At 38.0% G+C, this 144179-nt stretch overlaps 5 protein-coding genes, 5 long non-coding RNA genes and 1 other non-coding gene across 13 annotated transcripts; 6 read left to right on the plus strand and 5 right to left on the minus strand.

Annotated features, from left to right (window-relative positions):
* Positions 1-14680: 14680 nt before the first annotated feature.
* On the plus strand, positions 14681-15244 carry LOC147497809 (uncharacterized). The gene has a single exon (XM_086563017.1). The coding sequence runs from the start codon at positions 14681-14683 to the stop codon at positions 15242-15244; it is 564 nt and encodes a 187-aa protein (XP_086419143.1).
* A 1735-nt stretch (positions 15245-16979) lies between these two features.
* LOC147497810 (uncharacterized) lies at positions 16980-17609 on the plus strand. The gene has a single exon (XM_086563018.1). It carries the CDS (start codon positions 16980-16982, stop codon positions 17607-17609), a length of 630 nt encoding a protein of 209 aa, XP_086419144.1.
* A 15115-nt stretch (positions 17610-32724) lies between these two features.
* LOC147497811 (uncharacterized) lies at positions 32725-39398 on the minus strand. Its single transcript, XR_015195257.1, has 4 exons — positions 39258-39398; positions 39077-39146; positions 35050-35573; positions 32725-32994 (listed from the first exon to the last, which is right to left on the minus strand). It is a non-coding gene; the product is annotated as an uncharacterized LOC147497811 (long non-coding RNA).
* A 2466-nt stretch (positions 39399-41864) lies between these two features.
* LOC147497812 (uncharacterized) lies at positions 41865-46506 on the minus strand. The gene is made up of 3 exons (XR_015195258.1): positions 44713-46506; positions 44143-44332; positions 41865-42398 (listed from the first exon to the last, which is right to left on the minus strand). It is a non-coding gene; the product is annotated as an uncharacterized LOC147497812 (long non-coding RNA).
* A 14194-nt stretch (positions 46507-60700) lies between these two features.
* On the plus strand, positions 60701-78220 carry LOC147497813 (uncharacterized). 3 transcript variants are annotated; one of them, XR_015195259.1, is made up of 5 exons: positions 60765-60925; positions 61048-61224; positions 66432-67814; positions 68411-69464; positions 74626-78220. XR_015195259.1 is itself a non-coding variant. In XM_086560138.1 (4 exons), exons 1-4 carry the CDS (start codon positions 60890-60892, stop codon positions 74653-74655), a joined length of 1626 nt encoding a protein of 541 aa, XP_086416264.1. In that variant the 5' UTR covers positions 60701-60889; the 3' UTR covers positions 74656-78220. The 3 variants fall into 3 exon arrangements, 2 of the variants coding, with proteins under 2 accessions (XP_086416264.1, XP_086416265.1); XM_086560138.1 differs by lacking the exon at positions 68411-69464 and having other exon boundaries at positions 60701-60925; XM_086560139.1 differs by lacking the exons at positions 60765-60925; positions 68411-69464 and adding an exon at positions 62680-62848 and having other exon boundaries at positions 61086-61224.
* LOC147497814 (glycosyltransferase family 92 protein RCOM_0530710-like) lies at positions 76147-78116 on the minus strand. The gene has a single exon (XM_086560137.1). It carries the CDS (start codon positions 78114-78116, stop codon positions 76341-76343), a length of 1776 nt encoding a protein of 591 aa, XP_086416263.1. The 3' UTR covers positions 76147-76340.
* A 1572-nt stretch (positions 78221-79792) lies between the features above and the next one.
* LOC147497815 (uncharacterized) lies at positions 79793-85798 on the minus strand. The gene is made up of 3 exons (XR_015195260.1): positions 85485-85798; positions 81535-82307; positions 79793-80643 (listed from the first exon to the last, which is right to left on the minus strand). It is a non-coding gene; the product is annotated as an uncharacterized LOC147497815 (long non-coding RNA).
* On the plus strand, positions 80641-82831 carry LOC147497816 (uncharacterized). The gene is made up of 2 exons (XR_015195261.1): positions 80641-81192; positions 81269-82831. It is a non-coding gene; the product is annotated as an uncharacterized LOC147497816 (long non-coding RNA).
* A 4197-nt stretch (positions 85799-89995) lies between the features above and the next one.
* LOC147497817 (small nucleolar RNA R71) lies at positions 89996-90099 on the minus strand. Its single transcript, XR_015197257.1, has one exon. It is a non-coding gene; the product is annotated as a small nucleolar RNA R71 (small nucleolar RNA).
* A 28684-nt stretch (positions 90100-118783) lies between these two features.
* On the plus strand, positions 118784-136965 carry LOC147497818 (uncharacterized). Its single transcript, XR_015194150.1, has 3 exons — positions 118784-118877; positions 119519-119573; positions 136833-136965. It is a non-coding gene; the product is annotated as an uncharacterized LOC147497818 (long non-coding RNA).
* Positions 136966-139135: 2170 nt separating this feature from the next.
* Positions 139136-140470, plus strand: LOC147497819 (109 kDa U5 small nuclear ribonucleoprotein component GFL-like). Its single transcript, XM_086558996.1, has 4 exons — positions 139136-139322; positions 139457-139571; positions 139791-139997; positions 140094-140470. Exons 2-4 carry the CDS (start codon positions 139524-139526, stop codon positions 140190-140192), a joined length of 354 nt encoding a protein of 117 aa, XP_086415122.1. The 5' UTR covers positions 139136-139322; positions 139457-139523; the 3' UTR covers positions 140193-140470.
* Positions 140471-144179: the final 3709 nt, after the last annotated feature.

The raw sequence follows: 144179 nt of genomic DNA on the forward strand, positions 1-144179 counted from the left end.
TAACGAAACACAATAACACTCCAAACAATCCTGATATGCTAGTATGAACCTCTAACAGGAGATGCGAGGTGTGGAAGAAAAGAGTACCTGAATGCCTCCTTGCTTCGCTTATAAATAACGTCTTGTTTATGCGTACTCAGTATGTATAACAAGTTAAAACACTGAAAACTATGAAGAAATGAAAATTTGAAACAAACCTGTGGAAATCGAGGCGGTTTTGGAGAGTATGGTGTAGCTCGAGAATAGAGCCTAAGTAGAAGGCGGAGTAACGCTTCGAGGTTTGAGCTGGAGTTCTAGGCTCTTGGGCGCAGGGCACGCGCCAATTTAGCCTTGGTAGGGCGCGGGTAGCGCTCAGGGAAAACCTTGAGGTCCAGGCCCTTCAACTCGGGGGGCGCTCGTGTTTTGCCTTGGCAAGGCGCGGGTCGCGCTCAGCCAAAGAGTGGAGTTCCAGGAGCTTGGGCGCGGATCGTGCTCTAATTATGCTTACCCAAAGCGCGGGTCGTGCTCCGTGTAATTTTTCGAGAAAAATTTTCAGTGCTGAAACGGACAACCACAATGAGAATCAAATAAAGGTAGGTGGGTTTTGGGACTTTGGAAAATTAACAATTCTAAAGAAAACAATGCTAAAGGCAACTAAGATGGCAGCGGCGCCATTTGATAATCGAAAAATGAATAGTTTTACTAATGAATAAAGCGATGAAACTTTAAATGAAAGTAAAACTAAAAACTAAACTTATACTAGACTTATCAAAGATTTCTACTCTCAATACTATTGAAGTAGAGTTGGGATAGAAGATTCGTTCCACTCCTAGTTCTTTAGCATTAAAGTTTCCTACGACTATCAATCCTACCAAAGTCAATGAGAGAATTACGAATTATACTACGAAATGCTATGGAATACTAAGGTTTGAATCTAGAATAAGAATTAGGGGGGAATTGAATCCACCTTGAATCCAACTTAAGAAATTAGCATAGATTGTTGTAATCCAATTCTTACGTTCTTACGGTAAGAATTGGTCGTTCTAATCCCTAATTATACATGGCATCTCTACCAATTCATAACTAGCATGTGAGGACGTCCACCCATTCTCATGGCGAATCAACGACCTTCTAGAGTGGAATAGACTCTTACAACGATTCTATACTACACAATCAAGTTTTCATCAAGGCTTCATCAAACCCCTCTAATGGAGGTTTAGCCTTGATTCATCAAACTATCATTTCCATATGAAATTGAATAAGACATAACATAAAGATTCTAACTTTATTAATATAAAGATTCTAATCAATAATTCAAAACTAAATTAAACAACTAAGAAATGAATAACAACTAATAACTAAATTTAGATCTAAGTAATTCAATAAGTCAAAACCCAAATTATCAAGACTAACTATTTTATTTAATCTAATGAATAATAACAATCATTCAATAATCTAAATTAAAACAAGGAATGAAAACTAATTAATAAACTAATTAAAATTCTCAAAACTAGATCTAGAACTAAGGTTTAATGGCTACTCTAATGGCTACCTTCTAACCTAATCTAATTCCTCCTTAAGAGCTAAGTCTTGTGTGTGGAAATGGAGGAGACCAGACCCACATTTTCGTGTATGCACTGAGGGTCCATGTTTTGGGCCGGAAAATCGAACCCAAAGCCCAATTTCTTCAGTCCACAAGACCTTTTTCAGCTAGCTTTGACTTTAACAGGTTTTTCGTCTACTTTTGCTTCTCTGATTGGGTCAAGGTTTAGACTATTGGAAAGCTCTTTCCAAGCCGGTCATTTTGACATAAGGTACGCCTAATTCTGAGGCCTGAGTCCAAAGATACGATCTTTGGAAGTTCTGCTGACTTTTATGTGTTGTTTCTGCCCGTCTTGGCCTTTAATCCCATAACTTCTTAGCAACCAACCCTTTGCTCCTTTATATCGCCAAAGTGGCACATTTTTGCACATAATTGACTTCAATGCCTGAAGTACATAAAAGCACGTAATTAGCATTAACTCTTATTTATTACTCGCATAATTGGTCTAAAAGTATTATTGTTAAGTGGTTAAAACTACAGTATTGGGCTCTTATCAAGATCTCAATAAGTAAATTGTATGTGAGCTACATAGCTCAATATAATAGACCCATAGAATAATTGTTTAAAAAAAATTGCTTATGTGAATCATCAACTGAAAGGGTTATGAAGCAGGGGTAGAATCAAACTTTGGTTCACCATCAATGCTTGTTGCTGCACCATTGTCAAGAACTCTTGTTTTACTTTCAAGAACAGACTGTGTGGTTGGATTAGCTGGAATGGTTGAAGGCTGAACAGAACACTCACCTAAAGCTGGAACTGGCAGAAAAGAAAGTTGAACTGGAGGCATGTCATCATCAGTGTCTTCTTCAGAAGATGAGGAGGCATCAGGCATAAGTTCAATTTGAATAGCAGAGATACTGGTGTCCATATCAGAAAACAAGACAAAAGGGTTGGTTACCCGCCCTTGATCATCCAACTTAGAAACGTACCCAGTAGCCTCAATAGCCTCCTAGAACTTAACTTGTTTGGCCGCATTGAAGGACTCTTCATAAACATCTAGTACTCTCAGAGCAAAATGAATGGCATTTTCAGTTGATCTCTTCTTCACCTCCTGCACTACCTTGGAATAGAACTCAGAGGTCTCAGCCAGGAGGCCATCAACTTTCTTATCAAAATGAAGACGTTTCTCTTTTAGAGCTCTCTCATAGCCTGACATGACCTCATTTGCATGGGAAATGGCTTGACCAAGGGTTCTCATCTCGGTGTTCCTACGGTGAAGTTCCCCTTGGACCTAGTCGTGCTTTGCTTGTAGGGTGGTGAATGGGAGCGCAGTTCCAAGAACTTCACCTTCCAAGTAGCAGCATCAGCAGCTCCTTTCTGGGCTTTTTCCAGAGAGCCCCGAAGGTTGGAGATCATATCTCTCATGTTTTTTAAACCCGATTATCAGATTTCCTCTCTCGGCCAAGAGTCGTTCAACTGGATTTGCGGCTCCTCGACTCTTTTCTCGCTGACCTCTTTTCGCCCGGATCATTTCGCCAAGTAGCCATGTCATCAGTGGTTGTACCGGCTGAGGCCGCGAAGATAGGCTCTCTCATGGCTAAAAAGTCATTCACTAGCTGGAAAGGGATACTGAGTACGTAAGTGACACAATGAGAGAAACAAAACATTGAACAGAGAAGGAAAGTTTTACCTTAGCAAGATGAACAGTAGATCGATGAAAGGACAGGTCTAGGCTCCCTAGCCATGCTGGCCTCAGCTTTGTCAACAGGAATTTGCACAGCTTCCAGAACTCTAAACGCGATGTCAACATCATTAACAAAATGCTTGTTGGTAATAGGTAGTTTATCAGTTCGTCCCCAACGCCTCATCTCCACAAACATCTCCCTTCGGGAATCACGGAGATCTTGGCAAAGAAGGGATGTCGTCACTTCTCCCTCCTATCACTGAATCGAGGAAGAGGGAGAGCGACAGTTACAGTAGTTATTTCAGCAATTCCCTTCCCCTTGCGATTGTCAGGGAGGGAAGGGTCAACAGTCAGAGGGACATTGTCACCAGTTTGTTCAGAACCTGTGGGAGGATCTGGAACTGATAGGGGTACAACTACTTTCTCAAAACTAGAATGAGGAATAGTCACAGGAACCTTAAAAAGTGTTTCTTCACTAACAGAAAGAGGGAAAAACTTCATTTTCTTACCAAATGGGGCAACATCAGAAGTAGAAGCGGGATCAGTTCTCTTCAGTTTATGACGGTGGGACGCACGCACGTCCCTTTAAAATTACTAGCCGCCAGTAGTTTATGAGGCAGTTCAGAGCCTTTCCCGCCAGTGATCACACAATCATCACTAACAGCAGGCTCCTAAACTGGGCCCGATGTCGCAGCATCGCTAGAGGTGGCCACAGAACTCTTTTCCTTACGATTTCCTCTCCTTCTAGTAATCAAGGAGGATTCGTCCTAAACTGGAGGAGGAAGAAGTCTCGCATCCTGGTCCACAGGAGGGGGAAGTACGGTACGCCTAGAATTCACATTACTTATCCCAAAAAGGGAAAAGCCAGGGGCAATTTGCAGTAATTCTTTAGTATACATATTAAAATACTCAAAAAGACGAGTGGGATCAAGAACTATCACCCAAGGCATCCTTTGTTCCTTGGGGATCTTCTTGATGAAGTCCACCGTAGCAGCATCAGTTGCAGTTAGCTGATTCCAGGGGGAAGAGTCATCTAAGGAATAATAGCAAAAAAAATTCAGGCGAAAGACTCTTATATCAAATTATAAAGTTTCTTAGTAAGAAGATATACTGGTTGGAGCATGGGTGTGTTTTCTGGGAACAGGAATTCCCATTGGCTCACCATCAACATCAGAAGGACGAACGTCCTACGAATCACCCAACACACGAAGGTGGTGATCAGCCCCGCCTTCGTCACTCTGCTTCCCCTCAAAAAAGACGATTGGAGAGTTCTTGTCTCTGGTCATGAGATAATAGTATGATTGGTCTCGAATATACCGGACCTCATAAATGTAGTTAAACACCCAACGGTTCAGAGCGAATCCATGTCTCTTGGCAAGAAGGGCATAATACATGACAGTTCTATAAAACAGGGGTGCTGCCTGACCAAGAGCAAGATTGAAGTGAATCAGACACTCTCTCAGCAATGGGTGAATAAGGAGAGTGAGTCCGACCCTAAGCTGACCAATGGTGATGAGCGTCACTTCCTTATAGGCCAACTCATCAGATAACCTCCCCCACTCCAAGACGATATTCTCAGGGATGTGAAATTTCTCTCAGATCAATTCCAGGGAGGAAAGATCTCCAAAGTTTACAAGTGACCAGTTGGGATTCATGATAAGAAAAGAGAGAAAGTTTCAAGTTTTGGTCAAATCCTAATAGGAGATCAAAAGGTTCAGTATGCAGAAAAAGGTAGCATAAAAGATAATTAAAGTTCTCTCACCAGATCTTTTTATATACAGATAAGATGGACGGTTATGATTAGCCCAAGTATTGCATCTTTCCAGGATGGAACTGGCATCATTACCTTATTCGGGAAACAGCGTGTTTGTTCTAGTCGTCTTTTAAGAGCCTTAATTAGTTGGATACGTCAGCAGTTCTAGCAACAGTTTTGAAAAAAAGATTCTCGCGCCAAAAGTAGTGTCGCTTCAAGCACCCACGTGCTAGATGGCACGAGAAGGGGCATCTGTAGGGGGGATTTCCCGTCATTGAATAGATGACATGTGTATGGGAAATAACCTAAGACTATAGATGTCCAGAATGAGACGAGGACCATCAGATCAGTTCCGTGAATAAGTGATCTCGTGCTTAGTACGAGTGTTTAGTGGACATGTGCTAGGCACGTGACTGACCGCCTCTAAGTATGACAGTTCTCCAAGTCATTAGGAACTGATATAGACAGTTCTTGAACAGAAGGAAACTAAAGATGGCGATCTCTGATGATAAGGAAGGAATCGTGATGACATATCTTAGGAGTTACCTTTTAGATATAATCTTTCCATACACGATAGGACATTATGATCAACAGGGAAACTTACCTCTCATAAGATATGGTCTAGATTCAGACTTCCATAAAAAGATTAATCTTAATAGGAAGGCAGGGTCCAAAGATTGAAGGGAACTCACAAGCGATAAGGACAGCCATAACCCTAGGACTCTCGTAGCTCAACCTATATAAACCATAGGGATTTGCTCTTAGGCGGAACTACGAAAAATAGGGTTTGATTATCCTAAATAATAAAGGAGATACGTAGGCAGCCGTCAAACAGTTCAACCCTGAACTCACCAACATCACATCCCTTCTCTATTCAGTAAAGGCTTCTGGATCACAAGGAACAGAGGAAGATCAAGGGATACTTGGAATTTCCCCTACAATGAGGTTATACGGTTGAAAGGTGCCGGGATAATAAGACATATTGAGTTCACATAATGGCTTTCCAATGTGGTCATGGTTCCAAAGAAGAACGAACAGTCAGATGTGTGTCGACTTTACAGACGTAAACAAGGAGTACATGTCGTAAAGATTGTTATCCTATGCCTCGGGTGGACGAGTTAGTAAACAGAAAGACAGGTTTCAAAATATTCTCTTTCATGGACGCGTCCATGGGATACAACTAGGTCACGATGTTTGGCCCAGATCAGGAGAAGCAGCCTTCATAGTGGAATGTGGTACCTACTGTTACACAAGGATACCCTTTGGTTTGAAAAATGTTAGGGTTACATTTCAAAGGTTGGGAGAAAAGATGTTCGAAGGCAAGATTCGGAAAGGGATTGAAATATATATCGACGACATGGTGGAGAAAAGTATGTTGGAAGAGGAACATTTAGAAAGGTCTCCAAGAGACTTTTGGCATACTACGGAGGCATAAGCTGAAACTCAATCCAAAGAAGTGCACGTTTGGGGTAACTTCAGGGAAAATTTTGGGTTACATAGTCACTTACCGTGGACTAGAGGCAAATCCTGAGCAGATTCGATCACTAGTAGAAATGTCGTCCCCTCAAAATGTGAAGGAAGTACAGAGGTTGGCTAGAAGGGTCGCGACACTTAACAGATTCATATCCAAGTCGTCGGACAAATGTCGACCACTGTATTGTTTGCTAAGGAATACACCCGATTTCTAATGGACCGCGGAGTGTGAAAGTACCTTTCAGGAGTTGAAGAGTTACCTAAGAAAGGCACCCTTACTGTCGTGACCGGAATAAGGGGAGAAGTTGTATCTGAGGGTCACAGAGTACGCGGTAAGCTCAGTCCTCGTGCGAGTTGTCAATAAAGTTGAAAAGCCAGTTTACTTTCATAGTAAAACCTTGATGAATGCGGAGACCCGATACAGTAGGATTGAGAAGTACGCTTTGGCTTTGATATTTTTGGCACTAAAGCTGAAGCCTTACTTTGAGTCACATTCGGTGGTGGTAGTAACAAATCTGCCACTCAAGCAAGCTTTGAAGGCAGAGAAGTCAGGAAGAATGTTAAAATGGGCGGTGATGCTCAGTTCTTATGAAATTCAGTACCATATCAGGACGGTAGAACAGGCGCAATCCATGGTGGAGTTTTTGGCAGAATTTCCGGCCGAGGACCCCACTTAGGGAGAAGAGATGATCATGGAACAGGAAGGGGAGGTTTGCCACGACCCCTTGGACCCTTGGGATGTGAGGAACGGGTGGAGAGTTTTCGCAAATGGTTCCACTACAGATACAGGGAACGGAATTGGTGTCGTCTTGGTGACTCCTGAAAACACTCGTCTAGAGTTGTCGATGAAATTGGGATTTGTGGCGTCTAATAATGAATCTGAATATGAAGCAGTGATAGCAAGATTGAATTTGGCTAAAGATCTGGGGGTGAACAAATTGTATGTGTACTCCGATTCTAACTTGGTAATTTGTCAAGTGAATGGAGGGTTAGCGGCTCGTTGGCCAAGGATGGCGAGATGCTTGGAGGTCATGCAAAGGAAGGCAAGCATGTTTAATAAGATCAAGTTTGCTCACTTAGGCTGTGGAGAGAATAGACACGCCGACGCGTTGGCTTATGTGGCTGAAGTACTTCCTGGGACAGAGGGTCGCTCTATTGAAGTGAGGATATTGAGCAAGCCAAGTACATCAGAGGAGGAGGTTGTGTGGCTCACCACGGAGAGGGATATGGGGTGGATAGAACCCATAAAGACTTTCTTGATGATAGTAGAGATAGAAAACAAGCAAGAGAGATAAAAGATGGAGCAGGTGGTTCAAAGGTACACCTTGCTAGATGGGGACCTGTATAGGAGATATTTCAGCGAACCGCTGTTAAATTGCATAGGGCCGCAGCAGGCTCAAGAGATGTTGGCTGAGGTACACGAAAGTGACTGCGGAAGTCACTCGGCCGGGCAAACAACAACCCACCGGTTGATATTATAGGGGTATTTTTGGCCACATATGAAGAGAGATGCCACAGAGTATGCAAAGATATGTGAGAATTGCCAGAGATTTGCACCACTCATACATTCACCAGCTGAGCCGTTGCATAATGTGTTAAGCCCTTGGCCATTCGCCATGTGGGCACTGGATATTGTGGGGCCTCTGCCCATGGCGAGAGGCAAAAGGAGATTTATCCTAGCTGCTACTGATTATTTTACTAAATGGGTATAGGGCGTGGCATTACAATAAGTTAAGGATGAACAGGTGAAGAAATTCTTGTGGGAGAATATCATATGCAGGTTCGGGCAGCCACATACGGTCATCGCGGACAATGGGACCCAATTTACAAGGGGAAAGGTGCGAGAGTTCCTTCAGGCGTTCAGGGTGAAGCAGGGGTTCTCTGCCCCCTACAATCCTGAAGGAAATTGGTAGACAGAGTCATCAAATAAAATTATAATGGATAATCTAAAGAGAAAATTGGAGGATATATAGGAAAGGAGCGTGGGTTGACGAACTGAATCATGTGCTATGGGTTTATCGCAGTCCACTAATGAATCTCCATTCGCGATGGCATATGGAGTAGAGGCGGTCATACCAATGAAGATGATAGCGTCAACAACCAGAACCAGAGCTGTGGAATGAAGGGGGAGTGAATGAGATGATATTAGCCGCGGATTTGAATCTCATTGAGGAAAGGAGAGAAATAGCGTGAATTCGGTTGGAGGAGTACCATTGGAAGCTACAGAGACAATATGATAAGAGAGTGAAACAGCGTACTTTCAAAGTTGGTGATTTCATGCTGCGAGGAATTACCCCAGCCACCAAGAAGGAGAATGAAGGAAAACTAGGGCCCAACTGGGAGGGACCATATGTCGTGATGGAAAAGGATACTTCTGGAATAAATCGGTTGCGGACTTCAGCTAGGGAACAAATAGAGAAACCATGGAACATTAGAATGTTGAAAAAGTTCCATGAGTAAAGCTTTGTTTAGTTTTTCAAGTAAAAGAGTGGGGACTAGCTTTTAGATATTGTTAAGTGAAACGAGGAATGATATTTTGTGTTAAATATTATATCAGTGAAATAAAGAATGCACTTCTTCCAATTGTGTCATGAGTATTGAGATATCAACAAAAATAACTTGGGGGCAAAAGAGTTGCCCCGCCAGGCTTCATGATAACCCGTAAAAACTCAACTAGATTACTCTAACTTTATTTTTACAGTATCAATTATTTATTTCCTACTCTCACATATATATTCATGCAATATATAGAGTACGGAATCGTTCCACTCTTAAACTAGCAAGACATAAGTGAATTTAATTAATCAAACACAAGGAAACAATGATGAGAACAATGAGAGTAGTGTTGTGATTTATTTAAACTAAAACTAATTATAAATTTAACTAATTTAACTAAGCAATTAAAAGGTGAATTTAATGAATTAGAAGAACATAGAGGGGGGGGGGAATTCCACCATGTAATTCGATTGGCTATTAGTTAGTCATCGAATCGAATATTGATCCTTAGTGAATACCAAGTCCTCTCGAATCAAGGTTTCACTAGCATGAGAGTTTAGCTCCACCACAAATCTCTTTGATGGTGGCTCTAAACTCTAGTTCATCATTATGAGGTTTATCTCTAAACACTCATAATAATGAACTTGAAATTCTATTTTAAATAACAACTATTCTAACAAGCAATTATCCTCACATGACTTCTTTAACCTCATCTAATGGAGTTTTTAGCCTAGTTTCATTGGATTCATTGACAATAAACAATAATAGGAAGACATAATTAAATTAAACTAAACTTGATTAAATGAATAGAACAAATAGTCTAAGAATCAACATGAATTAAAACTGAAATTAAAACTAATATAGAACTAAGATTATGAATAACTAATTATAAATTTAAGACAAACTAAATCTATGAATCAAATATTAAATTAGAAACTAAAACTTGAAATACAAACTAATTATTGATTCTAAAAACTAAATCTTGTTCTAAACACTAATTTGATACTAATTAACTAGATCTAAAACTAACTATTGGATCTAGACTAAGTAAAGCTAATTCAAAACTAAGTAACTTAAGAGCTAATTCAAAACTATTGTTCTAAGCTTTTGTCTCTTGATATGGAGGAGACAAGATCCACAAATTCGTGCATGGGCTGAGGAGCCATGTTTTGGGCCGAAAAATTGAGCCCAAAACCTCATTACTTTAGTCCACAAAGGGGTTTTCAGCTGGAAATAACTTCAACAGCCTTTTCATCGACTTCTACTCCTCTGATTGGGTCAAGGCTTAGACCATTGGAAAGCTCTTCCGAGATGGTCATTTTGACATAAGGTAGGCCCAATTCCAAGGTCTAAGTCCAAAGATACGGCCTTTAGAAGTTCTGCTGACTTTTGTGCTCTGTTTCTGCCCGCGTTGACTTTGACTTTTCAGATTTGACTGGGCTTTAAAAAGGCTTTTTCTCCTTGAATCTTGGCCTTTTATCATAGAACTTCTTAGCAACCAATCCTTGCTCCTTTATCTCGTAAAAGGGGCGCATTTCTACACATATTCGACTCCAATGCCTGAAATACATAAGAACACGATAACAGTACTAACTCTTACTTATTAATCACATAATTGGTCAAAAGCTATATTGTTAAAGGGGTTAAAACTACAGTTTTTGGCTCTTATCACTTCACAGCTGACAAAAGACAGCGAGGATAATGAGCCATTTGCTGACTTGATGTCCGAATCAACTTGGGGCAAATTGAGCTGCCCAACAGGGTTCACAGCTGCCCAAAGACTACGGGGGGAATGAGCCCTTCGCAGACTTGGTGTCCGAATCAACTTGGGGCAAATTGAGCTGCCCCACCAAGTTTCACAGCTGACCAAAGATAGCGGGGGGGCGGCTTGGGATGAGCCCTTCGCGGACTTGATGTCCAAATCAACTTGGGGGCAAAATGAGTTGCCCCACCAAGCGTCACAGCTGACCAAAGACAGCAGGGGGGGATGAGCCCTTCGCGGACTTGATGTCCGAATCAACTTGGGGGCAAAATGAGTTGCCCCACCAGGTTTCACAGCTGACCAAAGACAGTGGAGGGACGAACCTTTCACGAACTTGGTGTCTGAATCAACTTGGGGTAAATTGAGCTACCCTAACAGGCTTCACAGCTGACCAAAGACAGCGGCTATCCATGATATCATCAGCATAGAACCGGTAAAGATTCCCTTGAACAAACACACACATGTCACATATTAAGTAACACAAATTCACTTAATATTGGTGAAATTCAAATATCACAACAGAAAAAGCTAGTATTTTACTCCTAAATTGCAAGTGAAGTTAAATGAGTACCTTTTATGATACATGGTTCCTAAACGATCCCTTATAATATGGAGTTCAAAGCTATTCAAATCCAAACAGATAGTATTTAGTATTGAAACTGCTAAGTGTTTTAGACATCAAACAAATCCAAGTATATATGAATTACAAACACACTTCCACTAAAACCACCAGTGACAGCTCCTCCTTCCTCTTCAGAAACACTGTAGTGGCCCATTATATAACACTGGACTTAGGCAAAGACAAAGGGGGGAAGCAGTGTAACAAAGAAGGTTGGGGAGTATGGGATCATGTCCGCGAAACCCTAGAGAGTAGGCGTGGCACTGGTACGGCTATAAGATGGGCCGAGGGATGGAGGGAAGAGGGACGGTCTGGATTGGAGCGTCTTAATAGATGAGCGAAGACCGAGTCACCGGGACAAGGAAGGGAAGCAACTTAATACGCTACCCTGGGGAGCAGGAGAACCGAGTCGCGGAACCCTAGGGGGCGGACGTGGCTGAGGTACGGCAAACAAGAGAGCCGTCAGCTGAGGGGACAGATGGGCGGTCCAGAAAGGAAGGGGAGGGGTATAAAAGGAAGAGGATGAAGACAGAAAGAGAGGCCACATTAAAGAGAAAAGGGAGAAGAAAACAGGGAGAGAGAAGAAAAAGAAAGGGAAAGGAAGAGAACTGTAGTAGGCATGAAATTTTAGGTTCATACATTTGGCGCCGTCTATGGGGACAACGAACAAAAGAAAAGTAGAAATGGCACCTAAGAAACGGGTAAGCATACCGAAGAGAGTGGCGGTGTAGGAACCGACACCAGAGGCGATGATTGATGAAGAAAGAGACATGAGAGAGGAGCCGAAAACATAAGAGACGTGACTCATGAGAGAAGAGATCGGGAGGTTAAGAGAGGAGAAGAGCGGAGGTTGAGAAGAGAGGGAAAAGAAGAGGAAGCATGGCGCAGAGGCAAGTGATAGCTCTGAAGAGGAGGAGGATGGGCCAAACCTCATTGAAAACCTAGTGACCAGCTTGACAATCGAACAGGTGCAAGAGATGATAGACAAGGATAAGGAAGCGAACCAACAGAAAGCGAAAAGTCGTGGAGGAGCAACTAGTCAGGTGGTGGCTGGGCTAAACCGCTGATAAATGTAAAATGAATAGTTTACCTACGAAATGAACGATGAATTCAATCCGTAAGTAAACTAAAACTAATTCTTTTATCTCTCAATTATCAAAGCTTCTACTCTCGATACGAATTGCACTAAGTGGAGTAGGAAGTTCGTTCCACTCCTAGTGCTCTAGCATGGATGTTCTCTAATCTAATTAGTCAGTCTTAAGTCAATGAGAGCTTTACGAAATGTTATGCTAACAAGACGCGTTAATTTAAATAACAAGATATAATAAATAACAAGATAAAATATAAACTAAAGTTAATCTACTTAAAGCTACGAAAAACGATTGTTTGAATCTCAATAAAGAAATCGAGGGAATTGAATCCACCTCGAATCCAACTTAACAACCTAGCGTAGAATGTTGTATCTCAATTCTCACGTTCTTACTGGGAGAATTTCGAAGTTCTAATCCCTAGTGTTCATGGCATTCCTACCGGATACTAACTAGCATGTGAGGTCGTCCACCCATTCTCATGGCTAAACACGACCTTCTAGAGTGGAATAGATTCTACAACCAATTTCTATACTAACCATCGAGTTTTCATCAAGGCTTCATCAACCCCTCTAATGGAGGTTTTAGCCTTGAGTCATTACGCAATCATTTCCATTTAGATTAAAACTAAACATAATATAAAGCATTGAAATTTACTTAATTAAACAATAATGAAATCTAATTTAATGACTAAAATGAAATAAACACAAGAATTGAAATTAGATCTAGAAATGGAAATGACAAAAATCGAAATTAACTAATAGCTATTTATTTATTAATACTAATGAAGAATAATGATTCTAATCCTTTAATCTAAACAAGAATTGGATTTGAAATTAAACTTAATTAAAACAATCAAATCTAGATCTAGAAGCTATTCTAATGGCTACTTTCTATTCTAAGCTATGTACCCTAATTCTCTACTAAAAAATCTACCATTAACAATGAGCTAAGCTTTTGTTTTTATACATCCAGATCCAAAAATCGTGCATGGGCTTGGAGCCATGTTTTGGGCAGAGAATCGGCCCAAAACCCAATTCTTTCAAATTCAAAAAGGCCTCTTGACTAGATTCGGCTTCAACAGACTTTTCGTCCACTTCTTCTCCTCTTATTGGGTCAAGGCTTGGACCATTGCAAAGCTCTTTTCGAGCCGGTCGTTTTGACATAAGGTAGGCCCAATTCGAGGTCCGAGTCCAAAGATATGGCATTGGAAGTTCTCGACGACTTTGCTCCTTTATCTCGCTAAAGTGGCACATTTCTCGCACATAATGGACTTTGAAGCCTGAAATGCATAAAAACACGTAATCAGTATTAACTCTTACTTATTATTCACATAATTGGTCTAACAATATGATTATTAAGGGGTTAAAACTACAGTTTTGGGCTCTTATCAACCGCAACCCTTTAGCGAACATCATCTGGGCGTCAGAGGTCCCAAAGTGCTTTAATCAGCCTAGATTCGAGAGGTACGACAGTAAAAGGGACCCCGCATATCACATCCATAATTTCTGGCAACAGATGCCGCTATGGCAAGAGTCGCGGTATGATAGGCTGAGATGCATGATGTTCCCGGCCAGTTTAAAAGGAAGGGCGACGGACTGGTATTATCGGTTACCAGCAGGGAGCATAAGGAATTTTTAAGAGTTGGAACAAGCATTTGTAGATCATTTCATACACCAGAAGAAGCGTGTGGTGGACATCGCGGCATTATTCAATGTGAGACAGAGGTCGGCGGAGTCAGTGAGGGAATATCTATATCGGTTCAAGGCTGAGACGTTGAAGGTCGAGAATCTGGATGAGAGAACCGCGGTGATCGCGTTTGAGTGAGGGCTGCGGCCAGGAACGGGAGTGCACCAGTCGGTCGCGAAGAACGAGATTGCAACCTTGCATGAGCTATATCCGTGAGTAGAAAAATACATCAGGTATGAGGACACTTTACAAAAGGAGTCTAAGAGGTTAGGGAAAGCTATTTTATCGTTAGAGAAAGACAGGGAACACCGAAGGGAAGGGACGTCTGAAAGGGAAAGTGGCGGGTACCACGGCCACCCCAGAGCATAAAAAGTCTGGGAAGGGGTTCGAAGGGAGAATAGAGAAAGGAAGCCATACCGGGAGATAGAGGTGACACCGCTGAATAGACCGTTGAGAGAAATATTGTCGTTGATTAAAAACATGTAGGGGTACAAAGGGCCGCGGAACACACCAATAGAGCTACCGGATAAACCTTTGTGCGCATACCACCAGATGCGAAACCATGAGATTGATGACTGCTACGTGCTAAAGTGAATGGTTCAGAGATTGGTGGAAAGGGGTAAGATGAGAGAGTTTGTGAGGGGTGCACAGAATGAGGAGCGTTTGCCGCGACAGGATCATATATTAGGAACTATTCATGTGATTTTCAGTGGGGAGGTGCTAAGTCATAATGCCCATAGAGATAAGGTGAGGAGGACCGCGAGCATCCAGCAGATCCATGACGGGACTGATATGCCACGACCAAGGGTAAGGTTAGCAGAGGACAAAGACAGGATTGTCTTCAGCAAAGCGGATTTGCGGGCAGTAGACTCTCCCCATGAGGATGCGTTGGTCATCACGGTGGCGATGGGAAATTACCTAGTGAAAAGAGTGTTAATCGATTGTGGCAGCGCGGTGAATTTGTTGTTCAAAAGAGCTTTAGAAGAAATGGGAATGGATCCTAAGCAGTTGAGGCCTCCGCAAACTAATTTATACGGATTCAATGGAAGTATGACAGAGCCTATGGGAGAACTCTTGTTGCCGGTAACCACGGGTCTGGTGACAGTATTCGCACGGTTCATGGTGGTAGATTCTGCGTCCAAGACAACGCAATCTTAAGGAAGCGATGGATCCATGAGATGAAGGTCGTCCCATCCACGTACTATCAAGTGATACGATTCTCTACTCCGACAGGCAAACATGAAGTCCGCAGAGATCAGGTGACGACCAAGAACAGTCATAGGGGTACAGTGAAACGATTGGTCCACATAACAGAAAAAGAAAGTTCCCACCCTAGAAAGAGGCAAGCATAGCAATTACAATGTGCCCCCGCAGAGAGAAAGTTGGAACCAGCGGAGGGTCCGAAGACGCTAGATGAAATTGAAGTGGTGAGTATTGGGGACAGGGAGGAAGAAAGGTTCACATCGGTAGGATCCAGTCTGCCGGAGGATTGGAAGAGTACATTGATACAATTCTTGTCAGAAAATAGAGATGTGTTTGCATGGACCATTGAGGATGTAACGGGATTAGACCTAGAATTTGCATGTTATAAGTTACACATGAAGGAAGATGCCAAGCCAGTGAGGCAGAGGATGCGGAGCGTTAGACCAAAGTAGCGGAGGGCATTCGCAAAGAGGTGGCGCGGTTGAAGGGAGCTGGAATAATACGGGAAACGGAATTCACCGAGTGGCTATCCAATGTGGTCGCAGTACCGAAAAAAAACGACAAAGTTCGTATGTGCGTCGATTTCACGGATGTGATTACAGAGTATCCGAACGACAGTTATCCCATGTCGTGAGTAGATGAGTTGGTGGATAGGATGGCAGGGTACAAAATATTCTCTTTCATGGACGCGTCTATGGGGTATAATCAGGTCGCGATGTATCGGCCGGATTAGGAGAAAACAGCATTTGTGGTAGAAAGCAGCACGTACTGCTATACAAGGATGCCATTTGGGCAGAAGAATGCTGGAGCCACTTTCCAAAGATTGGGAGAGAAAATGTTTGAAAGCAAGATTCTGAAAGGGATTAAGATATACATAGATGACATGGTGGAAAAAAGCATGTCCGAGGAGGAGCATTTAGAAGGCTTACGGGAGACATTCGGGATACTGTGGAAGTACAATTTGAAGTTGAATCCAGAGAAATGCACCTTTGGAGTGACCACGGGAAAGTTCTTAGGCTATATCGTGACTCATCAGGGAATATAGGCCAATCCTGAGCAAATAAGAGCCTTGATAGAGATGCCTTCACCGCAGAATGTTAAGGAGGTACAGCGGCTAGTTGGAATGGTGGCGGCGTTGAACAGGTTCATTTCCAAATCATCTGATAAATGCAGGCCACTGTATCGATTGTTGAGAAGTACCCCGGATTTCTCTTTGACAGCGGAATGCGAGGAGGCATTTCAAGAGTTGAAGGGGTATTTGGGAAAGGCTCCTTTATTGTCTCGGCCAGAAGAGGGGGAAAAGTTGTACTTGTATTTGGGGACCACTGAGTATGCAGTAAGTTCAGTACTGGTCCGTCTAGTAGAAAGAGTGGAGAAATCGGTGTATTTCCAAAGCAAAACATTACTGGACGTAGAGACGCGGTATAGTAGAATTGAGAGGTATGCGCTGGCATTAATCTTCTCGGCTCTCAAGCTGAAACCCTACTTCGAGTCGCACTCCGTGGTGGTGGTGACAAACCTACCTCTCAAACAGGCATTAAGGACAGAAAAGTCAGGGAGAATGTTGAAATGGGCAGTGATGCTTAGCGCGTATGAGATACAATATCAGGTAAGGACCGCGGATAAGGCGCTGGCAGTGGCGGAGTTTCTGGCTGAGTTCCCCGCCGAGGATCCCACTTGGGGAGAATAGATGGTTATGGAACCGGAGAGGGAAAGGGAGCCCGACTTACTGGACCCTTGGGATAAGAGGAATGGATGGAGGGTATTCGCAGATGGGTCTGCCACTGATGCATGCAGCGGCATAGGGGTTGTGTTGGTTACACCTGATAACAACATAATAGAACAGACCATGAAGTTAGGTTTCGCGGCATCCAGTAACAAAGTGGAGTATGAGGCAGTGATAGCGGGACTGAGAATGGCCGAGGATCTGGGGGTAAAGGAATTGACCGTGTATTCAGACTCAAATCTCGTGGTGTGTCAAGCTAATGGATGGTTTGCTGCTCGATGCCCGCAAATGGCTAAGTATTTGAAGGTGGTGCGCGAGAGATCTAGCAAGTTTGTGAAGCTCCAATTTGTACATCTGGGTCGCAGTGAGAATAGACACGCGGACACAATGGCATACGTTGCGGCAGCCATACCCGGGTCAGAGGAAAGGATGATACGGGTAGGGAGATTGGACAAGCCGAGCACGGAAGATGTGGTAGAGGTATGTCAGGTCACTGAAGAAGAAGGGGGATGGATGGGTCCCATTAGATATTTCTTGGAGGGAAAGGAGGTGGCGGACAAGAAAGAAAAGAGAAGATTGGAACAGACATCCTAGATATATGTGCTGGTGGAAGGTGAGTTATACCGAAAGAACTTCAGTGGGCCATTGTTAAAATGTCTAGGGCTGCGGTTAGCATCTGAGGTGCTTGCAGAGTTGCATGAAGGGGATTGTGGGAGCCATTCCGCAGGAAGGACTACTGCGCACTGACTCTTGACACAAGGCTACTTTTGGCCCCATATGAAGAAGGACGCAGTGGACTTCGCTAAGAAATGTGACAAGTGTCAAAGATTCTCACAGCTGATATTCGCACCCGCAGAACCCCTGCATAATGTCTCGAGTTCGTGGCCTTTTGCAATGTGGGCTATGGATATTGTGGGACCATTGCCCATGGCCAGTGGCAAAAGGAGATATATGCTGGCAGCCACGGACTATTTTACTAAATGGATAGAAGTCATACCTTTGCAGCAAGTCAAGGAAACGCAAGTGATTAAGTTTCTATGGGAGAACATCATATGTCAGTTTGGGTTGTCGCATGTCATCATTGCAGACAATGGGACACTGCTCACGGGAGCTAAGGTGGCAGCGTTTCTATAGGCGTACAAGGTGAAACAAGGATTCTCGGCCCCCTACAACCCCGAGGGCAACGGACAGGCAGAATCTTCTAACAAAACGATAATGAACAATCTAAAAAGGAAAGTGGAAGATAAGAAGGGTGCGTAGGCCGACAAGTTGAACCATGTGCTCTGGGCTTACCGAACCACACCGCGGACAAGCACCAAGGAGACCCCCTTCACCTTAGCATACGGTGTCGAATCATTTTCAGATTGTTCGAATTGGCGCATATTGGCTGTGGAGGAGGGGTCGAATTGGTTGTGGAAGAGGGGTCGAATTGGCGCATATTGGCAGGGAACTTGAACTTGGCAGAAGAGAAAAGAGACTCAGCTCGCATTCGACTGGAGGAGTATCACAGGAGACTATAGAGACAATACAACAAGAGGGTCAGACCACGGCGTTTCAAGATAGGAGAATTGGTGCTATGCCGGGTAACTCCGAGTACAAAAGAAGAGAAGGATGGGAAGTTGGGTCCTAATTGGGAAAAGTCGTACACCGTGGTGGAAGTGGGAGAGGTTCTGGTACCTATAAGTTGCAGACCATGAAGGGTAAACTGATAAAAAAACCTTAAAATATAAGAATGTTGAAAAAAATTTACAACTGAATGTAATGAAGTCCCATGCAATGTAAGGAAGGTCCAGAACAGAGGACTAGAGATGTATGTAAATGTATAAAACCCCAGCACTTTTGTGAATGGAAATGTGTTTGCTATATGTAGTGTTTAAAGAAGAATATAAACCGTGGATCAGCGAGGCGAGTGACACGTGGGGCAATAAGAGTGGCCCCGGTAGACTTTAACGCCTATTGGAGAGAGACATTGGAGGGGATGAGCCCTTTGCTGATGTTAGAGATGGAGTGAGACTGGAGAGACATCGGAGGGGATGAGCCCTTCGTGGATCAGAGATGGAAGAAACACATAAGGCAAGGAGAGTGGCCCCAACAGGCTTGAGAGCCTGATCGAGCCCACGAAGTGGGGTGAGCCCTCCGTGGATACGAGATGCAAGAGATACATGGGGCAAGGAGAGGGAGAGGCAGCGGAGGGGATGAGCCTTTCGCTGACACTAGAGATTTAGTGAGCCTGGAGCAAGCGGAGTTACTCCAGCAAGCTTGAGAACCTGATCAAGCCCGCTGAGTGGGATGAGCCCTCCGCTGATCAGAGGTGTAAGAGACAGGTGGGGCAAAGAAAGTGGCCGCAACAGGCTTGAGAGCCTGATCGAGCCCGCGGAGTGGTGTGAGGCCTCCACGGATCAGAGAAGCAATAGATACATGGGGCAAGGAAAGTGGCCCCACCTAACTTTAGCGCTTCTCAGAGGGAGATACAGTGGAGGGGATGAGCCCTTCGCTGACGCTAGAGAAGAAAAGTGCCTGGAACAAGAGGAGTTGTTCCGGCGGGCTTGAGAGCCAGATCGAGCCAAATAAAGAAACAGGGGGCAAGGTAGTTGAGGAAAAGAAGTAGAGATTTGCATAAGGAGAGAGGTGTCATTCAAGCAGATAGTTAGAATCAAAAGATAAAGAGGCAACAACATAGCATAAAAAATAAAATATCATATTAAAGGAAATAATGGAGGTAGGAGAAGTATGGCAAACAACAGGTCCAAGAAAGTAAAATATCCGATTACAAAACAAAGATCACTAAATCATTTCAGAAGCAGAATCATTGGCAGGCAACACGTCAGCAACTTGTTGGGTAGCGGCAGCGGTGATACCTTCTGTAGTTTCCTTGGGTAGGGCCGCGGTTGTCTCAAGGGTAGAGGGCTCCACGGTTGGCAGATGTTTAGTAAGGGCCTCTTGAGCCGACGAGGCTTCCTTGGTGGCTTTGGGGGAATTGATCACAAGAGTAGGCCTTTCAAGGAGAAGGCGGCCTTCTCGGGTGAGCCTCTCTAGCTCTTCTTGGAGTTTCTTGGCCACCCTCTTGTCAGCCAAGAGTTTGAAGCGGTCGCGAAGCGTATCAGAGAGAGGGGTGGCGAAGAGGATGAGCCCATCACTGATGCAAGACGGGACACACTGCACGTTGCAGTAGAGCCGGCGGAGGGACCTAATTGGATGAGGAAAGCGTAGGGGAGGAAAATTGCAGGAAAGCGTTCATGAGAAGGCAAGGGACTAACTAGGGACATGAGGTATGCTTTGCAAATCTAACAAACAGAAAGAGATCGAAAGGGAAAAGACAACAGGCATATAAAACGTAATCACACAGCAAAATATATAAACAGGGGGCGAATCAAGTCGCAAGTTAATAACAAGGTTTTGATACAAAGAAAGGACTAGGGCATTCCCTAGGTGGATGAATCAACGATCATTTCTTTAGCAGCGTCTTTAACGGCGGCAGCGGAGGACTCTTGAATGACTGCAATGGGAAAGGGGTCTTCGCCCATCACAAGGTTCTCTAGAATGCCAAAAGGGTTCCCGGCTTCAGTGGGTTCGCTGGCGACCTCAGTGGGTTCAGTCACCGGGACGGCGGGTCTATCGGGGAGAAGGCGGCCTTCCTGGGTGAGCTGGTCGAGTTCCTCCTGGACCTTCCAGGCCACCCTCTTTTTAGCCAGGGACTTGAAATGGTCACGAAGAGCCGTCATGTCCAATTGGTGCTGCTCCATCATCTTGGTGGTGTCATCCTTGTGGGCCTGAGCGTCCACGGTCTTCTGATGTTGTTGGGTGAGGGCGTTCAAGTTGAGCTGGTGGTGTTAGAGAAGTTCTTCTCTTTGACAGTGTAGGCGCTCGTTAACGGAGTCCATGTACAGTTGATGGGAGGATTATGCCGACTTAAGTTCATCCTGGGCCTGGACTTTGGCCAAATTGGCAACTGCCATATCTGACTGAAGTCCGGCATAGGCCGCTCGCAAGCCAATGGGGCGTTAAGCTCCTGTTCCAGGGTGGTCACCTTATTCTTGGTGTGGAGAAGGCCGCGGATCATGAAGGAGATGTCCAGGCTCACCTAGGTCAAAAAGGGAGAGGGATAAAAAAAAAAGAGAGAGAGAGAGAGAGAGAGAGAGAAAGTTATACCCTTTCCCAGTTGGTGTACAGCGAAGTGCGATGTTGGTCAAATGAACCCCCGTCCGCATAGGCAATGTCCTTAGGCAGATGAGCATTGTAAAACAAGGAGGGGGCCACGGCGGCATTGTCCAAAGCGGAGTCCACCGTATTCACTTTCCGGCTGTGCATATTGAATATGGGACAGAAGTCCTCAACAATTGCAAGAGTGGATGTCAGGGCGGTAGGCTGAGCGGGTTCCTTGCCAAGCCGGCGAGTGTAGGGAGAGGAGGCAGCTGGATGAGAGGGTGAAGAAGTAGGGGCTGGACCTTCAGGCACGGAGGCCTGGTGAGTTGTAGAGACAGGCTCATCAGAGGTGGACGTCCGCGGCCTCTTGGCTGGCGGCTGATCAGCAGGTGCATGCATGTCGGCGGCGGGGACTTCCATCACATCATCATCGGAGTCACTATCGAACAATTTCTACTTGTGAACATCCATGTCTTCTGGGGGTGAGGGGGGAGAGGTGAATTGATCGTCCCAGTGGGAGATAGAGCGGTAGGAAAGGACGTCGTTGGGAGTGGAGGAAAGGTGGAGATCTTGAGGGTCACGGGAGGCGGAAGAGTCTGAGGAAGTTCGAGGAGGGGGGCGGTGAGAACTATGGGTGCGAGACCTCTTCTTTGAAGGAGGAGACACGCGGGGCTTTCGCTCCTTGGGAGGGGGAAGACGAAAAAAATGACCTGTTAAGCCGCGGAAGGTGTTGAGAGCGGGGATGGGCACTAAAGGAGTAGCGGTGGTGGGATGAATGCCTAAGAAGTCAGCCTGGGCAAAACCAAGGTCACGGAGTGGGCAAAGATAGGACAGGAGATGTTATCATAAATCCTGGATTTGGAATCTGGCCGCCAACCTATAAATAAGAGCAATTGTGAGTTAATAGATTAAATGGAAAACACTTCAAGGAACGGGAAAAAAACTATGATACTCACCGCGAAGTCGGAAGGCGAGATGGTTAAGAGTCAGGGTGGAGGGGATGTCGGCGGACAGAAAGTTTCCTGATACATAGAGTGGATAGTGGTACCAAACTTTATCTAAAGTGGTAAGCCAAAGGAGAAAAGATTGTTTCTTCAGACGAACACAGAAGGACTGGTATCCTATATTGACATCCTTTGTGCTGGTTTTGAGATAGTATTGAAAGTAGATGTCGTGGCTGGTGATCTTGGGTTCTCGAGTCCTATTGTAAGAATTCATGGCATACATTATCCGCTAGAAATTTCTTATGCCTTGGCAAGGGGGAATGTTAAAGTGGTTGCAAACTTCGACATCCAGAAGAGTAAGGAGAAGCCGTAGACCGGCAACCATTTGGCCTACAGTGATGACAAGAGAGCCCGGTCGGTGAGAAATCAAATGGGGATAGTGGGTGACAGAGGACACGTGTTCTAATATAACGTCGGCTGGAACGCCGTAGGCAGCTCTAATGGTGTTTAAATTAGGTCTACGAGCTCTAGGGGGTGACAATAAAGTAGTGAGGCGGCCGGAGGTGGAGGGTACTGCAGTGGAAGCAAGAGGAGGGGGAGAGTATACCCTCGCTGAACGGGAAGAGGACAAGTCGCCAGATTCGTTGTCCGACATCGGAAGGGAGATGAACAGATTCTAGAAATCGAACTATTTCAAAATGAAAAAGAGAAAGACAGTTCAACTAAAAGAGAGAGGGCCAAGAAAACGTACCGATCAATGGGAAGACGGAGTTGGTGAGGTTGTGAAATGATAAGAGCCCAAAACTGTAGTTTTAACCCCCTAATAATAATACTTTTAGACCAATTATGCAAGTAATAAATAAGAGTTAATGCTGATTACGTGCTTTTATGTATTTCAGCCATTGGAGTCGATTATGTGTAGAAATGTGTCACTTTTGAGAGATAAAGGAGCAAGGGTTGGTTGCTAAGAAGTTCTGTGATTAAAGGCCAAGATTCAAGAAAAAAAACCTTTAAAAAGCCCGGTCAAAGCTGAAAAGTCAAAGTCGACGCGGGCAGAAACAGCGCATAAAAGTCAGCAGAACTTCCGAAGGCTATATCTTTGGACTCAGACCTCGGAATTGAGCCTACCTTATGTCAAAACGATCGGCTCGGAAAGAGATTTCCAACGGTCCAAGTCTTGACCCAATCAGAGGAGCAAAATTGGACTAAAAGTCTGCTGAAGTCAAATCCGGCTGGAAAGGGGTCTGTGGACTGAATAAATTGGGCTTTGGGATCGATTTTCCAGCCCAAAATATGGCTCCTAAGCCCATTCACGAAAATGTGGATCTGGTCTCCTCCATTTCAACGCACAAGACTTAACTCTTAAGCATTCTAGTTTGTAGGTAGTCATTAGCATATAATTCTAGATCTAGTGTTTAGATTGAATTAATTAGTTTTATTTACCTTGTTTTAATTTAGTTATTGAATCAATTGTTATTTCTTCATTAGATCAATAAAGTTAGTTAGTTCTTCATAATCTAGTTTCATTTTCCATTAATTATTTAGTTTCAATTCATAGATTTAGTTATTTGTCATTACTAGTTTCAATTAATTCTTGCATGATTAGATTTCCATTTGAATTCAAATAAGTAAATTTAGAATCTTTATATCATGTCTTGCTTAAATTCATATAGAAATGATAGTTTTATGAATCAAGGCTAAACCTCCATTAGAGGGGTTTGAGGAAGCCTTGATAAAAACTTGATTGTGTAGTGTAAAAGTAGTTGTAAGAGTCTATTCCACTCTAGAAGGTAGTTGATTCGCCATGAGAATGGGTTGAACTTCCTCACATGCTAGTGATTATTTGGTAGAGATTGTCATGATTGATTAGGGATTAAAACGACCAATTTTTATCGTAATAACGTAAGAATTAGATTACAACAATCTATACTAGTTTATTAAGTTGGATTCAAGGTGGAATCAAACTCCCCTAATTCTTTATCTAGATTCAAACCTTAGTATTATTTGTTAAATTATCGTATCTTGTTAGCATAACTTGCATCGTAGTATAAATTTCCTCTATACTCTCATTAACTTTGGATAGACCGATAATCTTAGTAAACGTAAATTCTAAAGAACTAGGAGTGGAACGGATCTTCTACTCCAACTCTATTGCGATAGCATTCGAAAGTAGAAAACTTTGATAATCACACGTAAAGTCCAGTTTTAGTTTTACTTGCGTTGAGTTTTCGTAACTTATTCGTAGGTAAAACTACATTTTTACATTTATCAAATGGCACCGTTGCCGGGGAAAGATGTACGTCTGATGCAGAACGCATATCGGTGCTTCATCGTGGCATGCGTTCTCTTAATACAATTTGTGAAGACCTTCGGACTCGCCAGACTGTCATACATCGTAACTATATATGAGACTCGGGCCCAGCGCAAGGATGAGCGTTGGGAACAGATGAAGGCAGATATGGATGCACAGCGCAAGTTCCGAGAAGATATGCTTGAACACTTCCCACCCCAGGGGGGTTCTTCTTCTAAAGAGGCATCTGTCAGGCACGAGCGTCATCGGCGAAGGACAGATGGCTCGGGCCCATCTTCATCTCATGCTCCATCTTCAACCAGTAGCGCGTGGTTTAGAGAGTTTATTGATTGATGTGTTTTTATTGTTTTTATTAGTTCGGATGTTAAGTTTGAATTCAATAGTTAGATTTGAATTCGGTAGTTAATTGTATTTCAATTTCAATTTTAATATAATTTGGTTCTTTTCAAATTATGTGTTGATTTTAGTGTTAATCCCACCTTCCCGAATTGTTTGGGGGTGGTATTATTTCTTTTAGCATGGTTTTTATATGATCCAAAATTTATTATGTAAGTTTGTGATGATTGTTGGGAATATTGCCGATATTGGCATGGCTATGAGTAGATATTGTGATAGGATGAAATCTCAATGAGTTAGGCATTTACTATCCTAAATTCCACCTAAAAGATATTAGGTTTGTTTTGGAATAGAGAATATGGGTTGTTTCCGTTTTCGGTTTTGGAAATATTTTGTTTCCGGCAATTGCTTTAAAACTTTTTGGAAACTTGCCGATTCGTTTTGGAAACTCAAAACCTATACAAACTTCCTTCATTTTACACTCACAATCCACACTACATCTCACTTTCATCTCTCACCTTTCAGTCCCAAGTTTCTCTCTTATCTTCTTCACTTCAAAGACTTCACCAAGACGGAGGCGCGCGCGCCAGTTAGAGCCACACCGCGGCTTGCCCACCTGAAACTCGAAATTCACCTGAGTGCGACCCATGCCCATCCCAGGCAAAAAGTGAGCGCTCCCTACGCCTAAGTGTCTGTTACTCAATTTAAACCAGAGCGCACCCCGCTCCCGTTCCAAGCTAAAAGTGAGCGTGTCCTGCGCCTAAGTGCCTGTCACTCAATTTAGACCAGAGCGTCCCAAGCTAAAAGTAAGCGCGCCCTGCGCCTAAGTGCCTGGAACTCGATCATAGCCTGAGCGCACCCTGCGCCCTACCCAGGCATAGTTTGAGCGCCCCCTGCACTCTGACATCCGTAGGCACAAAAAATTCCAATTTTTTGTGGGTTGTTCCAGGATCGTTTGCAGCTGTTCTAGAGAGTAGTTTTGTGATGACATCACCTATAGTCATACGGGAGCAGTCTTTCAAAGACTTGTTGGGAAGTGAGACTTATGGAGGTTGGTTCCACGACAGGATCTTGCAGTTAGGATGGAGGCATCTACTGGTAAGTGATGACAACTTCGATTCACCTCGACCATCGCATTTTTTTTACAATAATATTACTTTCTATTGTAACCAAGACGGAGAAAAAAAAATTTCCCTTAAAATTAATGACTCGACAATGGAATTCAGTAAGTCTTTGGTAGCGTTAGTTTCGAGATTGCCCTTGCCTGATCATATGCACACGTAGAGATATATGACCGATAATGTATACATCTATAACTATACATATTTCCATGAGTATTATGGGGGAGGGGTGTTTCCTATAATGGACCAAGGGCGTTATAACATAGCCCTTGGTAGCCTATCCCTGAATGTAGGCACCACCATGTTATTCATCCTGATGAATATCTTAGGGGAGTGGCAGTTTACTTCTTCAAATAGTACCACTGGTGACGTTTTCCTTGCTTTAGCTGAGGACGTCACTGATATGACATTCCCCAAGTATTAGTGGCTAGTCTTAAGAGAGCCCAAAGCATGAGGCATAAGTATCTTCTTATGCCTGTTTGGTTTGCCGCATCATGCGCGATTATTTACCTGAATTCTGTACCCAGTTCACGGATTGGAAAAGGGGTGAAGTCATGAGACCCACCAATTGGGTGGTTCATTCATTTCGAGTTATGACTTGGCTGGGTTGGCAGGTGCCACCTCATTTGGTTGCCCCTTACACCCCATCAAACATAGTAACACTCGACAGGTTAGCACGAGTTGATGACACATGGCGACGTGCTTGGCAAGTTATCATGGCATGGCAGGACGCGAAGGAACCTCATCTCTTTGAAGAGGATGAGGATGACGATTAAACGAGAGTTAAAGTAAGTTTTTATTTCAGTTAGTGTCTGCTTATGTCCCAAGCAATTTAATTCTTGTTAACCCCATAACGGGTGGAACTCATATAGAGTTGTGTCTGTTTTTCTTTTTCTATATTAGTATGTTTTAACCTTGTTTTGCAAATGTTTTAGAATTTCACGCATTTACATGGTATTTCTTTACCCTTTTTATTTATATACTTTGAGGATAAAGCATGCTTCTTGTTTTGGGGATAGAAACACGTGTAATTAAGACATCTGTTAGGATATATATATGTACAGTATGCACTTGTTTTCTAGTAAAAAATCAAAAATTTCAAAAATATAAATAAAAAGTTTATGTTATACACTTAGGAATATTGGTATTGTTTTCTTTCTCTATGCCCTTGATAATCTAGAAATCTCACATAGTGTTGCATTAAAATAGTTTTTAGAAACTTAGGTTAATATGTAGATATTAATCTTTACATCTTTCTATAAATATATTACATGAGTATCTATGATTGTTTGGCAGTAAGTTTTTGAAATCTAGGCTAGAGTACTTATTCTACAAATCATGTGAGAATATAGCCTAAAGCCTTATATGAGTGAAACGTTTGAGAAATGACACAAGGGAGAAGTAAAATCCGGATAGAGAAATCACACGTCCACTTGCTTGATTACTATACCATATCCTAAGCGAGAATTTAGGCCCTCTTTGGATCGATATAGCCAAAAATTCAACCCTATGAATTATTTTCTGCTAGTCGCTCCTTTGAGCCTTTCTTTAGCCTTTCATAAACCGCAAATCCTTTACCCTTTTACAAAACAAAATAAAAATAAAGAAAAAATCAACCTACCAATTATAGAATGAGTCTGAGAATAGGATAAGTGAAAAAAGAGAAAGGAAAAACTTGTGTAAACAAAAATTAGTTAGTTGCTTCAGAAAAGGAAAAGAAAATAAGTTTCCATCCAAGGAAAAGGGAAAAAAAATGAAAATAGATTCAAAATAAAAACTCCAAAAATAGAATAAAATGAGTCAAAAAGCCAAAATAAAAAGGATAAAGATGAAAACAAAGTGTAGAAGCAAAAGAACAAGGGTTTCTCTAGTTACGTAATATGAAGACCCTATCATCTCAGACTTGTCCTTTTTGAATATCCATTTCCTTCCTTCTTAAACCATCTCCTAATCCCCACAACACTTAATAAAAACCTCTAGCTCAATTAGGAATATGTTAGTGTGATAGTAAGTGGCAGATGTGTTTGATCGTCTCCGGCTTCCTTGTGTGTCATCGAGATTGTAAGGTAAAGTGTGCCCATCAAGCATTGGAGTAGAAGAAACTTGAGCTTAAAAAAATCGAGTGGTTTTGTCTTGACATTTATGTGAGGACCTACTTAAAGACGTTATTCTGAGTTTTCATAAATGGACCTGCTAGTGCATTTCATAGTATTACTCATTGTATATATGTTTATTCGTAGATGATTGATTATTATGCATATATTAGCTTAGGTTTCGACTTGATTATTCTGTATTCATTGCTAAGTGAGATATATAGATAGTTGAGACATAAAGAAGGAAACAATAGTTTTATTTCTTAGTCGTTGTAATATAGATGAAGTTTGTGAGTAACTTCACTGGAAAACTCTCACGAGTCTATAACTCATCCACTAGGGAATTCCTAGTGGTTTAAGGCCTTGTTACATATGGTCAATGCAATCGCACTCGGCAAAACGAGAGTAGTTAGAACTCCATTTTTGGTCACTTATTCTAATTTCTCATATTTGCTTGAGGACAAGCAAAATGTTGTTTGGGGGTGGTTTGATAAGAGCCCAAAACTGTAGTTTTAACCCCCTAACAATAATACTTTTAGACCAATTATGCGAGTAATAAATAAGAGTTAATGATGATTACGTGCTTTTATGTATTTTAGGCATTAGAGTCAATTATGTGCAGAAATGTGTCACTTTTGTGAGATAAAGGAGCAAGGATTGGTTGCTAAGAAGTTATGTGATTAAAGGCCAAGATTCAAGGAGAAAAAGTCTTTAAAAATCCCGGTCAAAGTTGAAAAGTAAAAGTCAACGCGGGCAGAAACAGCGCACAAAAGTCAGCAGAACTTCCGAAAGCTATATCTTTAGACTCAGACCTCGGAATTGGACCTACCTTATGTCAAAACGACCGGGTCGGAAAGAGATTTCCAATGGTCTAAGCTTTGACCCAATCAGAGGAGAAAAAGTGGACTAAAAGTCTGCTTAAGTCAAATCCAGCTGGAAAGGGGTCTGTGAACTGAATAAATTGGGCTTTGGGCTCGATTTTCCGGCCCAAAATATGGCTCCTCAGCCCATGCACGAAAATATGGATATGGTCTCCTCCATTTCAACACACAAGACTTAACTCTTAAGCATTATAGTTTGTAGGTAGCCATTAGCAGATAATTCTAGATCTAGTGTTTAGATTGAATTAATTAGTTTTATTTACCTTGTTTTAATTTAGTTATTGAATCAATTGTTATTTCTTCATTAGATCAATAAAGTTAGTTAGTTCTTCATAATCTAGTTTCATTTTCCATTAATTATTTAGTTTCAATTCATAGATTTAGTTATTTGTCATTACTAGTTTCAATTAATTCTTGCATGATTAGATTTCCATTTGAATTCAAATAAGTAAATTTAGAATCTTTATATCATGTCTTGCTTAAATTCATATAGAAATTATAGTTTTATGAATCAAGGCTAAACCTCCATTAGAGGGGTTTGAGGAAGCCTTGATGAAAACTTGATTGTGTAGTGTAAAAGTAGTTGTAAGAGTCTATTCCACTCTAGAAGGTAGTTGATTCGCCATAAGAATAGGTTGAATTTCCTCAAATGCTAGTCATTATTTGGTAGAGATTGTCATAGTTGATTAGGGATTAGAACGACCAATTCTGATCGTAATAACGTAAGAATTGGATTACAACAATCTATACTAGTTTATTAAGTTGGATTCAAGGTGGAATCAAATTCCCCTAATTCTTTATCTAGATTCAAACCTTAGTATTATTTGTTAAATTATCGTATCTTATTAGCATAACTTGCATCGTAGTATAAATTTCCTCCATACTCTCATTAACTTTGGATAGACCGATAATCTTAGTAAACGTAAATTCTAAAGAACTAAGAGTGGAACGAATCTTCTACTCCAACTCTATTGCGATAGCATTCAAGAGTAGAAAACTTTGATAATCACACGTAAAGTCCATTTTTAGTTTTACTTGAGTTGAGTTTTCATAACTTATTCGTAGGTAAAACTACATTTTTACATTTATCATAAAAGATAGTCGGAAGTGAAGAAAGGTACCGGAGAGACCACCACAGTGAAACACACGCGCACCGGCGAAGGATTGAAGGAGAAGAAAAATGGGGAGTTGGATCAAAGGGAGAGAAAAAGAAGAGACAAGGAAAAAGAAAGTGAGGGAAGAAGAAGGAGGGGGGTTTAAATAGGCTGGGGGTAAAAAAGTAACTTTAGGGTGGCGAGCAAATCGAAGCATCGTCTGGGCCTCCAGCCGAAGGACGACATGTGGGAGCACAGGAAACAAGGGGCCGCCAGAAAAAACGCCCGTGATGAGTACCTTTCACATCACACGCTTCCCAAAATGGACAGATATTAGCTAGAGGGGAGATAAAGAGGTGGAAGTTCTTAATCTTGGGCCAATTATATGGTCGCGAAGTCAAGAAGGGGCATTTGTAGTGCCCCATTATATAACACTGGACTTAGGCAAAGACAAAAGGGGGAGGCAGTGTAACAAGGAAGGCTGGGGAGTATGGGATCATGTCCGCGAAACCCTAGAGAGTGGACATGGCACTGGTACGACTATAAGATGGGACGAGGGATGGAGGGAAGAGGGACGGTCTGGATTGGGGCGTCTTAATAGAGGAGCGAAGACCGAGTCAATGGGACAAGGAAGGGAAGCAGCTTAATACGCTACCCTAGGGAGCAGGAGAACTGAGTCGCGGAACCCTAGGGGGCAAACGTGGTCGAGGTACGGCAAAGAGGAGAGCCGTCAGATGAGGGGACAGATGGGCGGTCCAGAAAGGAAGGGGAGGGTTATAAAAAGAAGAGGATGAAGACATAAAGAAAGGCTGCATTAGAGAGAAAATGGAGAAGAAAATAGGGAAGGAGAAGAAAAAGAAAGGGAGAAGAAGAGAACTGTAGCAGGCGTGAGATTTTAGGTTCATACAAACACCTATCCACATTCCACTGTATCACATACCTAAAACATATAAAAACGCATAAAAGTTACACCAAGGAATATATAAAAATGAGCAGCTAAAAAACAGAGAAAATAAAAAAGACGTAACTTATCATTTGTTCGATCTGTGTATCCTTTCATTGTAATGTAGAGGATCCAAGTGTTATACCAGTTTTCTGTAGTAAAGAAAGAAAACTATGCATAACTAGATCTTGGAACTTTCTTGGACTGGAAAAGAATGGAGAAGTTCCTGCTCATTCACTCTGGAAGAAACCGAGATTTGGTGAAGATACAATCATTGGAAACGTTGAGAATGGTGATTAACTTTTTCCTTTTTATTTTTTCGTTTTTCTGTTTTGGTATTAATCCCAATAATACCCAAAGAATTCCGTAGAAGATAAATCCCCATAAAAAAATTCCCAACAAGCCATATAGAAGAATCGAATGCTAAGCAGTAAGGCACAACCAGTGTGCATTAATATTGATAAGAAATGATTTTGCTTGATCGCCGAAATGATTAACTGTTTCTTGGTTACCTTAGAGTTTGTTGAATTGAGTCAATGGGTGCCTTTGAGTTCATAATCCGTCATCAATTCACTATCTTCTTCTTCACAAGGTTGATAAACAGTTTAAATCTAAGTATATGCATTTTGATACTAATGAGTTTTTGATTAATCACCAAAGTTAAATACTAGAACATGTTTGTCGCTACACATTTTAAACCACAACCTCACAACTCTCATACATTGTCAGCCCTAATAGCCTTTTTGAACAAAACCTCACATTTAGTTACCATGATCTATATGACAACCATTGCACATACCACACAATTCACATATTTCAGACTCTTCCTTGCACAAGTTACATGCTTTGTTATATATTTTCTTATCAAAGTATATCCATGTTACAACACCACAACCAGGCCATCACGAGAACACTTGAGATATATATTTGCATTGAAGAGTTCCACCATTAGAATAGCCTATTTCAACTTTCATAAATCCGCAACACCAAGAAAGAGGGCAATGAATACCAAAATATGGGCATGTTGAAGCATAATGACCCTCGTCATAGCATAGTTGACATACCTGATGATATTTAACAACAAAATAGTCATATATTTATTTTCTATAAAGATTATTCGAAAAGATTATTATGCAAAACAATTTTCTGCAAAATTGAGAATAACCTAAAATATTTTCGAATTGAATTAGATAAAGTTTAAATTGCATGTCAAAAGAATACTAAGACATGCACTTGGCTTTATCATTTTCAAACAATTAAGTGATGCTTAAGTTGAAACAGCCGGTAATATAAAATTTTCCAGAGGTTACACCACAGCTTCTGTTGGGTTGTCTTTAGTGGTAACCATTTGCAAAATTAAAAAAACATTTTACACTCAAATTGAGCAACCGTTATACAAATTATAAAAAAGTTTTAGGATGCAGCAAGTTTCAACATTTTCAACATTTGCTTAAAAAACCTTTTAGGATAAGTGGAAGAAGATTAGATTAAAAAAAACAAACACTTTTGGACTCATCAGTGACTAATAAGAGTGTCACAGAGGTGTTTTATATCACCATGTAGGTCAATGCCATGGATGTTTCATTCCGTCCGAGTGTTTTTTCAATTTTTATGGCACCACTTCTTCACCTTGTTTACATGGATATGATCTAGTGCATTGGGAGTACAGGTGACTATTGGATTTGTTCTACAGTAATGCCTAGGTAGAAAGACCCTTGTCAATTGTCATAACCTTGAAAAATTAATGAAGCAAATTTACTTTGTGCGATTCTTCTAATGTCATTTTGCATTATGTGCTGCATAAACTGCTCCAGCTCTTCAAGTGCAAATCGAACAAAACAAATATGGAATCTCAAATATTCTTTAGAATTCCTGGAAAGTTTCACTTGGACACACAAATAGCTTGGCCATGAACAAACTGGCCGATAAATTATAGATACAAATACACAAGGCAAAAGTGTTGATACAACTCATACAAGATCATAAATGTCATTGGCAGACTAAAAGGGGTGATGCAATCAAGCGGCGCGCTTCAGTAAAGAGTTGGCCTCCCGAAGCCAATTACCATCAAGTTGTTATATTCCCACCAAAACCAAGCTTTACCTTAAGATGGCTGAAAACACACAAACAAACCAATAATCAATAGTTTAGGAGTTTGCTCTAAAACATGTACTGCAATCAAACCATTAATTATGTGCTGCTTTCTTCTGTTCAAAGACATACATTTAGTCCTTAAAAAGTTTATCGTATGTAGATCTCTACGAGCATCATGTCATATTGCTCACTCAGACAGTCTTCCCTGCACCATATATTAATTATCTAGTATTCTTATGAAGTTGGTTTATGAGTAAATACAAAAAAAAAAAAAACCCTGCTGATCAAGGTGTAAATGAATGACACTGAATTTCAGCAGATCTCTCTGAAAATCCAGTAAGACCTAACTAATTGTCAGTGAGACCTATGGGGCAATTGTTTTTTTTCAGTTGGTAAGTGACTCGGATTAGGAAAAGGTGATGAAGAGATCCAGTAGAGTTCTTCAACAATCAACTTCCTAACGGGGAGAAAGAGAAAACACGAAGACATGACCTTTGCATTGAGATTTCTGTCTGATTTGATGAGGCCTACATTTTATATCCGATTTAAATCAGGTGTCTTCAGGCCAAATTAGTGAAGTTGTATAATAGAATTGTAAGAAATCTGACCACTGAATCCTGGCTAACTTTGTTTTTTTTACTAATTAGACTCGGACCTAATAAATAAATTTCATGTCTTATGAGCACTTATGAGCACTTCATGTCTTCGAAAGCATGGCTACCTTTAAAATAACTATGAACTCTTCATGTCTTTTTTTTTTTCTTTTGCTTGGTGAACACTTCTTGTCTTGGTATATGTAGTTCAACGAGATGATAAGTTGGTGTCTGGTTGACATGAAAAGCTAGACATAATTTAGAATTTGTTCTTCAAAAGAGTATGGAATACTTCCTTAAACTTTAATAGCACAGGATCACGGTAGGGGTGTGCACGGGTCGGTTTTGGAGTAAAACCGACCACCAAACCAACCCTATCGGTTTATATGCTACAACAACCGATCCGAACCGATATTGTACACTTAACCGATCCGAAACCGAACCGACCAACTTCCAACCTACCCGATATCCGATCCGAACCGATTGTTTTAAGGTTTTAACCGTTTTTGATCGAACCAATTCCCTCAACTTGTGGATGAAATGATGAATTCCAAAAAAAAATTAAGGGCTGTATAAAAAATACAAAAAGCAAACACAATTAAAATGAGATGATGAGAAAAATAAAGCAAAAGAGATGGAGTAGAGAAGAGAATAAGATATAAAGGAAATTATAGACTGGTGGCGGCATGGTGGTGTACCGGTGGTGCAAATTGAATGAGAAATGGAGGACTGGTGGCAGGTGGTGGCTATGCCCTAACTAAAAAGTCAAAGCTCAAAAGCAATAAGGACATTAGGGTTGGACGTTTCTTTATGTTATTTATTAGTTCATTTATTTATCATATTAAAGGTCGGGTTACACACTTACACGTGGGGGTTTATAGATCTATTGGAAACAGATGAAATTACATACACGTGTATGCTATATTATTACAGCGGGTCGGTTCGGTTATTTTCGGGTTTTGCAAATATTAACCGACGTCCGAACCGAACCGACATAGTCGGTTATGCAAATTAACTATCCGATATTCCCAATCCAAACCGATTCTAAATGGATAACCGACCTGCATGACTCGGTTTGGGTCGGGTCGGTCGTTATGTCGGTTAAGGCGGATTTTTGCACACCCCTAGATCACGGTGATAATTCCTCATTATCTCAAAGATCTTTCTTTATATAGATTTTACAAAATCACAGAGTGGTCTGCACCCAACACATACAAAGAAAACCACTAAGTACCTGCACCCAGTTTAGATCTCATTGGAACAATATATTAATTCTAATCAGAGGAAGAAGCTTTCTAGATTCAAAGGAAGTAAACCAGATAATAAAGTTCGATGATTTAGAATTAAGAACTAAAAGATGGTGCCTATCAACATAGAAAAAAAATCTTAAAGTAAAGGAACAGACATTATGGCACTTTAATTTTAATATCTGACATTAAACAAATGTCTCAGAAAACTGGAAACCATGACATATACATTACCTCCTGTAGAACTCAGTTGCAGATCGCGATCCATTGTAGCACACAAAATACAGCAAGACCAAAATCAATATGTCTACCATAGTTAAGAAACCTTCCAATTTACAAAGCTATATTGAAAATGGATATATATTTCACAGAGCACCGGAGAAAAAAAAACAGCTTTATTCAACACTTTCAGTGTTCTCATACCAATGAAGTTTGCTCATTAAAGGGGGGGAAATGACAGGTAATCTACAGAACTACAACTCGTAAAGATGAGTTTGAAGACCTTTAAAGCACAATAAAATTAAGTTTCTAAACATATATGCCGAACTACAAATTATCCATTTAATGTTGGAAATTAGGGTTAACATAATGTGATAGTAAAACACGCCAAATCCGATAATACATAAAAGGATACTAAAAAATATAGCTCCCACCAATCCAACATGTAAAGCCCAAAAGTGACATTGTAAAGGTAGATCTTATATTTGAACCCGGTTCATTGCTTTAAAATTAAACGTAAAAGTGAATAATCACTTGACCTGTCAAAGAAAAAGGATTACATGAGTATTTGAGTTGGCATAGTAGCCATGTGAGTGGAATATGTTTGTGGACAAGTTCGCATAAGGAAAAACCGTGTGTGTGTGGAATATGTTTGTGACTGGGAAAAGAAAATCAGTCAAACTTTAAATAAATCATGAGACCAAAAGATAAAATATGATACGCACTAACAATGCACAACAGGGGTAGAATTTCACAACCAAACATTAGTTATTTTAAGATCACATTCACAGCTGATTGTATAAAGATCGAACTTGCTGCTGATTGATGAAATAATGGAAGGGATAAAACAATATCCCCCTAAATAAGCCAAGGAGTCAACTAAAACATTGTTATAAACTTAAAATGACCATTAGTTAGACATCCTGAGTAACCTCATAATTCCGCAAAATATCAATGTGTAGTAATTGTTGATACATAGCATCTTCGAGCCACCCATCATCAAGAAACAGTGAAAGCTAGTACACTAGATAAATTTCTTTGAAGGCATCATCGATCGGACAATGAGCTAGCGTGCTCAATACTCTGCAGACCTAATTTTACAACCCGGTTTAAAGGATGACGGCATGAACTTGTCACCTGAATCAGGACCAATGATGAGAGATGAACTTTAATTGGTGTCAAGTTCAATTAAGAAAGGAAAATAAAATAAGGAAGAAGAACTGGGATTCGTGAGAGAAGAAGAAGAAGAATCAGAATCGCGTCAAACCGTGGAAGGGAGAAGAAGAAGAAGAATCAGAATCGATCAAACTGGTGAGGGGAGAAGAAGTTGTGGGGACAGAGAGAATGGAGACACACAAAAAAATACCTTTTAGCCTCCTACCCAAAACTCCTAAAGTTGGTCAACAAACATCACACGGGTGCTTATAAATTTTATCTTTTTGGCTCTCAGAAAATTATTTCATTAGTAATATAAAGCGGGATAAGAAGGCCTACAAGAGAAACAGGAAAACAAAACAACCCTACTTAATCCCGAAATACAATCACGATTGCTTAGAATCACTACGGTACCATAAAAGCGGTAACAATGAAAAATATGTGTGGGTGTATGCTTAGTATGTTTGTCTTTGATTAATTCTTCAGTTTGCAAACTATGGGCGAGTTCTATTTGCTCATTGCATATCAGGTGTCCTAGTATAGTGATTTAATCTAGTCACTTATTGTTTCAAATATTATAAAACGATGAGCCTAGTCACCTTTAAAGAAATGGTCCTCGTTTTGCTTGATCGAATAACCCTTCTTAAAATGCTTTGTAGTTTTCGCTTCGTTTCCTCGGTTACGCACCATGGTGGCTGGGCAAGGCACAAGGGCCTGAAGATTGACCACTCAATGCCATTAAACTATCCTGCAAATAGTGACACCTAGATGCATAGTAGGTATAACACATGTTAATCTTTAAGTGAAATCACTACACCTTCAAAACGTAAAACAAATTAAATCACATTCAACTTTGAGGCACAACCATCAAATTACAAGATCCAATCATCAAATTTATAAAGCACAAAATCATGTAACTCACAATATAAAAGCGAAACACAAATGGATGCATCCATAGTAAAAAGTTATATTAACAGATTAGACAATAAGTTAGCGTCATCTTTCTAGCAAGGGTTTCAAATTGGGTTGGTCTTCAAGAGGGATCTATACCGTTTAGGTTCAAATAATCTTCGACCACATCATATGTCAATTGGAACCTATTCGTACGTACAGTTTTTACATGGGCAAGGACAAGCAGACCCGCCCAACTTTGATTGGGCAAACAAAACAAACTGCTTAGCCCCATCATACTAAAGTGTGGACCTCGTGTTTTTTTCGTCCATCCAATCTTTCTTAATTCGCTCAGACATTCTACATTACAACAAAGCACTTATGGTATGTTTATAGTTAAGGAATTTAAGACAAAAATAAACATAAAAGTTAACCTACCCATGAGGAGGGAGGGGGCTTCTAATTTTTATACCCTTGCAAACAATCCTGAACTGGACAACTCAAGTTCCAATCATCTAGATTGGTCCTCAAACAGGCACATGGATTACGTCAATGAGCTGATCATATGATTAGTACATCAACCGAGCTCTTGTCAATAGAGACAACATTATCTCAAGCACTTGGATATGCAATTTGTAATTGCATATCAAATACACAGACTAGAAAAATTGCCTATCAAATACATACACTAGAAAAAAATAGTTCCTAATAAATTAAGTATGCAAGGTATGATAGATTGCCCGATTGCTACGAGTTAACAATAAACCAATTTCAGTTCGTAGCATAAAAAATATCTATAGTTACATGGTGCTAGTGAATCGATTTGGAAAATAAGGTTTGACGAGGTATTTCTATATATCATTTGCAGCGTTTGACATGAGGTCACCAAATAAATCATGCAATAAAGCCAAAAAAAAAAAAAAACTAGAAAATACACCTAACATGGTATCTTACATGATGATCCTCAGTTATTGTGAATGGTGAGATTCCATTTGACCCTTACCAACACCTCATGAATGACAAAAGGCATAAACCAAAAAAAACCCCCTCATATACCATTCCTTTTTTTAGTTATTCGATCACTAGGTGAATATTTCTCAAAAGCAAGTAGACATAAAAGACCTTAAATAAAATAAACTTTATACAAGACTTCAGTATGCCATACAAAGCAAAGCAAGCAATAATCTTAAACACAATTAAATCTGCAAAACTCGTCACTAAACCCAACAAATCATATAAGATGAAAATCCAAACAGTAAATAATAATAAATAAATGGAAGAGAGAGAGAGACATCCGTAGTACTCCACTCAAATCCCTAAAAACAGTTAAAGTAATCAGAGCACAACACAAGTGGGACACATTCACTAAGAACCAAGATAATAAAACTCATACACCATCACATACACAAAAAATAGTCCTGAACTATATGCTATCAAGATACGGATTTGTTGAAAACAGAACAAAACATTGCACCGCTGAGTTTAAAGGGTGTTGCTATTCTCTAGGTGGGAAAAAATTGGATTCCAGACTTGTTCAGATCTCTACTCATTTTAAGGTAGTTGAATGAAAAATTAGAAGCTCTTAAAACGTTATCTCTTTACTAAACAAAAAGTGATGGAAAGTTTTTTTAGACCGTGACTAGCTTATAGCTTGAAATTAAAGAGGAAATGAAAAAGTGAAATCACGAGATATTCATGCTTTTTTATTAACAAACATCACCGACTAACATCACTATTAAAAACAGAGATCGGTCAGTCAATGAAATCACTTTATGAATCTAAATGCTTACTATAAAATTTTGACTTTGAAAATCAAATCAAAAAGAAAACACGGATCTAATAATTTTCATCATCATCATCAAGTTTATTACTAATAATCAAATCAAACAACTAATATATCCATAAAGGATGCATCTTTGACCCAATAACTCAAAGTGTAACCAACCACACGACCTAAAACCCAAACTTGCAATAAATCAGTACATAAATTTGTTACCTTGAGCAAATTGAACCCTCAATCCGCAAAGCTTGTTTGATATTTGAGGCGAATTTATACCAAATTTCACCTTAGAAATCAAAAACCAAATAACTAAGAGTTAAAATCACAACCAAAGACAGATTGTTGAAGATGAGAGAAGAGAAGGCGGAGAACAAAGGAGTGAGAGACGATGACTTACCAAGAGCAATCAGAATGCTAGCGGCGCAAGCGAAACACCACTCTTTATCCCTATTCACTAGTTTCTGTTTTCTTTTTATTTTTTCCTTGGCATGGGCCGTGGTAAAATAGGACTAGCACCCTTTTGGATGTTATATAGTGTCTTGAGGAATCACTTGTTTTACACGGTACATTAGTCAGAGAAACTGGTAACTCATACATGAGATTATGCGACTCCACCCACTCAAAAAATATTCTATTTTTATATATATAATTTTATTCTATTTTTTTATTTTTTTTTTGTCGTGATTTTAAACAATAAAAATTAATAAAATTATGCATTTATATTAATTTACAAAACTAAAATTTAACTACTTAAGCAATTAATCCATTAATTGATACTACTATGTCTATATATATCTACATAATTTAGTCCACAAGTCTACAACAATTTAATAAATTGTTAACTTTCTATAATACTATAAGTCTATATAACCCTACTATCATGTGGAGAAAACTATAAAATATTAACATTAAAAGTAAAAAATTATCTTATTTTGTTTTATTTTATTTTTTTTAAGTGAAATTTTTATTGATAATAATAACGAGTTTTACAAATAATTATGATCGGACAAGCATGCAACAGGTTGCGCCGCAAGTCCTTTATAAATTTGTTTTTGTGTTTTTTGTTTTTTTGGGTTAAGGCCTGACGGCTTGTTTAAAAATTGAAAGTGAAAGAAATAAGGGCTACAACAATTTAACAAATTGTTAACTTCCTATAATGTTATAAGTTTATATAACTCTACTATCATATGGATAAAACTATAAAATATTCACATTTAAAGTTAAAAATTACCTTATTTTGTTTTGTTTTATTTTTTTTAAGTAAAATTTTTATTAATAATGATAACGAATTTTACAAATAATTAAGATCGGACAAACATGCAACAAGCTGTGCCGCAAGTTCTTTCTGAATTTGTTTTTTTGTTTTTTGTGTTTTTTGCTTTTTTGCTTTTTTGTTTTTTCTGGGTTAAGGTTTGACGACTTGTTTAAGAATTGAGAGGGAAAGAAATGAGGGAGAGTAAGGGTTTGTTATAAGTGATTATAATTATACAAAATGACTGGTTGGGTTTTTGATTTTTGGCTATTTGTTTTAGTCTCGTAAACTCATTAAACATTCAAATACACATTTGTACCTCTTTAATGATTTTGGATTCAAAATAACTGATAAATGATAATTTTATAAGGGCAAAGAGAAATAAACGTTGGTTTATTTGAATGTTTTTTATTAGTCTTTTTTCATACTATTTTTTTTTTTGTTGATTATATTCTCACTATGAAAATTTTAGGAGTGCGGTAGTGAAAATTTGTTAAAATAATTGGGTTGCGAGTCCTTATAGTTTGAAGATTTTTTTGGTAATTAGTTATGTGGTAGTGAAGTTTTTTTAATTTCAGGTGGTGGCACCCCCACACGCGCACCTCCCTTATATCCCATCTATGCTAGTAGCACAATCGTAAACAGTATCGAGAAAATGTAAACCCCTACAGCCGGAACAACATAAATCATGGTGAAATTTTCCACCCTAAGCAGCTCTGAATGTGCGCGTTGAAAGAAGTGGTGTGTTGCAGCCAGAGCCGAAAATATCAATATATCGGCAATATATTTCGGTTTCTGAGGTACATGATATGGAGATATTAATATATTTCGGATTGATATATTAATACAATTTCAACCCGATATATATGATATATATTGTTGACTTAGACCGTCTTTGACTGAATTTTTATAAAAATCTCTGATATTACCGATATATATCGGTATATATCAGTGATATTTTCGATATATCAACTTATCCAAAAAAAATTGACTAATCAACAAAAACACTATATATCAACCGATATATCGATATATCCGATATATTTTGGTTTTTAACCCCTCTTATATATTGACTACGGCAACAAGGGAATCCTCGAATCAGCTTCATTAGCTGGAGAGTTGTACGCCTTTTGGGAGTCCTCTTCTGGGCCTGGGACCTCTTTCTTCAAACTCTCGTGTCTTCCGTTACTACTTTTGCATGTTCTGCCGCCAAGTAGTTCAACTTCAGGAAAGTCATGATCCCAAATAGAGTAATGCCAGCTAAGCTCCTAATCGTAACAATCTTCTGTCAATGTCTTGCACTTTATCGTGGGCCAACAAACACACAAAAACGATGCTCCTAACAGCAAAATGTTAATTGAACCCTCCGCTTTCTTTTGATATTCTCGACCTCTTTTATGAGGCCGTCCTTTTCGAGACGTAAATCATTTATGTTATCTTTCTTTTGTTTTCCATTTACGTTTCTCTTTCTTTTGTTTTCTATTGAATTTATTTTCTTAGTCTACCGGTTGGCCTATGCTAGCAAAGATAATCTATCTTTGAAACAACCAATAAAACTACATCAACCTTTTTTGCGTTTAGCATAAACACATACGACAATAGGTGTTAATTTTAGGAAAGTTCACCAATAAACCAAGATAGATAAATGACAATCTCTTATTTGCATAGGTGTTAATTTAGTCACAATATTACACATGGCTATCGGACCTCGAACCACTTTGTCCGAAGGATTATCCTACAGTAAGAGATATAGATTTGTAACTTGCATAGATACATCATACATGAAATTGGCAAACCTGAAATTGGCAAACCACTGTTACATCCTTAATTCAAATATACATAGCGTTGGAAGAAAATGCATCAACCGCTTATTTGAAATAGTTAAATTAACAAAAGTCTGTAATATTGTGGATCAAGCATGTTAGGAGCTGCAAAGACAGAAAAAATGACACTTGCCTTCATTTCCATGTGATTATACTCATACAGTTCAACCAAAAAGATACAATTTCCAATCGAGAGATGAAATCCACCCTTGTATTAAATCCTTCTACAAAAACAATTTGGAGCAATTATGATAAGTTATTGCGAAGGCTTCTTGGGAGCCTCATTTTGTTCTGGTTTTGATCCTGAAACTGCCGCAGCAGTCATAGCAGCCGCTGCTGTACCCACCTTAACACTACCAGCAGCTTTCATTACACCAGCCACTTTGGCAAATACAACTATTCCACCTGCTAAATATAGCCCTCAGAGCAACTGTTGGTTTTACCTCCATTTTTCTTCTAATACCTATGACCACAAATCTTCAACAGGGTTAGGATGGCATATGACATGGACCCAGTTCACTGAGAACAAAATAGACTTGAAAGCATGAATGTAAATCAATATCAATATCAGTCTAAACTTTTTTACCCATTATTTTCTGAAAAAGAAGATCACATGTTCACTAATTTTGAATGACATGCACAATGGGAATCACCCCGGTGAACAAACATCATATGCCTCCTGCATCTTAGTCACATTCTCTAAACTCAACATAGCAATTACAACTCTAACAGATTCCTAGCTAGAATTCCGTTTTATACCAATATACTTTAGACTTTGGAGCTTGGCAAATCCCAGGCAGATTTCCCACCTTCACCCAATACATCCTCAATGCACAACCAGTGATGAATGGAACGAAGACTATTGAAGCTTGAGATCATACACGGTGGTTAAAACATTGCAGCAAAGGACTTCTTTTATCAGTATCACTAATCTTATTTTCTTGAAAAGAGTTCATCTCCATGCATCGTTATCTTCCAGCAATCAACTTGAAATATAAAAACACAAGCCTGTTTGGGCACCACTCTAAATTTATCATCACATGTCACTATTCCGAAAGTCTCTGCCGTTTCTCGAACCATTATACCACTTACTCCCAAGAAAGAACTTATTTTACAGTCTGCAACTAGAAAAATCGCACCATGTAGGTCTGTGTGGAGAAGACATCGAGCTATTTGTTGTGTGTTCCTGGGACTTTTTAAAATTTTCAGGACATAGAGTTTCCATGTATCATGCAGTGGCTTGAAAATGTCAAACCTCAGTAACTCTTGAGGCAAATCAAATGAACCACCGCTCCTATATTGTTTCAAGGACATGTGTCTTCTACAACGCTTTAAATGACTCACGAAGACCTAAAACATGCAACCGATGCACCACGTCCTTGTATAAAACCATCGATTATAATCCTATTTTCAATCGACATGCTTCTAGACCCACGCATGTACTACAGTGCTACATCGCCATTTTGGAAAAGCTCATGCAGAACATTATCAACCATTTCTGAACGCTTAACCCCAACTATTAACAAATTTTCATCAACTGGTGGTTGATGATCGAGAATATGTAAGATCATTTGCTTCATCCGGGTTTCCCAGAACTTCCCACCCCCTGGCATATAACCAACAAAAGCAACGCACCCTTTCTTTGAGACTGGAGTTTTGGAGGTCTCTTCTTGCAGAGGAAAGCTCAAGGCATCAGTATCACATGCCAGAAGAGTAAGTGAATCAAAATTCTGTTTTTGGTCTCGGTCATGTTTTTGCGAAGTCTCTTTTTCATCTTCGTTCTTGTTGTTGGAGAACCTCGGTTTTTAGCAAGTGTGAATCTTCACTCTAATGCCTCTATAGTGCGTGTATTTTGGTCACTAGTCATGAGCTTTCCTTGCAGCTCACTTGTGTACATGGGAAGAATTTTAAATATGGATAAACGTTTGAATCTAATAAAATGCATTTGGCAATCAGTTTTCTGCTCCACATCATACATAAACTAATTCCTAGCAGCTGTAAACTAAATGTGCCCACTCTAATGTCCAAAGGTCATACTAACATAGACACATATCACAGGTGCAAAAATTTATCAAAATAATGATATGCCCAAAGAGCTATAAGTAAATCACTAACTTCTGAATCAATATAGCTAGCTATGAAATACAATATTAATCAAATTGAAATGCAAATAGAAAGGATAATAAAATTCAAAGTAGAAGAAATACCTGCCCGTATGAGCTTGAACCTTAGTTTGTTACTTAATTGTAAGGGAGAAGAGAAGAAAATGTTTTTTACTTTTATTACACAAGATTCAAAGTCCCAACTCGAACGGAATTACCGGACTGCCCTTGTTCTTTTCTTCCCTTTAGCATCGGAACTGATATTTTTTGATATATATGCAGCCCGTTTTTCCACCTGTGAAGTGGACCTTGAATTAAGGTGGTGCATAATTTGGCGGTGATAGAGAATACTGTGCTAATAAAATTGATATGCTTGAGAATGAATATCAATTTTTTGGTTGAAAAATAATTTTACCAAAATTTTGTATCCCTTCAAACTTGTGTAAACAGAAAGTGTTCGATCTGATTACACATCTATAATGCTATATGTGATGAACAACGAGTAGCCAATCAAACCTTAGATAAACCTTTTAAACAAATCACTGACAAAAAAGTATTTCTGAAAGTAAAGTTGGAAATCAGTAAAATTGGATTAAATTTCTTCTGTGTTTCTCAAATGAAGCTACAACATGTCAGCATAATAGCACAGAGTGCGTGAAAAAACTGTTTGAATACCTGCTTTCAGAAGATGTTCTGGGAAAGTAGGATGATTGAACCACCACTCCCCACTCCCCGTCTTCCATTAATAAAGTGATCCCCCTTCAAGACGGATCAATGATGCTTCAGTTGCCTTGTACACCCAATCTGTATCCAAAAACAACAAGTGACCGTTCCATCAAGAACTCAATCACCTTCTGATTCAAGGCGCTTTGAACTAGTACTCTGTGTTCTGATGCTTTCACCCACTTTAAAGGATACATGATAATTGAAACTTATGCAGACTATAGCAGGTATGGTATTGAGTTCAGACTGCACTGAGTGTCTTTGATCTGAGCAGACTATGATTATATCCTTGTTTGAATGATCAAGCCACCAAGCAAAAGAACAGTATTTAACCCTTCACCATTAACTCTCACCAAACATGTTCACGAAGCCCGCCAGAGCGGATACGATTGAGATGCTTGGTATGATACCACAGGGGCAAGGGTTAGTGAAATTACCCATAGATTGAGACATTGTTCTGCTCGCCCGTACATCCATTAAGGGCATTTTATTACACCCATGACTCACCACCAGACCACTCTTTACAGATTAGGGAACGTGGTTCAAGTGAAAGGTACAGTCTTGAATATTTTCCCATTGTTTGGGAACTACTTTCATGTTACACATTGTGAGATAGCTAGTACAAGAGGAGAGTACCTTCGATATAGCCAGTTGCATTAGCATACAAAGAAGAAAAATAGGGTCATTAACATTAGCATATCCTGACAAGTTTCAACTCTTTGGCATCAAAATAGCCAATCGAAGCATGCCTTCTCGGGTGAGAGTCTCGTGAGGATTCTTAAAAACTGTAACCTTTGCAATATTTGGACCCACTAGTACAACATGTGCAATGCTAAAAGATTCACCTTTCTCAACAGCAAATTGCCATCCCCGTGTAGATATTGCAAACCAATCCTTCTTTGCAGATTTGGTCGCTTTAACTTCAATATATTCACTTCTTTTCTCAGGCTCTCCCTAATAACAATATCATAGGGTAAACCTGTTTCTGTTTCTTCATTGACCCATTTCACACTTGCCTCACCAACCTTGTCAGTGAAGTACTTGAAAGCCACAAACTCTCCCGTTCTCCCCGTAATGGCTGCCTGGTACTCATTAGGCGTGCTAAAAAAGAGAGCGACTCTCTCCCATCAAATTGGCTCCTTTCCAGGTTTTCTAAATCAACAAATGCATTAGTATTATTTAATTCTTTGGAACTAGAAGCAACTTTTCCAAATATGAAACCAGAAACCCGAGATAGCGGTTTGTCTTCCCTTTCTCCCAAATCTGTAAAAGCTAAAGCGGTGGTAGTATCTACAGAGTCATCTTGAATGATCAAATCAACACCAGCTCAACGGGCACACTTGTGATCTTCGTGCAAGTGATGCCTTCGACTTGATTCTTTATCTCTAACATATCACTTGGTGGCGGGACCGTAGTTTTTTCCTAAAACAGTTTTTCGAGAAAAGTTAAATGCAGTGCGATCTTCCAATCGCCAGGAGGCCAATTAGTATTGACACTTGATTTCTTCTTAGACTTCAACCGGTTTTGGTTATCGGTTGTGGGCCGAAACAAACAAAAGTGGGCTGGTAATTACCATCATCTATCTTTCGAGATAATAAAGATGAAATGAACCAAACAAGTTCTTCATCCGGAAGCTTTGAAAATTTTCGACTATTTACAATGAAGAACTCATGCGCTCCTCCGTGACTCTGCCATGGTTGTAATCATGTGGAGGAAATTTGCCAAGTGTAGTTCGAGCTCCATTGAAAAAAGGCGTGAAAGCTCCATGAATATCGATGTGGATTTGAGGCACGATCTACATTATAAGTTGTTATCTGCAACAAGTTTTAGCAAAGAAAATTGTTGAGTAGAGGATTAAGAAGCTAAACAATTCAAATCTATTCGGACTTACGCTTGCTAAATTGTAAGATAAAAAAAAAAAACAAAAAAGACCGGGTTCTACAACCTATGCTGGCGACATTTGTTAAACCATATGTAATGCACAATTTTCAGAAGTAACTTATTGCAAATCATCTGAACCAAAAAGTATAGGAGAGCTGTTAGGTTCTTTACACACTTGACAAAAACCAAAAAGGCAAAACAGTGACCCTAAGAAACAATGTTTCGTCTAACGAGAACTAGAACATGGTTTTCGCATAATCCGAGTTCCAGATACGCATATTACCAGGCGGAAAGCACTTGCAGGATAGTCGTATTCCTATGAACCGAAATCATATTTAATTGACTATATACATAGTGAAAAAATGTTTCAACCAATGAGAACAAAAACATAGGTTTTGCATACTCAGAGTTTAGGATACACATATTACCAGCGTCAGAGAGCACATTCAACTTGTGCAGTCCACTATATGATCCATCGTAGAGTGGAAAGAGAGAATGTAGATTTGTTTTCCCTCCATTAATTTGATTCATAGTAGAAGTGGATCAAATATTTCCCAGTTTATTGTAGTTAACTACGTATTTCAAATTAGGATAAGATTCATCACAACCAAATATTTGCTATGTTACATTGACACGGACACATATGTCCGAATCTGACACAGATACAAAGTGTCTGACACGCCAAAATATAAAGAATTGAGGTATATTACATATGATATGTGTCCATGAGTGTCCGACACGGACACATGGATACGTATCTGACACAGATACTGGACACATGAATGAATCCTTCTAAACGTCCCAAGTACATTTGGGCCTTGCATTATGCCACTAATGGTTTTTTGCAGACATATTGGGCGTCACACATCAGCTCATTAATCCTTCTATTGTGGGCACAAGTATGGATGGCCTTTGGGTCACATAGGTCTATACAGCTTCCCTAGAAAATTTTATTACCATACACGGGCTTGATCGTCTTGGTTAAGGTTTTTTTAACCGATTGCAGTTTTGAACAACAAACGGTGCTTACCAAAACAAAGAAAATAACATGCAAGTTAAAACCAATTACATTTTCGGGAAAATGTTTTTACATACGTACATTGCGCAAGTATTCAGTTTCACCAAAACCATATCCGATAAGATTAGCACAAATTCACAATACACACAATAAAAAAATAATTAAGAATCATTTAATTGCATACCTGTAAAAGGCAGCTGCACTCAGTTCGCTTATTTGATGCACTGTCACATCCTTTAAAAGTATGGCGATAAAACAAATTTTCGACAACCACAATCCATAGGTCGCATACGTTGGAAAATCCGTTGCTTTAGTTGAATATACTTATCGGGGTGTAATTTGTAGATATAATTTGTGCATATGGAAGAACCGGTTTACCAATAAAAGCTTTTTCTCTACAGATCAACCGTACCATAGAATATGCTTCACGCAGTAATGACGACAAAGCAACAAAATATGTGTATAGATCAAGCTCAGTCACGAAAGATTTCTTCAACAAAGTTTTTCATAATTGAAAAGTAAGCGCCTGCATGAATAGAATATACTAAGACAACCAATGACTACACTATTTTAAAATGACACTACGCGATTAAAAGTTCATCCGAACATGTCAAATCCAAGAGTAAATGGACTTCCCGGAAGAGACACATTGGAGATGCAGCCACCACTACCTATCCTACATTTTCGCCATCGAAGGTTATCCAAGTTTACCATTTTAAAAAGAAAATATTACCTCGTGAGAGAGGAACTCCTAATTCTTTCATTAGCCGTGATATTTCTGGCTGGAAGCACCTCTTTTCATCGACTAAGTTCCCCAAAGTATAAGACATAGATATTGTCGAATGTTTAAAATGCGTCCATAGTTCCATGTTATCGCACCAACATACGAGTCCAAAAGTTGGATGGAGTGAAACCCATTTATCTGCTTTGTAGGAAGCTCTGCGATCTCCCGTTTAAGAAGGCATTCTCTCGGGTAAACAACATCTTTCGGCTCCGAAGTAATCCGGACTTGAGATCATTAGCCCACTTCATAAGAACGTGTAAAACTTGAAACATGTGATAAGTCACTCAAGTGTGCCAACCTGAAACGTGATACAATCTTAATTGTCATAGAAAGCATACTTACAACACTAGCGCTGTGAAGGCAACACAACTTTGACATCTGCACCAAGATCGCATGTAGCTCCAAGAAGGAGGATCTCGCGACACCTTGCACTTTCGATCCACAAAGAAGTCGTGAAGGCCTTCATAAACATGAGAAATCGTCTTGCTTGAGGAATAATTGGTCTCATCTAATAAGCCACATTGAAGAAGCATCTCTTTTGTCAAGTCCACGAACCGGTTGGATCATGCCGATTACACTTCATTTGTTGATAAAAGTTTACGGATATTTCATCCCCATGCCTAGATTTATTTGCAAATGGGACAAATATATTATTATTATTATTATTTTTTATTTTTTTCGATATTAGAAATGGGACGAATATAGAAGTGCGAAGTAAACTCTTTTTGCAATTTATGCTTTTTGCATAACCCATTCCATTCCAGATGAAAGCATAAAATTTGGACATTTGGCCAATGTTGCCACAAGTGAGACAGTGCCCTTATAAGTGAAAATTGTAGAAAAGCAGATGCAGAGATGACCAAAACAATTGTAGATTAAATAAATAAAAAAGTTGTTTAGGTACCTGACAATAACAGGTGCCTCAAAGCTATGCAAGACTCGAAGAACTTCTAAAGCATCATCAATGGTAACTCGAGTCTTCAATCCTATGTCACTTAAAAAAAATCTGTTTCTCACCTGCCACGACAAAAGAAGATTCTATAAGATATAGGTCATGATTCTTGAAACCAAAGGGACTTTCATTGGTTGTCAAACTATAATAATGAATAGGAGATTTGTTAGATATGATTCACCAAAAAACTGAACCTATCACTATAAATAAATAAAAGAAAGGAAAAATAAAATAAACAAAAAAACTTGAGTATTATGTGTTCCTATTAAGTACAATTCACACACTCTTCTTCTCCACTTTCTTTTCCCTATATTTGACCTTGTTGCTTTTCTACTTTCTCTTTCATTCCAACTTATAAATCTTTCATCCATGTCACTGGTTATTTTTCATCAAATGGACAGCATAGCTTGCGCCAGTATAAAATTGTAGCAGGAAACTTGCACAAGTTTATATGGATTTGTGGCTGCTGATCTGCTAGCCAAACTTACGCCTTATCAGCTAAAGTGAAAGGAAACAATCTAAGCAAGACTTGTTTGGTAGAGACTATGGATGGTGAAATGTGGTGCTACTTGCTGAATCCTACGGAGGTGATTGTAAGGTTTCTCATTGTCTAGACCATGATAAACACGTAACAATCCAAAAACATTAGGCTGGATTCGAAAATCGCCAACAATATCTTCGAGTTTGATACAGGAAGAAAGTCCTTCTTGTAAGGCCGTATAAAAATCTGAAATGGGCTTCTCAGTAAGATTGTGAATGTCATATAGAGAGCAGCTTCACCCCGAAGGATTTAGAAACAACTTACCCGACTCATATTTTAGCCCTGGTTGGAATGTTCTCATCTTTCATGACAAAATCAACTTATTAAACAAGACATTTTACTCATAAGTATATAAATGTTAAACATGTAACAACAACCACTTATTATATATATATATATATAACCATGCAAAACAGTATCACAGACATGTATATATACATTTAGATGCAATTTATAATCACTTAACCACATATATATATATATATATATATATATAACAGACGTATTCACATGATTCATACATATTTCTAACATAATACGCAAATAATAGTCCATTAGCTACGACATAATAGATAACACATGTGAATCATACAATAGTTTATTAATATTAGAACTTGTTAACGCCCCGTAAGTCCGCCAAAGAAATGAAATGGTCGTTTCAACCCATGGACGTCCCGAACTCCAGAAGATATTTGAAGTATCTTTTACACAGGTGCAAAGAACTAGGCCTAGTAATCTTTGGAGCGGGATAGAACAGGAGGTGCTTGCATTGAAAAATGATCAAAATAGAGATAAATCACCCGGTAGACGCGATCCTCAACTTCGTGCATAATACAATATGTGTACGGTCGACTCAAATTTTTACAGGAGTCTTAGATTATGTTGGAGACTAGTTTCAGGTCCTAGTATTTGGAACCTGTAAGTGCAACCAAAAAAATAGGAGACGGATCAATAACGAAATGCGGGAAAAAAAAACAAAAACGAAATAATGGAAGGGTAGGAGATGGGGGGTTTTCCCCTTAGAGCAATTCCAACTTGTAATCAATGGTCCTTTGGTCTTTAGAATAGTAGTGGCGCCATTTGATGTTAGCTCTTTTGCGGGATTTAGAATTGAAGGTTCTCTATATCTATTTTCGTACCAACACTCAAGTTCTTTACTCACATTCTTCGTGTATATTGTTAAAATAAAGGTTTCGTTCCAACTTAAGACAATGATGGCATTACAACTAGAGTTGTTTGAGGGAAACTAGTGAGAAATGATTTTTGATGATTTAGTTATACTAAAACTACTTAGATTACTTTTAGATTCTTAAATTAAGGTTATGTAAACATGCAGACTTAAAAAGGGAAATAGATAGATAGAAAGGTGTGGAGAGTTAATTCCACTCGTGTGAAGACAAACTTCTAATACTTGAATCTAGTTTATTGCATCTTTAATCTTTCTTATAATTCATAGACAAATTTTAATAAATATTAGAGTTTTGATCCCTAACAATATAACTCATATTTAATATCATATTGCTAGCATGAGAAACAAAAGCAATGACTTATCTCTAAGAAATCATTTCAATTCCTAACTAGACTCTACACCAACTACCATTTTGGGGTAGGATATAAAGTCTAGCTTATTGTCCTAAACAACTAACTAGAAAATCAATAACAAAAGTTGTTCCTCACATGAGCTTCATTAACCATCCACAAATGAAGGTTTCTATAACACCCCGTCTTTTTATTTTATTTTCCTATAACAATAACAATAACAATAACAATAACAATAACAATAATGATAATAGGTTAAACTAAGTATATGATACCTCGATGTATACGTGTATTAACTACCATGTGAATTTCAGTCTTTTATGATATATAACGTTATGACACTTAGACATCCATATAATTAATAACACGTAAACCAAAAATATAAGAAACAATATACTCCTTCGTTCTCTGAAATAATATATGCAATAAAATTCAATAATGCGTAAACAAATTTACCGCACCCTTTTAGAACTCTCCACGCCTCAAGTTTTGGAAATGAGTTTTATGACTAATGATGTCATATGCTAGGTGGGCATTTATTGAGTGTGCCATAAATGGCCCGTTAGCATTATAAACAGGTATTCATTGAATGTGCCATGAATGACTCGGGTATTCATTAAATGTGCCATGAATGATCAGATTGTTTGGACTGCCCTAGAGAGGAACTAAGGTATTCGCCTTGCAGGTTAGTTGTATTTCTTGAGTGTACGGAAATGTAGGGTTGGGTATTCTTTGAATGCGGCAAGAATGACTCAAGGCATTCATTGAATGTGCCATGAATGGCCCGTTAGTGATATGATAGGTATTCCTTGAATGTGGCGGGAATGACCTAAGGTATTCATTGAATATGTCATGAATGACCTGAGTTTTATGCCCTAAGAGACTGTAAAATATGTGTATGAAAGCCCAGAGATGGCTATGATATTGTGGTATTCGGTAGGAGAGAGGCACACGAAATGTGTGATTTGGCAAATGTGTGGAGTGAAAATCGTGGAGTAGGTACTAAAGGGTGGGTGTATAAGAAAAGTAATTAATTAATTGATAAGAGAAATTGATTTGATTATGCGAGTGTGTTTGGGCTTACATTTGAATACCTATAGGATATCTACCTGTGTTATATAAAATTTCTAACTTTCTTTTGCAGGAAGGTAGGACTTAATAATATTTTGTGCAGAGACGCAGTCCTACCCTTATACAGCAGTGGATATAGGTAAGTTTTAATTCAATTACTTAGTTATTAAAACAAGTTATTATAACGAGTTAATAAAATAGAAGTCTTGCTTGGGAAGAAACTATGCCGGTTGAAATGACGGAATTACCTGTCTTCAAAGCTGAGAATGATTAAATTATGATATATTTAAAGTGTTAGTTGGATAAGTAAAGATTGGAAATATTTATATGTGATTAGTCTACTCATACCAGCAAATTTCATTTTACTGACCTATGTTTGCTTTGTTTTGGCAACGTGGGTGTGTTCTTGGGAACATAGGTGGAAGGCAGTGGAACCACGGTGTGTGATTTGGATTCTTGCCTGGAGCAGTCCATTAGTTTATTTTATTAGGTCCGATTCTTATTGGAAGGATGCAATAACGTAGTTTACTTTTTAGTATGACATGAGAACATGGTAGTGAGGAATTTTATTCTTAGAGTTTGGTTGATGTTTTGTTTGGATGGGAGATAGCTAAATAAAGTGATGGTGGAAACTTATAGGGTTTATTTATTTTTAAGTTGTTTCTTTTATGATGTGGGTTTTAGATTTTGACATATGTTGTATCCACCCCGTCATAGCCTGGGTTTTTAGACAATTGAATCGAGTGATGTTTGAGATATTTATATTTCAAATATTTACTTTGTAATTGTTTAGAAATTTGGGTTGTGACAGTTTTAGCTCATGATCATGGGATTAATAGAATACTTCAAGTTTATCTATGCTAAGGTAAGAGGGGAGGAAGAAGAAAAAGAATAAATACCAATTTACCTAAAGGAATGCTGAATTTTATTCAAGAACTAAAGTTTTCTTAATTGTTACAAGAGAAGAGCTCTAAAGCTTAGAAAATAAAAAATGCATGAACTTCCAAATAAAATTAGATAATGAAAAGTGAGTGTGTATCAAATGTGGTATAAGGAGTTTACTCCCAAATCAGCCCACACTTAAGCTTTATCTCTTTTCTCCCACGTGAATCACCTCCCACATTTATTACATTAATTACAATCCTATCTTCTCAAACCAAAACATGCCAAATTAAATACTATTTTGGATAACAATGCATTTAACCACATGCAAGGTGTCAATTTGTGCCAATAATTTGGCATTTTTGTCTTGACTTGCTCCATGATTGATGACTCATCTCTTTTTGTGGACCCACAAGGTGGGTCCATGTGTTGTGTCCATTGGTGGGCCCGGACGTCGATTTCTGCAAATTATAGCCTAAGGTAGAGCTAGTCGTACTAATCGTCTAGATAACTTCTTTGCCGAAACCAGAGTCCATGTTCAAGAGATCTGGAGCTCTGAAAGTTGACGTTTTTCTTCACATAGTCCCATTCTGACTCGATTCTGTCATGTTTGAGTCCCCGACTTTAATCTGTCTTTGTTTAGCTTCACATGGCTGATTTGGAAAACCTGCAAAAGTACGCAGGTTTAACCAATATTTTCACGATAACTGCGAAAATCTACAAAAATACGAAAATATAATTATTTCATGATTATTAAACACATAATTAACCAATTTGCTATGTCTATATGAGTTTAATATTACAGTTTTTGGTGCTTATCAATAGTGTTAACGGAAAACCACATATGTTACTTCTTTTAAAGACACTACAACATTTGTGTCTCATTTATATTGAGATATCCTTTGATAAGTTTTTTTAAGATACCCCCTAGAAACATACCCCCCAACTAATGTCTCCTATCAGTGAAGTATATTACGAATAATGCAATCAAGTTGCTTAGTATGTTGTGAGCGTAAAAACTTTGATTTGTCTACACTACCATGACGTTGCTTTTTTATGTTCGTGACGGTGGTATGCATAGATATTTCAATAATATGTTGCTATAAGTCACATATTCAATAATAATATGATACTTTGAGTTACATATATTTCAATGATATGATACTCTAACTCACATATTCAATAATATGATACTCTGAAAGTTACATATACTTCAATAATATGATATTGATGTTATATATTCAATAATATAATACTCTTAATGACATACTAATCTTTTTTAACCTATAAATGTTGTTTCAAGAATTTCTTATGCTCCTTAGAGTAACATATTATACCAATGTGATAAAATTACAACATATTATACCATGTTGTAGAAACTTCTCTATTATGTCATTTCCATCAAATGTTAATTACCACTAAGAAAATAATACAAGTTTACAAGTTGATATTATGAAGGTCACCTATACAAAAATTAGAAAGTTGATTTGTCAGAAGTTGAAAAACACTTGGAGAGGCCAAATGGAACTTGCATTGTGACAAAGTATTGACAACTTAGATGGACTTTGGACTTTCGCACTAGTACAATGCATGCTCAATACACTTCTTCCAATAGTTGTTGGCTGAAAGAAACACTAACTTGGATAGCCGTTTGATAAACGTAAAATGAATAGTTTTACTCACGAATAAACGATGAAACTCAAACGCAAGTAAAACTAAAACTATTTTCATGTTTAATTTATCAAAGTTTCTCTACTCTTGATTTTATCAAAATAGATTTGGAGTAAAAGATTCGTTCCACTCTTAGTTTTTTAGTATTGGCGTTTTCTATTATTATCAATCCTACCAAAGTCAATGAGAGTTTTACGAATATATACTACAATGCAAATTATACCAAAATACTTAACTATGATAATTCAACTACGACAATACTAAATTGATACTATGATAAGGAATTAGGGGGGGATTAATTCCACCTTAACTCGATTTAATTTACTAACGAAGAATCGTCGTAATTTGAATTGAACTGCTTTCGCATAACAATTGGTTATTTCTAATCCCTAGTTGTTTATGGTAATCTCTACTAACTAACATCTAGCATGTGAAACAATCAAACCCATTCTCATGGCGAACTAATCGTTTTCTATAATGGAATGGAAATTACGACTACTCTACGCTAACACAAATCAAGCTTCATCAAGGTTTCTTCAACCCCCTCTAATGGAGGTTTAGCCTAGAATCATTATGCTATCATTTCCCAATGAAATTAAACAAGACATGGTATAAAGATTCTAACTTTGCTTATTTGAGTTCAAATGGAAACTACTCATGCAAGAATTGATTAAAACTAATAATGACAAATGACTAAATCTAGGAATTGAAATACAATGATTAATGAAATGAAACTATATTACGAAGAACAAACTACTTTATTGATCTAATAAATAAATAACAATTGATTCAAATACTAGATTAAAATAAGATAATAAAAACTAATTAATGAATTCTCAAAATTAGATATAGATTACTCTCTAATGGCTACTTGCTACATAAACTAATTGATGCTTAAGAGTTAAGTCTTGTGTCTTGAAATAGAGGAGACCAGATCCACATTTTCGTGCATGGGCTGAGGAGCCATGTTTTGGGCAGGAAAATCGAGTCCAAAGCCCAATTTCTTTAGTCCATAGACCCATTTCCAGTTGGATTTGGCTGCAGTAGATTTTTTGTCTACTTTTGCTCCTCTGATTGGGTCAAGTCTTGGACCATTGGAAAGTTCTTTCCGAGACGGTCGTTTTAACATAAGGTAGGCCCAATTCTGAGGTCTGAGTCTAAAGATATGGCTTTCAGAAGTTCTGCTGACTTTTATGTGATGTTTCTGCCCGCGTTGACTTTGACTTTTCAGCTTTGACTGGGCTTTATAAAGGCTTTTTCTCCTTGAATCTTGGCCTTTAATCACAGAACTTCTTAGCAACCAACCTTTGCTCCTTTATCTCGCCAAAGTGACACATTTCTGCACATAATTGACTTCAATACCTGAAATACATAAAAACACGTAATCATTATATACTCTTATTTATTACTCGCATAATTGGTCTAAAAGCATTATTGTTAAGGGGTTAAAACTACAGTTTTGAGTTCTTATCACCGTTTATTCAAATTCAAACAGTCACAGATTGGAAACCAAAAGACTGCCATCAGTGTGTTTTTTCCTAAATAAATTTACCATCAACATGTTCTTTGAATCTCCTAAGTCTCTTTATTATAAAGTAGTTTTTAGAACCCCAATTCCTCCTTTTAAACCCATAGGATAAGCAGGTATGATAATTTGAATCTATCCATTTTTCAAAATCTGCATCAAAAGATAATTAATTATTGCCATTTATTGTTACCAATTAATCATAACAAAAACAATATACAATGCAAACCCCAAGGATGGACATAAGAGATTGGAAGTATTACATAAACATGTGAGGTGGCGGAAAGAGGAGAAAGAAAAAAGGGGAGTGAACTACAGCAGCTTGATCCCTCGACAAAGGGGGTACGTATGCAACCTAAAGTTTGTAGTATTTTAGCCGATCAAAACAAGTGTCTTCTTCCATAAACACTATGTACATTCAACAAATTATTCAACTTCTTAAGTTCATTGACTATGACTAAAAGGGTGCTGATACATGCGAGATTGGTAGTCGGTATTTTAGGCCCGACAGTTTTACCTTTAGTTTATCTATTTCTAGGAGAGAGAAAGATTGCGAAGTTGTGCATTAGACCATGAAGTTTAACTAAACTCAATCATTTACTTACACTGGTTAAACACTTAAACGACACTTGAACTTCATTTAGTATGTGACATGTTAAGGTGGTCCGATAATATTTAAGTTGAAAAGGCTGGAATAAGAAAAAGAAAATACACTCCACACTTCAAAGTTCAAACTCCAAACCAACTATTATCTGAGGGAAAAAAAAACAACAACAACGAGAACAACAACTCCAAACCAATTTTAGTTCATTTGATGCACATTTTCATCATGAGAATAAAACATCTCGGCAGACGACCTTTCAAAAAGAAGATGTAAGACTTCAAGACCAACATCCTCGTTTATGGGAAGACAAACCAAATTATGTAAAATGATGGGAAGTCCCTTATGGTACTTTCTATAGGTTTACTTGAGTGATTGTAGTGAGCATACGAACGTTGAAACTTAGGGAATTGAAGGCATCAATGATCCTCCCCAAAACCATTGTATTTTCCCTATTTTTTAATCAAATTCCAACGTACCTAGCAACAATAACAAAAAACAAATGTGCTGATGTAGTGATATGATGTAGGCCGCTAGATTTTTCTATGAACATTGAGACAAACTGCACTTTGTGTAATTGTGTAGGTTGTCTCAATATTCATTTCAAATCATCATAACTTAATGTGCGCCAATATAATTTCAAGATTATAACCAGCACAAATTCACCCAATAGGAGTTTTGGGCACATTCTAGGTGTCACATTGTCAAAAAAAAAAAAAATGTCAAAATTTTGAAAGTTTTCAATCTTATCTCTTTACATTAAAAACTTAAAATAAAAAACTGATTCTGTCATTTATCTATATAACAAATTAGGGAAGGGTTGGGCACGATCCGACGGTCCAAACACTTTCTCAGAGTTTCACCCTGTTTATGACATGGCGGAATCTACGGGTAATTGGTCGTATGTCTCTTTAGTTAACGCAGACCGGCATACTGTATCGCGATTTCCTCCAAATAAACCAACGCCTCCCCCTTCTTATTTTCTCCTCGCTCTCATCCCTACCGCCCTCATTTCTATCAATCCAAATTTCACTCCAAATTTCTATTCCTCCAAATTTCACTCTCATCCCTACCAACACTCCATATTTCTCTGCCTCTTCATTTAACCCATTTAAATTGGTTTTGGAAAAGTAATTATTCCTCATCCATCTACCTCTGTTTTGGAAAGGTTACAGCACTATTTGGTTTGATTTGGTGGTTCAAGGATATTCAGCAGAAAAAATTCGGCAGCACTACAAGGTCAGACACTACTATATTCAGACACTACTATATAATATGTTGTTAAGCTAGACATTTGCAAGTTGATTGCAGCACTATATATTATAATTCGGCAGCACTATCATAATGTAAAGTGTTAGTTCCTTTGGATTTTTTGGTATTTTTTTTAACTTGGAGTACTTTAATACATGCATTTGTTAAACTTCGTTTGGTTTTTATTAATGGGGCAAGATTTGGAGTTATGTAGTTTGAGTAGGAGAGTAGGGTTTCGATTGTGTTACTTGCAAAGTGTTTGAGATATGCAGGGTCATTGATCACTTCTGTTGCATGTACTTTGTATTTTACTTTTGAAGTAAAGGATTTTAAAGTTTTGTCAACGATTCAAGTTAGAATCTTAGGACCTGATTGAATGAATCTCTATGTTCTAGCCAAACGATATAATGAAAGCTTCATTTCGTAGCAGTTCTATGTCTCTAAGTAAGGAGATTCTTTTTGATGGGTTGGAAATTTAATATTTCTGTTAAAATATAATTGATTTCTCTATTCCTTTTTTTCTGAGGTTAATATTTTACATGTTAATATTTTCAAATATAATTGATTTCTCTATTCGAGTTTAAGCACAGGTGGTTGGAGATAGTCATTTACTTGAGGTGCACTCCGTCCCACCGGATAAATTAAACCACATTATTTATTTATTGTTCAAATTGACGGTATATTTCTTTTGAAAACTTCGACCACATTATGAAAGTATAGCTAAATGGATGTTTTTTACGAGATTTGAATTTTGAAGGAGAAATGTTTGTCATGGAACCATTTTGCTTTCTAATTATGAATAATTTGGTATGCTCTTGGAGAATGGGTCGCTTGACCAAATTGTTGCATTTCGAAGAAAACAAAGGAAGGATCGGAAGAAGGCAAGAAGGAAGAAGGCATTTGCATTTAGAACCGCTATAGAGGCATGGAGGACGGACTACAAGTTTGCATTGTCTTGTTGCAACTCAACTCACCTACCGTGATGGTTGTTAAGAGATTTGGTCTCCGTGATATGGATCGATAATGAAACTCCAATAATTAACATCTATTGTTGATGTTGTTCGAAACAATAAAGCCGGTTACAAGCGCCGCAACTTTGTTCCGACCCTTTTTCGTATTTCTCTGGCGCATCTTTCGGTCTTACGGCATAAGTCACTAAGTTCAACACAGTTGAGGACTTAGCACTTCTCACTCAACCGAACTTGAAAGGAAGAATCAAACCCGGCAAATGGAATTGAGAAGATTCTTGGATTCCACTTGATGAAAACATAGTGAAACCCAAAACAACCGATGGCTCTTCTATTGGTAATCCGGTGTTGGAGGAGGAGCAGTGTGATTTTCGGGAACTCACAAGTTGAACTTTTGGGATTGTGCATGGACTTTACAAACTTGGAGGCGAATGCATTGCCTTAAGTAATCGGCAATGGAAATGGCGTGCAGACAAAGGATGGAACAAATTGTGGATTGAGAGGGACTCTATGGTTGTGATTCCGCGGTTAAAGAGGGACTCTACCTTGGCCTTTGAAAGCACGATGGCAAAGAACAACTCTACTGATGGAACAATGGTGGATCACTCTACTCTCAGATAAGCAAACTTTGAAGCCGACTCCTCAGCAAAAAAAGGGCGCACTCATGAATGCAGGAGACTTCGCCTATGGAGAACTACTAGGCCTGAGTTTGTCCCAGTTATTGAATGTCTATTCAAGACATCCGATAGATTTGACTAGCCTTTCTTTGAAGTATTTTGATTTAAGAACCATGTAACAACACTCTCGATGTAACATTCTTTATATTTGTAATATATCCTTACTTGTGTGCAAAAAAGTGCGCAAAGATCATCGTGACACTATCTTGTAAAACATTGTTAGTCCTTGGATAAGAAGTATATTTAAACACAGGCGTATCTGCGTATGTGACTATGGGATATGCGAAGATAACTATTTTGTGGTTTATCCATCTTTTCCTATTATTTTTTATTATATTACTTAGGGATCGCCGTGCCTATTCAATGACTATTAATAAGTCTCAAGGACAATCAGTGAAGTATGTTGGTATTGACCTCCACACGGAAGTTTTCAGTCACCGTCAATTGTATGTGGCGCTCTCATACCCTAGGCAGCGCCGAAGATGCGTCGGGGTCTTTAGTGCCGTATGGCACGGGCAAACCCTAGTGTCTAAACACATTTACTAATGTCAGGGACCGAGAAATTTCTAACTCTACTCCTAGCACCAACAGAACAAACCCCCGCCGTTTAAACGTAATTAAACGTAACAAAAAAGGTCAATCAAAGTAATTAAAAAAAAAAAAAAAAAAAAAAGTGTCAGTTCATAACAGACATCTCCAACAACCTTATTGTTTCTCTTCAGTTTAATTTTGTCAACTTTGTCTGAAAAAAACACAACACATGAAAGAATGAATCAAACAAGAAGAAAAGAAGAAGCAAACAAGGTAACAATCTATCTAAAAATACCTCAAAACACAACACTCCTTCAACAAACAACATTGTCTGATCATTTACAAATATATCAAAGTAACTGTTTTTATGACATTTTTGTTTTTGTCTTTACTAGAAAATGGAAGCTTTGAACAAAGCTTATGCTGATATAATATTTAGTACAACTAAAGAAGCAGCAGCTAAGATTATGGTTTCGGAACGAAAGGCGTATGGATATCAGAAACAAATGTTTGGAGCTAAGGAAGAGGCTGTTAATATGCTTGTTAGAATGAAAACTATGACTGATTCTAAGGTAACATTTTGAATTATAATGTGTGGATTGGTACTTGTATAGTTTAGTATTCGTTTGCTATTTTTGTTTAAAATTTGCAGTCTTTTGATTGGTTTGGTCACTTTGGTGTTTAGTATGATTGATTTTACGGTAAATTTTGGTTTTTGGATGAAATGTAGGAATGGTTATTTGTTTGTATGTTATAATGTGGATTGTTTGTTCTAAGTCATGTTCTTTGGTACTGATTTTGGAGTTTGAATGTAAATGAGCTCTTGATTTGTTTGGTTTATTGTTTTATAATACCGACTTCAGCGCAGTAGAGTTTTTGTATGTAATCAAGTTTCTGAAAGCTAGGTTTGATATCTCCAATGTCGGGGTTAGAGACTTGAGTCTTTACTTTACATTCTGAGTCGATTTTAATGCTTATAGATAGTTAGATGTTTTTGGTGGTCACATTTTGTATTAGAGTGTAGTGGGATCAAGCTTGGAGAATGAGTATTTGTCATAGGATTATTCGGTCTCTTCTATGACCTAATTGTACCCAAGGTTCGGAAAGAGCATCTTAGCCTCAAGGCACTCTGCCTTTGTGAGGACTGAGGTGAGCCTCAGAGGCGCTTGAGGCTTAAGGCCTCAATGGCAGAAAAAATTTAATTATTAATTTTTTGAAAGTAAACAATTTTACATATGAATAAGGTTTTTTTTATCCTTCGGACAAATATTGTGTGGTTGAGGAGAAAAGGTAAAAACAAAAGTTGGAAAAAACTAAGTACCTTTTGTACCTTTTGTACCTATGCATTATTTACCAATAAAGTTTAATTCCTTATCAAAATTCTTTTATTCTTTTTTGTTTTTTATCGTTTTTTATCATTATACAAGTTCTACAACAGAAGTTGTTTTAAGAAGCAACATAATCTTTCTTCCAGGTAGAAAAGCCTTTATCGTGAAATAGAAAAGAAACTTTCTTTTTGACAAAATCAAACTTTGTCAATGCTCTCGATTAAAATATTAAATACATTTCTCTATCCTTCACTGATGACCTGAACTTCATGCAATGGTGCTTAGCAAGGTGCTGGATCAGCCAGCGGTGTTGATATCCCTAAGTAGATCAGTGGATCTTCTTGGAAAAGTTAGACTGTGGAGCTGGTTTCCATGAGAGTGTTCTAGTGTTGCACACGATTAGTGGCGCTTGGTGAAAAATGTGTGTCGGAACAAATCCTGAGAAATTAAAAGGGTCGGTACTTTAGTGCCGAAAAGCCCAAAATAGTCATATATATCAGGTAGTATAGTTTTCTCATAGGAATGTTCCAGATACTTGTTATCTTGTCTCTTATTTCTTGCTTTGAATCTCGGAACAGGAATGTCATTCTGTTGAAGTGAGGTGTTTGTAGCTACAATTTCGCTACTAATTTCATGTTATACAGGATCTGATGTTTATACAATCAGAAATATAATTCCAAAACTTTTCTGTCATATTAGGTTTGAGATTTACTTGACTCTGCCAAAAATAGATATTCAGCAGGACAAAAGAAAATCTTGTTGATGCCAGAAATAACGTGGTCTGACGAAACCCAAGGAGAGACCTTTATTAAGCATTCATCTATCATGCGTGAAGAAATAAAGACTAACATGTTTTGATAAGGTCCAGGTAAAGAACTTAACTAATTTATGTTTCTTGATCATAGAGATATTAAGGAACGGCTCTGTAATGGCAATGGCTTTGTATGCATATACTAAGTACGCTGTAATTGATATCGTAATTGAAACTCGAGATCTTGAAAGAGATGACCTGCAGGAAAAGTTGTGAGCCGATAAGTCAACGTACTATGTGAGAGTGTGATATTTTGAGCATTTCATCTTAGGGGCACATTCCAGATCCTGTATGCTTAGGTAATATCAATTGTATGATACATTGTCATCTTGTTCATGAAATCATGACGAAACAGTAAAGTTTGCATTGGTCTTGTAAACACTGAAGACTTTCCTATGTAAGATCGTAACTCCATATTTTTAAAATATCTGTGTCCACACACCGATCTACCAATACATTTGTTTACAAGGAAACAGACATGCAATTTATTTATTTACTTATTAGTTTTTTAATTCGTATGTATATCATGCATCTATACCTCTGTAGTTAAGGCGCTGCCAAGCATATCCATTTGATAGACATTAATTATGTAAGCACAAGTCTAAAAAAGTATAAGGACTGTATTTTTGGTCAGCTCATTATTTTTTGTGTCTCAATGACCTTGTAAACTTAGAGAATTTTATGTTGGATTAGTACTAAAGATCTTCCATTTTTATCTTTGTTACTTTTGTGTATTAAATGTTACTCCTTGGTTATGTTAGCCAATCTTTCGTTGTTGTTTATTCCAAAAGAATAAAAAGCAATAAAAGATAATAGAAAAATCAAAAGACTTCCAAAATCACTAAATATTGACTTTTAGTCAATAGACATCAAAACGTTTCGCGTTTGTACTATTCACCTTCACCCCGTTGTTCTCATTTTGAGGTTCTCATAGACTCTTTTTTGGTATGACTAAAGAATTTAGGTTGGTTTGAGATGATAGGGATCTTATTCACTCCCTCTCCTGGCTGTTTTGTTTGTTAGTTATACTTAAATCAGTGAAATCTCATTCTACTGGTAAAAATGGGACCAGACATTCTACCGAATGGAGCAAGATATTGGTCACGTGCTAAGTTAGCAAGTTTTCATTCTATTTACGCCATGCATATAAGCAATCACTCATTTCATTGGGAATGAGTTAAATGTCTTTGACACTTTATGGCTTAATCTGATATGGAGAGTTATACTTGATAATAGCCTGCTTGACTAGTACTTGAGATGGTTTCATGCTTACTTACACTAGCCTTGCTCACCCACTTTTTAACCCTGCCTCATGCCTCCCCAGTGTGAGGAGGCCGTTTTGGTTTGAGTGTGGGTTGCCTTCGTAATGGTATACCCACCCCCATTTTTTTGTCTTTGTTCTATGTACTATAAGCATAGCATAGAGTACTTTGAAGTGCATATTAAAACTCAAAATCACGCGAATTTAAACATTTCTTTATCTAATCTAACATTTTTCTACTTTCATAGAAAGGGGCACTCTATTTTCTAGGTGTTTGTCATGTCGGTCACAGTTCACGTGTATCACCACATGAGGATACATGGCAATAGGTCTTCAGGTTGTGAACGTCTGTTGTATGACACACATCATACATATGGTACACTATAACATGTGTGCGTTTCTCATTGGGTGCAAAATTTAGATAGTCTTCCAAATAAAGGACATCAAGATGAATTTAAGAGAAACTAGCTTGTGGTTGTTGGCTTACTGGTTGGAGATACCTCAGATTCCTGTACTAACTTCATGACTAGAAAGCCAAATGGAGGATGTTGGAATCCATAAATCTCAATGGTTTTGTTTGGTATATCATCATAGGAATTTTGCGTGGCATTACACACTGATGTTGGAGCCTAACATATTCCATCTGTTTGCATGACATTATTTCTCATAGCAACTGTCCTTAACTTTTCAATTTTACGCTCCATGACAGTGTTATCTACATGCTTCCCCCACTTTACGTTGTTTTTGTCTTCTTTATCTCTGGAATTGTAATTGATTAGCGTCACTGCACACCAATAGTACATTCTATTCATGGAATATATTGGATTATTTTTACCATTTTTATTTATTTTTTATTGCAAAATGTTGGTATTCATGGAAAATAATGATATTTTATTTAATCCAGTGTTTGATTGGTTACACTTTTTTAGTTTATAAATCTCTTAATAGAGTATATGTAATATAGTTTTCTGGTATCAATTACAACTGTATGACCATGCTCCATGCTCAATCATATAGCATATGGAAAGAATCAATGATTGCTACCTGTGTTTGGCATCATGTTGTCACATTTGTCTTTTCCAATTTTGTCCTCAATAATCATTTAAGATTGCTACGAACTACCATTAAGAATCTAAAAATGTTCTTTACGATAAGTACAATGCAAATATTTGATCGCAAGAAGATTAGTTGGTACTGTTGAGATATATTTTCCCACAGTAGGAATTTAAGGCCTTGTGTCATAAATAAGTTCCTTCGACCACCCAATGCTCCAAATTTATCGTGGCATCATAGTAGGCTATTGTTTATGGCCAAAAAAACCAAGGTACTCCACATCACAAGATAAAAGTAATCCACATGCTTGGCTCAATGTAGGCCACACATGAGGAGTGTGTAGAGTATATTATCCCACATTGGGAATTTAAAGCCTTGCATTATAATATTTAAGTTCCTGGGCCAGCTCCACTTATTGCCTTTTGGTTTTAAGTTGGATGCTCCAAATTTATCTGGTACCATGGGAAATCTGTAGGAGCTCTCTTAGGACAGTACCAGTATACTTTTCTCTCTAACACCTGGTATATATCGTGACATTAGATGAAATGCTTATTCAAATTTGTCTTTTTGCATCAATGAGACATTTATAACGCAGTAGAAGTATCGTAAATAGTTCTACTTTTCCACTCTTATTTAGAGGTTGCTTTAAATCCAAAAGGAGAAAGATATATATGTGATAAAGGAATGAGGCCGTTTGAAAACATGTATCTTCTTTAGTTTGTCCAAATTTTTAGGGTTTATTAGTTACAGAGCTGTTAGATTCTACCTTTTTGGCAAGTTTTAGGATTAACCTTTTAGATAAGAGCTTCTCAAGCATACAATAATTGTGAAATTAGAGGACTACAGCTGCAATCTGCCAAGGATCCCTCTTTTTATGCTTCTCTTCCGCTTTCTCCTTTTAGCTTTGTATTTTTTTATCCCACCCTCCCCTTAAGAAGATGATTGTGTCCCATATTCAGAGTGGTTTTGAATATTTTGTCGGTTTAAAAGTTGTTTATTTGATCTGATCTTAAAATTCGTTGGAAAAAAAAATACAAATTGACCATAATATATCAAGAAACAAGTTTAACAAATGGAACACGGTGGCAGACATGCATGCGGCATGCCCGTACTTTTTAACGTGAAAGCATTGATAATCAACTGCTTGTGTAACAGCATAAATATGTCTATTTCTCTGTATAAGTGTCTGTGTTTATCAGTTCATCCAACTACATGTTGCGACTTCTATAATTCATGTCAACTAGGGTGGAACTTCCTTACTCTATTGCTTTTAATAAGAGTTTCTAAACAAAGTTTTTCTACATTGTTCACTATTCTCGTTTCTAGATTGCTGAAGCGGAAATGACATCCTTTAGTCAAAGAAGAAAAATTCAGGAACTTGAAGCCAAGCTCCACGAAGCCGGGGATGTGGCAAATTACCTAAGGACAGAGTTGAGAGAAGTGAAAGAGGAACTGCAGAAGTTGAAAAGCAATCTAGTGCAGCCTTTGGATAAAAAAATTGTAAAAGGGGCTGCGGCTTCCGATGAAGATGCACCACAGGTGAACAAAGTAATTACCTCTGAGTCCATTCTATTATATCCTTTGGCTTTAGGACCTGCCACACTATCATCTTCCAACGTGAAGGATGCTCGATTGTATCAGAGCCATGCATTTGATCATTGTTCTTCCGCGCCTGATAATGTACTGTTATGGACTGAGCTTCCAAGCGATTGCCCAGAGGAGAACTTTGATGCTGGTAAACCTGATCTATCATTGATGATTGAAAGAACCAAAGAGCCTCAGCTGTACCGAAGTGGGTGTACTCAGAGAGTACATGCATTTGATAAGAACCAGCTTAATGGGAAATCATCTTCTCCTGTACATACAGATAACCAGTCCTTGCACAAAAAGAGAAATTCATTCTTTCAAGAGAATGAAGCATCTGAAGGAGCCTGTATATCAGTCAGTACAAAGGCTGGCAATATGCATCTAACAAAAAAGAATACAACTCGGTTGGGGAAGCTACTGCAGATAGATAATTGCTGGGACAAAGCTCAAGGATTTAAGTTTGTCAGAATTCCTTCTAGAAAAAGAGGAGCTAGATCAAGGAAAGCCAGGACTACTTTCTGCACTAACCAGATGATGAAATCACCTGTTGGAGCTTCTCTAACTACTTGCCAAATTTCTACACGTCTTGAGAGTAACATCGGGAAATTGGGCAAAGATCCATCTAGGAGAATTGAACAAACAGAACATAAAGTACCGTCCGTCATGGGCAGTAAATTAGGATGTCCCGCTGATATTCTAATTGATACTGAGGTTCTTGAAGCAAGAAGCATCCAGAATTCTTGCAATGAGGGCAAAGTAGATAAGTCATATTTGACAACCCACGAGAAAGGGGCAGATAGGTCAGAGGTTCCAGATTCTATATCCAGCCTCAGGAATGTTCAAGTGCAATTAATGAATTCTAACTCCCAAGTTGATGAAAATTGTGAGAAGACTAATAGAGCCCCTTCACAAACTACAGATGATAAATTTCTGAAGTACACATTCCAGAGGAAGCGCAAGAGGACATCCTTGAGCATCCTTGGTCAGAGTGTATCTCTAGAAAACAACACTTCAAAGAAGAAGCCAACTGAGATACAAAGCAATGGCCCAGAGCCACTAAAGTCTAGAATGATGGTTGAATCATCTCGAGATGATCGACAATTGATGCAGGTTGCTCGTCAGGTGCGTGAAATTTCCCCTTCTTTAAATTTATCATAGACTATAATTAGGATGATACTCAGTGTTCTTGTTCAGTGAAGGAATCCAAGAGTTCATTTGCATTTTGATCAACGGTCTCATTGTTGTGGACACAAGGCTTTTTAAAGAAGATAGAGAAGATAAAATGTGGGATAGAATTCCTTAGTCACCCAAACCGTCATCATACATGCTTGTCGCTCCCACTTCTAATCTCCGCTTTTGCGCTTTTCTACCCAAACCTCGGTAAAACCGCACTTTGCTTTTTGGGAAACACACTCTGTGCTATTACAGCGACAAATCACCTCTTTTTTAGGCAGCTCACCTCTAATTAAAATGTACTTTGGTCAGACCGATAATCTTAGAGATGTAGACATTAAGTAGATCACCTACAACTTTACTGTCACAAGGCATGTGTCACAAAGATATGGATGATAAACAGAAGCTAACACTTACCAAGTTACAGCTTATAACAATATTATAATGGTCTAGTAAGTAATTTGATTTGACTATTCATTGTTAGTAAAATATTGAAGCTTGCAATATTAAAACGCTGACTAGTAACCAAATGATATGAATGCTAGGGAAGACGCTCTAGATAGTGGAGCTTCCGAAGTTAGGCGCTTTGACGCTCCTGCTTAACGGTCTGGTGATATAATCCAATGTGGCCTGCCCCTGCTATTTCATATTAATGATATATGAAAAAAATAACACTCCTAACACAATAGAAATTATATAAACACTCCTCATTAGATATAAAAACCCCTCAACACTGCCCCGTTAAGTTGGAGTAAAGATGTCAATTTGGCCCAGCTCGACAAGACTAGATTGTAAACATATTGGCAAGCTGATCAGCAGAACGACTGGAACAGTGGTGATGACACTAGATTGGACCTACTCTCAAACAAAATGAATATTGGGCACTGTTTGTGTTTCACTCCTGAAGAACAGAGCCGCAAGCAATCATATTAGCAGTACTGTTATATCTTATAACAATGAAGTGATTTCAAACTTTCAAAGCAACCAGATTGTCTCTAATATGCAAAAACTGTGAGCAGATTGACTATCACTAAGGGAACCAGCATGCCAGGGTTCTAAGGGACATTTCCCACATCGCTTCACTACCTTGGTTGGGAATAATTCATTGGGGTTTCGGGGGCAGCACCCCGACCCGAATTTTTTAGGATGTTTCTGCTATGTAAACCCTACTATTTTGTTAGATATGGATGTTTTAGAGAAGGCCAAATGGTCTTTTTCTCTCTTCTCCTCCAGACTTCTTTTCTTATTCAAATAGCTAAAATATAGTTTTATCAGCATAATCTGCATCTGTGAAGATGATATCAAAGCCAAAATCCTTGATGCCACCTTTATTACGTTTTGGTATCAAAGCCCTAGACACACTTAGGAGTTAGGAGTCAAAATCTCTTCATCGCACCCTTTGGGGTGGGCTTTTTCTGCTGCCACACCCTTGGGCCTTGGGCGTCTTCCTTTGCTGCCACGTATTCTGGAGTAGTTCTGCCACAATCTTGGTTGAACCTTGGGTGGCTTCCTTTGCGGCCACGTATTCTAGAGTATTGCTGCCACAATCTTGGTTGGATCTCTCAGGTTGCCACACTGCCCAAGCTGTTTAATCCCTATGTAAGTTCTGCTTATAGCCTCCAGCACCTGAATCTTTGGTTTTAGGTTTAACAGGTATAAATAAAATCCCCATTTTCTCAGTTCCCTTGGTATCTACTATTTATATACTAAAGCAGAGACTTCTAATGAAGGATTTTCTCTCTCTTATGTGGCACTCTAATATGAGAGTTAGTTTTTTTCTCTGTCCTATGTAGCACTCTAATATGAAATACAGTCTTTTCTAATAGGCTACAATACTACGTACATAGAACCTCTTTGGAGAGTTTGAGTGTATTTTCAATTCTTATGTATTTGATCAAATAAAAAAAATTGCTAAAAAATAGGTGATTTGTAAAAGGTAATTTTCTATTACGAATCAAATATTTTTAGTATTTCAATTTTTATATATTTGATCAAATAAAAAAAATTGCTAAAAAATATGTGATTTGTAGAAACTAATTTCCTATTACAAATTATACAATTTTAGTGTTTATGATAAAGTACCGACTTATTTCGAATATATCTTTAACACGGCCTCAGAACATAGTTAAAAACAATTATACAAAAAATAACATCACAAAATATATAATAGAAAATGAAAAAAAAATTAAACAAAAATAACGGCAAAGCAATAATGACAAATATTTTAAAAAATATATAATACTGAATGAAACTAACGTCAAAAAACAATTAATGAGGAACCGAAAAATGGATGCAAACGCATCGAACTAACCTCAAATAATATTTAACGGGGAAATGGAAACTGGATGCAAATGCAAACATTAAACTAATCTTAAAAAATAATTAATAGAAAATTGAAATATGGATACAACTGCATTAAACTAACCTCAAATAATAATTAATGGAAAATCAAAATTTGGATGCAAATATATCAAACTAACATAAAAAAAAATAATTGTCGGAAAATCGGAAACTGGATGCAACTGTATTGAGCTAACCTTCAAAGATTAAATTATCAGGAAATCGGAAACTGGATGCAACTGCATTGAACTAACCTAAAAGAAAAATTAATTATAAATTGGAAACATGATGCAAATGCATGGAACTAATCTTAAAAAATAATTAACGGGAAATCGGAAACCAGATGCAACTGCATTGGATTAATCTTAAAAAATAAACGGGATGCAAATGCATTGAACTAACCTCAAGAAATAAATAACGGGAAATCGGAAACTGGATGCAAATTCATTAAACTAACCTCAAACAATAATTAACGGGAAATCGGAAACTAGATGCAAATATAACTTTATCAAATAATAAACGAGAAATTGGAAACTGGATGCAAATACATTAAACTAATCTCACAGAATAATTAATGGGAAATCAGAAACTGGATGCAAATGCATTGAACTGATCTCAAAGAACAATTAACAGGAAATTGGAAATTGGATGCAAATGTATCAATTAATCGAAAAAAATAATTAACTAAAAAAAATCGAACTGGATTCAACTGCATTGAACTGATCTCAAAAAATAAATAACGGGAATTGGAAATTGGATGCAACTGCATTGAACTAACCTCAAAATATAAATAACGGAAAATCATAAACTGGATACAAATGCATTGAACTAACCTCAAAACATAGTTGAGTTATATGTTGTGGGAATGTCTCGATAAATATAGTTTTGCATTTAAAATGGTGTTTATCTTATCTCTTTTCGTATGATTGGGAACTCACTGCTATTCAAGTAGCTTCAATATATATAACTTCACCTTATTAGGCAATCTCACAAAACTTCAATCAAACTTATTTTAGTAAACAACAAAATGAAGTTGAAAGGTTTTTATTAAAGGTGGGTTCTTTTTTTTTAATGGAAAGTGAGGTTTTCATGTTATAAGAAATTTGGTTGAGTGATAAATATAATATTAATATATAATAATTCTGTATATTTGCAAATATTTTTTAGAATAATTAATATAACAACACCCGTTCGTAGATAATCTTTGAAGATTCCACATAGTGAGTCATGTATAATTTAAAGAATAATTAATGGGAAATTGGGAACTGGATAATCTTCGATGATCCCACATAGTAAATCAAGCATAATTTATTTTTTATGTCATGTTTGCAAGGACACTACAGATGGATTAGTAGAAATTGGTATTACACATCATATTGGATAATTAAAAGGAAATCAGAAACTGGATTCAAATACATAACTGAGCTCAGAGTAATTAAAGGGAAATCGGAAATTTTATACAACTGCAATAAACTAAACTCAAAAAGTAATTAATTAGAAATCGGAAACTAGATGCAATTGCATTAAACTAAAGTCAGATAATAACTAATGGGAAATTAGAAATTTGATGCAAATCATTGAAAGATATTTAACGGGAAATCGAAAACGGTATGTAAATACATTAAACAAACCTCAGATAATAATTAATGGGAAACCGGAAACTGGATGCAAATGCATTGAACTAAACTCAAAAAATAATTAACAGAAAATAAAAAACCGAATGCAACTGCATTGAACTGACCTCATCGAATAATTGGTGGGAAATCGGAAACTAAATACAAATGCATTGAAATAATCTCAAAGAATAATTAATGGGAAATTAGAAACCGGATATAATTGCATCGAACTAACCTCAGAGCATAAATAATCAGAAACTGGATGCAGATGTATTGAACTAATCTTAAAGAGTTATTAATGGGAAATCGGAAACTGGATCTAAATGCAATGAACAAATCTCAAAGACTAATTAGCGAAACATTGAAAAATGGATGAAACTGCACTGAACTAACATAAATGAATAATTAACGGAAAATTATAAATTTGATGTAACTGCATTGAACTAACTTAAAAAAATAATTAACGGGAAATCGGAAACTTGATGCAAATGCATTGAACTAACCTTAAAAAACAATTAACATAAAATCAGAAATTGGATGCAACTGCATTGAACTAACATCAAAGAATAATTAACGGAAAACCAAAAACTAGATGCAACTGCATTAAACTAAAATCAGAGATTAACTAACGGGAAATCAAAAATTGGATGCAAATGTATTGAAATAACCTCAAAAAAATAGTTAACTGGAAATCGGAAGTCAGATGTAATTGCATTGCACTGACCTCAAAGCATAAATGTCCGTTTTTTTAGCCTTCTCACATGAGTAATTAGGAGTAATTAGGAACCCAAAACGAAGGTGAGTTTATAAAAATAGACTCTTACATGTATGCAATTTGTATAAAAATTGTAAACTATCGAACTAACCTACAAAAACAATTAACGGGAAATCAGAAACTAGATGCAGATGTATTTAACTAACCTCAAAGAGTAATTAACGAGAGATTGGAACCTGGATACAAATGCAATGAACTAATCTCAAATACTAATTAACGAAACATCGAAAACTGGATGCAACTGTACTTAATTAACCTTAATGAATAATTAACCGGAAATCATAAAGTGGATGCAATTACACTGAACTAACCTCAAATAATAATTAACGAGAAATCGGAAACTTGATGCAACTGCATTGAACTAATCTCAAAGAATAATTAATGAGAAATTGGAAACTAGATCCAACGTACTACATTAAACTAATCTCAAAGAATAATTAATGGAAAATTAGATACTTGATGCAAATGCATTAAACTAATAACCCTAAAACATATTTGTATTATATGTATGGGGACTAAATGTCTCGACAAATATAGTTTTGTGTTTTAAGTAGTATTTATCATAATTTTTTTATTGTGATTGGGAATGCCATGCTATTCAAGTAGCTTTAATATTATCTTTGCCACATTAGACATTATCACAAAACTTCAATCAAACTTCTATTGTTAAACCTAACAATAAAAAGAAGTCGATGAGTTTTATCAAGGTTTGATGCTTCCTTTTTTATAGAGTGGTGGAAGAAATTTAAATGAGTAATTAATATAATTTTCATATCTCATAGCTATGCATAGTTGCTAATATTTTTTAGAATAATTTAATATAATGACACCCGTTCGTAGGACACGTTCATGTGATAAATCTTTTCAAGTAGGAGTAGTGTATTCTTTGAGGATATGGAAACAATCAATATGTTTTAGTGATTTGTACACTTTAGTACATAAGCCGAGCGGTGATGATTTACCGCTAAATCATTATAAATCAAATAAAACTATTATACAAGCTAGATCGAGTTTAAGATAATTCCATTTGAAAATTACGGATTAATATCTAAACCACAAAGTGAAGATGCTATCTCAATTTGATCCCTTAGTTTCCAAATACTTATGCACCATAATCGCTGCTCATTAACGTATTTCGGTTTATTTTCAATAAAAATATATTCTGATTCGAAAATTTGCCGCTAAATTACCGTAAATCTAAGAAAATTATTATACAAGCTAGATCGAGTTTAAGATAATTCTATTTGAAAATTATGAATTAATATCCTAAACCACAAAGTGAAGAAGTTATCTTAATTTGATCCCTTAGTTCCCAAGTACTTATGCACCATAATCGCTGCTTATTAACGTATTTTGGTTTATTTTCAATAAAAATATATTCTGATTCGAAAATTTGTGTGAGACATTTTGTAAAGCTTTTTCAGCACACAAAATATTTAATAGATCCCGGGCGTATGCCCGGGTCCAAAATCTAGTACAAGCTGTTTCTAACATGTGAGATTTGTGAGTCTTAAAAGTGATGATCAGTACCTTTATAATATATATATTTTTTCTTTTTTCAATTTTTTGTTTGCTTTGTTGGTATAACTTAGTTAGATGGCGACTTCCTTATGTTAGTCAGAGTGTTTTTTTTTTTTTTTTCTTTTACTTAGTTACATGGCTACTGGTTCTGGTCATAGATCAGTACCTTCGCCACTTTTTCGGGTTTTGATGTGATCTTAACATTATGTAAGTACATTATCTTTCATTGATTAGAAAAAGAAAAAGGAAAAAATAAAATAAAAAAGAAAGAGAAAAAGAAATGAAGTAGGCCATATATAGTCTGTAAGTACTAGGATCTTTCTGTTACTGAACTCTTTTCTGTTGCATCTGTTACTATAACTTAATGGTGATGTCTTTAAGATTGAATGATGTCATCTCTTATGCTCACTGCTGTTTTAGTATTATTTTTTTTTTCTTCTATAAATAGGTTGATGTTACTAGTGGTTTTGGATTGTCGTCTTAATCTTGGATTCTTTATCGTTTACAGCTCATTTCCTTGAAGGAGAAGAAATGGTAGCTGTAAAGCTGCTTAATCCTCATAACAAAAGATGTGATTATGTGAAAAAGCGCTCAGTGAATGGCGGCCAACTGTCAAGAGAGAGCTTGGTGTTTCTCGAGTTACAGTGTAAGCTCACAAGTATTAGTAAGTTATAGTATGTAGTGTTTTTTCTCCATCCTCCAGAGGAGGTGTTATCCTACACCCCTGGTTTTCACATATACCATATTAGAATATAGTTGGTATTTATGTTGTCACTTCATTCCCTTTTATGAGCAAGTCTTTGATGAATAGTTTTATTTTGCTGGTGGGCTGAAAATATATGACTTCATACAAGATACAAGTGGTACAGTTATCATGCAAATACATATGGAAACTACCCTTCTCCTTCTCTTCCTTTTCTAGATGTGGTTCTACACGGCGATCATGTTATTACGCAAAATTGGTGATTTTGAACATTAGACTCGCAGTCTCACAGTCAAACACTTTTCGAAGAGTTTCGCTGGTTCACTGAGTGGGCCTGAGTTCAAGTTTTAGGGCATGGGGTTAACCTTGTAACCAACATCCAAGGTACAAAGTCTGTGTGTGATATGCAGTGAGGTATTGCATACCGCTAACTAGGTAGGCTAATATTTCGCCTTATGGGCTCCAAGAAATCTGACAGTAGTGGAACAGGTCCCACTTGAGTTTAGCACACAGCAATAAGGGTTTAACTGCAGTGTTCACAACGATAGAGTTAGTGAAGTTTTTGGGATAGAATGTACAGAACACGTCTTAAGATGTGAAATATCAGCGATAAAACTAGACTACTAGTATGTAGATATATTTCACCAAGACCTATGTGATTAAGCCGTTTCCGAGAACAGCCACCTTAATATCAGTTTTTACAGTAGCCGGTGTTGGAAGAAGAGGTAGTCGTCTGGTACCTTGCCACCACCTCTATTTCACAAGGACCTGTAGGTACAACTTGCTTCTTATATAAAGTGAGACCTTTAATTTGTGTTATTTTATACAAGGACCCGTACGACGACTTGCTTTTTAGTATAAAATGTTTAATTCCCTGGAAATTGAGCATCTCTTCATCCTAATTCATAGGTGTAGAATGCATGAAGCTGTTTTCTATACAAATAAGTGTATCAATGGTACAGGCTAGAAGTCACTAATCACGTTAAAGTTTGGTATAATACGTAAGGGCCGACCTAACAAAAGGGTTTCAATGCTTGGTAACGATTACAGCCTTCGGTGACCTTTTTAAACTATTGGAGGCGAATTATTTAGCCTTACTTGTTCAACCCTATCATACAACCTTGCTTCATATAACACGAAGTATTGCAGAGAAAAATGTGGATCATATTATCAAATTCAATATTTTGAGGCGGTCATCGGTTGCCTGAAGGCACAATGTAGGCATTCTGATGGCAAATTACCATACGAGTTACAGGATTCTGCATCCTTGGAAACCTTTCTTCTGGTAACATAAAATCCAATATTCTACCAAGACAATATACAGGATAAAAAGAACGACGACCACCGTTTACTTCTGAATTCCTCAAAGAATTACATATATGTAAGATCTCTGTATCTCTATACCAATGGCTTCTTTTGAATTCCTATGTAGTGAAAAATGAACTAAAGATATAAACAAAACATGGTTAACCTATGTCAAGGCGAAAAATCGCTGTTTGTGCAAGTGATTCTGATCTTTCTCATAGAAGAGATCTCTCCCAAGGCAGCAATCCAGAATCCTGGTTAGCTAAATTGGACATAATAAAGTCCCTCAGACCTGTATCCCATACCTCACAGAACCGGCGTGACCAATTAGGCGGCTCAATCGCTTCTGTTCCAAGCCCGGGTGCTCTGTCCTTCGACCCCTCATTCTGGTTTTCCTGCCAGTCAGCAACATAGGTAGCCACCCGTCGAGAAAACTTTGCTTTGAATGATTCCCATACCTGGTACTTGTAGTGGTTGATTAGTGCTGTGCTCTGGGGTAAGTTGAAGTACTTGTATCCTGGTTTTAGATGAAAATGGTGAACTACAGTAAGTAGGGTATCATCTAGAGCATCTGGCCGTATAATGGACTTATGTCGCTCGGGGCTTTGGAGCCTACAAGTGTACCCCACGGTCACTCCCCGTGAAGGCATTCTAGTGAGTCCTGATGGACCAAAGCTATGACAAGTAGTTCTGATTTCTCCAATTGTTGTTGAATTAGAATACTCTGCAACCATCGTTCGAAGGGAGTTTCGGCCTGGATAGCCAAATTCCTCTTTTGGGTGCCGATGAGTAATGGGAACAGGGAAGTAGAAGTATTCATCAACATCGATGAATCCCACCCACTTGCACTCATTCTTTGCCTCGAGTGCGCAATGGGAGAATCCAGCTTCTTGGGTCTTAATCCAAGGCCAAACATGCCTGCTCACATTGTAGTTTTCTTGCTCAAGCTTTTTTACCACTTCCTTGATATTATCCTCACTGTTGTTGTCATAGATGAACCAACGCTCGACGCCAAGCCAAGCATGGTATGCAATCCATTCTCGAAGCGATGAAGCCTGGTTCCAGACCATTGTACACACACAAAGCTCATGCTTCTTACTATCCGTTCCTCTTGAATTTGAATCAATAAGCTTAGCAACTGATGGAAGGCGACGAGAAGAAAATTTACTTGAACCACGAAGTCCAGCTCGCCTATGGCTTTGACTGCGAGTGAGGATATGTCTATGGGATGGGACACCAATTGTGACTCGAGCTCCAGTAGCCCTTGCAGGGAGCATTCGAAGGCTTCTTGGCAGCAAACACCGAACAACTTCCTGAGCAGCTGTAATAGCTCTGGTAGCAAGAACATATTTAGTACTCCTCTCGGCACTATCCCACCCAAAATGGCAGCTGAACTGTGTCGCATCAGAAACTCGATCTGCTCGAAGATTCAGTCCTTTTACAAACACCACCGCAGTTTCACCATCAAGAACTGCCCCATATACTAATGACTCCCACGAATGAACAGCTCGATCAACTAATAAGGAACCAGTATCTTCACCTACACTTCTCTTAGCACGCCTTCGCAGATTAACTATAGCTGAATAATTAGCAGGTGGAAGTGGGCATCGTATAATCGACTCTAGATCATTATACTCATCCATAGACAACACCGGTAAAGCAAGTTCTTCATCGCTAGCGTTGGACAACTCGCCTTGGATTCGATATATGCAGTCCACACCCAACAAAGAATGATCATCCTTGGACACAAGTAACAAGACATGATCAGGAAACAATATTCGATCGACCACCTTTAACTGAAACAACGTTTCGGAACGTGAGTTCTGAATCGATATAAGCGATAATGGATGGATAGTTAGAACTGGATGATATGCTTTTGACCCTACTGGAAAATGACCATGAAACAAGAAGACTAGTATGAAAAAGGAGAAGAAGAAGAAAGTATACTTCCATCGTTGTTTTGTATGTAAGCGTCTCTTCTTTGAATCCATAATGAAGGACAAAGTAAGAGAGAATTCAGATCCGAGTGTTTTCTAGAAAGATTGGAGACAGGTGAACCAAGTAGAATGATTGGTTATGGGGTCTGGTTTATGTCGGAAAGAGAGAGAGAAGCGAGGTGTATACTAAGACAGGCTTATGGTACGTCAGAGAAGTCTGAGTTGTCTTCGTCCAACCTGGCTGCCTTTGTCTAATACTTAAACCAAATTACACTTTCCTTTATGGAGTTAATAAACAGGATCAATTGCTACGTACTAGTTTCTTAATAACAATTGATAGCTGAAAATATATTGGCACATACATTACACTAAATTAGAAGATGCATATTTGTATATGATTTATTTGGCCACAAAGCTTTTTTAATACCAACTTGGCAAGTGTCAATGTATTATTTTAGATTCTATATTTGAAAAGAAGAAAGGAATATTGATAATTTGGTACTTTTGCCAGTTCATATTAGTTTCTTTTTGCTTAAAATAATTCACTGAATCATGAATGTGTTGCGATTTCCGTCGATGTATTGAATCATGAAGAGTATTGGTGTAATTGAGCTGGAACAAAAATATTACGCGATAATATTTTGACTATACCATTGATTGAGTAAATCAAAGTCGTCTTATTGAAATCTAAGTTGTTATTTGGCTTAGAGAATGACATGAGTCCAATTTCAAAATGCCATTTGGCACATTCTCAGGTCTTTACTATACGAACAAAAAACAGGTAATACTTGATTTGATTTGAAATCTATAAACTCAGCCTGTCATACAAATCCGATCCTCAAAACTTATAAATAGTCTCAAGGGTACAATGACAAAAGCTTTTGTTTCTTTCTCCTCCTTTATTGTTAAGGACAAATGTCATGTTCAATGAATCAATGGCGATAATCCAAAACCAAAACGATTTACTATATGGTATAACAAATTATTCATGGCATCAAATTAATCAAAGAGCATTTATGTTAGTGGAGTCGGCGATAATATATTGCCACTTGTGTACAAATTCTACTCGCACAATTGAGAAACGTACAATACTGGAAGGTAGGGTGTCCAGAACTGAACTGGAACTAATTAAGACCACAGAGTTCTTGTTCCGATTCCATCATCTAGAAGTCGATCAAGTAGTAATAAGACATAAATAGAACCACATATGTCATCGTATAGGGCCTTGTGCGAAATCACAGCCACGAGGTACTATGAGGGTGACGGTTGGAAATAGGTCAAGGGTCTTTGTTGAAAATAAGGAATATCTTCGTGGAATATTGCAACAATATTCTTGATTCCTGACTAAAGGTGGCTAATAATATTCCAAAACATGTGGCTGGTGACGAAGTGTAAGCTGAGGCCGCTGAGCTGTTTGGAATTATGCCAATCAAGAAGAACAAAAATGTAATAATTATGATTGTTTCATGATTTAAATGATTATACCCATACATTCCTATATAATAAAACGCGGAAAACACGTTGCTCGATTCTTCTTTTATGTAAAAACCTAAAAAGTCTTCCTGAGTCACGAAAAACCGTGTCCACCACACTCTGTGTTATTTTTCCAGACTCATTTTCAAAAAAGTTATTATGTACACAATTAAGTTTCGAATTTTTAATAAAGCCCAGATTAGTTGATCAGAAGACTGTAGAAACTACATAATCCTCTTCAAAACATGCACATCATCTAAAATGAAAATGAAAATAAAATAGGCATATGTGCTGAATAAACTACGTATACATTCCAGTCCAAACATTCCAAATAATTTACCACTATAACCCAAGTGAATGAGCATGGATCACGATCTAAAACATGGTTTAATCCTAGGTACAAAAGCAGTTTCTAACTTGCCACCGCATAATTTTTAACAGGATAGGAACATAAAAACGCAGGGCATACAAATTGTTTTGCGCTTAGAAAGTATGGCTATAAGATGTGGGACCCCATCAGGATCTCTGGCCACAAATCACGCCTTGCAGATCTCTGGCTATAAGATGCTTACTTCAAGTCTTCACCGCCATATTAAGGCTACTCTGCTGTCCATTGTAAGGCCAACTGCATTCTTCTATATATCCGAGTGCCAAGTCTTCAGCCCTTTTTTTATAGCTATCAGCTCCATTTTCAACTATTAGGACCATGATTGAGCTATCAAGCAACACTCTGCCTGTCCATCATGATCCCTAAGTAATCAACGATACCCTGGCACTCATCCTCCTAAGACTGCCCATGAGTTTTGAGTTTTCTACTTGACCTCTCCGGAGGTGTCAATAAGCATAAAACATGTACTATCCTCTAATCCTCTTGGGAACACACCAGTTGGCATCAGTATCCTTCATCTAGTTCTTCTAAATCCTGCATCTTCACATATAGTGCACTCTACTTGTATTCATTCGTTGGTCAAAAGGTTGGAAAGCCATAATGCTCAGAGCTGCAAAGCAGTAATCAGCAGAAAGAAAATTCACCCCAACGGTTACCACACCTGGACCTGAAGCATTTAGCCTCATTCCTTCAACATTGTCATTTTCTGTAGGGTCTGACCTGTGAAAGAAAATGGCACCAAAATTTAGAACAGTGGATGATATGCAAGCATCAAGGTCAACGAATGCAAGCGAAAAAAAAAGGTGCATCAATCTACTAACAATTACAAGTCCATAAGAACAACCCAGCCTAATTCCATTTCTATAGGTCATTGAAGGCTCTCAATCTGTTTAAATTTTAAAATGATTATTAACCGACCAATGCCAACATGCATAAAGACAAATATTTTGAATTATTCAATATCAAGCCCTTACGCTGTCAGCTAAAAACAATATCGAGGCTAAGGATTGCATTTGATACCAAATATGGCATTGACAACTGCTCATTCATAGTTCCCAAATTAGATAGACACCGTGTGGATAGTTAACCTTCACCGCCAAAATAACAATGAAAAAGAGTTTAAGAGTTGGATCCGAGAACTTTCTTTCAGAGTGATTATAGCATAATATTCCTTGTGTTTTAAAAAAAATATTGAGGGCTTGAAGAAATGAAGGGTCAATGAGACTGAATCAGGTTCAAGAGATTTTGTAAAGATTTTCTTTACATGTGGTATGCACTTGATCAATTTTATTCTTTTAGAATGTATATTGATTGTCAAGCTTCTAATGTGTAGATGCTGAAACAGAATCCAGGTACACAAGAGTGTTGCTTTACTATGAAAATGAAGGGTTAATGCCATCGGATTAGGTTCAGATGATTTCGTAAAGATTTTTTCAATACATGGTGGTATGCACTTTATCAATTTTATTATTTTTAGAATGAAAATTAGCTTGTCAAGCTTCTAAAGCAACTCTAGAGCTGAAATGGAATTGGTTTACTAAATGCAAACAGTAAGCAGCTTAAAGTGTTAAATGTACCTAAAAATAAAAAATAGGAAATAGGCAAAAGTACCTTGTGTTTCATCAAGATAGGCAACCTCTTTCAAAACCCATCTGTAATTCTTACATACAATTTAGTGTTGTTTGTGCTGGAGTAGCTAGCTACACTTGAACCAGGGCACGCAGAAGATACTAATGGTCTATATAAGTGGTTGCGCCGATGGAGCACTCAACAATGGCTGAGACAGTGAGACCAAGGCTTGGTGCAGTATTCCTTGGTTGATGTGGCAAAGCAGGATTAGATTGTGTGCAGGCAGCGAAGGTTATGCCAAATGGGTCTGAAAACCTGAAATAGGCTAAATTTTTAGTGGACAATCGTGGAGCTTGACTATGCGGAGTTGCTTCGCAGAAGTAAGGCCACTGAAAACCTTGCAGTAGTGACCTGTAGTCCGAGTGAAACAAAGGATGGATTTCTCGGGGCGAAACCAGAACCTGCTGCAGAGGGAGGCTGTCCAACAAAACATTGTGGCACTTTTGTGGGATTTAGAGGGGAAGAAGAAAATTGCATTGCGGTGTTGGGTACGGGTTAAGAGGAATTCAGCGGAAAAATTCAGTGTAAGGCCAAAGTTATTAGGGGGAGCATTGGACCCGAGGAGTAGGGTATGATTAAAACTGAACTTGTGGAAGAATTCCAGGCTGCATGGCTCCTACCATTGACTGCATCACCTCCTGGTTATCCACAGCGCCAGGTATCACATAACAGGAGGAGGTATTTTGACTCTGTTCAAGCATTTTCATTGTCCTCAGAAACTGAAGTTGGAGCTGTGGAAGCCATCCTGGACACTCCTAGAGAAAACAATGTATATACCATCAGATAAGACAGAGTGAAGTTTGGTTTAAAAAAATTAATATAGTTGCTATCAAGCACAGTGAAGTCACAGATACTGGGGTGACTAGCAGCTCAATCAGGGCAACTGCAGCATCAACTTTCTCAAATATATATCAGATAATACATGGACATATATAGAGCTCTTCATAGGAACCCTGGTCATCATTTCTATCTGACAGAGTCATCTCAGCCTGGACGTGAACAGATTACTCATTACGCATCAACTTTCAGGCCCCAATATTAGACGAACAAAGTTCAATCCAGGATATAGTATTGCAGAAGAGATGAATATAAGAACTACATCGGAAGCATAACTGATTTGACATGTTTCCCATGAGGATTCAAGCTTTAAGTCTTTCATAAAATTTTCATCCACTGAATGAGAGAGGAAAAAAAAAGCAAGTACTAAACTAAAACTGCAACTTGCTTTTCCTCTGTTAAGCTTTAAGGTTACAATGATATAGTATTCTCACTTCTAAAAGCTGCTATCATCAAAATCATGGATAGTTTGGTTTAACTTCTATAATTTTTCTCAGCATCTTGGAACAAAGAAATAACAAGATAAAGAAGTTTTTCCATATATTTAATGGAACACTTAAAGGAGAATTCTTAACTCACTTGATCAATATCAAAAGACCGAGAACTAAGATGACATAGTTAAATAAAGCGCAAAGTGTACCAGTTTTGGAGTGTTCCACTAAATCTTTGTTCGTATATGACTCCCAATGTATTGACATTTGCCTCAATGGCTACAACATTCACGACCCACAGTGACTCATTGAGTCATTGGCTAGCACAAAAATTTGTCAAGATACTAACTATATTGCCCCCATGGAATGAGACACCATGAGCAATGAGCCAGGCTGAAAGCTCTAGAAGGATAAGGAAGTCTCTTTCATGCAATACTAAATCTAGAGCAACACATTCAATAGCTATTCATGAGGAGAAGGCAATATTGGAGATAACCAAAAACAAGAATTTATTATCATAATCCATTGTTGCTCTCCAAAGAGAGTTACATACTTACAACCATATATATGAACGACTCAAACAGACTTAAGACTCCTAATCAAGCTTAACTACATAGACTCAACCATAATATAATGTGAATTACTCTAATAACCTTGTACTCTCTAACAACAATCAATCAAATATGATATTCCCCTTCTGAAGGCAAATTGCACTTGTGCTTCATGAAAGTCGACCGGTACAAATGACATGCTAAGATATTTCTGAACAATATATCCATGGATTCAATACAAAGTGTGAACATGGACATTAATAAGATTATGTTCATATATTTGCAAAAGCAACCTGGATTACTGGTTAGCGAAACTCTAGTGCTCTCTGGCCGTTGGTAAATTCTAGAATGATGCCAAAGCCAAAGACATCGATTTTCTTTGAGGGCTGGCATGTGATATATACTTTAAGTTATGTGCCCACGGTGCCTTGCACAGATGTTACCGCATGAGAGTCTTGGTGAAAAACTTTGCCGATCAAAGTCTCCTCCTAGCTACCACTGCCTAACGATAGTCATCAAGTATTATTAGATACTGTCTTAACATTCATATGAATTATCTTAGGGTCACATTGCTTATGAAAGGTAAAATATATCTCTTGCAACTTCCAAAGCAATTCGCTTCCTAGTAGGCTAATCCAAGGTTCTTTAATTTCAATCTACCTCCACGATAATACACTAATCACAGCCTCAGAACTTCAGTTTCCTTCTCCAATTCCACTAAACAATGACGGCCATTAATAACTGTAATATGCGGTTTTCTACTAATCTGAATGTATTTTCTAAAATAATCTGAATTTCTCCCCAACCATGGATGTTCCTTCTCGTCTCAACAACCAGGGATCTGCTCCTAAACCTCTCCACCTTATCAGATTATCCATTTCGTATCAACACCCTAGCAGCTCTTCCTACTCACTGAGTCACCACATCAGCAACACTAGAAACCGCCCTCTCTGAGACCCAGCAAACCCTAATGCTTCTTTAGAAGCCTACCAACCAGTGAGACTATCAGCAGCCGGCATACATGTTGTTGCTGCACCTCTTAGAATGCTTTTAGAGATAAAACAAAGAGATAAAAAATTCCATTCTGGTTTTCTTAAGTTTCCAACAACATATCAAAACTACCTACTCTCTTCTTCCCCAAAACTCCAGGTTGAACTGCTTTACCCTGTAATCTACCTATCTTAGTCATTGATCCAAGACCCATCTCATAGGGAAAATCCACTTTAATCGAAAATCCTCTGGCCCTTTCGCTCAATCTCGCCACATCAGCAATATTTTCAATTTTCGAAAGACTTCCAGTCAATTGCAAAGGCCTCTTTTGATTCATTATCAGAAGCAGTGAAGACTGAAGAACATACGGTTCAGAATTATCTAGATCAGTTCGATCCAAGAAGACGTCATGCAGTTAAACTCAAATGTTTGCTCATCAATCTTGCTCCATGCATAATTGTTCAAATTGTTTCTCAAAGGCATAAGACAAAAATGAAGAAGAAGAAGAAGAAGAAGCTAGATGTCAGTGTACGGAAATAATAATAATTATGCACTACTTACGATAACTATTACCCTCAACTATATTTGATTAGTTCAACTGATGCAAAAGACAGGGATGACACACTAAAATACATTCAAATTACAACACCCCTGCGACAATTCCAACAACACTAGTAGAAGAAGTAAACGACATAGCCAGTAATGTAGCTAAAGCTGAATGTCAACCTAGTTGCATAGAATCAGACAAATATCAAGATAAACACTGAGTAAGTGCAAAAAAGAAAACTTACCAAGCATGAAAAGACAAAATATTCACATAAGCAAACCCTTTATGGTATTTATAAGTAGATTTTCAACTTGAATACTTGGTGCTATACTGCTATTACATTACAAGATTACTCGAACCAACTTGAAACAAAGAAAATTATAGACCTCAGAGTAGCAGGATCAATACAAACATTAATAAGTCATCCCAATCCTATAAAATCCATATCATTATTATATAAGTCACTACTTGAAGGAACATTATTTATGCAGGGGGAAACAAAAACACATACACAAGAATAGAGACTAAGTTCCTAAGTTTATGCAGTCAAGAGAGAATAGAGAGTAGAAATTTTACCGCATAGTCATGAGGATTTTGAGTTTGTTTTTTCTCTCAGCCAACAGGGCAGAGTGAGTTAGCTTCCTCTTCTTCAATGCTTTCTCAACTTGTTCAATCAGTTTCAACAGTTTGCTTCCTCCCTTACGTAATCTCTTCACTTCCTTATCAACAACAACTTCTTCCAAGTTAAGTCTTCTTCTTATTTGTTTATTAGGTGAACCTTCGTTATATCTCCCTCCAATATCGTCCTCGTTAATACCATCTTCGTATATTACGAACCCCATGTTTAGTAAAATTAAGTGCTCAGTTATCGATAATACTCGCGGGCCAATATGTACACCTGTTTACCAAATGGCGTTAAAAGTAAGCCAGCTTCACTTCCGGGTAGGGGTGTAAAAACGGCCCTCAAGCCCTCGGCCCGCCCGACCCGACCCGGCCCATAGACAAAAAAAGCCCTCAATTTTAAGCCAGCATGCAATTTGAGGGCCCCGACCCTCATGTTTTGAGGGCAGGATAAGGGCCTAGATATAGTAACATGAGGGCGGCCCTCAGCCCGACCCTCTAAAGCCCTCACAAAGCCCGTATTAAGGCCCTCATTGATATTTAGATTTTCTAAACAAAATTACGATAATACCCTTGGTTATGCATATATAATGTCCATGATGGAGGTTCTCTCTCTTGTAATGAATATATTGTTAGAATATGTGAATATATTACATAGGATCTGGTATATTATATGGATATATATCTATCCCATAGAATATATTCATATATTCTATCAGATATGTTTATGAAGTGTGATAGGTTTCAAAATTTTTGTAATGAATATGTTAATCGAGTTAATGAAATCGATAAAACCAAATATGTTAATGAAGTCTAAACAAGTTGTATTCAAGAGTTTTGAATAATTGACAAGTGTTTGGCCTGACCCAAGACCCGCCCTCGGGCCGACCCACGATTTTCTAAAGGGAGGTGAGGGGCAGGGGTCAGATAATTCAAGTGTTGGCCCTCACAGGCCCGACCCTCATAGCATAAGGGGGCTGGGCCAGCCTGGCCCATTTTACACCCCTACTTCCGGGTCCAGAATGGCGGTGTAATTACAAAATCAAGTGGTGGGTCTTTGACGAGATTAAGCAGTCAACTAACTATAGTTAGGATTATTGGGTTGGGGCTTCGTTGGTGAATGTGGACACTTGACGGTTATAGCCTTATAGGGACATATTTTCTAAAAATAATTAAACAAACTCAAAATCATTAGGACATTATAAGTTTTAAATTAGGCTAATTTTTTGTAAATGTGACATCTTAACTATTCTAAACGGTCACAAATAATCAAAAAAATTAAAAAAAATTCTAAACTTACCAAATATAGTAGCAAGAATCGTGAAAATGAACGGTCCACAATTCTTAAATTGTTGACAACATTCTCTAGCCCTATGTTGTCTAAGCATCTAGGGATCCCAAATATAAACTAAAATTAAGGCCCCATTATGCCTAAAAAAGCTCATGGGAGAGCGCTTAGGCCTTCTAGGCAGCCCGTGTTAGGTACGTAATTATTATTATTATAATATATATAATAAAATCAATTTTATATACTTCTTAAAAATGCATATTAGTAATTCAATATTAGTAATTCAACCACAAAAGTTAAGTAAAATCATAGCATGTCTCATAACATCATAACTCAAACAAAATGACATAAGAGTTTCAACAAACCAAACGTGTCTCGAAAAGTCATAATCATCCAAATAAATGTACAAAAAGATAACATTATGACTTATGAACCACTCCACTAGGTCTACAATTCTTCTTCTCCATATATATCTTTCCACCACTCTCTCTCCATCAGATTCAAACTCGTACCCTTCATCTCTCTCATCCTCGCTCTCCTCATCCGACACAAAATCTTCTTGTTAATGTTACCCCCCACTAGATGACTGATAAGAGCCCAAAACTACTTTTAGACCAATTATGTGAGTAATAATTAAGAGTTAATATTGATTACGTGTTTTTATGCGTTTTAGGCTTCAAAGTCAATTATGTGCAGAAATGTGCCACTTTGATGAGATAAAGGAGCAATGGTTGGTTGCTAAGGAGTTCTGTGATTAAATGCCAAGATTCAAGAAGACAAAGCCTTTGTAAAGCCCGTTCAAAAGCTGAAAAGTCGACGGGGGCAGAAACAGTACACAAAGTTAGCAGAACTTCCGAAGGCCGTATCTTTGGACTCAGACCTCGGAATTAGGCCTACCTTATGTCAAAACGACCGGCTCGGAAAGAGCTTTCCAATGGTCTAAGCCTTTACCCAATCAGAGGAGTATAAGTGGACGAAAAGTCTATTGAAGCCAACTGCAGCTGAAGAGGCCTTTTTGGACTGAAAGAATTGGGTTTTGGGCCTGATTCTCTGGCCCAAAACATGGCTCCAAGCCCATGCACGATTTTTGAATCTGAAAGTATAAAAACAAAAGCTTAGCTCTTTGTTAATGGTAGATAGTTAGACCTAGATTAAAAATTAGATTAGTTAGCCTCCATTAATTAGTTTTAGAACTTAGTTTTTAGAATTTCAATTAGTTAATTAATTAGTTTTTCATATCTTGTTTTAGATCTAATTTCATGTTTAATTAATTACTTTAGAACAAAGTAGATTATTAATTTAGTATTTGAATCATTATTTTATTATTCATTAGATTAATAAAATAATGTTCTTGGTAATCTAGTTTCATTTTCCATTTACTTATTTAGTTCAATTCTTAGATTCAATTATTTGTCTTTATTAGATTGAATAGATTTTTGCATGAGTAGTTTCCATTTGAGTTTAAATAAGCAAACTTTCAATCTTTATATCACGTCTTGTTCGAATTTGATTGGGAATGATAGCGTGATGATTCTCAACTAAACCTCCATTAGAGGGGGTTGAGAAGCCTTGATGAAAGCTTGATTCCGATTATCGTAGAGTAATTTCCTTTCCACTCTAGAAATGATTAGTTCACCATGAGAATGGGTGTAATCGTTCACATGCTAGTTATGAATTGGAAGAAATGCCATGTGTAATTAGGGATTAGGAATAACTGCATTGTTCTCAGCGATTCGATTCAATTCGGATTACGACGATTCGTCGTTAGTGGATTAAGTTGAGCTAAGGTGGAATCAATCCCCCTCTAACTCCTTATCATAGAATCGACGTAGTATTCCCATAGTTGTTTAAAGAGTTGACTAGTTGCATCTTGTGGGTAGTTGCATCGTAGTCTAGTTATCATTTCGTAAATCTCTCATTAGACTTGGAGTAGAGTAATTAGACTAGAAAACACAGCATGTGGAAGGACTAGAAGTGGAACGAATTTGTTACTCCACTCTATTTCGATAGAATTGAGAGTAGAAATCTTTGATAAATTAGGCACGTAATAAGTTTTAGTTTACTTACGTTTTGAGTTTTATCGTTCATTTCGTAGGTAAACTTTAATCTTTTTATTGTTTATCAAATGGCGCCACTGCCATCTTAGTTTCACTTTCGCATTGTTTTCGTAGTATAAGTACTCTTCTTAAAGTCCCATTTCACCCACCCACCCTTGTTCGATTCTAATTGTGGTTGTCTTTTTCAACATTAAACTTCCTCGAAAAAAAAAAAAAAAAAAAAAAAAAAAAAGTGCACCTAAAAAGCTTGCAAAAGCGAGCTTTTTGTGCTTAAGTTCTTCGAAGTTTGGCGCGACCGCTTCAAACCGAAGCCGACCCCGCTCAAACACTGTAACTTCGAAGTTTACACCGAGCACCAAGCGCCAAAGTGAGCGCACCGCCCGAAGCTGAATTTTGCGGATTTCCACAAGTTTGATTGAACCCGATTTTTCAAGTTTTTCAGTGTTCTAACTTGTTATATACACTGAACACACGTAAACAAGATGCTATTCATAAGCGAAGCAAGGACGCAATAAGGTATTCCTTTCTTCCACACCTCGCATCTCCTGTTAGAGGTTTATACTAGTATATCAGGATTGTTTGGAGTGTTGACGTGTTTAGCTAAGTTTGGTCTTAGCCTTGTATGAGATTAAGGTTTGGTCGAACAAAAACACCGAACGTAATTATATGACAACGTCAACAAACAAGTCTATCTAGTATACCACCCACTACACCTCTAGCTACTATTTCACACACACCACTTGATATAATGCCTGAAGAAGGAGAGACTCCTCTCTCTGACTTCTACAAAGCCTTGAGCGATAGCCCCAAATCTTGCATCGTTCTAGCAGACCCAGTGGGGGATTTTCAAATCCCCCCAAACATATTTAATTTGTTACCCATTTTTCATGGTTTAGACCATGAAAAACCTTATCAGCACATGCGTAGGATTGAACAAGTCCTTACAACATTCCATCATCCTACGGTTGGTGCGGAACAAATTAAACTGAGGGTATTTCCCTTCACCTTAGCCCGATAAGGCGTCTTGGTTAACTACCCAAAGCGCTAATGCAATGGACTCGTGGGCTAAACTTGTTCATTTGTTTATGGAACATTTTTACCCACCCCTAAAGACGGATGAGATGCTTTTCAAGATTCATTTCTTTCGACAAAATCCTCATGAATCGTTTTCAGAGGCTTGGAATCGTTTCACCGATCTCCTTATAGAGTGTCCACATCATAACCTAGCGAAAGACACGTTAGTTCGTGTCTTTTTCAAAGGACTTCTACACCACCGCGTACCATAAAGAAGTCCTTGACATAATGAATGGGGGTAGTTTCTTAAGTAAAGGAGCCTCGGAGGCTTATAAATTTTTAGAGGATCAAACTAAGCAAAATAACAACCGGGGTAGTGGCGATATCCACCGCTCCGCTAGTTCTTCTAATACGATTAAGGGCGGTATGTTTGAAATTAAAACACGATCCCGAAGTTTAAAACTCTAATCGAATCACTCACTAAAAAGGTAGAGGCCATTTTACGTTCAACAAAAGCCTATCCCCGTCATGAATGTAAATTCAAATCCATGTAGTTTCATTTGGAGCCCGAAAGCATCCCCACTAACTTCCATCCGCCCCTATAGCCTATGAACAGGGCTTGTTCCATTAATAGTGAACCTAACGCCCTTGGAGACAAAATCCCAACTTCGGTTGAAGAAATAACCAACACCGCCACACCTCCGTGGTACAATAATCAATATGTTAGGCCAACGCACGGTTTATCCAAGCTCCACCACGACAAGGGCGAGGGTCGGGGTAATTATAATAATTATAACAACCAAGTGCAACCTCGACAAGGTCAAGCACAAGGTCAAGGTAGTTATAATAATTATAATGCTAATAGAGGTATCGTTAGGTAAATAATAACTATCAAAATCCGGCTCATAAATAATTCACACGAGATAGTTCGTCACACCACCCGTGACTACTACCCCACACAACCGGATCGTCTTGACACCTTCATACAAGTGAGCCAAAACTTTTCCAAACCATGGCTCAATCTAACTGGCAGCTTCTACAATCCGTTAATAATTTAAGCCAACGGTTGGCCCAAGATAAAGCCCAACCCAAAGGTGTGTTTCAGTCACGCAATACCTAATCCTAAAACAACAAATACAGACCTTTGAGGTAACCGATAATACTAGTAATGAATATGAAAATGTAGGTGAACTAAATGCCATCACCACTCTCCGATTCGGCAGAGTGGTTGATAACAAAGTAACTATGCCTATAGTTACCCCACCAAGAGTCCCCTACACCGCTATTTTACTAGATACCGAAATAGAAACCTGAAGAGCCTACCACCGTAGAGGTACCCGATTACAACACAACCTAAGAAATAGAAAGCCAAGGTTAAACATCCGGTGATACCATTGCTAAATATAAAGAGAAACCACCGTTTCCACAAAAATTAGCCATGTTAACTAGGGATACAAATTATGAGGAGATTAGGGACGTTTTCAAGAATCTAACTATAAACCTTCCCTTCCTCGAAACTATTAAAAAGCTACCACACCATGTTAAGTTTCTTAAGGAGTTGTGTACTACTAGGCGTGAGACCAATATACCAAAAGGCGCTTTTAATGAATAATTCCCAACTCTATCTGAACATAATGGAATTGTTAAGTACAAGGACCCTGGTCGTCCTACTGTACAATGCACCTTAGGAGATTCCTATACAACGACCGCGTTATTAGACCTGGGGGCTAGTGTTAACTTACTCCCGTTTTATTTGTATAGACAAATAGGTCTAGATGAGATGCAACCCACTAAAATGACGTTGCAATTAGCTGATCGGTCTATTAAGTATCCTAAGGGTGTGGTAAAAAATGTGTTGGTAAAAGTTCAGGATTTCTACTATCCGGCTGATTTCGTCATCCTCGATATAGAAGTCGCTAACGACTCTGTCCCGATCATCTTAGGGCGTCCTTTCCTCAAGTAACCGCCAATGCGGCTCATTAATTGCCAGCGATGGTTCGATGTCCATGTCTTTTGGCCATCTTCTTTGTTGAAGTAAATGTTTTTAAAACAAAGACACATTTACCCGATTCGTCTATGGATGGAGAGATTAACATGATCGAGAGCTTCGCTCAAGATTATTTCAACAACACGTTCCCTGATAATCATATGCCCAAATTTCTTTCCTTTGGAAGTTTAGACTCCAACATTTTCATCCCTACACTAGTCGATACACATATTATGGATGAAGACGAGATAGATGACTTTCTCAAAGATATAGAGGACTACCATAGTAATGTGGATATGACCAATCTAGATGAGGAATTCGATGAGTTTCTTAGAGCAGGTGATGATTCACCCTATCAAGAACTACTTTGCACAACATCCACCTTGACTCCCCTCCTTCCACCCTTTCAAAGAAATCTCGAGTTTGCACTCAATCCTTTTGTTTCTCCTGTGCTTCACAATTTTTTAAATCCACCTAGTAAACAAATACTTCAGAAGGACAAACCATTTGACACCTTCATTTTCAGACTTGAGACAGTCCCTACCTACACTATAAATGAGTTTTGTGCTAAACCCACATCCTCATTGTTTACATGCTTTTCTTCTATAACTTATCCATATCCACCATATTTTCTACAACCATTCACTTTTTCACACTTATTCACTAGGACACCCTCTCGTCCAAAGATGAAAAAGAAGGTGCCTGCTAGGTTACGTTATAGGTGTCACACCCCGAATTTCGACAGAATTCGGAAAAACATTATTTGTCCCCGACTCTTCGATCTCCGAGGTGTGACGCACTCTCCACTTCCAAAAACCCATAAACAGTTTAAAATATGCGGATAATTAAAAACCAATAAAAATTTCAATTATACATAAGTCCTCTTCATTACAAAAATTCCCAATTAAGATTAGGTTACAAATCTCTTTTCAATAACTCTTTAATTAAAATATACAAATGAGAATACAAAAACATTGTCTAGACTGAAAAGCTATATCACCTCAAGGGAAAACAAAACTTATCCTGAGATGCAATGCTAACGCAAACCACAAGCAGCAACCAACCTTCTTCATCACTAAACCTGTCAAGACTTATCAACTATGTTCATTTAATGAACACACCCGATAAGCAAACATGCAAATCGGGTCAGCATTATAAAAATGCTGGTGTGAGTAGCTCTAAAAACAACATATAGTTATACAAATATATACATAATCTATACGGCAGTTAGTTCCTCCACCGAGGCGCCTTAACTTTCAATGACTAATATAACATACTCAAATACAATAATTAAGGCAGGTAGTTCCTCCACTGAGGCGCCTTAACTTCCCACTAACCACACAACAAACTATACGCATCATAAATAAGGCATGTAGTTCCTCCATCGAGGCGCCTTAGGTTTTAACTAAACAAATAATCAACCAAGCATATTACCATAATTAGATTATTTCAGACTTTCTTTGCGTGTCCCTAAAATCACGTCGTATCTATGTCTTACCTAGTTTCCCTGGCTACCACAATCGCTACCCAACGCCGAACATGTACATCCACATGCCTCCCTTACATAATGAGCCACTCCGTGCGTAACCACCCTGAGCGGGATGCCGCACACCAGGTAAATCCTCACACGGAAGCCAAATCTATGTAAGCACTGCCACTATTCGGCATAAAATATTGCGCATCATCGTTCTATTTTGCGAACGGAATAATCAAGCCACTATTCGGCTACGCCAGAGGGCCATTCAACTTTAACGAAACGCCAAGAGGGGCGCCGAAGGCCATTCACAGCTTAACTGAAACGCCAGAAGGGCCAATCACATGAGTTGTGGTAGTCAGGTTCTAAGGATTTTCGTTACGTAATTTATTCGGTGTCATACATCTATGACTCATAAACATTTCTACTATATCACGTGCAGGTCAATTACCTTATTGCACTAAGCCACAATCTCTAGAAATATCTCAATATATCTCATAACCATATTTCATACTTTCACGTGCCAATATCTTATTGACTACACCACACTCAGTGAGGCAAATATTCACCAATGCTATATTAGCATCTCACATATAAAATAATGGAGTGTAAATACATTTCTCCAAGATATTGCATTAATACAACTATCCTAGCATATTATATCATGTCACAATGCTTCAACGTATCACATCCATTATAACGTATTAGGAATATAATATCTCCTAACATCTCAATATCGTCACGTGTCAAAAATACACAATATCAATGTCAAATCTTTATTAGATAATGACAACCAAATATATACAAGCTTCCATAGCATTTTATTACTATATGTGTCCATATAATATACACATAAAACGTAGCACAATTAAACAGTCCACAGTCCACAATCAAAGCCCAATATGCTTTACACACTACTCACGTCAAATCTAAATTAGATAATTTACCAACCAAGTTATACAATATCCGACAGTATTTTTATTACTATATATATCCATATAAACAAACATATGAAAAACTGGAAAAAGTCAACATTCACAGTCAACGGTCAAAGTCAACGGTCAACGGTCAAAGGTCAACACCTCATGGTCAAGGTCAAACTCAACATGTCATGGTCAAAGCCAAACTGTCATCGTCAAAGTCAAAGGTGAAAGTCAACCGTCCATGGTCAAAGGTCAAAGTCAACCATCAAAGTCAACGGTCGATGGTCAAAGTCAAACTGTCCTAGTCAAAGTCAAACTGTCCAAGTCAAAGTCAAACTGTCGTTTTCGTGTTCAACAGGTTCATAGTCATAGCCATGGTTCATGGCTAAGGTCAAAGGTGCATGGCTCATGGGCTCATGACCATGGTCCTGGTTCGGACCCAACTGGCCAAGCCCAAACCTTAGAACCCGAAAGTCTAAACGTTGGAAGACCCATTTAGATATATTTTAAGTCCAATGGACTGGTCCATGCAATATTAGAAACGGGCCCAAAAACTTTAGACTGAACTGGCCCAAAACAGCTAATTAGTTTGGCCCAAATCCGGAATAGAACTTGGCCCACAACTAACACTAAACTGAAATTTCGGTCCAACCACTATTGAAATTTCGGCCCAAAGAACTAATCTAATCTGGCCCAAAACCAAAGGTTAAATTCGGCCCAAAACAAACCAAATTAGAATCGGGCCCAACAAAACAGCTAAGGCCCAAGCCCAAAATCGGTCAACAGTGCATCTTCTTCCTCCATTCTCTTCCACCACCACCAGCTAAAACCGGCCACCACCAAACCTCCACCCATTCCAAACTTCATCACATCGGTTTCACTCCAAATCCAAAACCCAACAACATTTGTTAAAACAAAAACCCCAAATCCTACAATCCAAACAATCACAAAAAACTAGATCTAGGAAATTTTACTGCCGCCATTAATGGCCGGCCTCAACCTTCCAACAGCCCACTCAACCGCCCTCACACAATCCGACATCAACAACCCACCAAATCCAAACAAAAATAGTTCAAACGATTTTAAAAATGCATAAACCCCAAGTCCCAGTATCACAGTAATGGACGTTTATACAAGGGGAGGAGGTTTGGGCTCGCGCCTCCCTTTACTGCCTTCCCCAAGCTCTCCACAGCACCACACACGACCCCCATCCTCATCAAACCCAAACCAAATAAAACCAACCGAAAACAACCCCACCCACCGGCGCCATTAGTGCCGACAGCACCGACCAAACTTCCCCTAACACCAAATCTTCAAACCAACAATAACCTACCCAAAACAAAACAACAAAATCTAAAGGGGCAGTACGATTCATGGGCTGCGCCTCCATGAACGCCTGTTCATAGCTTCGACAGTCCTATCTCTAATCCGAATTCAACACAGTTTAATAATAAAAAGGCACGAAGTCCAATACAACATGATAATGAACAGTATAAAAAACCCGAAACAGTATACGCCGATATATGTAAACTACAAATCCGGTGAAATAGCAAAATAGCTACTCACCTGTATGAACAGCTCGACGAATCCTCCTAGCCCGATTCGTCGCGCTCCACCTTCCAGAAATCCAGCTTTCATGCTCTGCCTCCATTTTCATTATTTTATTATCTTTTAAAACCCTATTCTCTAGAAAAATGTGCTTATATACTTGGGTCCGAAACCCAAGCCCAACACCGACTCGGGCCCAAAACCAGGCCCATGTATCCCGAGTCCAAATCCGACGAATTTTGAAAATAATTAAATTAATTAATTAAATAGATAAAAATGTATTTTTAAAATACGGGCGTTACAATAGGTCTATCCGACTTCGCTTTCAGTTCACTAGGTTGCGTCATAGGAAATCTTGGTGCTTGATTGTGTTTGGATATGTTTTCTGTGATATTTATTTATGGAATGATCCACAACTATTTCGGTTGTTGATATATGATAAACTACATGTTCATACATATGTTTAGATAAAGTCTCGAGTATCTGACTATAAATGACTCAATTTTTTGTGTTTGGTGCATTTCCTTTCATTTCCACATATTGGTGAGTGCACCATTAAGGTAATCGGGCCCTCCCTATGGAGTGTGTGGCTGTAAGTACCGGATCCTAAGTCCACGTTTAACATAATTCACGTTTTCCACTCTTGCATGTTTTCTCGGATTTTTGAGTCATGTTTCTCTATGGGGTGAATTATGTCCTTATTTCTTATTGTTTTTCCTTATAAAAGTAAAAAATATTAAATAATAAACATAGTAATCTAGGAAGTCTCAGGAATCTGACTTTAAAATACCCACTTTTAAAAAAAACAAATTTTCTAAACTCTGTTGTAAAAAAATTTGTTTGGGGGTAGGGTGTTCGTGTTTCCGTCCTAGAATGTTTTATGTCCCATTAGAGTTGCTTAGGCCGTTTAATTGTATTTTGATTCGGGTTGACATAATCTATGAATTTAGAGTTCATTCGTTCGCATAACGTACGTCATGCACGCACTTCGAGGCATTTTCCACTATCTTATATGTCATCCATGGTCAGAATAGAGTGTTTTATGGATCATTGGATTGGAAATCTCTCGATCATTTCCATATCTCATTCAAAAATCATTAACGGCGGCGAAAAATCGACAAAATTCAAAAATTCGAATTGGCTTTGGGCTGACCAACGCACAAGACCGCTTTCTTTAGCTTCACACCAACAGTCGCGTTCTTCACTTCTCCAAACCGCCATTAATGACCAACAAAGCTTCAAACCCTAACAAAAAGAAGAAGAAGAGAAAACCAATACACCCACGCCAAACATCCAAACCCACTCCAAATCTTCTCAAAACCGTACCACCACCACCTCCACCAATTTAAATCATCAAAAACTACCGAAAAATAAAAAAAATTCAAGCTGCCGCGCCACCACCGCACCACCACCATTGTTGTTCCAGTGAGGTTGTTCCTCATTGCTTCCTACACCTTCTACAAACCCCAAATCAGTTCAAACTCCAATGGCTCAACAACGCCGAATTTTTTGCCGAGCAAGCATTTATCGGCGACCACTTCGCTACCGCTTTTTACGGTGACGAAATGATTAGTAGAGATTGGAATAGCTTGTGGTACTTTCGACCGACGCCTTTTACCCACGAAGAGTTAGTCCGGACGGTTTTACAACACGAGGGAGTTGGAGGGGAGTAGAATTTTCATTACGGTGGCAAAAGGAGGAAGGAAGTAGCTCATTGGGTTGTTGTCGAGATTCTAGGCATTCCGCCTAGAATCCATCCGATGCCACGTTACGGAGTCCCAATATAATGGGGTAGAGCCGTTGATGAACACGCATTAATTACCGGGGGAACTACAATCGCGAGCTCACATTGTGTTCGCCGGGCATCCCTCGAACCCAACCAAACCGGCTGCAGCTCGATGGATTGGTAGGAATGTACTAGGGAAGGAGAAGGTCAGCGACATCGGTCTGAACTGCCTCCACATTCTATGGATACTCCAGGAGCAGAAGTATGAGTTCTGTATCTTGGAGTTTTTGCTTAGCATGATTAGGGGAGTGGGAAAGTCGATTGCACCTCTCCCTATTTTAATAACCAAGATCATGCTGAAGTTGAGAGCGACTCCCATGTCTGATAGGATTTACCTCACCCTACACCAAAATCCTCGTATTTATAAGGATTGTGTCCAACGAGTTTGGAGGTTGCCTGAGGATAGGGAAGAGGATGAGGAGGATGGTGGAAATGAGAATGACTCGGAAGATGAGGAGGACTTGACTTGTTTTGATGCTAATGCTTTGGAGAGGTGTTGGTTAGATGCAGAACGCATGGCTGTGATTCATCGTGGCATGCGTTCACTCAATACTATCTGTGAAGAGCTCCAGACTCGATAGGCTACTATCCACCATAACTTCGAGATTCGTACCCAGCGAGAGGATGAACGGTGGGAACAGATGAGGACCGAGCTAGAAGCTTCAGCCTCCAGCCGATATGCTTGCACGCTTCCCACCTCACGGGGATTCTCCTTCTGAGGATACATCATCGAGGCACGAGCGTCGTCGCCGAAAGACGAATGGTGCTGGTCCATAGGGAGCTCAGAAGCCATCTTCTGAGCGTGTGCCCTCCGCTACCAGTACCGACGTGTTTAGGGATAGTATAGCTTGATGATTTTTATTTGTAGTTTTATTATTGTTAGTTATTTTAATGTAAGTTTTAATTCCGTAATTTGAATTTTGTAGTGAAAGGGCATTTAATGCCAATTTTAATATAATGCGGTTATTTTCATTGTGCGTGGTTGTTTAATATTGATCCCACTTTCCCAAATTGTTTGGGGGTGGTGTTATCTATTCCAGCATGATTTTTATATGACTCTCGTTTTTAGAAGTTATTTCGGAGTCAGGGTGAGAATATGGCCGATTAGGCATATCTATGAATAAATATCATGGTAGGATGAAATCTCGATAAAATAGGTAGGTTCTATCCTAAATTCAACCTAAAAGATACTAGGGTTGTTTAAGAATCAAGAATATGAGTTGTTTCTATTTTTGGGTTTGGAAATTTTAGTATTTCCGAAAACTGCCGTAAAAACTTGTTGGCAACTTCCTGACCCGTTTTAGCAACTTAAAACCTATATACACTTCATTCATTCTACACTCACAACCCACACTACACCTAACTTCCATCACTCACCTTTCACTCCCACGTTTCCCACGTTTCGTCTCATTTTTCAACCATCAACACCTCGGAGCAAGACTTTGCACCCCAAAGGGCGCTTTCTCTACTACTCATTTTTTTTCTGAAATTTTGCCGCGAGGCGCACTTTCGTGCCCTACTCATCTGTCGAAATTTTGCAATGGCCACGCAGCAAGGTGAGCGACTTCACCAAACATCTGGAACTTCGAAAATCATCGAGGCGCTTTCGCTACCGACCTCCGTAAACACAAAAATTTCCAGTTTTTGCAGGTTGTTCGGATCATTTGCAGCTGTTCCAGAGCATCGTTTTGAGATGACATCTCCTACAATAATATCGGAACAGTCTTTCGAAGATTTGTTCCAAAGCACTACTTTTGGTACTTGGTTTCAAGAGGCAATCACATACGTAGGCTGGGAACCGCTTATGGTAAGACCTACTGAACTTTATTCTCCAACACTAGCATCTTATTTTTACGATAACTGCATGTTCTTTGAGAGACCAGATGGAGAACAAGTGTTCTCCATCAACATTGATGATGAACCAATGGAAATTACCAGGTTCTTGCTAGCATTTGTTCTTGGACTTGCTATGCCCGCTGAAATACAAGACCCATGGTGCTATTGGGTAGATAATATGCATGTCTACACTTATGAGTTTTTGCATGAGTTGTATGGGGCAGGCATTTTCCGTATCGAGGACCAAGGGGAATATAACGTCGCCTTTGGTAGCCTGTCCATGAACATAGGAACTGTTATGTTTTGGATCATGCTAAACATTTTAGGGGAGTGGCGTTTTTCTTCTGTGAATGATGCTACTTGCAGCGTCTTCCTTGCTTTAGCCACGGGATGTATGTGCCATGACCTTCCCAGAACCTTGATGTCTAGTTTAGCTCGAGCCCATAGCATGAGACATAAATACCTTCTTATGCCTGTTCTAATTTCCCGTATTATGCTATGTTTCTTTCCTGTTTTTTGTACACGTTTCACGGATTGGATTACGGTCGACATTGTATGACCCACCAATAGTATTATTCGCTCTTTCCGTGCAATGACTTGGCAAGGGTGGAGGATACAACCTCATCAGGTTGCACCCTACACCCGGCCGGACAAGTGGCTTTAATAGGTTAGCAATAATAGATGATAAATGGCGAGAAGCCTGACAAATTATCATGGCATGACAGGACGCGAAGGAACCTTACTTCTTTATAGAAGAAGAGGGTGAGGAGGATGATGAATAAAGCGGGAGATAAGGTAAGTTTTAATTCTAGTTAGTGTCTGCTTATGTCCCAAACAATTTGATTCTTGTTAACCCCATAATGGGTGGAACTCTTATAGAGTTGCGTCAGTTTTTATATTAGTATGTTTTAACCTTGTTTTGCAGACGTTCCAGAATTTCACGCGTTTCCATGGTATTTTTCTACCCTCTTTATTTAAATGCTTTTAGGATAAAGCATGCTTCTTGTTTGGGGGGGGCATAGAAACACGTGTAATTAAGAAATCTGTTAGGATATAGATAGATATAATGTGCAATTGTTTTCTAGTTAAAATTTCAAAATTTCAAAAATATAAATAAATAAGTTCATGCTATACACTTAGGAATATTGGTATTATTTTCCTTCTCTATGCTCTTAATAATCTAGAAGTCTCACGTAGCTTTTGCATCAGAATAATTGTTAGAAACTTAGGTTAATATGTAGGTAATAATCTTTGCATCTATCTATAAATATATTACATGAGTATCTATGATTGTTAGCAATAAGTTTCTGAAATCTAGGCTAGAGTACTTATTCAACAAATCCTGTGAGAATATAGCCTAAAGCCTTATATGAGCGAAACATTTGAGAAATGACACAAGGGAGAAGTAAAATCTGGATAGAGAAATCACACGTCCACTTGCTTGATCACTATGTCATATCCTAAGCGAGAATTTAGGCCCTCTTTGGATCGATATAGCCAGAAATTCAAACCTATGAATTATTTTCTGCTAGTCACCCCTCTGAGCCTTTCTTTAGCCTTTCATAAATCACAAATCCTTTACCCTGTTACAAAACAAAACAAAATAAAAAAATTCAACCTACCCAATTTAGATAAGTCTGAGAATAGAATGAGGAAGAAAGAAGAAGAGAAAAACCGATGTAAACAAAAGTTAGTTAATTGCTTCAGAAAATAAAGAAAAGAAGTTTTCATCCAAAGAAAAGAAAAATAAAAATAGAAATAAAATAAAAACTCCAAAAAAATAGAATAAAAGGAGTCAAAAGCCAAAGAAAAAGAAAAAAAAAATGGCTAAGGATGGAAACAAAGTGTAGAAGCAAAAGTAAATAACAAGGTTTTCTCTAGTTACATAATATGAAGACTCTATTATCTCAGACTTGTCCTTTTTGAATATCCATTTCCTTCCTTCTTAAACCATCTCCTAATCCCCGCAACACCTAATAAAGACCTCTAGCTCAATTAGGAATAGGTTTGTGTGATAGTAAGTGGCAGATGTGTTTGATCGACTCCGGCTTCCTTGTTGTCATTGAGATTGTAAGGAAAAGTGTGCCCACTACACACTGGAGTAGCAAAACTTTAGTGGAAAAATCAGAGTGTTGTATCTTGACTATTATTGTGAGAACCTACTTAAGGACACTTTTTCGAGTTTTAGAAACGAACCTGCTAGGCATTTCATAGTATTACTCATTGTATATATGTTTATTGTAGATGATTGATTATTATGCATATATTAGCTTAGGTTTCGCCTTGATTACTCTATATGCATTGCTAGTGAGAGGTATAGTTAATTTAGAGCATGAATAAGGAAACAATAGTTTTATTTCTTAGTCGTTGTAGTATAGATGAAGTTTGTGAGTACCTTCACTGGAAAACTCTCACGAGGCTATAACTCGTCCACTAGGGAATTCCTAGTGGTTTAAGGCCTTATCACAGATGGTCAATGCAATCGCGACTCAAATAAACGAGAGTAGATAGAACTCCATTTTTGGTCACTTATTCTAATTTCTCATCTTTGCTTGAGGACAAACAAAATGCTGTTGGGGGTGGTTTGATAAGAGCCCAAAACTGTAGTTTTAACCCCCAGAACAGATCATACTTTTAGACCAATTATGTGAGTAATAATTAAGAGTTAATACCGACACGTGTTTTATGCGTTCAGGGCTTCAAAGTCAATTATGTGCAGAAATGTGCTACTTTGATGAGATAAAGGAGCAATGGTTGGTTGCTAAGGAGTTCTGTGATTAAAGGCCAAGATTCAAGAAGACAAAGCCTTTGTAAAGCCCGTTCAAAAGCTGAAAAGTCGACGCGGGCAGAAACAGCACACAAAGTCAGCAGAATTTCCAAAGGCCGTATCTTTGACTCAGACCTCAGAATTGGGCCTACCTTATGTCAAAACGACCGGCTCGGAAATAGCTTTCCAATGGTCTAAGCCTTGATCCAATCAGAGGAGCAGAAGTGGACGAAAAGTCTATTGAAGCCAATTGCAGCTGAAGATGCCTTTTTGGACTGAAAGAATTGGGTTTTGGGCCTGATTCTCTGGCCCAAAACATGGCTCCAAGCCCATGCACGATTTTTGAATCTGAAAGTATAAAAACAAAAGCTTAGCTCTTTGTTAATGGTAGATTGTTAGACCTAGATTAAAAATTGGATTAGTTAGCCTCCATTAATTAGTTTTAGAACTTAGTTTTTAGAATTTCAATTAGTTAATTAATTAGTTTTTCATATCTTGTTTTAGATCTAGTTTCATGTTTAATTAATTACTTTAGAATAAAGTAGATTATTAATTTAGTATTTGAATCATTGTTTTATTATTCATTAGATTAATAAAATAGTGTTCTTGGTAATCTAGTTTCATTTTTCATTTACTTATTTAGTTCAATTCTTAGATTCAATTATTTGTCTTTTTTAGATTGAATAGATTTTTGCATGAGTAGTTTTCATTTGAGTTTAAATAAGCAAAGTTTCAATCTTTATATCACGTCTTGTTCGAATTTGATTGGGAATGATAGCGTGATGATTCTCGGCTAAACCTCCATTAGAGGGGTTTGAGAAGCCTTGATGAAAGCTTGATTCCGATTATCGTAGAGTCGTCGTAATTTCCTTTCCACTCTAGAAATGATTAGTTCACCATGAGAATGGGTGTAATCGTTCACATTCTAGTTATGAATTGGTAGAAATGCCATGTGTAATTAGGGATTAGGAATAACAGATTGTTCTCTCAAGAAGATCAATTCGGATTGACGATTAAGTAGTTAGTGGATTAAGTTGAGCTAAGGTGGAATCAATCCCCCTCTAACTCCTTATCATAGAATCGACGTAGTATTCCCATAGTTGTTTAAAGAGTTGACTAGTTGCATCTTGTGGGTAGTTGCATCGTAGTCTAGTTATCATTTCGTAAATCTCTCATTAAACTTGGAGTAGAGTAATTAGACTAGAAAACACAGTATGCGGAAGGACTAGGAGTGGAACGAATTTGTTACTCCACTCTATTTTGATAGAATTGAGAGTAGAAATCTTTGATAAATTAGGCACGTAATAAATTTTAGTTTACTTACGTTTTGAGTTTTATCGTTCATTTCGTAGGTAAACTTTAATCTTTTTATTGTTTATCAATGACCAATTAGGGTCTCCCCCCTAAATGCACACAAAAAAAACACGGTCAACCCAAGTTGACTTTTTTTTTGTGTGTACTTAGGGGGGAGACCCTAATTTTCCCATCTAGGGGAGATACTAGTTAAATCTTCTTTATAAAGTTCTCTAACTTTAGTATTTCTAGCACTTCTTTGAGGCTTTAAAACATTATCCGCTCTTGATGATTCTCCAACCATACCACCTGTAAGTCCCGAACTGGGATCAACGTACTTCTTCATCATCCCCACCATGAACAATCCATCATTGTGCCATACTAGCTTCACTAGCAAGTAATACATCTACCTTTTTTTTTTTTTTTTTTTTTTTTTTTTTTCCTATTCTTGTTGATGAGTGATAAGAGCCCAAAACTGTAGTTTTAACCCCATAATAGTATTACATTTAGACTAATTATGTTTATAATAAATAAGAGTTAGTACTGTTTACGTGTTTTTGTGTATTTCAGGTCTTGGAGTTAATTATGTGAAGAAATATGTCACTCTTGTAAGATAAAGGAGTCAAATTGTTTGCTAGAGAAGTTCTATGATTAAAACTCAAGTTTCAAAGAGAAAAAACATTTTTAAAGCCTAGTCAAAGCTGAAAAGTCAAAGTCAACACGAGCAGAAAAAAAGTGGAAAAAAAGTCAACAGAATATCCGTAGGTCATATCTTTGGACTCAGACCTCGGAATTGGGCATATTATATGTCAAAATGACCGGCTCGAAAAGAGCTTTCTAATGGTCTAGGCCTCAACCCAATCAAAGCAGCAAAAGTTGACGAAAAGGGTGTTGCAGTAAATTCTAGCAGAGAAACCATTTTTGGGCTTAAGTAATTAGGTTTTGGGCTTGATTTAGTGGCCCAAAACACAACTCCAAAGCCCATGCCCGAAATGGTAAACTTAATCCTCTCTTATATAAAGTGCACTAAGGCAAAACTCTAGAGATCTCTCTCCTATCTCTTCTCTTTAATTTAATATAGTTTTTAGGGTTTATGTTATAGCCTAGCCACCATTAAACACTTCAAGTTATTAATTTAATACAAATATTTCTTTCATTATGTCTTCTTCTCATTTTTGACTCCATGATAGTCTAATAAATCGTAGCTAAACCTCTATTAGAGGGGTTTGATTGAAGTTTTGATGAAGACTTGATATTTTAGTATAGAGTAGTTGTATTAAAGAGCTTCAAGTCTAGGGTTTTCTATTTAGCAATAAGTAAAATAAACCTAGACTAGATGATAGTTCATTCACTATGAGAATGAGTTTCAACTTTCTCTCATGCTAATTATTATTTGACTAGAGACACCATGCGTAATTAGGGATAATAAAGACTTAACATTTATGTTTGAACCTTGTGTGAAAACATAAAGATTAGGGTTTGTAACAAACTCTATACTAGCATGTTATGGATTAATCAAGGTGGATTCGAATCTCTCTAATTCCTTCTTCATATTCACAAGTTAATATTTAATTGCCCTAGTTTAATTTAGAATATATTCAATTTAGTTTCACCATATTAGTTCTATTTAGAAATCATTACTCTCACGCTAGCTGTTTAATTGTTTACCATTAGTTGAATTAGTTAATATCTAAGCAATTAAGAGTGGAACGAATTCTTTACTCTAGTTATATTACATGATTAATTGAGAGCAGAACTTTGATAAAAGAAACTAGAAAACATAGTTTACTTCTTCTTAAGTTGTCTTTAGCATAAGTAGGAGTAAAAACTTAATTTCTAGTTTATTAATGAGTTTGGCATTAAATTGGACATAGACTACATGTTCCAACCTTGCTGTATCAAGTCTATTCATTTTCTTTGTATGTATCTACACAAAAGAAAATGGAAGTTAAAATACCATTAGTACTCTGACTCTCTTGATTTTATTTATTTTACCACTTACTACAAACTTTCTGGTTAGTACTTACCCCCTCAAAAGCGCTCCAATTTCTCTCGGATCCCGATGAATTTGTAGTTAGTGAGAGAATCCTTGAAGCCATTCTGTACAAGTTCGGAGTATGATTGTCATAGTTAGGCCACCATCAAACTAGTCAATAGCTAAGGCAATAAACACAAATATAAATAGTGTTAGTGCAGTGTGTTATATAGTATTAAATAATATTAGGCCTAATGGAAATGAGTAACTAAGTAATGAATATCTTACCTGGATCATACTTATCATCATTTTTGGCACATCTCGCCGCGGCCAAGGGTCTTCCAAACGCACCTTTTTTCTTATACTCCAACAACTTTTCATTTGTGACTTTATTTTGCATATGAAAGTCATCATAGAAGAAGCACTCCTTTATACAAATAAAAATCCTGTTCAGATCATGACAATTGGGTCCTTTCCTATACCTTGATCTTTGAAGTAGTAGTAAAGATTCAAAAGGTAGGCAGCCAAGTGCAATAGAGTGTCAAGCCGACCAAGGCCTTTTTCTTCGATAATATCTATGACTGGATTGTAATTAGTCGCCACATTTTTGAATGCCTTTTTGATATCTCTTTCTGCTTGCTTTAGTTCACCATGTAAAAATCCCATTGATGGCTTATCTCCATTACAAGGCGAAACACCTTCACTAAAGGAGCAAACACTTTCAAGCATATTGTTACCCCATTCCAAAAGGCCATACTCAACACAGTGGAATATGTCGTTTTCCCCTTTGACTGTATTCCAAAAGCAACTGAAAGACAAATTTAATTTTGTTTCCTAATTCGTTTAGTGGCTTGACTGTATTTTCTGGCTACTAGATCAGTTCTTTCTATACGTTCGCCTTCGTTTGCAAAATTAAGTAAGCTAACTTTTGACTTATTACTTCCAGCATTTTTGGGTAATTTAATCACAAGTTCTATTGAAACTTACTTCAATTTAAGATGTTATTCCTACTATGCTTTATGCAATGGTTCTTAACATCTCTTATACGTGTTTTATTTCCAGGAAAAGAATATACTAGGTATTGCGTTTGGTACGGGATTTGTGCAAAACTTGTGAAGGTGTTTGCCGAGAAAGGATAAGTTAGCTACTCCCTAAATTGACAAGTTCGGTAAATATGACGTACTATTCACAATTTTTTTAACCAAGCAATAGTATGTACAAAATGAACCATTATTACCCCAAGCAACATTGTTTCTTTTTGAGTTTCTGTTCTGCCATCTTAACATCTAGGTCGTGCCCATGATATATACGAACAATGTAGGGAATAAATTAAGCTACTAAGTGGTTGCTTACCCTTTTTATAGGCCATTAACTGGCTGCATACTTGTAGTATAAAATATACATAGGTTTTTTAAGCAAATTATTTGGTTAAGGAGAAAAATATACATTGTTAATACCTAGGTTGATCTCCTCTTTCAAATACATGAGCAATGTATGAAATATGGTACTAGTTGGATGTATGGTTACGTTGGTTGATTCTTCCTTGCTCTTTAGCATTTAAAACTAATAAGAACATGGACTTTCCAAGAACTAGATTGCATTTAATTTACAATTTACTTGACTGTGAGGTAGTTGTTATTGGTACAATTTGATATAACTTACTGTTGAAGTAGTACACCTATACTTGGTTGTTATGTATTTTTGGATTCGAATTTGCATTTAACGCACTTTATAAACAATTAGGCTTTGGGCTGAACTGTTTATAGTTGCAGTTGATTACTTAAGCACATATATGCGTGGTTCAAATAGGGGGTTGTAAATATGATTGAAGAAGACAGTGCACCTACTACTTGTGTTGAAATAGCCTTAAGGTGTTCCGAGAATGCTAGCTACTTGTACAGCAGTCTGCTCAGGGGATGCACTGATTTTGAGCACATTTTTATCTCAGTTGGAGCTGGATTTGGCCAGGACAACCGACATGGGATAGATAGTACTTTGTATATGTTTTCTAATGAGGCCAAATTCATTGCATTTGGAGATTTGACCACATCTCTGCTACTTATGCGACTGCTGGAGGCATCGATGCCATTCACCCAGTAGCTGGAAATGTCTATTTTGCAAGTGCAAATGCAAGCTGGTCTTTCACACTACATTCATTTGCCAAGCTATATGTTAAGCTCCATGGGATCCCATTTGATGCCGCAAAATTTGCTTCTCGTCTCTGGGGAGATATATACTATCATCCTGATACCAGGGGGTTGACGCTTCAATAATGAAAACTGCTACACTTTGCAATGTGAACTATGATGAAGATATTTACATATTCATGCTTTTGCTTTTCAATACTTTCCCGGTTGTCAAGATGGCAACAAAGCCATTGAACCCAAGCGAGTTACCAAAAATGGTTGAGGGTCTCAGGAAGATCAGTAAGAGTTAACCTTTGGTGATAACCAAAGTTGAAGAGTCAGGGGAGCACACTATTTTAGGTACCGGTGAGTTATATTTGGATTGCATAATGAAGGACTTTAGGGAGCTCTATTCTGAAGTACGTGGAAGTTAAGGTGAGACTCAACTATATATCAGTGTGCGCTTGTGTTTTCTAGACATGATTTTTGGACTTGAAGTTTGACAACTATATGGTGTTTTTGTAGGTGCGTGGCTGATCCGGTGGTCTCATTTTGTGAAACGGTGGTGGAGTCCTCATATATCCATGAAATGTTTTGTTGAAACACCCAACAAAAAGAACAAAATCACTATGGTAGGAATATATTTTTCTTGTTATCTTTTGAGTCTGTTGGTATATGACACGTACTCTTGTAATTTGTTCTTTTTATACTTCAAATTGCAAAGCCTCTTGAGAAGGGACTAGCAGAAGATATTGAAAATGGTATTGTAAGCATTGACAGGAATAGGAAAACAATTAGTGAATTCTTCCAGACAAAAATATGATTGGGATTTGCTTGCGGCACGGTCTATTTGGGTTTTTGGGCCTGACAAGCAGGTATGTTGTTTCTGGATCAGGAAGTAAAACAGAGTCTAGGTGGTTTGGAAGTAAAACAGATGTATAGACCCCCCACTTTGTGGCTCATTAAGCCCACGGATCCAGCCTAAATCAATTAAGCCCAAGGGCTTAATCCTAGCTACACCTAATAACTGGTCTATTTAAGAATATGTCCAGGTTCATTATTGTAGAAAGATAAGGATAAAAGTTCAAAGAGATAACAATTCTTGTGATACAAACAAACATCTTAGGACTCAACCTCTTCAGTCATATAAAAACCATTTTTTCTCATAATGTGAACTACGTTGAAACTTGATCCCTAGAGAATAGATCTTGGGTATACGTAGGCAGCCATTATCTTGGTTCAGTTTCATCTCCCCCAACATCAATTTCCTCTGTTTCTTAGTACATTTTTTGTCATTTGCTCTCGTTGTGTTGAAGCAGGTTATTGCCAAAACATAATTGGCACCGTCTGTGGGAAATTTTGGAATCCATTATCACGTGAAACAATCAAGATGGTAAGCACAAGAAGCAGACCGAACAATCAACATATTCCTCCTACCAATAAGAATGGCAACCCTCAAAATTCAAGTCGGCCAATGCAAGAACAGTTGAACAATCGAGTTGCTCATAGTGGTAGGATCAATTTTCAACAACCAACTGCAGCAGCACCGCCACCGCAAACGGAAGTACAAACGCCGCCGCCACCACCCCTAACAGTCTTGCAACAAGAAAACCTACAAGTTGGTAATCCCCCACGTGGTCCGCCGTCTGTCCGTGTCGATCCTTCAGTTGACATGGATATGGACGTGGACATTACTCTCACACCAACTAACGAAAAAGGGGATAGTAACAACCAGTGTTATCAGACCCAGGCCAAATCCGATTAATTCGTTCGGTTTTCTTGTAAACTGCTTTAACCCAGACGGTTTAGTCCTAGCCGCCGGTCCATAACTAACTTTAGAAATTATAAAATTTTAATTTGTTGGTACTAAGACTTGAACCTTGGGTGACTATTAAACAAGCTAGGATCTCTACCATTACACCACAACAACTTTTCTTGCTAGTTATTAACTATATAAGAAATATAAATAACATCTAATAGTAAACTAGTAAAGATACATTTTAATTTTGAAAAACATAACCTGTATATATAGACTCGAACCTTGGTTTATTGGAAAATGAAATGACTCTAAGACCACCTGGGCAACTAATGAAGTTGTGAAAATGTATGTATTAAGTGAATTATATAATATTTTCCACTCAAGTATTGACACACTGGTTGAACCAGTGACCCACTGGTCGAACCGGTGACCTAGTGACCCAGTTCCTTTGCCGGGTCAGTGTCCGGGCTGGGTCTGATAACTATGGTAACAACCAATACACCCTTAATACGGTTGAGCGTGAGTTATGACGAGTCAAAAATTTAAATAGGAACTTGAGAAGGAAGCTGACAAAGAGGCAAAGGCCGGTGGACGATGTTGCCAATTCAACTACATCAAGGCGACCACGCAGGGACGCAGGCGCATTCCAGTGTATGGGACCATCTTGAAGATCCACTTCATCGTCCTCAGCAACGTGCTACTTCTCAAGCACATTCAAACAGTAGTGCATGCTCTAAGAGTAATGACCCTATTACCCGTACTTATGGGGAGAATCAGATTGGCAGGGATAACTACTACCCTAGACATGTCCAATCTCAAAGGGAAGATTTACCTCTGAGAAGCAATTTCAGGGAAGACATCCATCTGCGATATGTCCGACTTGACTGGGAAGGCGGGCATCGTAGACAAGAGAAACCAAATATGGGCCAAGGGTGACTATCGGCCTAGACAGGTTGGTTACAGGGATAGAGAAAGACAATCACCGGTCAGAGCTAATCGTGCGTACCGCCAAAGATCTCTAACTCTAATAAGAGACAATGGAAGGTATCTTTCTCCACATGGGCACGACCGGGGAATCCAGCTGTTCGAGCCAATACTTTAACTCTAACAAAACAACATATGAAAGAGTTGATTGCAAAAGAACTTAATGATAGAGAGTCAAGAGATGTAAGAATGAAAAACTTGACAGTTAATGATGGCGTGCTTGATAAGTTTTCGCTTGACATTCAGGAAGCTTACCACCATCCTGACTTTAAATAACCCGATTTTGAACTTTATCATAAGTCGGAAGGAGATCATGGCTTGCATGTTCTATACTTAAAAAATAAGCTGGTTTTATGGGGTGGAGATGATCCGCTCATGTGTAAGCTCTTTCCATCCACTCTAAAGGGAGAAGCATTACGCTAGTTTAGTGAGTTGCCTTCAAGATCAATTCACCAATACAATGAACTAGAAAATCAGTTTGTTAATCGTTTCCGCCACAATTGCAAGACGCCAAAGGATGTCGATTCACTTCTGAACATCAAGCAACAACGTGACGAAAAGTTACGTACTTTTGTTACTAGGTTCCGGAAGGCAGTAACAGATGTTCTAGAAGTTTCTAATAGGATGCTTCTTTTCGCCTTTAACGAAGCATTATATTATGAAAGAGATAGAAGTTCAAATTTCATTGTAAGGAATCTTTATCACTCTCTAATTAAAGATGTCCCTACAACTCGGTACGATCTGTATGTTAGGGCTGAACAACACCTCCGTATCGAAAAGAACCTATCGGCGAAAGCAGCAAGAGACAAAGATATTCGGAGTAAAGATTTTTCTGACAGCAAGAATTCTAAGCCAAAACAAGGACAGTCAGATTAACAACATCACGATGGAAAGAATGACAGGCAGAAGCAAGTCAATTTCAATTGTGATGGAAAAACTCTACCTGAGCTAAAACTAACCCCGCTCAATGGCAAGTACTCTGTTATGTATGAGAAGTTGAAAAGTGGGAATCTTCTTTCCCCGCCTTATTCGATTTCAGAAGATACCAAAGGTACAAGGGACAAATCCTTATGGTGTAAATTCCATAATGACTATGGCCATGAGACAGAACTTTGTCGCTCTCTAAGGGGTTGGATTCATAAATTAGTAGAGAAAGGACTTTTAAACGAATATCTTACTAAAAACTCTCAACAGGCAGTTGCTGTAACTTATGAGCATGTCATTAATGTTTCACATTCTCATGTTGAGTCTCTTTCCAAAAGTCAGAGTAAGAATAAAAAACGTTTGAAAGTTAATTATGTTGGTGAATTTAACCGTGTCAATAAAGTCGATTTTGTCAAAGGAATCCAGACCGAGACTTCTGAAAAAGAGCCCCTCCGATTCACTGATGGCAATCTCCTTGGTGTATATCACCCTCACTATGATGCAGTCATAATTACTGTGTCTATAGGTGCTTCTCGTGTTCAACGGGTAATGATCGACACATGGGCCACTTCCAGTGTCATTTTCAGTGGATGTTATTCTCAGATGCAACTTCGCGAGAGTATGATCATCGCCGAAGACAATCCTATCATCAGTTTTGATGGGACAACATCTTCAGCGGTTTCCCTTTTACAGCAAAATAAGCGTATCTTTGCTTGGAAAATTGAGGAAATGCCAGGAATATACCCTTCTGTTGCCTGTCATAAACTTGACATTGATCCAAGTTTCAGGACAGTTCACCAAAAACCAAGAATAATGGCACCTGATCGAAAGCTCAAAGTTAAGGAGGAGATTGATAAGCTACTTGCGGTTAACTTTATCCGACGAGTTACTTATCTAAAATGGCTTGCTAATGTCATCGCAGTGCCAAAAAAGAACGGACAAATCAGAATTTGTATTGACTTTACAAACCTTAACGAAGCTTGTCCAATTCATCCGTATCCATTGCCACGAATTTCCAAACTAGTGGATGCCACTTCGGGCTTCCAACGCCTATCTTTCATGGATGCTTCTTCAGGGTACTACCATATCTCTTTGAATGTGGATGACCAAGAGTTCACCGCCATCATCACTGACCAAGGCATTTTCTGCTACACTGTTATGCCTTTTGGTTTGAAAAATGCCGGTGCAACCTACCAAAAGCTTGTCAATACAATTTTTTCCGATTTGCTGGGAAAATAATGGAGGCTTATATCGATGATATAGTCGTTAAATCTAAGCTTACTGGTGATCATCTTTCCGATCTTCAACTTGTTTTTGATAGGCTTAACAAGTATAACATGAGACTCAATCCCGCCAAATATTCTTTTGGCCTTCTTCTAAAAAATTTCTGGGATACCTCATGACTCATAGAGGTATTGAGGCTAATCCTGATTAGATATGCGCCATTATTGATATGCCATCACCAAAAAATAAGAAGGAAATTCAACGACTTACTGGTCGGCTTGCCGCTCTTCATAGATTTATTTCTAAATATTCCGATCATTGTCATCCCTTCTTCCAGACTTTAAAGGGGGTGACAACTTAGAACGTTGATTGTGAGATGGCATTGCAACAACTGAAGAAATACTTGGTCAGTCCTCCAATATTGACAAGTCCTTTAACAGGTCAACCTATTGGCATATACCTAGCAACTACAACTCAAGCTGTTAGTGCTATTCTTTTCGTTGATGATGGTAGACCCGTCTTTTTTATCAGTAAGACTTTAACCGAAGCTGAGTCTCGTTATTCAAAGATGGAAAAAATTGCACTTGCATTGGTTCATGCCGCTCACCGATTGAAACCATACTTCCAGGGGAGGTTGGTCAGAGTTTATACTGAGTATCCCTTATGCAAGATCTTTTGTAATGCACAGGAATCAAGCAGATTAGCCGAATGGGAAAGTTATCTTAGTGCATATAGCATTGTCTTTGAAAGGCGTACTGCTGAAAAAGGACATGCTCTGGCTTCTTTGATAGCTGATTTTCCAATTGATGATTCTCCAATTGATGATTTCTTGCGCCAGGAAGAATCTATGGAAGACATTTTGCTGCCAATAACTGGGGGCGACGAAGACTAATTTGAAAACGCAATTCCTAATACCATTGAGCTATGGATTGTTTACTCAAATGGTTCCTATAATAAATCTGGGCCTGGAATTGGATGCGTTTTTGTTAAACCCGATGGAGAAAAGATTGAGAAATCTGTGCGACTTAGCTTCACCGCTTCAAATAACGAAGCCGAATATGAGGCTGCCATTTGTGCCTTGAGAACAGCTTTGAAACTGGGGACGCAAAAGCTCCAGTTATACACGGATTCTCGCCTTGTTGCCAATCAGTTTGGCGGGTCTTTTAAAGCAAGAGATGAGCGTATGGTGGCTTATTTTAGTTTGATACATAGCCTTGCCTAAAAATTTGATAGCATCTCTATCACTCAAAGACCCCAAAATGACATGCATCATGCAGATTCGTTGGCTTATCTCTCCGCCGCAGTTAGAAGCGAAGAGTCAAGACACATCACTGTGGAGTTCCAATAAGAGCCAAACATTGCCTTTACTGACAAAGAGTTGCATGACTTGTATGTACATGAAAGCAATTACCTCTTTTGCTTGTACACAACAACGAAATACGACATACGTATAATCGCACAAATCATGACTCGAAAGCGGAAAAGGGAGATGGAAAATTCACAACATGACTGCACTTTGGATCTTCCATCAGAATCCATAGATCCATTTGTTCCTCCCCGAAGTTCGCTAAAAACGAGATAGTGAGTTGGTACATGAAGCAGATGATAGTCCTGAAGTTCCCGATATGATACTATCGGAGCCAGTGATGATCTCCGATGAGAAAGATTGGCGTCTCCCTTACATTCAATACTTGCAAGTTTCTTCACTTTCGCCAGAACCAAAACTCGCTGAAAGAATCAAACGCGATTCATGGAAGTTTTTGGTGATATCTGCTACTGACGGAGGTTTGCAATTATATCGCAAATGCTCTGACTTAAACCTTATGTTGTGATACCTGTCAAAACAGGAAGGACTTCAAGTTTTGGAGGTGATTCACTCTGGTTTATGCGGAAGCCACTCCAAAGGACAAAGTTTAGCTCATAAGGCTATGACACAGGGCTATTGGTGGCCAGAGATGCAAAAGGATGCAAAACACCTATCTGAGAGGTGTGAGCCATGCCAAAAGCATGACAATATGAGTAAACTCCCTGTTACTGAGTTACATCCCATGCTTAGCCCATGGCCATTTGCCAAATGGGGCTTAGACATTATTGGCCCTTTACCTAAAGCTCCAGGTAGTATACGATTCCTACTTGTGGCAACCGATTACTTTACCAAATGGGTAGAAGCGAAACCTTTGGTTCAAATCCATGCTTCCAATGTCAAGATGTTTTTATGGAGAGATATTGTCTGTCGTTTTGGCATCCTTGCTGCACTTGTATCAGATAATGGTAAACAATTTGATGTTGAAGAAATTCGTCAGTTCTGTGCTAATTTGAAGATACAACATAACTTCTCTGCACCTTATCGTCCACAGGCCAGTGGGCAGGCTTAGCCACCAATAAGGTGATTTTGGCCAATGATCTAAAGAGACATTTGACTGGCACCAAAGGAAACTGGGTCAAGGAGTTACCAGCTGTCTTGTGGGCTTATAGGACAACGCCAAAATATTCAACTACATTATCACCTTTTAACCTTGCATATGGTGCTGAAGCAGTCTTACCTGCAAAGCTTATTTCCAATACATCTCGGTCAGTTGCTGTTGAAACAGGCTCCAATGACAATACTTTGGCTTAGTCAAAAGCTCTTATTAATGAGGTTCGCTCTGAGGGACTACAACAACTTATTAAGTATCAAGCTGATATGAAACGGAACTACGACAAGAAGATCCGTCCTAAGTATTTTGTTCCTGCGGACTAGGTTATATGTAGAAACCCAAAGCTTATAGAATCAGGAAAGTTTGGAGAAAATTGGCAAAGACCCTACATCATAGATCGTCCAGCATCTAAGGGGTCATATTTCCTCCATACTATTTCTGGAAGAATGATAGAGAAACCATGGAATGCTTACTACCTTCGCAAGTTTTACCGTTAGGAAATCTTTTGCATTTTTACATTTACTCCATCAATAACAAATCTATCCATCTATGTAGTTCGTTCTATTTTATCTATCAATAAAGGCATTCAAATTCCATTCTCATATGTTTGGTTATCATTTTACATTACTTTATTCTTCTGTACTCTTCCTTTCAACATTGTCATTCATTAACGTTAATTCCAGAGAGGTCATCCATATTATGCCTTATTCGGTCCGAGTAAGTCGCATTCATGCCTACTTGAACGAAATCTGACTCAATATGATGGCCATTCTTGCTCAGTACAATTATTGCAATACTCCCAAATTACAATATCCGTGCAAATTCCACTACTAAGGCAACGACGTTGTGTTTTAGTTTGGTCCTAGTGCAAGGGTGACGACCTTGCACCTGTGACAACTCCAACTGTTGTCAGGCCTTGCCTCACGTTCAGTACAAATATTTTGACACCTAAATAGCTAGGTTCATTGAGGATGATCATGTCCCCTTTGCCTTTCAATCACACTTTCTCCAATGGATTTTATATTGGGGGCGTTTGCTTTCCCCTCGTTATATTGCTATCATATTTTTCTATCCATACTACGTATCGACATGCAACAAAGAACGAAAGATCAAAAGCAAGATGATATATTATTATCAAATTATTGCCGACGATGCATGTTCATTCGAGGTTGGTAGTAATTTTACTACATTTATTTCAAAATCAACAGTCTATTAAGTTCCCTCTGGAAAAAGCACACCTTTCGGAGCAACTTTCACAATCTCTATATACATTAGATATAATTTATTATAGGTTTTCTTTCTCTCTTTATTCTCTTCCAGAATAGCTACCTTTTGCATAACTGCTTGCATCTTTTCCATCTCCTTATTTCCTATCTCTAGAGAAGCTTGTGTTAACAATTTCTTGTTTTCCACATTCTCTTTCTTAGCAGCACTTAATTCTTTTTCTAACCCCAACATTTTTGCAGTCATCTTTTCGTTTTCTTCTTCCTGCGTTTTCACCTGGGCTTTCAAATCTTCTAATTCTTCGGTCCTTACAGCGGCGTTCCGCTCCTATTCTTCCATCTTTTAAATGAAACATTAGCGTAACCTTAAAACGCATGTTACAAATAAATATTAAACAAATAGAAATATAATTTACCTCGTTCCTTTTCTCTTGTTGCATGCTAGTTGTCACATGGATTAAATTGTTGGATTCACCTTACGTTTTGTGCTTTTCCTTCAGTGCTAAAATGCCAAATCCAACTTGTACAGTATTGTCTTTCTTCTCTAAATTTTTAGCGACAATTTACTCCTTTTCTTTTACACTCTCTTCTCTCCCATAACCATCTTCTAAGAATTTATAAATTTCACCGTCGTCCTTCAACTGTAACTCATAATCTTTTTTTCTTAACGTTCTCCTCTTTTTTGAAGTATTCACTTCTTCCTCTGTATCACTATTACTATCTTCATCTTCTACGATTATTCGCTTATTTCTAATAATATTGTTTTGATCTTTTATCTTATTTTGTCTAATTAATTGTCCACTCATAAATTCAAATTCTTTAGTTCGCTTTTTCTCCACACCTTTTTTCTTATTTTTCCTTCCTACAACTTTATAACTCTCATCTTCATCCTCTCCTTCAACACTTCCTTCTTCACTCTCTTGCCCTTCACTCTCATCCTTTTTTTCCGCCTCTTCCTCCACCTCACATAGGAAGTCCACAATATCATCTGGGAAACTTAGGTAAAATACTTCAGATAGTATTTTCCCATGGAAGTAAAATTTTAAGTTATCCTGTGTTTTGCTATCCATGTATACCATATCAATTGGCAGAATTTCATCTACAAATACAACCAACAACAAAAACACAATTAGTAATTAAGTTATTACAAAATCTTCCTTTCCTAACACAAACATAGTATCGACCTATGCGTATACACAATACAATTTCTTACTAGTAAAATTATTTGGAACGTCCCTTCCTGTCGTGTTCCACTTCCCTCGTATGCGATACGGATAATCTTCCCAATGCTTGTAGCTATTAGGAAGACCACTAAACCTCTCCCTTCTATTTTTAAAGTTCACGCCGAGCATTATGAAATTGTCTTCCGGAGTGACACGAGGTCTTGCAATTGAGTAAAACTCTTGACACCCAAATCTTCGTTTGTACCATAATTGTAATCTTCGCATCCTTGAGACTATTAACCAAAACGGAATTGACATCTATGCAGGTGTAACATGCCACCATTCTAAGATCCTTGCAATGGTATTATCCAAGGGAAATTTCAACCCATATGATAATTGGTGCAATGTTGCTACTACTTTATCTTCTTTGGTCTTTTGCAAAACACTTTTCACACTGTCCACATTGAATTTTTGTAGTGCAAAATGTTTCTTCATCTCCGTTATTGGAGTCTTCCTTGGTTGACCTCGTATGTATAAAGTACCCTTTGTCTTGGTCCATCTTCGTTGAAGTTGAATTCTCGCCATTATCGTACCAAATTCTCGCTTCTAATTTGTTAAATCAGATTACTTAATCTCGCTTTCCTATTATTTTTTCTTTCCTTCAATATGTTTTATCCATGAGTCATACTTTGTTATTTATAATGATGAAGTCTTTTGTTTCAGTTGGACTGGAACTGCAAGTCTATTTCCCTCGTGCAATGGGACTCTAAGTTCGACCGCTTCTAAAACCTTTTTCTTGGTTTTCTAATCGAAAAATAATTTGTCACCTTCTCACATATGGGTCCTCCCACCATTCCTTATACTACGTATGTTATTTGCTTTATCCGCTTTTTTCGAAAAGTAAAACCGCCCAGGCACATTCCTTATACTACTGTATTTGCTCTTTGACTTTTTTCAAAAAGTGAAATCGCAAGATTGTTTACTTTTCTTCAAGTTCCTACAACCTGACTAAACTAGGCCGGTCTAGTATATTTTGTCTCTTCTTAACAAAAACCAAAATACAGCAAGCTGGTCATAATGTACTATCACTACCCCACTTAAAGACAATAAAGTGTGGCACGTCCCACTTCCTATCCAATTTTAAAAAATCAATACCGGCTGGCCGGCCCTAAAATTCTTTTACCTATTTAATTTGGGTCTTGTATTGGGCGCCACCAAAATTGGATTGGGCAGCCTCCAGCCCAAGCCCAAATTGCGAAGCCCAACAAAAATCCCAGAAGACCCCCCACTTCCATCGTGAAACCAGAAAAACCTTCTCTAGCCGGTCATCTCTCTCGTGCACTCGGCCAAAAAACCCTTCAAACCCTAACCAAAAAACGAATTAGAATCGTCCAATCCAATTAGAATCATAGAATCCAAAAACCACTCCAATTCTCGCCCAATCCAATTAGAATCGGTACAATTGTAATTGAGAATCGCACAATCAAATTGAGAATCACCCAATCAAATTGAGAATCACCCAATCAAATTGAGCCATCGAGTTTTTCTTTCCTGAATTAAGTTTCATATCCAATTTGAAGGTAAGAATCATGTTGGCTTGGTTTAACTACTTGTTTTAGGAAATGGGTAATATTTGATGGTTTGGAATTTGTAATGGGGTACGATTGTTGGTAGAATCTTGTTTTTGTTGTAATAGGGTACGGTTGTTCATTCCTCCTCTAATGTATGAATATTGGATTTGTTTCAGTGTAACCTTAAGTTAGATTCCTGAATTTTGAATGGAACCAGTGCAACATTATCATTCATGTTTGTTGTTATCATTCGTTTTTATGAACTTGTTGTACTGGATTTATAGAGGCCTAGAGTTGTTGTTAATCAAATACGATGTTTGCTGGATTTATGAACTTGTTTTCTTGAATTCTTTGAGTTATTTTCCAACTGACGATAATAAATCCTTAACTATCAAAAGTTGTTTTCTTGTATTTTCAGTATCTGTACAGTTATTTTCTGTTTATTGCTTGAATTGATTGGGCATTAGACGATAATACATGTTTGAAAGATTTATTAGATACATCATTACGTATATAATGAAGTTATTTTCTTTTTGTAATCATCCCATTTCCCATCTTTACATTGTTTTACTAATGGTTAGTTTCTATTGAGATAATGCTTGTATTGCCAAGGATGAACTCTTATATGGTATTCTGTGATGGTTTTGTAGGAGGACTAGTGGCCCTACAAGACGATCTACTAAGGGTCAGTGGACAGCTGAAGAAGTAAGTGCTTGGAATCAAATTTCTAATTTATTCCATGATTTTTAATCAGAATGTTATACCACAATTTCATGCTCTGCTATATCAATAGTAAATATTACTCTTATCTTCTCAGAAACTCTTGTTCATGGACTTTTTATGTATTCTGTAAACATACCAATATTTTGAATTTGCCCTTGAGTCTTTTATCCTCAGTTCATTCAATTTTAAGTTATTTTACGAGTCGATGGAATTTGTGATGTCGTGCTAATCTGTTGACAACTGCGTACGAAATAGTACTTTTTATTTTAAAGGAAGAGAAAAGTACGTACAGTCAAGAAGAAAACTTATTATTTGAAGAAAACTTGTTGTAAGCCTGTTAGGAAAGATATTGGTGAGTGTTCGTCGTTGTCTAATATGTTATTTGAAGATGAAAGGGAGAAGAAAAGGAAGTGTGATGTTAACTCAAGTGAAGGTGGGAATGTGGTTAGGTGTGCAATTGATGAGGTGATGAAAGAGGATGAGAAGGTGAAGGAACAAATTAATCGGAAGGATTATTGGTTGTGTGAAGGGATTGTAGTGAAGGTTATGAGGAAGGGTTTGGATAATAAGGGCTATTATTATAAGCAGCGAGGGCTGGTTGTTGATGTGATAGACATGTATCTTGCAGAAATAGAGATGCTTGAGAGTAAGGATGTAATTAGAGCTCGACAGGCAAAGCTTGAAACAGTGATTCCACACAATGGTGGTCTTGTTAAAATTGTAAATGGTAAGCGTGCTTACCGAGGATCAAATGCGAGGTTGATATCTCTTGATATGGATGAATTCTATGCTAAGGTACAAATAGAGACTTGTTAAAACATTTTAAAACATAATAATAGCAAATTATTACCTTAATCCGACTCTTTGAAGCATTGTTATCCCAGATCGGTATCCTGTGAAAGTTCTTAAAGTTGGAACGATAACTTTGTCGTAAATGGGTATAAATAGTAGAACAGTCAAGCCTGTAAAGACTTGAAGCGATGCTGGTGCTATATGAAAGTTGTTTCCTATTGAAGTGTCCATTGTGCTTCCTTGTTTAGTGAAGAATGTGCTTCTTTGCACATAAACCATTGTGTACATCAAACAACTTAATCAGATTGGTACTAAACGGAGAAGTAGCTTCGCTTCTTCCACTTGAGTCATTGTACAAAGTCTCCACTTGTTTTTAGTTGTGCTCAACTAATCAATATCATCTATAATTGTTGCTTTGTATAAGCATTTGAGATATTGTAACACATGTAAGGTGCAGTGCTAAACTAAACCATATACAAGATGCTCAAGAAATTAAATTACTCTTCAAGTTTATATTTTGGTGAGTGTATACTATTAACATGGGATGTCATATCTGATCAATGCATGTTTCTTTCAAATATTGTCATGAGACTTCCAGTTTTTGAGCATAAATCGTTTGAATCATATCATTATGTGAAAAATTATGGCTTCTACATGAGAAAATGTAGCAAGTGTACCTAGCATAATCACTTTAAATTTTTTCGAATAACATAATCGTTTTAGAAAGTCTAAAACTTGTCTTTGTTTTTAATGTATTCTATCAATAATGTTTACTGATAAGAGCCCAAAACTGTAGTTTTAACCCTGTAACAGTCATACTGTTAGACCAATTATGTGAGTAATAATTAAGAGTTGATACTGATTACGTGTTTTTATGCATTTCAGGCTTCAAAGTCCATTATGTGCAGAAATGTACCACTTTAGCAAGATAACGGAGCAAAGGTCGGTTGCTAAGGAGTTATGTGATTAAAGGCCAAGATTCAAGAAGACAAAGCCTTTCTAAAGCCCGGTCAAAAGCTGAAAAGTCGACGCGGGCAGAAACAACACTCAAAGTCAGCAGAACTTCCGAAGGCTGTATCTTTGGACTTAGACCTCAGAATTGGGCCTACCTTATGTCAAAACGACCGGCTCGGAAAGAACTTTCTAATGGTCTAAGCCTTGACCCAATCAGAGGAGCAAAAGTGGACGAAAAGTCTGTTGAAGCTAACTGGAGCTGAAGAGGCCTTTTTGGACTGAAAGAATTGGGTTTTGGGCCTGATTCTCTGGCCCAAAATATGGCTCCAAGCCCATGCACGATTTTTGGATCTGAAAACATATAAAAACAAAAGCTTAGCTCTTTGTTAATGGTAGCTAGTTAAACCTAAAACAGTAGATAATTCTAGATCTAGTTTTCATTAATTAAATTAAGTTTAGTTTAAATTCAATTCTTGTTTTAGATTAAACTCTTAGAATCATTGTTCTTAATTAGTTTGATAAATAAAATAGCTATTTGTAAATTTCAATTTTGTCATTTCAAATTATAGATCTAGTTTTAATTCTTGTTGATTAACATTTCTGAGTTGTTAAATTAGATTGAAGTATTGTTAGTTAAATTAGTCAAGTTAGAATTTTGATATGATGTTTAGTTATAATAATATGGGAAATGATGGTTTGATGAATCAAGGCTAAACCTCCATTAGAGGGGTTGATGAAGCCTTGATGAAAGCTTAGTTGTATAAGTGTAGAATCATTGTAGAGTCTATTCCATTCTAGAAGGTCGTGTTTCGCCATGAGAATGGGTAAACGACCTCACATGCTAGTTATAATTGGTAGAAATGCCATGTTAATTAGGGATTAGAGCGAGCAATCCATTTATGAAGAACGTAAGGATTGGATTACAACAGTCTATGCTAGGTGATTAAGTTGGATTCGAGGTGGAATCAATTCCCTCTAATTCTTTATCTAGATTCACATTCAAGATTCAATTATCATTTTAGTTATTAAGTAACTTGTTAATTTCATTCACCTCGTAGTATAGAATTCCCCTCGTAAACCTCTCATTAGACTTAAGACCGATTAGTTAACTATGAAATCATTCCATGTTAGAGAACTAAGAGTGGAACGAATTTGTTACTCCACTCTATTTCGATAGAATTGAGAGTAGAAAACTTGATAAATATAGACTCGTAATAAGTTTTAGTTTACTTACGTTTTGAGTTTCATCGTTCATTTCGTAGGTAAATTATCTTTTATGTTTTATCAAATGGCGCCGCTGCCATCTTAGTTTCACTTTAGCATTGTTTTCATAGTATAATTAGTCATTTTTTAAGTCCCATTAAACCCACCCACCCTTGTTTGATTCATACTGTGGTTGTCCGTTTCAGCGTTGAAAAGTTCCGCAAAAAATTACACCTTTGGCGCACCAGCGCTTCAAACGGAGCGCTCGCGCCAAACGCCTGGAACCTTGAGCGACCGCCTCTAAAAAACACTGTAACTTGAAGTTACACGGTATTTACCGCCCCTAAGCGCCGCGCACCAGCCCTAAGCTAAATTTTTCCGGATTTCTACAGGTTTGTTTCGAACTCCGATTTTTTAAGTTTTTCAGTGTTCTAACTTGTTATTTACATCGAACACGATAAACAAGGTATTATTCATAAGCGAAGCAAGGACGCTATCAGGTATTCCTTTCTTCCATACCTCGCATCTCCAGTTAGAGGTTTATACTAATATATCAAGATTGTTTGGAGTGTTGTCGTGTTTAGACTTAGACTTGCATGAGATTAAGGTCTGGTCGGAGAAAAACACCGAACGTAATTAACCGTCAACGTCAACAAACAAATCTATCGAGTATACCAATCACTACACCTCTAGCTACTATCCCACCAACCACACCTGACATAATGGCTGAAGAAAGAGAGACTCCTCTCTCCGACTTTTACAAAGCCTTGAGCGATAGCCCTAAATCTTGCATCGTTCTAGCAGACCCAGTGGGGGATTTTCGAATTCCCCCAAACATATTTAATTTGTTACCCGTTTTCCATGGTTTAGACCATGAAAAACCTTACCAACACATGCGTAGGATTGAACAAGTCCTTACAACATTCCATCATCCTACGGTTGGTGCGGAACAAATTAAACTGATGGTATTTCCCTTCACCTTAGCCGATAAAGGCGGTTGTCTTGGTTAATTGCTGGCGCCTAACTCGTGGACTCGTGGGCTAAACTTATTCAATTTGTTTATGGAACATTTTACCCACCCCTAAAGACGGATGAGATGCTTTCCAAGATTCATTTTTCGACAAAATCCTCATGAATCATTTTACGAGGCTTGGAATCGTTTCACCGACTGCTTATAGAGTGTCCACACCATAACCTAGCAAAAGACACGTTAGTTCGTGCCTTTTCAAAGGACTTCAACATCACCATAAAGAAGTCCTTGACATAATGAATGGGGTAGTTTCCTAAGTAAACGCGAGCCTCGAGGCTTACAAGTTTTTAGAAGAGCAAACTAAACAATAATAACAATTCGGGGGTAGTGATGATATCCCCCTCGCTAGTTCTTCTTCAACAGATTAAGGCCACGGTATGTTTGAGATGAAACCCGATCCGAACTTAAAAATTTAATCGAATCTCTAACTAAAAAGGTTGAGGCTATTTCTGTTCAACAAAAGCCTATCCCGTCATGAATATAAACTCCAACCCATGTAATTTCTGTTTGAGTCCACGAGCACCCGACTCCTATTGTCCTCTCAGCCTATGAACAACAACAATTAGAGCAAGATAATGTTTGCTCCATTAATAGCTATCCTATTCCTAATGCCCCATGGAGACAACATCCCAACTTTAGTTGGCGAAACAATCAACAAGTTACACCTCCAGGGTTTAATAACCAAAATGTTAGGCAAGCAAACAACTATAACTAAGCTCCACCTAGGCAAGGACAAGGACAAGGTCAGGGAAATTATAATAATTATAACAACCAAGCGCAACCACGATAAGGTCTAGCACAAGGTCAAGGTAATTATAATAGTTATAATTCCAATAGAGGTATCGTTCCGGTTAACAATAGTAACTATCACAACCCACCCATAAATAATCAACGTGAGATAGTTCCAGTCGCACCACCTGTGACTACTACACCTACACAACCGGATCGTATTGACGCCTTTATACAGGTTACCCAACAACTTTTCCAAACAATGACTCAATCAAACCAACATATCTTACAATCCATAAATCAGGGCATACAACAATTAGCCCAAGAGAAAACCCAACCAAAAGGCGTGTTTCCAGGACAAGCGATAACAAACCCTAAAATAGCAAACACAGCCTTTGAGGTAAACGGTAATACTAGTACGGAAACTATAATCGTAGGTGACCTTAATGCCATCACCACTCTCCGCTCTAGAAGAGTAGTTGATAACAAAGTAACTATGCCTATAGTTACCCCATCAGTACTCCCTACACCGGATATCGAACTAGATACCGAAATAGAAACTGAAGAGCCTACCACCGTAGAGGTACGGTTCAACAACAAACTAAGAAACGTAAAAGCCAAGGTTACACATCAAGTCGAGCCATACGCTAAATATAGAGCTTAAACCACCGTTCCCTCGAAATTAGCCATGCTAACCGGGGATACAAACTTTGAGGAGATTAGGAACGTTTTCAAGAATCTAACGATAAACCTTCCTTTTCTCGAAGCTATTAAAAGCTACCTAACCACGCTTAAGTTTCTTAAGGAGTTGTGCACTACTAGGCGTAAGACAAACATACCTAAAGACGCCTTTCTAATTGAACAGTTCCCAACTTTATCCGAAAATAATGGAATTGTTAAGTACAAGGACCCTGGTCGTCCTACAATAAAATGCACCTTAGGAGATTCCCACACGACGACCGCTTTATTAGACACGGGCGAAGTGTTAACTTACTCCCGTATTATTTGTATAAACAAATAGGTCTACAGGAAATGCAACCTACAAAAAGAACGTTGCAATTAGCGGACAGGTCAATTAAGTATCCTAAGGGTGTAGTGGAAAACGTGCTTGTTAAGGTTTAGGATTTCTACTATCTTGCGGATTTTGTTATCCTCGATACAGAAGTCGCTAACGACTCTGTACCGATCATCTTAGGGCGCTCCTTCTTGGCAACTGCCAACGCGTTTATAAATTGCCGCAATGGTAAGATGTCCTTATCTTTTGGCCATCTTTTTGTTGAGGTAAATGTTTTAAAATGATGAAACAGTTACTGTGATTCGGTTCTATAGATGGGGAGGTTAGCATGATCGAGAGCTTAGCTCAAGATTATTTTAACAACACGCTTCCGAAAACAATATGTACAAATTCCTTTCTTTTGAACTTCAGATTTTGTAAATGACTCCTACTTAGAGGAAGTCAACACCATCCTTGAGTCCACACTAATTGTAGACCGCCCGGTTGCTCCATATATCGAGTATGAAGACTTGCTACCTAAGCAAGTATTCATTATGCAAAATGAGGACCCCGGACGAAACATCTATTGATTTTCCTTCCACCCCAGTGCTCAAACCTCTTCCCTCGGAGTTAAAATATATTCAACTTGATCCGGATGGTAGTCATCCGGTAATTATATCTTCTCGTTATCTAAGAATGAAGAGACACGCGTTTAATCCGGGTGATTAGGGAACATCGGTCCGTGATTGGTTGGTCCTTAGCCGACATTAAGGAATTGACCCTAATGTTTGCACTCATCGTATCCATTTGGAGGATAACGCCAAGACTTCTTTGCGAACCTCGCCGCTTTGAACCCTGCCATGAAAGAGGTGGTTAGGAAAGAAGTCTTACGATTACTCGATACGGGTATCATATACCCAATCTCTGATAGCGAATGGGTAAGCCCCATTCATGTAGTTCCTAAGAAATCGAGAGTTATCATGGTACGTAACGGAAAGGGTGACTATGTTGTCACACAAGGTCCTATGAAATGGAGGATCTATATTGATTATAGACATTTAAATGCTATGACACGAAAAGATCACTTTCCTTTACCTTTTATAGATCAAATGCTTGAACGCCTCGCTGGTCATGCTTTTTATTGTTTTCTGGATGGCTACTCAGGCTATTTTCAGATTATTATTGATATTGATGACCAAGAAAAGACTACCTTCACATGTCCTTTTGGAACGTATGCCTATAAACAAATGCCTTTTGGCCTTTGTAATGCTCCCCGGTACCTTCCAAATTGTATGCTTCATATATTTAGTGACATGGTAGAGCGCTTTATGGAAGTTTTCATGGATGATTTTTCTATCTATGAAGATTCCTTCACAGACTGTTTGTCTAACCTGTCTAAGGTTTTGACACGGTGTGAAGAAAAGAGCCTCGTTTTAAACTGGGAAAAGTGTCATTTCATGGTGAAAAAGGGCATAGTACTAGGTCACATTGTATCTAGTGATGGCATCGAAGTAGATAAGGCCAAACTAGATAAGATAGCAACTCTACCTAAACCACGGACTGTCCGTGATATTAGAGCCTTTCTAGGCCATGCAGGTTTTTATAGGCGTTTTATTAAAGATTTCTCGAAAATAGATAGGCCTTTAACTAATCTGCTTTTAAAAGATGCAATCTTTGATTTTAATTTTAACTGTAAGCAGGCTTTTGAAACTTTAAAATCCGCCCTAACCTCTGCACCAATTATACAGCCTCCCGATTGTTCTAAACCTTTCGAACTCATGTGTGATGCTAGTGACTATGCAGTTAGTGCAATCTTGGGACAAAAACTAGATAATAAGTCCACTGTTATTTATTATGCTAGTAAAACCCTAAATGATGCTCAACGGAATTATTCAACTACCGAAAAAGAATTCTTAGCCGTCATTTATGCTTTAGATAAGTTTCGTCCTTATTTGGTTGGTTCTAAAACTTTAGTTTACACGGACCATGCAGCCCTTAAGTACCTTCTTGCAAAGAAGGATGCTAAGCAGAGATTAATCCGATGGATCCTTCTCCTGCAAGAGTTCACATTAGAAATAAAGGACAAAAAAAGGGGTCGAAAACGAAGTTGCCGACCACTTATCTAGACTCACAAACGACGATCGAGTGATTTTGAGTCCATACCGGACTCTTTTCCTGATGAGCATCTATATGCGATTTTTTCAGCACCATGGTATGCTGACATTGTAAATTATTTAGCGGCTGATGTTATGCCTTATAATTGGTCAAGAAATGAACGTAAGAAGTTCTTAGCCAGAGTTAAGTTATACTACTGGGATGAGCCATACCTTTTTAAGTATTGTGCGGATCAGATTATTCGTCGTTGTATTCCCCAGTGGGAATATAATGAAGTTCTATCGTTCTGCCATGACAAAGAGTGTGGTGGCCATTTTAGTGGGATGAAAACAGCCGCTAAAGTTCTTCAATGTGGATTTTATTGGCCTACCCTTTTTAAGGATGCCCAAGTGCATTGCAAGACGTGTATTCGTTGCCAACAACTTGGGCGAATCACGAAGCGTAATATGATGCCATTAAATCCAATCTTGATAGTAGAAATTTTTGACGTTTGGGGCATTGATTTCATGGGTCCCTTCCCTGTTTCCCACGGTTTCATTTATATTGTAGTTGCCGTGGACTACGTGTCTAAATGGATAGAGGCCCTAGCTTGCCGTAGCAATGACCATAAAACCGTTGTATTTTTTATTAAAGAATATATTTTCTGTCGGTTTGGCATTCCTAAAGCCATCATTAGTGATGGTGGAACACATTTTTGCAACAGAGTTGTTGCATCCCTAGTGAAAAAGTATGGAGTTACACACAAAGTAGCAACTCCTTATCATCAACAAACTAGCGGACAAGTAGAAATTTATAATAGGGAAATCAAAAAGATTTTAGAAACAACTGTAAACCCTGATAGGAAAGACTGGTCGAAGCGTCTATCGGATGCCTTATGAGCATATAGAACTGCTTTCAAAACTCCTATAGGTATGTCTCCCTTTAGACTTGTATTTGGGAAACCATGTCATTTGCCCGTTGAATTAGAGCACCGTGCTCTGTGGGCTATAAAAGCCTTAACTTCAATATTGATGAGGCAGGTGTCAAACGTAAGTTGCAATTGAATGAGCTTGAAGAAATCCGTAGCGATTCTTACGATCTCGCGAAGGATTATAAAGCTAACATGAAACGTGTTCATGATAAGCAAATCTTGCGCAAAGAGTTTGTGGTTGGTCAAAAGGTTTTGCTTTACAACTCCCGTCTACATAGTTTTCCAGGGAAACTAAAAACCCGTTGGTCTGGTCCTTTTCTGGTTACTGAAGTCACCCCTTACAGGGCAATCACCTTGGTAAATCCCAATGACAACAATACCTTTCAAGTTAATAGTCAACGGTTAAAACATTTTCACGAACTTTCGCCCCCGATGTAGAGGGAAGTCCTTTTACGGGACCGCTGTCTATGAGGATTGACCTTTGTCATTTGGTGTACTTCCTTTCACTTCCATATAGTGGTAAGTGCACCATTCAGGTAACCGGGCCCTCCCTATGGAGTGTGTGGCTGTAAGTACCGGATCCTAAGCCCACGGTTAACATAATTCACGTTTTCCACTTTTGCATGTTTTCTCGGTTTTTGAGTCATGTTCCTCTATGGGGTGAATTATGTATTTATTGTTTTTTGTTTTTCTTATAATAAACTAATAAAAAAAATAAAAATAAAAAAAATTCTAAATCGTAGAAATAGCAATCCAACAAGTCTTGGGAATCTGACTTTAAACGACCCACGTTAGAACAAATTTTGTGTTTAGAAATTTGTTTGGGGGTGGGCAGTCGGTCTTTCCATCCGGATTGCTCGAACTTTCCATTTGTGTTGCTTAGGCCTAATAGTTGTAGTTCAATTGGGTTGACGTAATCTAAAACTTAGATTTCCTTCGTTCGCATAACTTACGTCACACACGCACTTCGAGGCGTTTTTCCACCTTCCTATACGTCACCCATAGTTGGAATTGAGTGTTTTATGGATCATTGGATTGGAAATTTCTCTACGATCATTTTCATAACTCATTCGCCAAAATCGGCCAAGAACGGCGGCAAATTGAATTTGAAATTGCGCAAAATCGAGAGAAAATTTCGGAATTCAAATTGGGCTTGGGCCCAAACCCGCGCGCACTGGCAGTGCACCTGCACCCCCCTCTATTTCCACGAACAGTATCGCGCTCTAACCCACCACCGCCATTAACAAGTTTTCAACCTTAAACACCAAAAATTAAAAAAAAAAAAAAAAAAAAAAAAAAAAAAAAAAAAAAAAAAAAAAAAAAAAAAGGAAAACCTAACTACACCCACGCCAACCATTTTAATCAAACCAAAATCTTCTCCAAACCATTACCACCACCAACCCCAACAATTTTAAAACTCTGAAAACAGCCACCAATTCAAGCTTCAACCTGCATCAGATCCACCCCATCGCCACCACCGTGTCTTTGGTTGTTTTACATCAAACTCGCCTCCCCTACCATTTACAAACCATTGGTTGTTTCAAAAACTTCAATGGCGCTTATGACGAAAGAATTTTGCCGAGCACGCTTTCGCTTTTCTTGCCGGCGCCATTTTACGACGCGGAGATGATTAGGAGGGATTGGAACGGACAGTGGTACTCGACTGAGGAGTTCTATCACTATGATTTGGTAGAACAATTTTATAAGAAGCGAGAATTGGTCCTCTCGATTATAGGAACGTTCTCTGGAAAGACAAAGTCAGCGATATCGGTCTGCAATGTCTGCACGTTCTCTGGATTTTGCAAACGAATAAGTATAATTTCTGTATCATCGATTTAATTTTTAATGTGATTAGAGGAGTGGGAAAGAGCTTGGTGCCTCTTCTCGTATTGATCACTAAGATCATGCTCTCCTTTAGAGCTGTCGCAAAATCTGCTCCTATTAAGATCAAATTGCATTCTAATGCAAGTATCTATACGGATTGCATCCAAGAGACTTGGCCGTTGTCTGAAGGAAAGGTGGTTGAGTCGGAGGATGAAAGGGAGGATATGACATGTTTGGATGACGATGCATTAGATAGTTGTAGTTCTAATTTAGAACGCATGCAAGTGTTGCAAACTGGCTTGCGTTGCGTTTATGGTATTTGTGAAGATATCCGAGATAGACAGATTGTAGTTCGAAATAAGCAAACGAACCTTCAGACGAGACTTGAAATGCTAGAAAGGGTTCAGGACGATATCTTGTCTAACATGGAGACTATCCACCAGCATCACCAAGCCCAAGATGCGACTTTCGGATCGAGATGGAAGCACAGCGCTTGTTCCGAATAGAGATGCTACGACGCATGCCACCCGTGGAGGATTCTGTTTCAGCCGAGTCTGAAAGGCATGAGCGTCGTCGCCGAAGGACAGATGGCTCAAGCTATTCTCCATCCCAAGACCAATCTCCATCTTAGGGTCCATCTTCATCACATAACTAGGTGTTCACCATAAGTTTGTGTTCGCTGTTATTTCATGGTTTTTTATTATTTGGATTTTAATTTAGTTGTTAAATTTAAATATTAATGTGTTTGTTTTATGTTGTTTGGATTTAAATTTTAGTTTTAATATAATTGGTTATTTTCGAGTTCTGTTTGTCTTTATCATTAATCCCACCTCCCGATTTGTTTGGGGGTGGTAATATTTATACCGAGCATAATTTGTTATATGATCATCTGCTGTAAAGTTGTCTTGGAGGAAAGGTTGAGAATTTGGCCGATATCGGCATATCTATGATTATGTGTGGTGGTAGCATGAAATCTAGGAGAAGTTACTATTCTAAAATCAGTATAAAAGATACCAGGATTTTTAGAAAATCAAGAAGATGGTTTGTTTCCGTTTTCGAGTTTGGAATTTTTCTATTTCCGGAAATTGCCTTAAAATAATTTGGCAACTTGCCGATTCGTTTTGGAAGCTCAGACCCTATTTAAACTCCCTTCATTCTACACTAACAAACCACACTACACCCCACCATCATCCCTCACCTTTCACTCCAAGCTTTTCCTTCTTTTTCCTCTAAATTTCGCTTCAAAGACTTACGAGCGCCTGCGCCTCGATGCAAAGCGCACCTCGCGCTGCATACACTTCCGAAATTTTACTCGAGAGCGACCGCTTTTAAGTTGAAGCGACTTCGCGACCAAACACTGTAATTCCAAAAACCCACGAGCGCACTCGCGCCCTGCCCTCTGTGAACACAGGAAATTCCAATTTTCTGAGGGTCATTCCAAGATTTTTGGAACTGTTCAAAGGGTTGTTGAGATGACATCTCCTATAGTCATACCGAGCAGTCTTTCGAAGGCGTGTTGTTGGGAACCGAGACCTATGGACATTGGTTCCGGCCACGGGATCCTGTAGTTAGGATAAATGTAATCCACCGGTAAGTGATGACGATTCATATTCACCACACTTCATCGCTTATTTCTACGACCACGTTAAATTCTATTGTAATCGGGATGGAGAACAAGAATTCTCCGTCAGAGTCGATGACACGACACTAGAATTCAATAAAAATGTGGTCGCTTTAGTTTCGGGGATTACCAATACCGATCTCGCTCACACATGGGCATATATGACCGATAATGCATACCTTTATGATTATACATATTTCCATGAGTATTATGGAGGAGGGTATTTTCGAGTAATGGACCGTGGGCGATATAGCATGCCCTTGGTAGCCTTTCCCTAAACGTAGGGCACCACCATGTTATTCATCCCGATGAATATTTTGGGGAATGATGAGTTCATTTTCGCAAACAAGATCTGGCTGGTGACATTTTCCTCGCTTTAGGCGAGGGACGTCGCCGATATGACATTCCCGAAGTTTTAGTTAGCTAGTCTTAAGAGAGCCCAAAGCATGAGTAAAAGTATCTTCTTATGCCTGTTTTGGTAAGCCGCATCATCGTAGTTGTTTCAGATTCTGTGTACAATTCCAGATTGGAAAAGGGTTGAAGTCATGAGACCCACCAATTGGGTGGTTAAGCTCATCGCGAATAATGACTTGGGCGGGATGGGTCAAAGCCTCATTTGGTCGCCCCATACATCCCATCAGACATAATAACACTTAACAGGTTAGCATTAGTAGATGATAAATGGTGGCAAGCTTGGCAAGTTATAATGGACTGGTAGGATGCGAAGGAACCTCATCTCTGTAATGAGGAGGAGGATGCTTAAGCGGGAGATAAGGTAAGTTTTTAGTTTTGTTATTGTCTGCTTATGTCCCAAACAATTTAATTATGTTAACCCCATAATGGGTGGAACTCTTATAGAGTTGCGTCAGTATTTTTATTTTCCCTATATTAGTATGTTCTAACCTTGTTTTGCAGATGTTCCAGAATTTCACGCGTTTCCATGGTATTTTTTCTACCCTCTTATTTAAATGCTTTGAGGACAAATCATGCTTCTTGTTTTGGGGAGGTAAAGAAACACATGTAATTAAGGCATCTGCTAGGATATAGATATGTATAACATGCATTTGTTTTCAAGTTAAAAATTTTAAAAAAATATAAATAAATAAGTTTATGCTATACACTTAGGAATATTGGTATTGTTTTCTTTCTCTATGCTCTTAACAATCTAGAAGTCTCACGTAGCTTTTGCATCAGAATAATTGTTAGAAACTTAGGTTAATATGTAGGTAATAATCTTTGCATCTATCTATAAATATATTACATGAGTATCTATGATTGTTAGCAGTAAGTTTCTGAAATCTAGGCTAGAGTACTTATTCTACAAATCCTGTGAGAATATAGCCTAAAGCCTTATATGAGCGAAACATTTGAGAAATGACACAAGGGAGAAGTAAAATCCAGATAGAGAAATCACACGTCCACTTGCTTGATCACTATGCCATATCCTAAGCGAGAATTTAGGCCCTCTTTGGATCGATATAGCCAGAAATTCAAACCTATGAATTATTTTTTCTAGTAAGCCCTCTGAGCCTTTCTTTAGCCTTTCATAACCCACAAATCCTTTACCCTGTTACAAAAATAAAACAAAATAAAAAATAAAAAAATCAACCTACCCAATCTAGAATAAGTCTGAGAATAGAATGAGAAAGAAAGAAGAAAAGAAAAACCGGTGTAAACAAAAGTTAGTTAATTGCTTCAGAAAATAAAGAAAAGAAGTTTCCATCCAAAGAAAAGAAAAAGAAAAATAGAAATAAAATAAAAACTCAAAAAAAAAAAAAAATGAGTCAAAAGCCAAAGAAAAAGGAAAAAATATAGGCTAAGGATGGAAACAAAGTGTAGAAGCAAAAGTAAATAACAAGGTTTTCTCTAAGTTACATAATATGAAGACTCTACTATCTCAGACTTGTCCTTTTGAATATCCATTTCCTTCCTTCTTAAACCATCTCCTAATCCCCGCAACACCTAATAAAGACCTCTAGCTCAATTAGGAATAGGTTAGTGTGATAGTAAGTGGCAGATGTGTTTGATCGACTCCAGCTTCCTTGTTGTCATTGAGATTGTAAGGTAAAAGTGTGCCCTACTACACTTTGGAGTATGAAACTTGGAGAGGAAAAATCGAGAGAGTGTTTTTGTCTTGACATTTATGTGAGGACCTACTTAAGGACGCTATTCCGAGTTTTCATAAACGAACCTGCTAGGCATTTCATAGTATTACTCATAGTATATATATTTATATCATAGATGATTGATTATTATGCATATATTAGTTTAGGTTTTTGACTTGGTTATTCTTATTTAATTGCTAGTGAGATGTATAGATAGTTGAGACATGAATGAGGAAACAATAGTTTTATTTCTTAGTCGTTGTAGTATAGATGAAGTTTATGAGTACCTTCACTGGAAAACTCTCACGAGGCTATAACTCGTCCACTAGGGAATTCCTAATGGTTTAAGGCCTTGTTGCATATGGTCAATGCAATCGCGACTCAATAAACGAGTAGATAGAACTCCATTTTTGGTCACTTATTCTAATTTCACATCTTTGCTTGGGGACAAGCAAAATGCTGTTTGGGGGTAGTTTGATAAGAGCCCAAAACTGTAGTTTTAACCCTATAACAGTCATACTATTAGACCAATTATGTGAGTAATAATTAAGAGTTAATACTGATAACGTGTTTTTATGCATTTCAGGCTTCAAAGTCCATTATGTGCAGAAATGTACCACTTTAGCGAGATAACGGAGCAAAGGTCGGTTGCTAAGGAGTTCTGTGATTAAAGGCCAAGATTCAAGAAGGCAAAGCCTTTCTAAAGCCCGGTCAAAAGCTGAAAAGTCGACGCGGGCAGAAACAACACTCAAAGTCAGCAGAACTTCCGAAGGCTGTATCTTTGGACTCAGACCTCGGAATTGGGCCTACCTTATGTCAAAACGACCGACTCGGAAAGAGGTTTCCAATGGTCTAAGCCTTGACCCAATCAGAGGAGCAGAAGTAGAAGAAAAGTCTGTTGAAGCCAACTGTAGCTGAAGAGGCCTTTTTAGACTGAAAGAATTGGGTTTTGGGCTTGATTCTCTGGCCCAAAACATGGCTCCAAGCCCATGCACGATTTTTGGATCTGAAAACATATAAAAACAAAAGCTTAGCTCTTTGTTAATGGTAGCTAGTTAGACCTAAAACAATAGATAATTCTAGATCTAGTTTTCATTAATTAAATTAAGTTTAGTTTAAATTCAATTCTTGTTTTAGATTAAACTCTTAGAATCATTGTTCTTAATTAGTTTGATAAATAAAATAGCTATTTGTCAATTTCGATTTTGTCATTTCAAATTATAGATCTAGTTTTAATTCTTGTTGATTATCATTTCTGAGTTGTTAAATTAGATTGAAGTATTGTTAGTTAAATTAGTCAAGTTAGAATTTTGATATGATGTTTAGTTATAATAATATGGGAAATGATGGTTTGATGATTCAAGGCTAAACCTCCATTAGAGGGGTTGATAAAGCCTTGATGAAAGCTTAGTTGTATAAGTGTAGAATCGTTGTAGAGTCTATTCCATTCTAGAAGGTCGTGTTTCGCCATGAGAATGGGTAAACGACCTCACATGCTAGTTATAATTGGTAGAAATGCCATGTTAATTAGGGATTAGAACGAGCAATCCATTACAGTAAGAACGTAAGGATTAGATTACAACAGTCTATGCTAGGTGATTAAGTTGGATTCGAGGTGGAATCAATTCCCCTCTAATTCTTTATCTAGATTCACATTCAGTATCATTTTGTTATTCGTAACTTGTTAATTTCATTCACCTCGTAGTATAGAATTCCCCTCGTAAACCTCTCATTAGACTTAAAACCGATTAGTTAACTATGAAATCATTCCATGCTAGAGAACTAAGAGTGGAACGAATTTGTTACTCCACTCTATTTCGATAGAATTGAGAGTAGAAAACTTGATAAATATAGACTCGTAATAAGTTTTAGTATACTTACGTTTTGAGTTTCATCGTTCATTTCGTAGGTAAATTATCTTTTATGTTTTATCATTTACCTACCATCAGATATCTTACGTTTGTTTCAATTCCAAGATTTACATTTGATTACATAACGAGTCTACTCTTTGTGGTCTTTCTTGAAAATTATTTTTATATGTGCTTGTCAAGAATGTGCTGAAGTTTGTATAATCAGAGACTTCATGTGATATATGTTTCGCCTATCTTCATCAATACCTATTACACTTTGATCCTTATAGTTTTTGTCGTATTGACCATAGGTGTTTTATTCAATATGTTGATAAAAAACCATAAAGTGTAGGTTTTTGTAGGTGGTAGACCGATGCACCTGTCATATATTGGGTAGAGCTGAAAGTTGAAGCTCGGCTATTACATTAGGAATTTCCTATGCTCTGAGTCATTCTGACCTTGTCTGACGAGTTATTTGATTTTGACCAACTGGTCATGAATGTATTTATCACTTGTCTGTCTTCCTCGTTCCATTATGGTTTGAACCTTTGGATATTAATTTGTCTATTATTATTATTATTATTATTATTATTATTATTATGGTAAGAAGTAAACTGTAGGTGTCTTGTGTTGGGAATTTTGTATGCAAGCAGAGTTGTTATGACCCTGACTGTTGATAGCAATGTAATTTTGAACAACTGGTCTTGAATGCATTTCTCAATTGTTTGTCTTTCTATGTTTAAATTTATACGTGGAGTTGAGATTGCTACACTGCTATGTCTAAGCAGTGTTTCTAATCAATGTTACAAATGATGGCGTAGTTTTCAAGAGTGTCAATTTGAGATAGATGATGATCATAACAAAGGAATAAAAGTAAAAAAAAAAAAAGTTTTAACTTGAGTATTGTTAAAATCTTGTTATTTTTCCGCCATTGGATATCCAAAATAATTTTTTATGCCTCATTCTATTTCTTCATATATACTTGGAGTTATCATAGCAAGCTTATAAGTATATTAGTTTTACGACTGGGATGATCTCCTTTTTCTAGTGTTTTTCTTTGTACATTGTTTCTTTAAATATGGTTTACTAATACTTGTTTTATTTTTCTTTGTAGCGATGGGTCCTCGATCAAAGAATGTGAAGAATGTAGTGAAAACTACATTCAAGGGTGTGAAGAAATTGTTTGGTGGCGGTTCCTCTAGTGGTGATGCAGTTGGAAGAAAGAGACAAAGGGCAGAGGGCTTAACAACATCAGCGCGTAGAGGGGACCATTTGGAAAAAGAGGTTCCTGAGGTTCCCGAAGTTGATTCATCGAGTGAAGATAGTGTAGATAATGATAACAATATAGTTTTAGATGTAAATATGGACAAAGGGAAGAGTATAGTGGAAGAGGAGAGTGAGGAGGATGATGAGGAGGGTGAGGAGGGGGATGAGCAAGCAGGATGATGATGTGGAAGAATATGTAGTAGAAGACGTATCACCAGTGGAAGAAGCACCTTTGGTATTGGATTTCGTAACAAAATCCAATGATGATTTGGAGTTTAAAAGAGGTGTGTATGGGGGTGGCCCGTATGAGTCAGAGTTGTTGTATGACTATGCGGTGCATGTCGCTCGCGATGTTTGGGAGAGAAGGATAATATTTTGTTTTTCTGTAGTACTTTGATTTTCTTTTACAAAATCTTTTGTTTCTGCTCATATATATCTAATGCGTGCTCGGTTGTTTTAGGAGGATCGCGGAGCGTTGAAGTGTGTTTCACACTTAGCGAAGTTATCTCAATGGGATTTCAAGAATGAATTTCAAAGGTCTTCGAGATTTGCCCAACAGTTGAGAAGGACTGGGTTGTTTGATCTCGTGGAAGGTTATCACGAGCATATGGATCCACTATTAATCTCTGCGTTTGTGGAGAGATGACATCCGGAGACCAACACCTTCCATATGTTAGTTGGGGAGATGACTGTGACTTTGGACGATGTTGTCCAAATCTGTGGAGTCACAGTTAGAGGAAGAGCGGTGCAAGGAGACAGTGAGCTGAACTTAGAAGAATCGATAAATCTCTTACATCATGCCTTGTGTCTCCCTATTGATTTGATTAGGGCGGAGATAGAAGCTAACAAGTTCACTTCAAAAGTAAGGCTAGAATTCATCCGGAAGCATTTTGCGAATAAGGTTCATGATAGCTCTATATGTGACGCTGCTGGGAAGGTGGTGGAGAAGGCCTCGAGTTTCCAGGAAGTCCAACGGGCTGTCAGAGTTTTTATCCTATTTTTCTTTGGATGTGCCATTTTTACTGACAAGTCTGGGACTGGAGTGCCTATATGTTATATGAGGCCGTTGTTGAAATTCAGTGAGATAGAAGAGTATGCATGGGGTGCAGCAATTTTGGCGTTTTTTTATAGAGGTTTTGGGGCTGCCACATGTGCGAAGGTGAAAGGAGTTACAGGCTATATGACTCTTATACAGATAAAACTTGAGTATTTTAGAGTTTATTTTTTTTAATGTTAATTTTATTACTTTATCAATATGTTAACTATTTGTGTATATCTAGGTGTGGATCTATGAGTATTTTCAGGTACTCAGAGCAGTCCCAAACTTCGACTATAGCTTGTCTCAGCCGCGTGCTCATAGACACACAGTAGTCGCTCCCACACTATTACGATACAACGCATGTATTGCAGTATTATCAAACGATACTTGATGATTTGAATTATTTCAATGTAAGTATTTAAGTTTGTTATATATTTTTTTTAGTAATTGATTATTGGAGTTGTTAATGACACATTTGATTTTGTTTTAGGTTGATTGACATCCCTACAAAAATGTCAGAGATACAAACCTGATCGATGACATTGTATTTTTTGAGGAATTGCTATGTTTTTTCAACATTGTCGAGCTTTACGCTGTCGCAAGGGTGATGCGTCAGTTGGGTCACGTGTAGCTTGTACCTGTAGATCCTCCAACATCAAATTGGAGAACAAGAACTGTGGCAAGACGCGGGTATGAAGTGAACTGGACCAATATTGGGCCACTTTACTGGGAGTTATGGAAGAATCACGTGATCCAACCCTGCAATCGAGGACCTATCTCGTCTTATCCATGGGAGTGTCATCAAAACTACATGACTTGGTATGCGAGGAATTCTCATGTAGTTTTGGTGAATCCTGAGCATCTTCCTATTCATCCCTCCTTGGAGACACTGCCTAACTGTTCACCGATTGTAAGTTTGCTCTCGTTAGACACTGCCTAACTGTTCACCGATTGTAGTTTCTTGTGATGTCATTTGCTCTCGTTGTGTTGAAGCAGGTTATTGCCGAAACAACAAAGTCTAGGTGGTTTGGATTAAGTTTTGCCATCTTAGTGTGTTTTTGCTCTTTGGGTTTTGGGATTTGACTATGTTGCTCACTTCAGGTTCTAGTGGGGGGCAAGAGAAGGACCCCTTTGTGATAAGCCCATCACAAATGTGAAATTCAAGATTGTTGATGCGAAGATCGCTCAAGAGCCCTTGCGTAGGGGGTACTAGTAAGATCATTCCCACTGCCCGAAGAGTGGCCTATTCTGCTTTTCTGATGGCAACGCCTAGGCTTATGGAACATGTTTATTATGTAGGTAAGTCCTTTCTTTTTCATTTTCTTTTTTTTTTATGGAAACAAAAAGGTCTATGAGCAAATACTTGAATTTCACTCCATATGTTATTTTCGCTGCCCAGTGAGTTTGTTAAGCTTTCCTATGTATTGTTTCAGATATATACAAACCCCGATTGATTGTGTATCTGCAATCTACACAGTGTTATCTCGTTGTCGTGGACACATGGCAGCTGATGTCCCTCAGCCGGGTACCCCAGCTTATTTAGTCAAGGTTGGTGGTAAACTAACTTTTACTATACATAAATGAGCTACATATGTATACATGAACCAGAATTGTATACTTTTGCCTCCATAGCATGTTCTATTTTTTCGGTTAAATCATGCATTCATGTCGTACAGACCTTGAATATCTTTTCCTTTAAGTAAACCTTATTGCAATGTTATAGTGCCATTGTTAACCAGGGATTTCTTGGTCTTCAAATTTTTTTAGGCATTTTTACCAGTCATAGAATCTTTTGGGTTCGAGACAGACTTGTGGTACCATACTCAAGGCCAAGCGTTTTGTGTTTCTGTGTTTGATCATTGGTCTATAGTTCCTGGTGATCCCCTTGATAAAAATATTGTTATCCGACCTCTTGAACCCGCTCCAATACAGCACCTTGCCAGGGAATTTATGGTAAAAACGAGACATCGCAAGGTATGGTTTCTTTTAGCACAAATTCTGTTACATGGGTCTGTCCAAGCTCCATATCTAGGAATGGTGTTTTACTGAAATCTTTGTTGTTTCTGGCAGGGAATGAGTGAAGACGTGAGCATCAACAAATTCTTTGATGAATCCATGGTGGTGGAACTCGCTCAACAGGCTGCCGATCTTCATCAGCAGATGTTGTAAACGTTGCTGAATCACCGAGTCGGGAGCCAATCACTTTACTAATCTCCTATGGGTTATGTTCAGTTAAGGAATTTTTGTTACGTAAGCTCGTTTTTTATATCTTACAATCCCAAGGCAATGATGTAAATGACCTGTATATGGTTTTCTTGTACAAGCAGAATGGGGGCATGTTGTTGTCTTCTACAGTGTATATTGTTATTTCACATCCTAGCACCTTTTAGTTGTTCTATTGTGTGATTTTCGCTATATGAAATGCAATCCATCCTGTTTTATTTCAATTTCTCTGTGAATTTTATGATGGGAAGTCTGCTAAGCACGACTGTCAAACAAGAAGGTGACCTGTAAAAAAAAACAGGCCAGAAAATTCTATTTTTTAAAAAAAAATATAAATTATTACTAACGGATAGAGAACCGTTACAAATGCTTCATCCAAATAGTTATAGTAACGGAATAGCAAGCGTTAGAAAGGACTAATTACTAACACTTTTATTTGTTGGGAATGAATGAAGAACAAAATTAATAACCGTTACTAATAATTTACTAACGGTTGATATGTATCACTTAAATTAATTTTAGTAACACTTGATAACCGTTACTAATATTTGTCACGCAATTGTGTCAACGCAAGATAACCGTTGCGAATATTTTTTGTAACGGATGTATATCCGTTACAAATAGACTGTTATGGTGTAGTGTGAAGTCTTAGACCATTTGCACTCTCCCCATTCATCACTAGTAAACATTGTTCTCAACTTCTCTTTTTTATCTATTAAACTTTGCAAAGTCAAGAAAGAAGTTGCAAATCTAGTAACTCCAAGCCTCACTATGTCTCTCTTTTTTGTAGCTTTCCTCATCATCGACAATGTTTTATGATGTGAATAAATGAAGACAGTGAATGTCTTTGCTTTGTCAATCTCTTTTTTGAACCTTGGTAGCTTTCCAATCCCTTCTAGCATAAGGTTCAATGTGTGAGTGGCACATGAACTCCAAATCAAGTGTGGCCTCTTGTTCCTCAGTAAAACCGCCGCAACCATATTGCATGTTCGAAGCATTATTGGGGGGAACTTGAACTACATTTTTTGTCCCAATTTCTTCAATACACTTATCAACATAAGAAAAAATAAATTCTTCATGTGTGAATCATCTGAAACTTCCTTAGAATAAAGGAAAATAGTGCCTAGCTTGCAATTGACACATAAATTCATGATGCTTCTTCTTTTTCGATCAGACCACGCATCAGTCATAATAGAACACCCACTAATACCCCATTCTTCTTTTTGCTTCTCCAGTGAACTTTTGGTTCACTCATATTCTTCCTTCAACAATGGCTCCCTCAACTGGTATTGGCTTGAAGGTTGGTAACCCGAGCCAAACTGACCAACCGCTTCAACAAATCTTTTGAAGCTATCATTATCAGTAACATGAAAAGCAATACAGGTTTCATACACCCATCGAGACAAATATTGATGCACGCTATGACTTCCAAAGTGCATCATTAATATTTTGTTGCCGCATCTTTTTTCTTGCATCAATCGAGGAATCGAGAGTGATAGCGGATGCAAATTTATCCATCGGCCCTAGAGTGCGTGGCCTTTTCCTCAACACCACCTCATCATCTTCTTCATCAATAATTTGAACTTCTGCTCTTACTTCTGCAAAATGCTTGTCTTTCTTACCCTTCTTAACTTTTGTTCTTTCTAGTGCAGCTTACATTTGGCTTTATTTTCATCGGTAGATTTTGGACATGGTGTTACTTGTCCCTTAATGTTCGCAATGTGCAGCTTCATTCAATAGATTCCCCCACTAAATTCTTTATTGCACAACTTACATTTTAACTTATCCTTGTTGTTTGCATCTTGCAACATCCCATACTCCCAACTAACACCGTCAGAATCACATTTCAAGGGATTGGGCTCGGATTCGGGCACGCCATTAGATGTCGCAGACGAAGCAACATTACCAACCATTGAACTGAAAAGAAGAAGACATAACAAATAAATCAAATAACTAAATAACCACAAAAATACAAAATCAGACATAACAATTTCTCCTTAAATAACTATTAGTTTAAAACTTTCAATAAATAATTAGCTATGTTATTACTATTAGTTCTATCTTCTGTGTTATTATTTGTGATGCTAATAGTTTCATTTGATATGTGTCTGCTGGTCAACTCCCAAATGTGCATTTTATTACCCTTATATTACTGCATTACATCCCTTCTTACGCATAATGAAAAGACAACTCATAGTTTTTATTATTTTTTTCAGGTTATTACAGAGCAATTCAGACCACTTATCATAAAAGCTGCATCTTAGCACCAAAAAGAGCCTTATTTACGCTTATTATAAAGACTCGAAGCTACTATGAAAAAGTGCTGAAAAAGTCAAAGTCAAAAGTTAAGGACTCAAAACCAGAGAGCTGAAAGTCAAATCTTTAACTCAGAATACTAGAGATGGATGGCCTTGATACAAAAGAAGGTTTTCTCTAAACCTAGCTTGATCAAGAAGAAATGAAAAAGCAAAAGGAGGAAAAAGCAAAAAGAAAAAGCATAAAGCAACCTTGGTGAGGTGTCTTGATTGTAGAGGGAGAGGGCAAATCAATATTTTGTAAAAGTAGGGGTATAAGACTCAAAAGTAGGATGAGAGAATGCACCTAGACTTATTCTAGTGTCATGTAGGAGTAGTGTAGGATTTAATTTTCAAGTCATTTACATTCAAATTGTTTTATTTTTTGTTCTTCATTTCAATCAAGTTATTTCTTTCAAGTTTTGTTCTTCATTTCAATCAAGTTATTTCTCTCAAGTTGTGTTCTTCATTTCAATCAATTTATTCCTTTTAAGTTTGTGTTTTCAATCTTTCAATCAACTTTTCTTTACAAGTTTTATTCAATACAACTAGAGTTAACCAAAAACAAGTCCTAAAAGCTAAAGAAATCTACCTTTCCACCCTTAAAACTCCCATTCATTCAAGTTTTTTTTTTTGCATGCAAGTAGGATATTTTATTAATAATAAGTAATAAAGAATACAACTCTGACAAAATGGATTTACAACAGACTCTAAGTATCAAATCTGTAGTAAGTCTGGTGAGGACATTCTAAGGACTTAACGAAAGGGGGTCTATTGGGACTCCAATAGAACACTCCTTTACTCAAAGTCGATCCGTGTTTTGCTGTCGCATCCACCCCAAAGATTGCTTCTCTGAGTGTATTTGAAATTTTCTAGTCAATAAGCTTTGAAGCTCTATACCATCTTGCTCTCAGCCACCATGGAACTTCTCCTCCTTTGAATGCAAGGACTACGGCCATTGAGTCACTCTCTATTCATTCAAGCTCTAAACAATTTATGGTGAACCTCAATCAAATCTTTGATCTTACCACTAAACTAAAGCTTCAAATGGCACCGCCGTCATGGATTAAAGGAGCATAGATGCTTGGTTGAGCACCTAAGGAGGGAAGCATCATTCTCACCCTTTTATTTCTTGTTTTACAACACCCCTGCAACATTTTCTACAACACTAGCAAGTAGAAGAACTAAACCGCATACCCAGTATAGGTAATGATATAGACAAACAATGTAGCTAAAGGTGAATGTCAACTTAATTGCATAGAATCAGAAAAATGTCAAGATCAAGTTTGAGTAAGGGAAAAAAAAAGAAAACTGACCAAGCAAGAAAAGACTAAATATTCACATAAGAAAACCCTTTATGGTATTTATTATGAGTAGATTTTCAGCTTGAATACTTGGTGCTATTACATTACTATATTAATCACGTAAAGATTACTCTAACCAACGAATATTTAATCAAAGAGTATGAAGCATGTCAATCAAAAAGAGGAAGAAAAAAAAAAGATAAGTCATATGCAACTTACTAACAAGACTTATGATGCAGTTAAGAGAGAATTGAGAGTAGAAAAAAGCTTACCGCATAGTCATGAGGATTTTGAGTTTGTTTTCTCTCTCTGCCAACAGGGTAGAGTGAGTTCGC

The sequence above is a fragment of the Coptis chinensis genome, chromosome 5, assembly GCF_015680905.1.
Source record: "Coptis chinensis isolate HL-2020 chromosome 5, ASM1568090v1, whole genome shotgun sequence".
NCBI classification, from domain to species: domain Eukaryota; kingdom Viridiplantae; phylum Streptophyta; class Magnoliopsida; order Ranunculales; family Ranunculaceae; genus Coptis; species Coptis chinensis.

Coding starts and splice junctions, on each gene's coding strand:
- LOC147497809 (XM_086563017.1), top strand. CDS start 14,681: ATGGTTCAGAGATTGGTGGAAAGGGGTAAGATGAGAGAGTTTGTGAGG.
- LOC147497810 (XM_086563018.1), top strand. CDS start 16,980: ATGGTTATGGAACCGGAGAGGGAAAGGGAGCCCGACTTACTGGACCCT.
- LOC147497813 (XM_086560138.1), top strand. CDS start 60,890: ATGAATCAAACAAGAAGAAAAGAAGAAGCAAACAAG. Junction 61,225..66,431: donor AAACTATGACTGATTCTAAG/GTAACATTTTGA, acceptor TCTCGTTTCTAG/ATTGCTGAAGCGGAAATGAC. Junction 67,815..74,625: donor TGATGCAGGTTGCTCGTCAG/GTGCGTGAAATT, acceptor TATCGTTTACAG/CTCATTTCCTTGAAGGAGAA.
- LOC147497814 (XM_086560137.1), bottom strand. CDS start 78,116: ATGGATTCAAAGAAGAGACGCTTACATACAAAACAACGATGGAAGTAT.
- LOC147497819 (XM_086558996.1), top strand. CDS start 139,524: ATGGCAGCTGATGTCCCTCAGCCGGGTACCCCAGCTTATTTAGTCAAG. Junction 139,572..139,790: donor CCCCAGCTTATTTAGTCAAG/GTTGGTGGTAAA, acceptor AAATTTTTTTAG/GCATTTTTACCAGTCATAGA. Junction 139,998..140,093: donor TAAAAACGAGACATCGCAAG/GTATGGTTTCTT, acceptor TGTTTCTGGCAG/GGAATGAGTGAAGACGTGAG.